At 39.0% G+C, this 144,179-nt stretch overlaps 1 protein-coding gene across 1 annotated transcript; it reads left to right on the forward strand.

The window, feature by feature from the left end:
• The first annotated feature begins 67,373 nt into the window (after nucleotides 1-67,373).
• LOC106081082 (transcription factor SOX-1) lies at nucleotides 67,374-70,260 on the forward strand. Its single transcript, XM_013242801.2, has one exon. The coding sequence runs from the start codon at nucleotides 68,602-68,604 to the stop codon at nucleotides 70,258-70,260; it is 1,659 nt and encodes a 552-aa protein (XP_013098255.2). The 5' UTR covers nucleotides 67,374-68,601.
• Nucleotides 70,261-144,179: the final 73,919 nt, after the last annotated feature.

The following is a 144,179-nucleotide window of genomic DNA, read 5'->3' on the forward strand; positions in this document are numbered from 1 at the left end:
TTTTATTTTATTTTATTTTATTTTATTTTATTTTATTTTATTTTATTTTATTTTATTTTATTTTATTTTATTTTATTTTATTTTATTTTATTTTATTCTATTTTATTTTATTTTATTTTATTTTATTTTATTTTTTATTTTATTTTATTTTATTTTATTTTATTTTATTTTATTTTATTTTATTTTATTTTATTTTATTTTATTTTATTTTATTTAATTTTATTTTATTTTATTTTATTTTATTTTATTTTATTTTATTTTATTTTATTTTATTTTATTTTATTTTATTTTATTTTATTTTATTTTATTTTATTTTATTTTATTTTATTTTATTTTATTTTATTTTATTTTATTTTATTTTATTTTATTTTATTTTATTTTATTTTATTTTATTTTATTTTATTTTATTTTATTTTATTTTATTTTATTTTATTTTATTTTATTTTATTTTATTTTATTTTATTTTATTTTATTTTATTTTATTTTATTTTATTTTATTTTATTTTATTTTATTTTATTTTATTTTATTTTATTTTATTTTATTTTATTTTATATTATTTTTTTTTATTTTAATTTTATTTTTTTTTTCACATCTATTTTGTGTGACTTGGCAACCCTACTTGTCATCACACTTGTGTAATATATACACCTATTGAAGTAACAATGAAGCTGCTGACCACAGCATCGCCAGCTTTTAGTCTCAGTAGCTAAAGAAGCATCCGCTTCCAGTGAAAATTGCCCGCCTGACTTGAGAGAGTATTATTCCATCATTGAACGACATTTAAGCCAAACAAAAGAATCCAAAAATGCAAAGACAGATTGAAGATGAAGATTTCCAAATGAAGATTTCGACGAGGATGAAACCGATGAGCCACACACAACACAGCAGCACTAAATTGCAAGTATTTATCATAGGTTTATTGGAATTGTCGCCCGTAACGGACAATGAATGGCTGTTGACAATACCCTTGGTTTGGGGGTGGCGGTTAGAAAAAAGAACTGAAATTCACAAATTTGCTGAACCACAATCTTTGGATGTGCGATTAGTTGTAGTTGTTACTGTTTCTATAGGAGGAGGTGTATGGGGTAAGAAGCTGCCCAGCTGTTGGCTATTGGTCAAAGCGTAGCAGTATCGAAATGAAACTTAGCGAACGGAGCAATTTAATACCAAGAATTACAATTTACTTGTAAACGCAACTATTGGATTAAATGAAGGCAGAGTGTGGTTGAAATTTCAAGATGACATACAGTATGGTGGTTAAATATGGGGAAGCGTTAAGGGAGAAAAGAACTCAAAGCGGGAGATCCAAATGGGAGCTTGAAGAAAACTTGGAACAATGGTCAGTTGTTAAGAATCACTTTTTCAAAAGTCTTTTTATACCCTCCACCATAAGATGGGGGTATACTAATCTCGCCATTCTGTTTGTAACACCTCGAAATATGCGTCTATGACCCCATAAGCTACATATATTCTTGATCGTTGTGACATTTTATGTCGATTTAGCTATGTCCGTCCGTCCGTCCGTCTGTCCGTCTGTCCGTCCATCCGTCTGTCTGTCAAAAGCCCGCTAACTTTCGAAGGAGTAAAGCTAGCCGTTTGAAATTTTGCACAAATACTTCCTATAAACGTAGGTCGGTTGGGATTGTGAATGGGCCATATCGGTCCATGTTTTGATATAGCTGACATATAAACCGATCTTGGGTCTTGACTTCTTGAGCCTCTAGAGCGCGCAATTCTCATCCGATTTGACTGAAATTTTGCACGACGTGTTTTGTTGTGATATCCAATAACTGTTTTAAGTATGGTTCAAATCGGACCATAACCTGATATAGCTGCCACATAAACCGATCTTGGGTCTTGACTTCTTGAGCCTCTAGAGGGCGCAATTCTTATCCGATTGGAATAAAATTTTGCAGGACGTGTTTTGTTATGACTTTCAACAACTGTGCTAAGTATGGTTCAATTCGGTCAATAACCTGAATTAGCTGCCACATAAACCGATCTTGGGTCTTGACTTCTTGAGCCTCTAGGGCGAAATTCTAATCCGATTGGAATGAAATTTTGCAGGACGTGTTTCGCTATGACTTCTGACAACCGTGCTAAATATAGTACAAATCGGTTTACAACCTGATATAGCTGCTCTATAAACCGATCTTGACTTCTTGAGCCTCTAGAGGGCCCAATTCTTATCCGATTGGAATAAAATTTTGCACTACGTGTTTTGTTATGATATCCAATAACTGTGTTAAGTATGGTTCAAATCGGACCATAACCTGATATAGCTACCACATAAACCGATCTTGGGTTTTGACTTCTTGAGCCTCTAGAGGGCGCAATTCTTATCCGATTGGAATAAAATTTTGCAGGACGTGTTTTGTTATGACTTCCGACAACTGTGCTAAGTATGGTTCAAATCGGTCAATAACCTGATATAGCAGCCATATAAACCTAGAGGGCGCAATTATTATCCGATTTGCCTGAAAGTTTGTACGACGGATTCTCTCATGTCCATCAACATACGTGTTTATTATGGTCTGAATCGGTCTATAGCCTGATACAGCTCCCACATAAATCGATCTCTCTATTTTCCTTCTTGAGCCCCCAAAGGGCGCAATTCTTATTCGAATTGGCTGACATTTTCCACAGGTCTCCAACATATAATTTAATTGTGGTCCGATCCAGACCATATCTTGATATCGCTCTAATAGCAGAGCAGATATTTTCTTATATCCTTTTTTGCCTAAGAAGGTGGAGGGTATATTAATTTCGACCCGGACAAACTTAGCACGCTTTTACTTGTTCTGTTATAAAGAATCCATTTTTCTACCATCATAATACTTCAGCATGCTACTGTTGTATCTCCCAAGTATGTGAATGCTCATCGCATACTTATCTTTTCTTCCTTTTGTTCATTGGGCCTTCAGCCTCCCCTCCTCAAATAGTTAAAATACACAGCATTTCGTTTTGCTTCCATCCATACAGCCAGGCCAGCTTCATCTCCATCCAATACCAGCTGGACAAAGAAATCGCAAACGTAATGAAATGTCAGTCATCCAATTAAGTTGATACATAACGATGCACGATGAACACTAGCCCCGCACATACATACCACAATCGCTGTCAATGTTGTAGGAGTGCTCCTAAAATGCTGATTGCTTTCGATGTCATTCATTCAGTTTGGTGTCCGCATGGAGTGGCTGCTCGGTGCTAGCCAATGGCCGATGGCCAATGGCAGCCAGCAAGCCATACAAGCAATATCTATAACCTCCCCCCCCCCCCCAAAAAAAAAAATCTCCCGCAAAGTTGGATGCTTGCCTGCTAAAGAACCAGTCGGGCTGTGTTATGTATGCCAGCTGCCTAAGTCTTTCTTTCTTCAACGTCGTCGGTGTGTAATAAAATCGTATCACACGCTCGCTTTTGAAAAGGAAATGCATCATCAGCATTTATTTGCAGTGGCATGAATTCAATTTGCTGAAATTATCCTCAATTGCTGGCAATTGAGAAAAAGTATCACCTACAACGATAAAACCACAAAGATATCTCACTGCCATCCATCTCCACTCCCCACATAGAAAAAAAAACGCAATTTAAGACGAACGACCTAGCATCTCAATGATATTAAACGCTGCGCTTAGTATGAGTAGGAGATTAAGCTCGGTCAGCAGAAGAAAACAATTAATTCGCCAGAGGTTTATGGGGAGACAGAAACAAGATGAAGACATCTCTTAATAGAAAAATAGAAAATTCCATGGGTAATTAGGAAAAACCCAAATTTTGAGGCGATTTTCTAGATTTTAACAAGAAGCAAAATCGGGCGAACGGTTTATATGCTGTATCAAGCTATTGATCAATTTAGACATTTTTAGACACGTATGTTGAATGTCATGAGAGAAGCTGTTGTACAAAATTTCTTCCAAATCGTATGAGAATTGCACCCTCTAAAGGCTCAAGATGTCAAGATCCCAGATCGGTTTATATGGCAGTATAACAGGTTATGTACAGATTTGGGCCATACTAAGCGCAGTTGTTGGAATTGATACCAAAACACCACATGCAAAATTTCAGTCAAATCGGACAATAATTGCGCCCTCTAGAGGCTCAAGAAGTCAAGACCCAAGATCGGTATATATGGCAGCTATATCAAACCATTGACCGATTTGAACCATACTTAGCGCAGGTGTTGGAAATGATACCAAAACACCACGTGCAAAATTTCAGTCAAATCGGACAATAATTGCGCCGTCTAGAGGTTCAAGAAGTCAAGACCCAAGATCGGTTTATATGGCTGCTATATCAAAACATGGACCGATGTGAACCATACTAAGTGCAATTGTTGGAAGTGATACCAAAACACCACGTGGAAAATTTCAATCAAATCGGACAATAATTGTGCCATATAGAGGCTCAAGAAGTCAAGACCCAAGATCGGTTTATATGGCAGCTATATTAAAACATGGACCGATGTGAACCATTCTTAGCGCAGTTGTTGGAAGTGATACCAAAACACCACGTGCAAAATTTTAGCCAAATCGGATGAGAATTGCGCCGTCTAGAGGCTCAAGAAGTCAAGACCCAAGATCGGTTTATATGGCAGCTATATCAAAACATGTACCGATGTGAACCATACTTAGCATGGCAAGCTACATCCAAATCTGGACCGTTTGAAAAGGAATGTCCGGGAGCATAACACAACTCGCAATACAAATTTTCAATGAAATCGGATAATAAATACTCTAGTAATGGGCCCAAGACCCTAAATTGAGAGATCGGTCTATATGGCAGTCATATCAAAATATAGACCGATCTAAACCATACTCAATACGAATGTCGAAGGGCCTAATGAAACTCACTGTGCCTAATTCAGCGAAAACTTTTAAGCAATTTACCTTTTATGGGCCTAAAACCTTAAATCGGGAGATCGGTTTATATGACAGCTATATTCAAATCTGGACCTATCCGGGCGGTACTGAAGAGAGATCTAGAGGAGCATAACATAAGTCGCTATGCCAAGTTCCTGAGAAATCGGACAATAAATGCACTTTCTAGGGATCCAAGACTTTAAATCAAAAGATCGGTCCATATGGCAATTATATCTAAATCTTTACCGATCTAGGTCGAATTGAGCAAGGATGTCGAGGGGCTTAACACTGTCCAAAATTTTAGCAAAATTGGACAATAAATGTGCCTTTTATGGGCCTAAAACCTTAAATCAAGAGATCGGTCTATATGGCAGCTATATCCACATCTGGACCGATCTGGGTCAGGGATGTCGAGGGGCCTAACACAACTCACTGTCCCAAATTTCGGCGAAATCGGAAAATAAATGCGCCTTTTATGGGCCCAAGGCCTTAAATCGAGAGATCGGTCTATATGGCAGCTATATCCAAATCTAGACCGATCTAAGCCAAATTGAAGAAAAAAAGTCGAAGGGTCCAACATCGGACAATATGGGACTAAAACCTTAAATCAAGAGATCGGTCTATATGACAGCTATATCCACATCTGGACCGATCTGGGTCAATTAAGACAGGGATGTAGAAGGGCCTAACACAACTCACTGTCCCAAATTTCGGCAAAATCGGACAATAAATGCGCCTTTTATAAGCCCAATACCTTAAATCGAGAGATCGGTCTATATGGCAGCTATATCCAAATCTAGACCGATCTAAGCCAAATTGAAGAATAATGTCGAAGGGCCCAACATTACCCTTCGAGAGATCGGTCTATATGGCAGCTATATCCAAATCTAGACCGATCTAAGCCAAATTGAAGAATAATGTCGAAGGGCCCAACATCGGACAATAAATGCGTCTTTTATGGGGTCAAAACCTTAATCGAGAGATCGGTCTATATGGCAGCTATATCCACATCTGGACCGATCTGGGTCAATTTAGACAGGGATGTCGCGGGGCCTAGCACAACTCACTGTCCCCAATTTCGGCGAAATCGGACAATAAATGCGCCTTTTATGGGCCCAAGGCCTTAAATCGAGAGATCGGTCTATATGGCAGCTATATCCAAATCTGGACCGATCTGTGCCATATTGCAGAAGTATGTCGAGTGTGGCAACAAAGATCGCCATCAGACTGAGGGTGCTCCTCTAAATCTAGCCATTCTTCTGTTTTCCGGGAGGATAGTGTTGCAGCGTGGCAAGTAAGTTTGCTTTGCTGGGTCCTAGGTCACCAAAGTGTGGCGGGGAACGAACGGCAGTCGAGCTGGCCAGGAATGTATAGCTGATTGCCGCAGATCTTGCCATGAAATCAGTGAGACCTCCACTGTTCGAGCTTTTTCACAGTGTGGACGCCTTCTACGAACAAGGCGTAGACTGGTGCTGTAGGTTATAGGGCGCCATAGGCCCTTTTGCCGAGTATTTCGCGACACAGGATGTCGCTTAACCTAGGGCTGAGAAAGCATGACTAAGGACTGTTAATAGGAGTCCCGACTGGTCATTGCAACGTCATGTCTTTGACGTCGCGCTAGGTGCAGGGAGAGGCAGAAATCTACAGGATGTTCGATGACGAGTGCGAGTTGGGTCGGCAGAATATCTATCTCCACGGCATTAATGAGGATCGATTCTGTCGTGCACTCAATAAATTCTAAGTGTGCGTGTTCCCCTTTAGACTGTTGCCCCCATATGCAGGCCTAGTCTTCCATAAGATGGACATCTTTTGAGTGTGTAACAGAGGCCCAATGACCCTATATGCCGAAATCATCTTCTGCGTGATTTAGCGTTTCTGGTGCACACGGGGCATTTGTGGATCCTCCAACGAAAGTCACCATGATGTTTGATTGTAACGTGGGGCAGGTCCCCTTGATATCTGGATCTGTAGTCGAGGTATCGTGTTTGACTTGCAATGGGAAATTGCGTTTACATCTTCACATCGCTGACAAACCGGGCTAACAGTTTTCGAATTCAGTGAGCTAGATAACGAGGCCCTGCTAAGATAAGCCATACACTCAAGATAATCTAAGCGTGATTGCCATTATACCCATAACTATTGTCCCTTATATACAAAACCTGTAGTAACCACTACTTCTTTGCTTTACTCCATTTTCAATGTCCCTGCTCGGGCGCCAATGTAACGACGAACTTCATCCGTTAGCTGTGGTAAGGCTTGCGGAGGAAGAATTTGTCATAGAAAATTATAGTTTCAGAGACAGAGGAATATAAAGACCATTGTAGAGTGTTTCAATGTTTCTCGTCAGCTAAAACAGGAGCTCTAGGGGATGACCTGAAGTCTGATATTTCGTGCTTTCGTGGGAAGAACTAGAAAACCTGACCAAGAACCCTGATCTTAGTGTCTTTATAGATAACAGGCGCGAGGGAGACCTGGCTTAGTATTTCGGCTACAGATCCGATTATCTTTGTTTTACTCTCTTCTCAATGTCCCTGCTCGGGCGCCAATGTAACAACGAAATATCTTCGTTAGCTGCAGTAAGGCTTGCGAGGGAAGAATCCGTCACAGAAAATTATAGTTTCAGAGACTGAGGAAGATAAAGACGACTAAAGTATATTTCAATGTTTTTCGTCAGCTTAAATAAGAGCTCTAGAGGATGACTTGGAGTCTGCGATTTCAAGTTCAACCAGAAACCCTGACCAAGAACCCTAATCTAAGTGACCTCATGGATAAAAGGCGCGTGGCAGACCTGGCTTAGGACTCCTGCTATAGATCCGGTTATGTTTGTTTTGCTCTCTTCTCGATGTCCCTGCTCGGGCGCCAATGTAACAACGAAATATCTCCGTTAGCTGCAGTAAGGCTTGCGAGGGAAGAATCCGTCACAAAAAATTTTAGTTTCAGAGACTGAGGAAGATAAAGACGACTAAAGTATATTTCAATGTTTTTCGTCAGCTTAAATAAGAGCTCTAGAGGATGACTTGGAGTCTGCGATTTCAAGTTCAACTAGAAAACCTGACCAAGAATCTGATCGTAGTGTCTTTATGGATAACAGGCGCGAGGGAGACCTGGCTTAGTATTTCGGCTACAGATCTGATTATCTTTGTTTTACTCTCTTCTCAATGGCCCTGCTCGGGCGCCAATGTAACAACGAAATTCCTCCGTTAGCTGGAGTAAGGTTCGCGAGGGATGAATCCATCAAAGAAAATTATAATTTCAGAGACTGAAGAGGATAAGGTCGAGTAAAGTGTGCTTAAAAATTTCTCCTCAGCTTAAATAGGAGCTCTAGAGTATGACTTGGAGTCTGCAATTTCGTGTTCCACTAGAACACCTGTCTATGAACTTTGATCAAAGTGTCTTTATGGATAACAGACGCGTGGGAGAACTGGCTTAGTATTCCTGCTACAGATCCGGTCATTTTTGTTTTACTCTCTTTTTCAATGTCCCTGCTCGGGCGCCAATGTAACAACGAAATTCCTCCGTTAGCTGCAGTAAGGCTTGCGAGGAAAGAATCCGTCTCAGAAAATTACAGTTTCAGAGACTTTCCTGTCAACTAAAATAGGAGCTCTAGAGTATGGCTTGGAGTTTGCAATTTCGTGTTGAACTACAAAACCTGACTAAGAACACTGATTTAAGTGTCTTTATGAATAAAAGACGCGTGAGAGACCTGGCTTAGCATTCCGCCTACAGATCTGATTATCTTTGTTTCAATATCCCTGCTCGGGCGCCAATGTAACAACGAATTTCCTCCGTTAGCTGAAGTAAAGCTCGAGGGAAGAATACGTCAGGCGCGTCGGAAGAATACGTCACAGAAAATTATAGTTTCAGGGACTGAGGAAGATAAAAACTATTATAGTGCGTTTCAACGTTTCTCGTCAGCTTAAATAGAAGCTCTAGAGGATGACTTGAAGTCTGGGATTTCATGTTCAACTAGGAACCCTGACTAAGAACCCTGCTCTAAGTGCCTTTATGGATAACAGACGCGTGAGAGACCTGGCTTAGTACTTCTGCTATAGATCCAGTTATCGTCGAGGATTGTAGGCATATGAATAGACCTGGCCAAGGACACCAAAAATTTTGAGTAAATTTGGTATTTGGTAGGCATTGCACAAAATTTTTTTTTTGTACGAAAAATTGCCATTTACGAATAGTTGCCCCGCTACACCAAAATCATATCCTTAATCTTCTTTGGTGTAAGTTGATTTTGTAACATTTTAAACTAAGCAAAACCAAAATATCCTGGATTTTTTTAAACGCTTTGGTTATTTGTTCCTTCATCATTATCCTGTGAAAAATATTATCTTAAACGCTTCTCTGTCTCTTCCTATCTAATGAAACTTTTCCCATCTCCTTTCTATTTGCTTTTACTAATTCTCTCTAGTTTTGCATCTCACTCTCCATGTTGATTATGTTCGCGTGACATTTCTGCCAGCTTGAGTAGTAATTACGAACAATTTAAAGTAAACGAAACGAACGAAAGGACCCAAAGTTTGCTGATTTAATTTGTCAAATATTTGTTTATTCCCATTCAGCATGACTTTTGCATAACTTAACAAGAAGACACACACAGGACACAAGGGGAAGGGAGAGAACGTCCTCTCGCCCTCTATGCAAATGGGGAATAGCGAGAAAGATAGGGCATGCAGCAAATAGCAGAGCAACAGCAAGAAGAAAACAAAAAAACTTCCAATGTCAGTTGTTTTAAGAATTTAATCTTTCAAAACTTAAAATGCAAAATGAATGTAAAGTAAAACTTTGTCTACGATAGGAGGAAGAGCTCCAAGGACTGTGACAGTGGCTATGTTAGTGGTGGCGACATAGTGACATGACATAGAATGAACTTTCTAAAAAAATAGGTGGGGTGGGTGAAGAGTCAATATTTGAAATTATCAGAAAATGTTTTTCAAAATTCGTAGAAATATCGGAAATTAAAAAAACTTCCTCTAAAGTATAGTCCAAATTTTAATTTCATAACAAATGTAGTCAAAATTTGTCTCTAAAAATTTTTGAAATACAGGGTACGCCGAAAACTTGCTAGCGGTGAGTTGAATGGAGAGGGCGTCGCGCATTTCGACGAGGGAAGTCCCCACATTTGTTTCTCTCTCCAGTCAGTTGCCATCATGTTCGGTTTTAGCAACGCGGGCCTTCGCCGTCGAGAGCATATTTTCTAACGGTTGCTCACAACAACTTGCCTTCCGCGCTCGCTTTGAAATTCCTACTCACTTACTCATGCCTGGTCGTAGTTCGAATCTGTCGTGGGTTTCGGGAGAATAAAAATGTCGCTTAACCCAGAAAGGGAATTCAACGGACCATCAGAGCTCCAGAAAATACCGAATAGGAAAGAGAACGGCAGTTATCTCCAACGAGCAAAACATGCCTTATTGGGCTGTAAATCCGACCATAGCATTCCTCAACAACATTACCAAGATACCGATTCAGATGCTGCCAAGAGAGGACACGATTTAAATTCGGACAAAAATTGGGGCTTGTAAGGGCTCCTGGCACCAAATCGGGATATCGGATTATATGGGAGCTATATCAGGTTATAGACCGATCTTGACCGTACTTAGCACAGTTGTTGGATGTCATAACAGAACACTATCTGCAAATTTTTAGCAAAATCGGACAACAATTGTGATTTCCAGGGCTAAAGAAGTCAAATCGGGAGATCGGTTTACGAGGGTCGCCTTTTATATTTCGGGACTGGACAACCCTTGTGTTGCAATCTGATAACTTATAACTCTATCATAAAGCTTGAAATTTTTGATGTTATACGTTCCCCTAATATTTTGCTATAAGAGCGCTATTTGTGTTGTTTACAGTAACTTTAAAGGTACATCTCGCCCAAAATAAGGAATTAAATGGTGAACATTTTCGTGCCAACAACAGTGCATCGATGAACTTGATTCAATTTTTTGGCGATGAAGCTTTATCCAGGACCAGTTTATCGATGGTATGGGGAATTCAACCGAGGTCATAGTTCACTCCAATACGAATTTCGTAAAGGTCGTCCAAAATCAGTTGTTGTTCCAAAAACCATTGACGCTGCGCTCCAACTGATATTGAAGATCATCATGGAACCTATCGTGAGATTGAGACACCCTATTAGTGGTTAGTGCCCTATAGGTATTAGTGGGACCAGCATATATTCAATATTTCATGAACATTTGAATGTCAACAAGTAAAAGCGTGGTAAGTTCGGCCGGGCCGAATCTTATATACCCTCCACCATTGATCGCATTTGTCAAGTTCTTTCCCGGTATCTCTTTTTAGACAAACAAAGGATAAAAGAAAGGAATTACTATGCTAATTGAATTCGGTAGTGAAGACTATAGAAGAAGTCTATTTGTAAAACTTCAGCGAAATCGAATAAGAATTGGGCCTTTTAGGGGCTCAAAAAATAAAATAGGGAGATCGGTTTATAGGGGAGCTGTATCAGGTTGAAGACCGTTTCAGACCATATTAGATACGTATGTTGAAGGTCATGAAGGTCAATTTCAGCCAAATCGGATAATAATTACATCCTCTTGAGGGTCAAGAAGTCAAGATCTCAGATCGGTTTATATGCCAGATATATCAGGTTATGGACCGATCTTATTCGTATTTGGCACAGTTGTTGGATGTCATAACAAAACACCGCATGCAAAATCGGATAGGAATTGTGCTCTCTAAAGGCTCAAGAAGTCAAGATCCAAGATCGGTTTATATGGCAGCTATATCAGGTTATGGACCGATTTGAACCATACTTAATACAGTTGTTGGATATCATAACAAAACAGGTCATGCAAAATTTCATTCCAATCGGATAAGAATTGCGTCATCTAGTGGCTCAAGAAGTAAAGATCCCAGGTCGGTTGATATGGCAGCTATATCAAAACATGGACCGATATGGCCCATTTACAATCCCAACCGACCTTCTCTTATAAGAAGTATTTGTGCAAAATTTCAAGCGGATATCTTTACACCTTCGAAAGTTAGCGTACTTTCGACAGACAAACAGACGGACGGACAGACGGACATGGCTAGATAGACATAAAATGTCATGACGATCAAGAATATATATACTTTATGGGGTTTTAGACGAATATTTCCAGGAGTTACAAACAGAACAACGAGATTAGTATACCCCCATCCTATGGTGGAGGTTATAAAAATTGAGATATTGAGCTGAAACTTTGACACATTCTTATTTTGTCCATAGGCAGGTTAAGTTGTCAGATGGGCTGTGTTTGGGTTCAAACTAAGGGTTTTGCCTTCCGAAATAAAACATAGGAAGTTTTATGTTTAAAATTCAAATGTGGTGGTGATTGTTTATTGTGATGTTCTTTTCTATGTTATTTAAATTCATTAGTTATAAGTAGATCGTAGTGTTTAAGTAGCAAATATTTAGGTTTAGATAGCACAATTCATAGATTTAAGTAGCAGTAGTAAGTAGATTAAAATTTAAATTATGAGTATAGTTGATTGTAGTAGATAGACATTGTATTTAACAGGTGGGGGGTTTGCAATATTAGAATTAGTTGGTGTTGTATGTTGTGTCCCGCACTTATGGTTGTTGTGATGTTGCAATTGTGGGTCGAGTGTAGATTTGGTTTTTGAGTCGGTTGTTATTGTGTCACTTTGTATCTAAAATGTTAAATATATTAGTTCACTGTTTCAAAATTTATTGTTGCAATGTTCACTCTAGTTATATATGTTTGTATGTATGTTCACTTTTTACTTTTCACTTCACTTGGGTTTTCACTTTGAGGGGGAGAGAATACGATGCGCGGGTTTGAGATTTAAAACGAGACTGATCTTTTTCTGGTTGTTGCTTGTCACTTGGACCCCGCGAAAACGGTCAACTTTCCAAGCTACAAGCAACAATTCCAGGTAAACAAATATGAAGTCAAGGCGGAATCAGCGATTAAGAACTTACTTCAATGTACCGTTATGCACAGTGGGTCATGTGCATACGTGAACGCATGTCTGCACATGGGTGCACATGACTTCATGTTCAAACGTACTTTGAACAGGCTGTATCGGACTATATCTTGATATAGCCTCCATATAGACCGATCCGCCGATTTAAGGTCTTAGGCCTATAAAGGCCACATTTATTGTCCCACTTTACTGAAATTTAGGGACAACGAGTTGCGTTAGTCTACTCGATATCCTTCTTCAATTTGGCTTCGATCGGTTAAGATTTGGATATAGCTGCATATAGACTGATATCACGATTTATGGTTTTGGACCCACTAAAGGCGCATTTATTGTCCGATTTTGAAGAAATTTGGGGCAGCTTTATTCTCTTCGACATCCTTCTGCAATTTGGCCCAGATCGGTCCAGTTTTGAATATAGCTTCCATATATTGGGTTGCCCAAAAAGTAATTGCGGATTTTTCAAAAGAAAGTAAATTCATTTTTAATAAAACTTAGAATGAACTTTAATCAAATATACTTTTTTACACTTTTTTTCTAAAGCAAGCTTAAAGTAACAGCAGATAACTGACAGAAGAAAGAATGCAATTACAGAGTCACAAGCTGTGAAAAAATTTGTCAACGCCGACTATATGAAAAATCCGCAATTACTTTTTGGGCAACTACAACAACAATAGACCGATCTCTTGATTAAAGGTTTTTGGCACATCAAAGTCGTATTTATTGTCCAATTTCGCTGAAATTTGGGACAAAGAGTTGTGTTAGGCCCTTCGAGATCCCTCTTCAATTTGGCCCAGATCGGTTCAGATTTGAATATAGCTACCATATAGAATGATCTCTCAACTTAAAGTCGATCTAGCCATGTCCGTTCGTCCGTCTGTCCGTCCGTCCGTCTGTCTGTCGAAAGCACCCTAACTTTCGAAGGAGTAAAGCTAGCCGCTTAAAAATTTACACAAATACTTCCCATTAGTATAGTTCGGTTGGGATTGTAATTGGATCATATCGGTCCATGTTTTGACATAGGTGCCATATAAACCGATCTTGGGTCTTGATTTCTTGAGCCTCTAGAGGGCGCAATTCTTATTCGGTTTGACTGAAATTTTGCACGACGTGTTTCGCTATGTCTTTCAACATCTGTGCTAAGTATGGTTCAAATCGGCCTTCAACCTGATATAGCTGTCATATAAACCTATCTGGGGTCTATACTTCTTGAGCCTCTAGATGGCGCAATTATCGTCCAATTTGACTGAAATTTTGCACATAGTGGTTTGATATCACTCTCAACAACTGTGCGAAGTATGGTCCAAATCGGTCCGTAACCTCATATAGCTGCCATATAAACCCATCTTGGGCCTTGACTTCTTGAGCCTCTAGAGGGCGCAATTATTATTCGATTTAACTAAAATTTTGCTCGTGGTGTTTCGGTATCACTTCCAACAACTAGCCTTAGTATGGTTCAAATCGGTCCATATTTTGATATAACTGCCATATAAACCGATCTTGGGTCTCGACTTCTTGAGCCTCTAGAGGGCGCAATTTTCGTCCGATTTAACTGAAATTTTGGACGTAGTGTTTTGGTATCACTTCCAATAACTATGTTAAGTATAATTCAAATCGGTTAATAATCTGATATAGCTGCCATATAAACTGTTCTTGGATCTTGACTTCTTGAGTGTCTAGAGTTCGCAATTCTCATCCGATTTGAAATAAATTTTTTACAACGGCTTCTCTCATGACCTTCTACATACGTGTCTAATATGGTCTGAATACATCAAGAGCTTGATGCAGCTCCCATATAAACCGATCTCCCGATTTTGCTTCTTGAGCTCCTACAAGGCGCAATTCTTTATCGAATGAACTGAAATATTTCACAATGACTTCTACAATGTTCAGCATTCATTTATGGTCCGAATCGGACTATAACTTGTTTTTAATTTCATTTTGTATTCAAATTCTTTACCCCCCTCTCGCATACTTTCGGTCACCAGTCTCAGTTGGTTGAGACAGTTAGATGTCATTTTACTGGACATGTTTGAAACAGCCCCAAGAAGTACAATGCGGTGAATTCTTTGTGTGTTGGATTTTCATTCCTTTCGCCCGCCTCCTCTCCCCGCCAAAACAAGCCTCTTCTAATTTTATAGTCTCTAAATGGGTGTGTGTCTATTTGCATTTTGCATCTGGTCCTGTAAACTGATGATAGTCGAACGACTAAAGCAAAAAAAAAAACCTAAAAACTAAAATTAAGCCAACTTACAAAGGAGAGAAGCTGCAGCAAAAGAGCCAAAGTGGGTATGCGAAGGGGAAGTGTTTTAGTGTTTGTCCGGTAGCCTTTGCTAATACAGTCGCCATCAGTTTACTTCTTGGCCATAATGAGGACAAAGTTTTCCCCCATTCATTTGGCCAGTTTTATTAAGTTTGTCCATCCATTAACGCCTTTGCGCAAAAAGAGTTTTCAGTTTGTTTGTGTCGTGACGTTCGTGTCGAAGTAGAGTCTCAAGTTTATGCATTTTCGCACTTCAAACAATAACTGGGAATAGTGCACCAGAAGCATTGAGCATGGGTATGGTGGGTATGGGCATGTACCATAGGCATGACCATGTCCAGTCACTCTATTCAGGCCAGCATAAAGTTGTCATTTGTCGCTTGGCCATTGCAATGGCAGAAGTTATGATCCATTTTCTAAGTAGGGTCCATATAAACTCATGGCAATGGAAATTATGAACAAATATTCAAATATAGAGCAAATACTTGAAGTAACGCAAAGTGATTCATTTTTAAAGAGGTGGGGAGGCCATGTATGGACTTCATTGTGTTGTGGATGGGCTGGGATAAAATCTTAGTTAAAATTAAAGTTTTAGCCAGCCATGACAAATTTTTCAAAAATCCTTAAAAATTGCTTTTCTCGGAAAAAGATGTCCTCAGATTTAAATTTTATGATTTCTTATCCATATAGACTCAACAAGTAAAAGCGTGCTAAGTTCGGCAGGGCCGAATCTTATATACCCTCCACCATGGATCGCATTTGTCAAGTTCTTTTCCCGGCATCTCTTCTTAGGCAAAAAAGGATATAAGACAAAATTTGCTCTGCCATTAGAGCGATATCAAGATATGGTCCGGTTTGGACCACAATTAAATTATATGTTGGAGAGCTGTGTAAAATGTAAGCCAACTCGAATAAGAATTGAGCCCGTTGGGGCTCAAGAAGTAAAACAGAGAGATCGATTTTTATGGGAGCTGTATCAGGCTATAGACCTATTCAGACCATAATAAACACGTATATTGATGGTCATGAGAGGATCCGTCGTAAAAAATTTCAGGTAAATCGAATAATAATAGCGACCTCTAGAGGATCAAGAAGTCAAGATCCCAAATCGGTTTATATGGCAGCTATATCAGGTTATGGACCGATTTGAACCATACATGGCACAGTTGTTGGATATCATAACAAAACACGTCGTGCAAAATTTCATTCCAATCGGAAAGGAATTGCGCCCTCTAGAGGCTCAAGAAGTCAAGACCCCAGATCGGATTATATGGCAGCTATATCAGGTTATAGACCGATTTTAACCATACTTAGCACAGTTGTTGGATACCATAACAAAACACGTCGTGCAAAATTTCATTCCAATCGGATAAGAATTGCGCACTATAGAGACTCAAGAAGTCAAGACCCCAGATCGGTTTATATGGCAGCTATATCAGGTTATCATCCGTTTTGAACCATACTTGGCACAATTGTTGGATATCATAACAAAATACTTCGTGCAAAAAGTCATTCAATTCGGATAAGAATTGCGCACTCAAGAGGCTCAAGAAGTCAAGACCCCAGATCGGTTCATATGGCAGCTATATCAGGTTATAGACCGATTTTAACTATACTTGGCACAGCTATTGGATATCATAACATACCACTTTGTGCAAAATTTCATTCCAATCGGCAAAGAATTGCGCACTCTAGAGGCTCAAGAAGTCAAGACCCAAGATCGGTTTATACGGCAGCTATATCAGGTTATGGACCGATTTGAACCATACATGGCACAATTGTTGGATATCATAACAAAACACGTCGTGCAAAATTTCATTCCAATCGGCAAAGAATTGCGCACTCTAGAAGCTCAAGAAGTCAAGACCCCAGATCGGTTTATATGACATCTATATCAGGTTATCATTTGACTTGAACCATACTTGTCACAGTTGTTGGATACCATAACAAAACACGTCGTGCAAAATTTCATTCCAATGGGATAAGAATTGCGCACTATAGAGACTCAAGAAGTCAAGACCCAAGATCGGTTTATATGGCAGCTATATCAGGTTATAGACCGATTTTAACTATACTTGGCACAGCTATTGGATATCATAACATACCACTTTGTGCAAAATTTCATTCCAATCGGCAAAGAATTGCGCACTCTAGAGGCTCAAGAAGTCAAGACCCCAGATCGGTTTATATGGCAGCTATATCAGGTTATAGACCGATTTTAACCATACTTAGCATAGTTATTGGATATCATAACAAAATATTTCGTGCTAAAATTCATTCAAATCGGATAAGAATTGTGCCCCCTAGAGGCTCAAGAAGTCAAGACCCAAGATCGGTTTATATGGCAGCTATATCAGGTTGTGAACCGATTTAAACCATACTTGGCACAGCTATTGGATATCATAACATACCACCTCGTGCAAAATTTTATTCCAATCGGCAAAGAATTGCGCACTCTAGACGATCAAGAAGTCAAGACCCCAGATAGGTTTATATGACAGCTATATCAGGTTATAGACCGATTTTAACCATACTTGTCACATTTGTTGGATACCACAACAAAACACGTCGTACAAAAATTCATTCAAATCGGATAAGAAGTGCGCCCTCTAGAGGCTCAAGAAATCAAGACCCAAGATCGGTTTATATGGCAGCTATATCAGGTTGTGAACCGATTTAAACCATACTTGGCACAGTTAGAAGTCAAGACCCAAGACTTCTTGAGCCTCTAGACTGCGGAATTCTTATTGTGTAGGTTGGTCTGGAAGGAATCATAGGCTATATAATTTTTTGATATAGGGTGGGGGGCGGACCCTCCCCCTTACCCAAAAATAAAAGTGGACTGATCGCGACAAAATGGAATTCAGACGAAAGGTAATCAAGAGTAGAGTACTAATTTCATACTAAGAGTTGGGTCTAAGTACCTGTGGGGCCGCCCCATCCCCAAAACCCTTAACAATAGGTTTATTTGACGATCATGACAATATGGGACTCAAATGAAAGGTATTCGGGAGTAGATTACGAATATGGTCAGGAAGTAGGAATAGGCTTTATAATTTTTTGATAGCGGAAGGGTGGGGACCCTCCATCGCTACTGCAAAAACACCACACAAAATCAAAGGTGGACCGATATGGATAATATGGTTATCAAATGAAAAGTATGTGGGAGTAGATAACGAATCTGGCATTCAAATTCATGTCGAAGTATAGGGGGTCACCCCATCCCCACAAAAATGCCCAAAAGGGGCACATTAGCCAATCACGGATATATGGGACTCGGTTTGTTTATATACTGAAAAACGGCAGAACCAATTTGCTCGAAATATTCTCATATTGAATAGGTTGGTCTAGAAGGAAACAGGCTTTATAATTTTTCGGTACCGGAAGGAGGACGGACCCTCCCCCTTATGCGAGAAATACGATCCAAAATCAAAAGTGTACCAATCGGGACAATATAGGTATCAAATGAAGGGTATTGGAGAGTAGAATACGAAAATGGTTTTAAAATTTGAATCTAAGTACCCATCGGGCCGCACCAACCCCAAACTAACTCCAAACAGACATAGAGGACGTTCATGGCAGTATGGGGCTCAAATGAAAGGTATTCGGGAGTTGATTACGAATCTGGAATACGAAATCAGATCGAAGTATAGGGGGTCAAACCAAACCTCAAAAATGAACTGATTTTCTTAAAAAAAAATCATACATTGTGTACGTTTGTCTGGAAGGTCACAGAGGCTATATAATTTTTAGATATCGGAAGGGGGACGGGCCCTCCCCCTCTTGCCAAAAACACCACACAAAATCAAAGGTTAACCGATCGGGACAATATAGGTATCAAATGAAAGGTATTGGAGAGTAGAATACGAATATGGTATTAAAATTTGAGTCTAAATACCCATCGGGCCGCCCCAACCCCAAAATTCCCCCAAACAGACATATTGGACGTTCATTTCAATATGGGGCTCAAATGAAAGGTATTCGGGAGTTGATTTCGAATCTGGAATATAATATCAGATCGAAGTATAGGCAGTCACGCCACCCCTCGACTCGCGACTCGGTTTGTTTATATACTGAAAAACGGCAGAACCAATTTGCTCGAAATTTTCTCATATTATATAGGTTGGTCTAGAAGGAAACAGAGACTATATAATTTCCGATATAGGCGGATCCTCCCCTTTACCCAAACAAAAAATTTTTTATCCAAAATTTTCGCCTACAGTTTTAAATTTTTAACTTGCAATAAACCACACAAAAACTCACAAAACCATGACGAATAGCTCAATTTCTATTCTAAGAAAATATTAAATTGCCCGAAATATTTACACAATGTTTTAAATTTTGTGGAAATTTGATATCCTCAGCTCAGATTCTCCTCTACGTGCATGCTTCTGTGTTTATACATATGTATGTTTTGTATCTCGTAACTAAATAACATAGCAAGACCCTATACTTATCTAATTTGTCGAATATGCATAATTCACAACACAACACAAAAGTCTCTACAATTAAGAAATTTAAATTGAATTAACTGCAATAACTATTACTCGCAATACTTCACCAACACAAATGAGCTCATATAAACACACACGCACACCCATGTAGTTAAATGGATATTTCAAAATTTATTAGAATGCCTCGTAAGCGAATGTGTCATAAGAGAAACATAAAAACTTGGTATGAAAACTGAAAAGCAAAAATACAAATCTTTCTTTAAAACCCAAATTTTTCAAAAATTGCCTATAAAACTTTCAATTTTTGTTAGAAAAACACAAAAATTTTTGTTGTGATTCCTACTGTACCCATCTACTGTCAACCGTCCAACAGTCCAACAGTCCACTAATAACTCTATCAAATTTCTAAAATGCCGGAAAACGAGTTATGGCTAAAAAGACTTCAACCATTACGTATGGTAGATCATATATTCCCACATTTTTATTCTCACTTAATAGTAGATGGGTACTGTAGGAATATTCACATTGATGAGATATGGTTTGGAAGCTGATTAAAATAATATTGAGTTCCAACGGGCCGAATCATGGGCAACCACCATCTTGGATTCAATATGGGATTCAAATGAAAGGTATTCAAGAGTAGCGTACGAATTTCATAAAAGTTGGGTCCAAGTACCTGAGGGGCCGCTCCAGTCCCAAAACCCCTTAAAATAGGTTTATTTGACGGTCATCACAATATGGGACACAAATGAAACGTATTCGGGAGAAGATTACGAATGTGGTCAGGATGAATAGGCTTAATAATTTATTGATATCGGAAGGGGGCGCACCTGTCCCTGTTACCCCAAAACACCATCCTAAATGAGAAAAGGACCGATAAGGATAATATGGGTATCTAATGAAATGAATGCCCGAATAGATAACGAATTTGGCATACAGAGGGTCAACGCCCAAAATGGGCACTTTAGCCAATCACGGCGATATGGGTCTCGGTTTGTTTGTTCCATATAGACTCAAAAACGGCAAAATCGAAATTTTCTTGAAGATTTCGCATATTGTGTAAGATGGTCCAGAAGGAAACATAGGCTATAAAATTTTTCGATATAGAAAGGGGGACGGACACTCCCCCTTACGCCAAAAATACCACCCGAAATCAAAAGTGGACCGATCGGGACAATATAGGTATCAAATGAAAGGTATTGGAGAGTAGAATACGAATATGGTATTAAAATTTGAGTCTAAGTACCCATGGGGCCGCCCCAACCCCAAAATCCCCCCGAACAGATATTTTGGACGCTCATGTCAATATGGGGCTCAAATGAAAGGTATTCGGGAGTAGATTTCGAATCAGGCATACAAAATCAGATCGAAGTATAGGGGATAATCCCACACCCCAAAAACGCCTTATGACTATTTGGGACTCGGCTGAACCGAATTTCTTAAAATGTTCATACAATGTATAGGTTTTTTCTGGAAGGAAACATAGGCTATATAATTTTTATTCCCTAAACCATAGCTGGGTGTATACTAATTTCGTCTTTCCGTTTGTAACTACTCGAAATAATCATCTGAGACCGCATAAAGTATATATATTCTTGATCGTCGTGATATTTTATGACGATCTAGCCATGTCCGTCTGTCTGTCCTTCCGTCCGTATGTCCGTCCGTCCGTCTATCGAAAGCACGCTAACTTTCGAAGGAGTAAAGCTAGCCGCTTGAAATTTTACACAAATTCTTCTTATTAGTGTAGGTCAGTTGGGATTGTAAATGGGCCATATCGGTCCATATTTTGATATAGCTGCCATATAAACCGATCTTGGGTCTTGACTTCTAGAACCTCTAAGGGGCGCAATTCTTATCCCATTGGAATGAAATTTTGCACGAAGTATTTTGTTACGATATCCAACAACTGTGCCAAGTATTGTTCAAATCGGTTCATGAGCTGATATAGCTGTCATATATAGCGATCTGGGGTCTTGGCTTCTTGAGCCTCTAGAGTGCGCAATTCTTATCCGATTGGGATGAAATTTTGCACGACGTGTTTTGCTATGATATCCAACAACTGTGCAAAGTATTGTTCAAATCGGTTCATAAGCTGATATAGCTGTCATATAAACCGATCTTGGGTCTTGAATTCTGAAGCCTCTAGAGGGCGCAATTGTTATCCCATTGGAATGAAATTTCGCACGACGTGTTTTGTCATGATACCCCAACAACTATGCCAAGAATGGTTAAAATCGGTCTATAACCTGATATAGCTGTCTTATAAACCGATCTTGGGTCTTGACTTCTTGAGCCTCTAGAGGGCGCAATTCATATCCGATTTGAATGAATTTTTGTACGAAGTATTTTGTAATGATATCAAAGTACTGTGCCAAGTATGGTTCAAATCGCTTCATAAGCTGATATAGCTGTCATATAAACCGATCTTGGGTCTTGACTTCTTGAGCCACTAGAGGGCGCAATTCTTATCCGATTTTAATGAAATTTTGCACGGCGTGTTTTGCTATGACATCCAATAATTGTGCCAAGTACGGTTCAAATCGGTCCATAACCTAGTATAGCTGCTTTATAAACCTATCTTAGGTCTTGACTTCTTCACCCTCTAGAGGGCGCAATTTTTATCCCATTGAAATGAAATTTTGCACGACGTGTTTCGCTCTGACTTTCAACATCTGAGCTAAGTTAGGTTCAAATCGGTCAATAACCTGATATAGCTGCCATAAAAACCGATCTTGGGTCTTGAGTTCTTGAGCCACTAGAGGGCGCCATTGTTAACCGATTTGAATGAAATTTTGCACGTAATGTTTTGGTATCACTTCCAACAATAGCGCTAAGTATGGTTCAAATCGGTTCATGTTTTGATATAGCTGCCATATGAACCGATCATGGGTCTTGACTTCTTGAGCCTCTAGAGGGCGCAATTCTCATCCGATTGAAATTTCGCACGTAGTGTTTTGGTATCACTTTCAGCAACTGTGCTAAGTTAGGTTCAAATCAGTCAATAACCTGATATATCTGCCATATAAACCGATCTTGAATCTTGACTTCTTGAGCCAATAGAGCGCGCAATTCTCATACGATTTGCCTGAAATTTTGCGTGAGGTGTTTTGTTATGACTTCCAATAACTGTGCTAAGTATGGCGTAAGTCGGTATAGAACCTGATATAGCTGCCATATAAACCGATCTGGCATCTTGACTTGTTGAACCTCTAGAGGGCGCAATTCTCATCCGATTTGGCTGAAATTTAGTATGACGTATTTATTATGACTTTCAACAACTGTGCGAAGTATGGTTGAAATGGGGCCATAACCTGAAATAGCTGCCATATAAACCGATCTTGGGTCTTGATTTCTTGAGACTCTAGAGGGCGCAATTCTTATCCCATTAAAATGAAATTTTGCACGAAGTGTTTCGCTATGACTTTCAATACCTGTGCGAATTCAGGTTCAAATCGGGCAATAACCTGATATAGCTGCCATATAAACCGATCTGGGATCTCGACTTCTTGAGCCTCTAGAGGTCGCAAGCATTATCCGATTTGGCTTAAATTTTGTACTACGGATCCTCTCATGACCATCAATATACGTGTTTAAAGCGGTCTATAGTCTGATACAACTCCCATAAAATCGATCTCTCTATTTTACTTCTTGAGCCCCCAAAGGGCGCAATTCTTATTCGAATTGGCTGACACTTTACACAGGTCTCCAACAAATAATTTAATTGTGGTCCAAACCGGACCATATCTTGATATCGCTCTAATAGCGGAGCAAATTTTTTTTATATCCTTTTTTTGCCTGAGAAGAGATGCCGGGAAAAGAACTCGACAATTGCGATCCAAGGTGGAGGGTATATAAGACTCGGCCCGGCCGAACTTAGCACGCTTTTACTTGTTATATTTTTACTTTTTGTAACCAATAGAAGGCTATGAGATGGAAGTGTCGGAAATGGATTTAAAGTGCCAAAAATACTTGAAAATAAAATTAAAAAAAACTGTCTTGAAAATAAGTATGCGCCTAGTTTTCTTTAAAAATCTTCAAACTGTATTAAAATAAATTGTCTATTTCTATTAAAATCAATGAGTTTACTATTGGCACCCTAATATCTTCCTAGATCACCCTGTAACAGAACTCACATCACAACAACTACTGGTGCTTGCTAATATTTCTCTTTAGGTGTGTGTGTGTGTGTGTGAGTACAAGTACAATAAAATTATACGAAAAAAAAAACGCAACTACTACTCTGTCGTTTGCTAAACAGATATAAATTACCGACTGCCGCAAACGTTGTCTTCGTTCATCTCTGTCTTATGGGATTTTCTTGTGGAGGCGTTAATATGCATCCCATGTGTGGATGTATGTACGTACATACATGCTATGCATGAATGTACATGGGTATGCATGCGAACGGAGAGTAGCATGAGTGTGGCATGAGTTCGTACGTAGCTATGCTCATTCATCCACTCTAATTGAGTATATCCGCTTTAAATATGGCGATTGTCATTTTAAGTCATGAGTACTCGTCGTTGTCGTTACCGTTGCTGTTGTTGTTGTTGCCGACGTAATTTTCATATGAAAAACGTCTGTCACTGACACGTTGCTGGAAGATGGAGCCATGGATAGAGGGCTGCATACATGCATGGATGATGGGTCTTTTGCATAGATTGGGCTATACTTGTATTGGATGGTGGGGGAAATCAGCCCAGCCCAGCACAGCCGCTTGCCTGCCTTTGCATCAACTTTTATATCCATTTATCCAACAACTAACCAAGCAAGGCATAGACAGACACTCTGTCTTGCAAGTCTGCTGCTCCCCATACCAGCGTAGTTGAGTAGCAAATGATTTTATTATGAGCTAAAAACAAGTGATGGCTGTCTGTTGGGTGCACCCCCACATGGAGATATCAGATGCACATCTGATGTCTGGCAACATTTTTGGATTTGCCAGAAACCCCCAGTACAAGCAACTGAACTCAACTGAAAATCAGCAGCAGCAGCAGCAGCTGCCAGGAACTGAAACACACCAAATGCCAGATAGAAAATGGCGTTGTTAAAAAAAAAATTAATAAAATCAAATAAACTGGAAGGAAATGAAAGCTTTAATGTAAAATGATAAAAAAAAAAAATTATGGAGAAAATTTATAAAATTTTGGCTTAAAAATGGTTTATTTAGAATTTTAATATTTGATATTAAAGCAAATATTTTGAGAAACATCACTTTTGCTGATGTAAGCCAGAATAACCTAAACTTAAATAAATCATGATATGGAAATTCCTACTGTACCCATCTTCTCTCAGCCTTTTATGCTAAACTTTAAACTTGGATAAATGCAACGCTCAGAAGGAGAAGAGCTCGACCCATTTATAAGTATAGCGATCGGCTAAGAATCACTTCCTAATTCGATTTAGCTCTGCCTGTCCGTCTGTCCATGTTCATTTGTGTACAAACTACAGGTCGCAGTTTTGATCCAATCGTCTTCAAATTGGCTAGGGCAATGTTTTTCACCCTAGAAAGGAAGCCTATTGAAATTTGAAAAAATCGATTCATACTTAGATATAGCTTCCATATATATGTTCGTCGGATTTGCTGTAATAATGCAATAAAATAGTCATTTGTTAACCATTTCTCTCGAACTTGGGCAGGAAGGATTTTCTTATGACTCTCGACATTACTATTGAATATCATGGAAATCGGTTCAGTTGTAGATATAGCTCTCATATATATATATCTCCCGATTTTCACTCCCAAAGCCATTGCAAACGCATTTATTGACCAATCATGGCAAAATTGCTTACAACGCTTTCCTCGACGACTTCCTCAATATCTATAAAATTTACTCAAAATCAGTTCAGATTTAGATACAGCTCCCATATACATGAAACGTTTTTAAAACTTTCCTGTCTTTGTGTAAAGGATACTAAGGCTATCCCTTATTTGTGTTAAGGGGACTTGAACTACACTTTTTTAGGAAAAGGTTAATCAAGGTACACTTTATTTCTGGAAAGGGTATTAAAACTACTCTTTCTTTAGGAAAGGGTACTAAAACTACACTTTCTTCAGAGAAAGTTTTCCAAAGCTATCATTTCATAAGGGAAAGGGTAACAAAACTAAACTGTCTTTAAGAGAAAAGGTACTTAAATTACCCTTTATTTAGGGTAAGGGTACTTAAATTCCCCTTTCTTTGGAAAAAGGTTACTAAAACTACCCTTCTTTACTTTCTCTAAGGAAAGGGTATCAAAACTTCCCTTTCCCTGCCCTTGTCACCAGTACTCCTAAATCGCAGCGGCAAAGATTTCCCTTAGACAGTAGGTGTAAGGTTTTTTTCAAGATGCGGTTACTGACATTTGGCAGGTGTAGCGGCAGAATAAAGTTCGTGTCAAGAAGGTAGTTTTCTTTACTGAGTACTTGGTGTCCTTTTCCCAATGGTGGTCAAGAGTTCCTTAAGATTGACATACCTTTGCGTACAGACATTCCGTAAACCTGTTTGAGCACGGACTGAGTTATCAATAGTTCACTCTTAATTGAGGGATTTCGCAAGCTAGTTTGCTCTAAATGGAATTTTAAGATAGGGGTTACTGCTCTTTCAGACAGTCAATATCTATGTATTAATACAGTATTTAATCTTGTATTCCTACAGTAACTATCTACTATTTAACTGTAGGCTTTAGTGTTTATTGTTCCATTTAAGCTAACTTTTATTCAATGTTGGTGTGAATGCCTGCCAATTATATTTTCATCGAGTGTAAAATAGCATTAATATCTTGTAGTAGATGGATGCAGTAGGAATTATTCGTTAGCATAGATCTGTGAGTTAATATGTACTAATACTAAAATAATATTTTCTAAATATAATATTTTACCTATAATTATCATTTTCAATATCCATTGAAGTTTTGCTTACAAAATGTATCCATTATTTATAACTTTGTGGGTTATAACTACTAAATTCCTATTGTTCCAATCTACGTTTCAATTGGTTTCGTTCATTATAACTTTAGATTACAATCACAGCTATCAATAGTTCATTGCTAAAAGTATCATTTATGGTAGTAGATGGGTACAGTAGGAATTTATCGTAGCCAAACTTGACGAATTTTGAAAAATATTTTGAAAATCAATTATAGTTCTACTGCTCTAAGTCACTTCAGCAAGTATAAACTGCAAAAGTTGACAGTTTCAATTACAATTTGCTACCTCTAACTCTATTCAACTGATTTGCTTTTAAGTTTTTACTACAATAAATGCCAAGTTCCTACTGCACCCATATACTTTTTAACTGATTTCATCAATTCATCATTCTTTCGACCAGTTTTGGTTTAAATATTAGTTTTGACAGTAGATGGGTACAGTAGGAATTCCTTGCAATCATTTTTTGATATCATGTAGAGCTCTATCTATTAAGGTCACAAAGGTGTATATTAATGGCAAACGCTATATTTAAAATATCTTCCTGTTGAAAAGTTTATATGATTTTTATATAAATACAAAGTTCCTACTGAACCTATCTATTATTTTTTTCAAGGCTATCAATTCACTTTCAACTGCTGATACCAACTATCATTCCAACACTAGTTTTTATAACTACTAAAACTATTTTCTTGCAGCATAAAATCTAAACAGATAGTAGGTAGTAGTGCGGTACAGTAGGAATCGTTCAGGATCGTTACTTATAAATTTTGTATTGAAACTATTTACAATTTTTTTTTTAATAAAATATAAAACAAGTAAAAGCGTGCTAATTTCGGTCGGGCCGACTCTTATATACCCTCCACCATGGGTCGCATTTGTGGAGTTTTTTTCTCGACATCTCTTTTTAGGCAAAAAAAGGATAAAAGAAAAGATTTGCTCTGCCATTAGTGCGATATCAAGATATATAGTCCGGTTCGGACCAAAATTGAATTTCAGCAATTTTAAATAAGAATTGCGCCCTTTGGGGGCTCAAGAAGTAAAATAGAGGGATCAATTTATTTGGGAGCTGTATCAGGCTATAGACCGATTCAGATTATAATAAACACGTAAGTTGATGGTCATGAGAGGATCCGTCGTACAAAATTTCAGGCAAATCGGATAATAATTGCTACCTCCAGGGGCTCAAGAAGTCCAGATCCCAGGTCGGTTTATATGGCGGCTATATCAGGTTATGAACCGATTTGAACCTTATTTAGCACAGTTGTTAAAAGTCATAATAAAATATGTCGCTCAAAATTTCAGCCCTCTAGAAGCTCCAGAAATCAAGATCCCAGATCAGTTTATATGGCAGCTATATCAGATTATAAACCGATTTGAACCATACTTAGCACAGTTGTTGGATATTATAACAAAATACTTCGTGCAAAAATTCATTCAAATCGGATAAGAATTGCGCCCTCTAATGGCTCAAGAAATCAAGATTCAAGATCGGTTTACATGATAGCTATATCAGGCCATTGACCGATTTGATCCATACTTAGCACAGTTGTTGGATATCATAACAAAACACGTCGTGCAAAAATTCATTCAAATTGGACAAGAATTGCGCACTCTAGGGGCTCAAGAAGTCAAGACCCCAGATCGGTTTCTATGGCAGCTATATCAGGTCATAGACCGATTTGATCCATACTTAGCACAGTTGTTGGATATCATAATAGAACATGTCGTGCAAAATTTCATTTCAATCGGATAAGAATTGCGCACTCTAGAGGCTCAAGAAGTCAAGACCCAAGATCGGTTTATATGGCAGCTATATCAATACATGGGCCGATATGGCCCATTTACAATACCAACCGACCTACACTAATAAGAAGTATTTGTGCAAAATTTCAAGCGGCTAGCTTTACACCTTCGGAAGCTAGCGTGCTTTCGACAGACAGACGGACGGACGGACATGGCTAGATCGACTTAAAGTGTCGCGACGATCGAGAATATATATACTTTATGGGGTCTCCGACGAATATTTCGAGTAGTTACAAACAGAATGATGAAATAAGTATACCCCCCATCCTATGGTGGAGGGTATAAAAAACAAGTAAAAAGGCGTTAAGTTCGGCCGGGCCGAACTTTGGATACCCACCACCTTGGGTATATATGTAAACCTCCTTTCATCAAAATTCGGTGAAAATTTCATACCTTATACTCATATACCTCATACCGATCTGAACTATATACGACACGGATGTCGAAAAGCCGAACATAAGTCACTGTGTCAAATTTCAGTGAAATCGGATTATAAATGCGCCTTTTATGGGGCCAAGACTTTAAATCGAGATATTGGTCTACATGGCAGCTATATCCAAATCTGGACCGATTTGGGCCAAGTTGCATAAACATGTCGAAGAGCCTAACACTAAGCACTGTCCCGAATTTCGGCGAAATCAGACAATAAATGCCAACTTTATGGGCCCTAAACCTTAAATCCAGAGATCGGTCTATATGTCAGCGTTCAAATCTGGACTGATCTGGGCAAAATTGAAAAAGGTCGTCGAAGAGCCTAACCAAACTCACTGTCTCAAATTTCAGCGACATCGGACAATAAATGCGTCTTTTATGGCCCCAAAACCTAAAACTTAGATATCGGTCTATATGGCAGCTATATCCAAATCTGGACCGATCTGTGCGATATTGGAGAAGTATGTCAAGGGGCTTAACTTACCGTTCACTCACTGTTCCAAATTTCGGGGACATCGGGCAATAAATGAGCATTTTATGTGCCCAAAACCATAAATCAAGAAATCGGTCTATATGGCAGCTATATCCAAATTTGAACCGATCTGGACAAAATTGAAGAAATATGTCAAAGGGCCTAAGACAACTCACTGTCTCAAATTTCAGCGAAATCGGACCATAAATGTGGCTTTTATGGGCCTTACACCATAAATCTGAGGATCGATCTATATGGCAGCTATATCCAAATCTGGACCGATCTGAGCCAAATTAACGAAGGATGTCGATGGGCCTTACACAATTCATCAAAATCGGATAATAAATGTGGCTTTTGTGGGCCTAAGACCCTAAACCGGAGGATCGGTCTATATGGCAGCTATATCCAAATCTGAACCGATCTGGACCAAATTAAAGAAAAATGTCAAAGGGACTAAGACAACTCACTGTCCCAAATTTCAGCGAAATCGGACCATAAATGTGGCTTTTATGGGCCTTAGACCCTAAATCGGAGGATCGGTCTATATGGCAGCTATATCCAAATCTGGGCCGATCTGAACCAAATTGACAAAGGATGTCGAAGGGCCTAACGCAACTCACTGTCCCAAATTTCAACAAAATCGGATAATAAATGTGGCTTTTATGGGCCTAAGACCCTAAATCGGCGGATCGGTCTATATGGGGGCTATATCAAGATATAGTCCGATATAGCCCATCTTCGAACTTAACCTGCTTATGGACAAAAAAAGAATCTGTGCAAAATTTCAGCTCAATATCTCTATTTTTAAAGACTGTAGCGTGATTTCAACAGACAGACGGACAGACGGACGGATATGGCTAGATCGTCTTAGATTTTTACGCTGATCAAGAATATATATACTTTATAAGGTCGGAAATGGATATTTCGATGTGTTGCAAACGGAAAGGCAAAACGAATGGTATAAAAACAATTACTCTGTAATATGGTCCTAATTTTGCTTAACCAATCCTCAAACGATGTGAATCTTAATTTTGGTTTTTCCTCCGCTGTAGTGCTATATAAAACTTTTGATTACCATCATGTCTGGCACTGACCTATTTTTCAAATAGGAACCACGATATTATTTCCATAAAAATCAAGGTTACTACTATTGTTGTTGTTATTTTTGTTTTTGTTTTCCATGTTATTGCAATAAAACGCACATGAACTTTCAGCTAATCATTGACATGGAATGGCATGAATCTATGGGCATGCGGCGGGTGGCGATTGCCAGGGAAGGCTATTGAGCCTTTGCGTCGGCTTTTCAATTCCATACAAAATCTAAGAAATTCCTTTTATGCATTGAATGAAATCAAGCATCCCATATTTCCATCAACATAGTAGTCGCCGGTTGAAAAGCGCGCAATTCATTGTCGATGTCTGGTCTGGCAGTTTAGTTCAGTTCACTTAAGTTTAGTTCAGTTCAGTTCATTTTAGTTCAGCTCTCTTTTGGGCAGAGGGGGCTTTTTTTGCCATTGTGTTAATGTTGTATGCTGCTGTGGATGGTTTTTTGTAGTTGTTGTAGCTATTTAGAATTGGCAGCATGGCCCCTATCCTCCCTCCCTGCCACCCCCCAGACCCCTTTTGGAACAAAGCAGGAAAAAATTGAAAGTTCAATGACACTCTTTTTTCCTTTTCATTCAGGTTTTTTTTTATGAAAAGAAAAAAAAACTGTACTACTAGCAGTGTGCCCACCAAGAGATTCCATTTCATATCTTTTCCTGTTGTTGGTGTTATTGGCATTGTTATTGTTGCTGCTGTTGCCGCCTTTGTTGGCCATTGTGCTAATGTTGTTGTTGGCGTTGCTGTACCATGAGGCAGGGCGAGTCAGCAGCCACAGCCATGTGGCAAGCAAAAAAAAAAAACGTTTTTTAATGCAAATACAAAAGTGTGTACGTTGTGGGGTTTTTCTTTCAGCTTCTCCATTTTCAATAGCCCCCCATCTCTAGCATCACCCTGCCTCTCCTTGTATGTCTCTACATCCATCTTTCATGTTGCTACCAATAAAGGCCAGTCAGTCATTTCTCTTCCTGCCTGCCTGCCTGCCTGCCGACGACGACGATGACTTCCATTGAAAAATTTTGTTTGCTGTTGTTCAACGCTTTTTTCTCTATTCACAGCATCGCACAAAAGTTACAGAAGCCAATGAAATGTAGGTCAAATTTGTGATTTTTTCCCTTGCACTGATAAAAAATTTTCTTTTTTTTTTTCCCCCTCTCTCACTCACTCGGCTGAAAGTCATCGTCGTGTATGGCACTTCAGACATTGGTTATGGAATTTTTGAGTTTTTGAGATTTTGTTGCCAGAAATTTGTGTATAAATCAAAAAAAGGAGTTTTTTTGTTTTGCAAATGTCCAGCAGATGATGACGAAATGCGTGATTTGAATGGACATAAAATGGTTGGAAATCATAAATTAAGGTTGGAGAGATATTCTGCTAGTTATAGGGGTTTGCTATACATTTTTGGGGACTTATTTTAATGGCGCAGATTAGTTAAAGAGAAGAAATTTTTTTCCATATTTCAAAAAGCAGCACAATTTGAGTTTAACTCTAAGATAAAAGGCCCAATTTGTATAGCCAGGAACAAAAAAGAGCGTCCCCTACCATGGTGCAGAAGTCCACCATATCTAAGATACATCTTAGACACCAATAAAGCTAAATAATAACAAGGCAGCAGGAGCCGACGGGTTACCCGCTGAAGCTAAATAATAACAAGGCAGCAGGAGCCGACGGGTTACCCGCTGAACTATTTAAGACCGGCAGCGACACGCTGATAAGGCGTATGCATCAGCTTATCTGCGCAATCTGGCTTGAAGAACGCAAACCCGATGAATGGAACCTCAGCATACTATGTCCCGTACACAAGAAAGAAGACAAAACCGAATGTGTCAACCACAGAGGAATAAGTCTCCTCCCCATCGCATACCAAATACTCTCGAGCGTACTGTGTGAATGATTAAAACCAAAAGTCAATGAGATAATTGGGGACTATCAATGCGGCTTTAGACCTGGTAAATCCACCCCTAGACCAGATATTCACACTGTGCCAAATCCTGGAAAAGACCCGAGAAGGACAAATCAACACCTACCATCTCTTTGTTGACTACAAAGCCGCCTTCGATACTCCTTTACATTCAAAGGTATTTCAAGGCATGTCTGAGTTTGGTATCCCTGCAAAATAAGTAAGACTCTAAAGGATGACACTGACGCTGATACGCGTTCCTCAGTAAGAATAGGAAAGAATCTCTCCGAACCATTTAATACCAAACGAGGTTTCAGACAAGGAGATAGCCTATCATGTGATCTCTTTAATATCCTGCTGGAGAAGATTATACGAGGTGCAGATGTGAATAGATATGACACACTAATCACAAGAGAACACATGTTACTCGCCTATGCCGACGACATCGATATCATAGGTCGGTCACCGGAAGTAGTAACTGCAGCCTTTGAAAGAATCGAAAGACAGTCAGTGGAAATGGGTCTGGCAGTAAATGGAGATAAGACGAAATGGATGGTTTCAACTCCCAAAAAGTCTTGCACAACCGAGCAGATAAAGAAAATGGAGAAAGTTGGGAACCATAACTTTGAGGTGGTCAGTAACTTTATCTACCTCGGCACCGCCGTAAACGAAACGAATGACACCAGTTTTGAGATTAAGCTAATACTGACAAACAGATGCTGCTTTGGACTAAGTAAGCAGTTTAGAAACAAGGCCACCTCTCGACAGACAAAGATTACACTATACAAGACACTGATACTGTCCGTGCTGTTATGTAGTTCTGAAGCATGGGTATTTGTCAAAGCAGATGAGGCAGGGCTTGGAGTATTTGAGAGAAAGATTCTTCGTAAAATATATGGACCAGATTATATTAATGGAGAATATAGGCGACTTATGAACCACGAGCTGTATGACGACGATAGCAGTGTTAAATACAATTGCTGCGTTGGCTAGGTCATGTTGTCAGAATGGATGAAGAAGCTCCAGCAAAGAAGTCTTCAAACACGGTGGTGTACACGCAAACCGGGAAGACTAAAAACCCTATGGCAAGATCAGGTGGTGGGAGACACCTCGAAACTTGGTGTCAGAGATTTTAGAATGAGCGCAGAAGATCGAGGCGCTTGGAACGCCATTGTAGAATAGCGGATCGGCTAGTAGAACAAATAATCTGTCATAGCCAATTGAAGTAAGAAGTAAGAGGTCAAGACCCTAGACCGGTTTATAAGGCAGCTATATTATGTTATGGACCGATTTAATACATTCCTAATACAGTTGTTGAAATTCATTAAAAAAACACCTCATGCAAAATTTCAGCCAAATCGGATAATAATTGCGTCCTCTAGAGGCTTAAGAAGTCAAGACCCCAGATGGGTTTATAAGGCAGCTATATCAGGTTATGGACCGATTTCAACCATTCTCAGCACAGTTGTTGAAAGTCATAAGAAAACACGTCATGCAAAATTTCAGCCAAATCGGCTCACGAAGTCAAGACCCCAGATCGGTTTATAAGGAAGCTATATCAGGTTATGGACCGATTTCAACCATTCTCAGCACAGTTGTTGAAAGTCATAACAAAACACCTCATGTAAAATTTCATCCAAATCAGATAGGAATTGCTCCCTGTAGAGGGTCAAGAAGTCAAGACACCATATCGGTTTATATGGCAGCTATATCAGGTTATGGACTGATTTCAACCATTCTCAGCATAGTTGTTGAAAGTCATAACAAAACACCTCATGCAAAATTTCAGCCAAATCGAATAATAATTGCGTCTTCTAGAGGCTCAAGAAGTCAAGACCCCAGATCGGTTTATATGGCAGCTATATCCGGTTATGAACCGATTTGAACTATTCTTAGCACAGTTGCTGAAAGTCGTAACAAAACACCTCATGCAAAATTTCAGCCAAATCGAAAGATAATTGCGTCCTCTAGAGGCTCAAGAAGTCAAGACCCCAGATCGGTTTATATGGCAGCTATATCAGGTTATGGACCGATTTGAACCATACTTGGCACAGTTGTTGGATATCATAACACAACACGTAGTACAAAATTGCATTCCAATCAGATAAGAATTGTGCACTCTAGAGGCTCAAGAAGTCAAGATCACAGATCGGTTTATATGGCAGCTATATCAGGTTATGGACCGATTTGAACTATTCTAAGCACAGTTGTTGAAAGTCATAACAAAACACCTCATGCAAAATTTCAGCCAAATCGAATAATAATTGTGTCCTCTAGAGGCTCAAGAAGTCAAGACCCCAGATCGGTTTATTTGGCAGCTATATCAGGTTATCGACCGATTTCAACCATTCTCAGCACAGTTCTTGAAAGTCATAACAAAACACCTCATGTAAAATTTCAGCCAAATCGAACAATAATTGCGTCCTCTAGAGGCTCAAGAAGTCAAGGCCCCAGATCGTTTTATATGGCAGCTATATCAGGTTATGAACCGATTTCAACCATTCTCAGCATAGTTGTTGAAAGTCATAACAAAACACCTCATGCAAAATTTCAGCCAAATCGAATAATAATTGCGTCCTTTAGAGGTTCAAGAAGTCAAGACCCAAGATCAGTTTATATGGCAGCTATATCAGGTTATGGACCGATTTCAACCATTCCCAGCACAGTTGTTGAAAGTTATAACAAAACACTTCATGCAAAATTTCAGCCAAGTCGGATAATAACTGCGTCCTCTAGTGGCTCAAGAAGTCAAGACCTAAGATCGGTTTATATGGCAGCTATATCAAAACATGGACCAATAAAGCCCATTCACAATCCCAACCGACCTAACTAATAAGAAGTATTTGTGCAAAATTACAAGCGCCTAGCTTTACTCCTTCGAAAGTTAGCGTGCTTTCGACAAACAGACGGACGGACGGACGCACGGGCAGACGGACGGACAGACGAACGGACATGGCTAGATCGACTTAAAATGGCATGACGATCAAGAATATATTCACTTTATGGGGCCTCAGACGCATATTTCGAGGTGTTACAAACAGAATGACGAAATTAGTATAGCCGCATTCTATGGTGGAGGGTATAAAAATCATTGATCATAAAATTTTTGTTTTTTATATCCACCACCAAAGGATGGGGGTATATTCACTTTGTCATTCCGTTTGCCACACATCGAAACATCCATTTCCGACCCTATAAAGTATATATATTCTTGATCAGTGTAAAAATCTAAGACGATCTAGCCATGTCCGTCCGTCTGTCAGTTGAAATCAGTCTAGAGTCTTCAAAAATAGAGATATTGAGCTGAAACTTTGCAAAGATTTGTTTTTTTTTTTTTTTTTGTCCATAAGCACGTAAAGTTTGAAGATGGGCTATATCGGACTTTATCTCGATAAAGCCCCCATATAGACCAATCCTCCGATTTGAGGTCTTAGGCCTATATAAGCCACAACTATTATCCGATTTTGCTGAAATTTGCGGGGCAACCGATAACGATGAGTCCCCCTGGCCGGGGCGAAGCTCTTGGTTTTTCCGATCCTTCTAACACTCTCTAACTCTTCAGTAGATATTGCCTTGGTTCAGGAGCCTTGTATTGCTAAGCCAACTAACGGAGACCACCGTAGCCTAGAGGTTAGCATGTCCGCATATGACGCTGAAAGCCTGGGTTCGAACGACGAGAGTTGGATTTCGGTGTTGCCATGACCGACTCCCGAAGTCAAAAAGAGGTTCGAAGGGGCCCTGGGAGCCTATAACGAACTCTTTCCAGTACTCTCTAACTCTTCAGTACACATTGCCTTGATTCAGGAACCTTATTTTGTCAGAAATGGGATTTCTGGGTTACTCCACCCTCTAATGATAAGATAACGACATGTTTTGTGGCAAGGAAGAGTTAAAATTTGATCCTACAATCAACCTATGGCAATGGTGAACTGACAACTGTGAGTTTGAAGACCACAAACTTTGGTCCTTTGCTGATCCTATCGGTTTACCTGCCCTACGAGGAGACGGACCGGCTTAACGAGGCATTGCTAAGGCTAGTGTGCGAGATCGACCTGAGGATGCGGCTGATCTTAGGTTGCGATGTCAATTCCCTACAAGTCTTAGCTCTCTTATTATTCCTGAGTTTTGTAAAGGCCTAAATTGGCTGACCCTAGGATTTCATCACCGAAAAACGTGATTCGTTCGCATCCTCACTGACGGATCCGTTGGTAACATAAATAACGCGACTCATCTGCATCCTAACGCTGACTTGTTTGCATTCTAATGCAAGTAGTTCACATTCGTTCGCAACCTTACGCAACTAGGTCATTAGTTCGCATTCTAAAGCTGATTCGTTCGTATCCTCACTCGACTGTTTTACTAGTTCGCTTCCTAACGCTAATTCATTAGCATCCCAACGCGACCCTTTCGCATCCTAACACGACTAGGTCACTAGTTCGCATCTTAACGCGACCCGTTCGCATCTTAAGGCGACTAGGTCACTAGTTCGCATCCAATCGTTGATTCGTTCGCATCCTGACGCGAATAGTTTAGTACTTCGCGTCCTCACGGTGATTGGTTCGCTTCCTTACGCAACTAGGTCACTAGTTGGCATTCTAAAGCTGATTCGTTCGTATCCTAACTCGACTGTTTTACTAGTTCGCTTCCTAACGCTAATTCATTAGCATCCTAACGCTGACTTATTCGCATCCTAATGCGATTAATTCACTAGTTCGCATTCGTTCGCATCCTTACGCATCTAGGTAACTAGTTCGCATCCTCACGCTGATTCGTTCGCATCCTAACGCAACTAGGTCACTAGTTCGCATCCAATTCGCATTCTGACGCGAATAGTTTAGTACTTCGCGTCCTCACGGTGATTCGTTCGCATCGTAATGCGACTAGGTACCTAGTACGCATACTAACGCTGGTTCGCTGCATCCTAACGCAACCCATTCACATCCTAACTCGACTAGGTCACTAGTTCACATATTACCGCTGATTCGTTCGCATCCTTATGTGATTCGTTCGCATCATAACGCGATTCGTTCGCATCATAACACGACTAGTTTTTTGTTCGCATCCTAAGGCGACCCGTTTGCATCCTAACGCGATTAGGTCCCTAGTTCTCATCCCATCGCTGACTAGTTTGGATCGTTTAGTAGTTCGCATCTTAACGCTGACTTAATCGCATTCTATCGAGATTAGGTGACTAGTTCGCAACCTAACGCGACTAGATCCTAGTGGCCTAATACGCATCCTAACACTCGGTCACTAGTTCGCATGCTAACGCTGATTCATTCGCATCCTGATGCGACTAAGTCACTAATTCGTATCCTAACGCTGATTCGTTCGGATCCTAATGCAACTGGGTCACTAGTTCCAATTCTATCGCTGATTCGATCGCGTCCTAATGCGAATATGTGACTAGTTCTCATCTTAATGCTGACTCGTTCGAATCCTTACGCGATTCGTTCGCATCCTGAAGCGACTAGGTCACTAATTCGAATACTATCGCTGATTCATTAGCATCCTAACGCGATTAGGTCACTAGTTCGCATCTTAACGCCAATTCGTTCGCATCCCAAAGCGATTAGTTCGCATCCTAACGTGACCCGCTCACATTCTAACGTCACCCGCTCACATCCTAACGCGACAAGGTCACTAGATCGCACCCTATCGCAGATTCGTTCGCACTCTCACACGCTTCGTTCGCATTCTAACGCGACTAGGTTACCAGTTCGCATGCTAACGCTGATTCGTTCGCATCCTAAAGCGACTAGATCACTAGTTCTCATCCTAATGTGACTAGGTCACTAGTTCGCATCTTAACGCTGACTTGTTCGCATTCTAACGCGACAAGTTCGCACGGTGCGTGTATTAACCAAACCTAAAGCCCCGAATAAGCCAACAGCCAGAAGACATCCGAATACCGACCTTTCCGAATACTAGCCGAATCCATAACCGCCAGATAATCCGTACGAGAACCAATGGAACCAACCAAATCTGCCAAAAGCGGCTCATTGACAGTCACCTACCAACACCCTGAACAACATCTTGAATTGTAATTACTGAAGTATATTAACAATAAAACCTGCACTGTGTACCCTGAAGGGGATTTATAAGTGTGGAAGGGCAAGAAGAGCATCTGAATAAATCAGCCAAGACTCGGAGTCCCCCAGGACTAAACCGTTGTGGTAAATGCCTCTGTTAAGCATCCTTAAGATGGTAGGGACAAATAAATCAACACTTCCGTTTATCTTCATCACGAGATGGAGAGTCCTTTCATGTTAAAGGCACAATTATTTCTATTCTTAGCAGTGATTTTTTTCGATAGCCCTACCAATCATTAACAAACAAATAGAGAGTCTTTCTTTCCAAACTCCTTCTTCCCTTTTCATTCACATTTCATACGTCATTAAAATTCCCCTACGTCACAATTATTCATCGAACTTTTTGTCTACCCATGCATGCATGCATGTAGGTAGGTAACACTCCCTATCAAACCATCCTTGACTTGTGTGGTATTCTCTTCAGTCTTTCAGTTAAGTACTTGTCGTTTCCTTTTCATATCTAATGCTCTCATGGTCTGTTGAAGAATATGCAAACGGCACAAATGTTAGGCGCAACAAGTTGCAATAATTAACTGTTGAACTGAATTGTTGTTTGTCCTTTGTTATCGTTCTTCTTCTGCTGCTGTTGCTGCTGCAGCGAGAATGTGCAAATGTCAAGCATGTGTGTATGTAACGGTGATAATAACCACATGTATTTGCAAAGATGTTTATGTGCGTGCGATAGAGAGAGAGAGAGCGAGAGAGGAGCACCGAAAGCATCTTCAGTTATGCTGTTGCTAATTTCATGCCCAAAACACATTCAATCATAGATCTGTTGTCGTTGCATGAATGAATAAAGGATGCGCATTGTGCTGCATGTTCTGCTCTTCACCAAACACAAAACCATTGCCTTTTGCAATTGCATATATTTGAGGTGGAGAATAGAAAGAGCAGCCAAGAGGGTAATGTGTGTAGGAGCTTTATAATATCCAAACTAATGGGGATTGCGGAAAAACATTTCCAATAGGGTGAATGAATGAAAATAAAATGCAAATAAAATAGAGTAAAATAAAATAGAGTAAAATAAAATAAAATAAAATAAAATAAAATAAAACAAAATAAAATAAAATAAAATAAAACAAAATAAAATAAAATAAAATAAAAAAAAAAATAAAATAAAATAAAATAAAATAAAATAAAATAAAATAAAATAAAATAAAACAAGTAAAAGCGTGCTAAGTTCGGCCGGGCCGAATCTTATATACCCTCCACCATGGATCGAATTTGTGGAGTTCTTTTCCCGGCATCTCTTCTTAGGCAAAAAAAAAGGATATAAGAAAAGATTTGCTCTGCGATTAGAGCGATATTAAGATTTGGTCCGGTTTGGACCACAATTAAATTATATATATATGTTGGAGACCTGTGTAAAATGTCAGCCATTTCGAATAAGAATTGCGCTCTTTGTGGGCTCAAGAAGTAAAATAGAGAGATCGATTTATATGGGAGCTGCATCGGGCTATAGACCGATTCAGACCACAATAAACAAATATGTTAATGGTCATGAGAGAATCCGTCGTACAAAATTTCAGGCAAATCGGATAATAATTGCGACCTCTGGAGGCTCCAGAAGTCAAGATCCCAGATCGGTTTATATGGCAGCTATATCAGGTTATGTCCCGATTTGAACCATACTTGGCACAGTTGTTGGATATAATAACGAAACACGTCGTGCAAAATTTCATTCCAATCGGATAAGAATTGCGCACTCTAGAGGCTCAAGAAGTCAAGACCCAAGATCGGTTTATATGACAGCTATATCAGGTTATGAACCGATTTGAACCATATTTGGCACAGTTGTTGGGTATCATAACGAAATACTACGTGCAAAAATGCATTCAAATTGGATAAGAATTGCGCCCTCTAGAGGCTCAAGAAGTCAAGACCCAAGATCGGTTTATATGGCAGCTATATCAGGTTATGAACCGATTTGAACCATACTTGGCACAGTTGTTGGATATCATAACAAAACACGTCGTGCAAAATTTCGTTGTGATCGGATAAGAATTGCGCACGCTAGAGGCTCAAGAAGTCAAGACCCAAGATCGGTTTATATGGCAGCTATATCAGGTTATGGACCGATTTGAACTATACTTGGCACAGTTGTTGGATATCATAGCAAAACACGTCGTGCAAAATTTCATTCCAATCGGATAAGAATTGCGCTCTCTAGAGGCTCAAGAAGTCAAGACCCAAGATCGGTGTATATGGCAGCTATATCAAAACATGGACCGATATGGCCCATTTACAATACCAACCGACCTACACTAATAAGAAGTATTTGTGCAAAATTTCAAGCGGCTAACTTTACTCCTTCGGAAGTTAGCGTGCTTTCGACAGACTGACGGACGGACAGACGGACGGACAGACGGACGGACATGGCTAGATCGACATAAAATGTCACGACGATGAAGAATATATATACTTTATGGGGTCTCAGACGGATATTTCGAGTAGTTACAAACAGAATGACGAAATTAGTATACCCCCCATCTTATGGTGGAGGGTATAAAAATATTACAAAATGAAGTAAGACTAAAAACAAGTAAGAAGGCATTATGTGCGGCCGGGCCGAACTTTGGATACCCAGCACCTCGGGTATATATGTAAACCCCATATCGTCACAATCCGGCGAAAATTGGATAACTTAAGCACCCAAATTCGGCACAGACATTGAGTGGTCTAATATATATGTCACTATTCAATTTGGTAGAACAAAATATTGGCCTATTTGACAATTATAAACCGATCTGAACTATATTTAGGTCGGATGTTGGGAGGTATTAACCTACTCACTGTTTTAAATTTTAGCGAAATCGGGTAATAAATAAAGTTTTATTGGCTTCAGATCCCTAATCGCCAGATCGGTCTATATAACAGGTATATCTAAATATAGTCCTATCTGAACCATATTTAGGTCGGTTGTCAAGAGGCTAAAAATAACTTACTGTTTCAAATTTCAGCGAAATCGAGTAATAAATAAAGCTTTTATTGGCTTCAGACCACTAATCGGCAGAACGGTCTATATGGCAGCTATATCTGAATATAGTCCTATCTGAACCATATTTGAGTCGGATGTTGAAAGGAAAATTAGGCACTATTCCAAATTTCAGCGAAATCGGATAATAACTAAAGCTTTTATGGCCTTCAGACCCCTTATCGGGAGATCGGTCTATATGGTAGCTATATCTAAATATAGTCCGATCTGAACCATATTTAAGTCAGTTATCAGGAGGCTTAAAATAGCCCACTGTTGCAAATTTCAGCGAAATCAGGTAATATATAAAGCTTTTATGGTCTTCAGACCCTTTATCAGGAGATCGGTCTATATGGTAGCTATATCTAAATATAGTCCGATTTGAACGATATTTGGGTCAGTTGTCGGGAAGCCTTAAACTAAGCCTTTAAAGGGAAGCCTTAAACTGTTTCAAATTCGGAATGAAAAATCGGATGAAAAATAAAGTTTTTATGGGCATTAGACCTTTTATCGGAAAATCGGTCTATATAGAAGCTATATCCAAATATGGTCCGATTTGGCTCGTTCAAGAACTTCAGCAGCGTGCATTAAAAAGACGTATCTGTACCAAATTTCAGCTCAATATCTCAATTTTTGATGGCTCTAGAGTGATTAAAACAGACGGACGGACAGACACACGGACATCGTTAAATCGTCTTAGAATTTTACGACGATCCGAAATATATATACTTTGTAGGGTCGAAAATTGATATTTCGATGTGTTGCAAACGGAATGACTAAATGAATCCCCTATCCTACGGTGGTGGGTATAATAAACAAAAGAAAAATATAAATTTCAACTACGCCTCTCGATGTATGTCGGGCTCCGTAGATATCACCGGCACCGGATAAAAACCTACCCTGTGTTTCACCGAAGAGATTGATTCCAGCTCGCGCTGCATTACTTCAAGGTGCACTCCTTTCTGGTGAGTATCCATATCACATTTCTTCGTGCATACCTTATGCCGCCGATTGCAGGTTTATCTTCTTCGTGCAAAATTTGTTCAGCGTATCTTGTCACCGTCTCCCAGTCCTGTTCTCACTGTTTTCAGTTTCCCGTGTTTTTCGACCCAGCTCCCAAAGTGGAAGAATGTGTGTTCTGCAACGTCTAGGTGACGTTGCGATAGGGAATCATATGCGATCTTACACTTGTGCAAGTTAGCCTGTTGTATTCTTAGTATATCCGCAAGCATATACAACATTTCAGGGGGTTAGTCCACTCCTTCATCTTGTGGCCCCTCTTTCCTTATTTGATGAATAGTGCCATTTGTTTTATATCGGGTCCCTTCCATTCCCACTATATATGTCCTGTTAGAAACCACCTATAGAAGTATTTCCTCTATTCCCGATACTACAACCAAAAATTCTTCATTCCAAGCCTGCTAGTATTCAGCAGCTCGTTGGATCAGCTGTATGGTATGGAGACGAAGGCCCAATTAAGTGCGCTTAGCTGCTGAGTCACTTATTCACCAGCGGTCCCCGTTGCCTTAATCCCTGCATCAGTAGCCTCTTCGGTGTTGTGGTAGGAGTTCAGGTCAAGAAACCCTATTTCGCTTATGGTCTTAGATCATGCGCCACTGTAGATTTTTCATACCCACCACCATATGATGGGGGTACACTAATCTAGTCATTCCGTTTGTAACAAGTTGCAATATTGATATTAGACCCCATAATATATATATATTCTTGATCGTCTCGACATTCTAAATCACAATACCAGTCGAACACGTAAAGCTTACTGCTTGAAATTTTGCACAGATACTAACTATTGATGTAGGTCATTGGGGATTGCAAATGGGTCATATCGGTTCAGGTTTGGGTATAGCTCCCATATAAACCGATTTCCCATTTGATTTCTTAATCCCCTGGATGCCGCAAGTTATGTCCGATTTGTCTGAAATTTTTCACCTAGTGTTCTGTTATGACTTCCAACAACAGTGCATAGTACTTTCGAAATCGGTCTTTAACCTGATATAGTTCCCATATAAACCGGTCTCCTGATTTGATTTTCTAAGCCCCTGAAATGTTGCCTGTAGTGTTCTGTTATGACTTCCAATAACTGTTCTTAGAACGGTCTAAATCGGTCTATACAATGATATAGCTCCCATGTAAACCGATCTCTCTATTTGACTTCTTGATCCCCTGGAAGCCATAATTTTTGCCCGATTTGTCTGAATTTTTTCTGACTTATGGCCTAAATCCTGATATAGCTCCCATATAAAGCGGTGTCTGGATTATCCTTATTCGGTTCCTAGAAGCTTTAGTTGTAAGTGTAGGTTGGTTGCAATTGTAAATGGGCCAAATTGGTCCATTTTTTGATATAGCTGCCATATAAACCGATCTGGGGCCTTGACTTCTTGAGCCTCTAGAGGGCCCAATTCTCGTCCGATTTGACTGAAATTTTGCACGTGGTGTTTCGCTATCACTTCCAACAACTGTTCGGTTGTTGGAAGTGATATCGGTATGGCAGCTATATCGGTTCATAACCTGATATAGCTGCCATATAAACCTATCTTGGGTCTTGAATTCTTGAGCCTCTAGAAGGCGCAATTCTCATCCGATTTCGCTGAAATTTTGCATGAGGTGTTTACGTATCACTTTCAACAACTGTGCGATGTATGATTCAAATCGGTTCATAACCTGGTATAGCTGCCATATAAACCGATCTGGGATCTTAACTTCTTGAGCCTCTAGAGGGCGCAATTCTCATCCGATTTATCAGAAATGTTGTACAATGGCTTCTCCCATGACCTTCAACATACGTGTTAAGTATGGTCAAAATCGATCTATAGCTTGATACAGCTCCCATATAAACCTATCTCACGCTCTGCTTCCTGAGCCCCTAAAAGGCGCAATTCTTATCCGAATGGACTGAAATATTACACCATAACTTCTACAATGTTCAGCATTCATTCATGTATGTGGCTTATCCGCATGACATACAGCCCAATTTTGAACGTCGTAGGGCCGAAACCAAAATTTCGAAGTCTTACCCACGGCATACCAAAATTACCATTTTTGATAAAAATTGCTGCACTCGAGCTTCACATCCAACTTCATGGTGGCAACCAAACCATGACCATGCCATCACTTCCCTACCCTTGCATAAGCGAATCGTCTTTTGTATGACCCTCATAGTGATGCTTTAAGGTGCCATGGCGGTGTATTGTTGCCACATTCCGTTGTCTGTTCCCTACGGTTAAATTTTTCTTTTATTGTTGGTTTTGTTGCTGTTATTGCTCTCGCACGAGACGCATTGAATTTCGATTTCATTGAATTGTTGCTCTCCATTTGTTTGGCTAAGGAATAAATGCCGCTTTTTTTGCCATTTCCCATATTTTTTTGGGTGACATTTCTCTTTCAGTGTGTGAGTGTGCGAATGTTGCTCGCCTTACTTCTGAGACTCTTTTCATTACAGTTGTTTTTTTTTGTTTTTTTGCATTCATGGCTGCGATAAACAGAGTATTGAATTGTCGCCTTCGCCTTTTTTGTTGTTTTAGTATTTAAATTTTTTTATTTGGCCTCTTTGTTCTTGTTTCTAGAGCGGCGTCTAAGTCTACAACCGTTATGTGTTGCTTCTCTTTTGTATGGCCAGGCTGTTGTTTGGTTGAAAGCAAAAAAAAAACAAACGAAGAAGACGAAGTCGTCGTCAACGTTGTAGTCGTCGCCGACCACCATCTCTGCCATGGCTGCTGCTGCCGTTTTCTTTTGTTTGTGGCAAGTGTTATAAAAACAAAATTGTATACAAGTTTTTTTTTCATGGCTTTGTTGAGGCAACTACAGCAATAACAACATTACCAACCAGAGACACATTAGAGCAAGGCTGAAAGGCAAAAAAAAAAATTAAATACAAAAATGTTATAAAAAGCAAAAAAATAAACAGCAGAAGATTTGCTTTTGTTTTGTTACCGGTTGTTGTTGTTGCCCTCATATTATTGTAGTCTCATTTTGTTGTTGTTATTGTAATGCAACTCGGCTACATTTCATTGAAGAAGAGTAGTTGCCCCCTCGCATGTCACATTGGCACTTGGCTTACTCTCCTAATTCACTTGTTTCTAATATTTGGCCAGAGTTGCCAGAGAAAAAAATTTTTGAGGAAAATAGGACATTAAAGAAATTTTCAAACAAACACTGTGCCAACTAATAGAAACTTCTCACCAATACTAAAGTGGCATAGCTTAAGATTTTGTAGCTATAAATTCCGCTTAAGTTCGTTGTCTTGCCCCAGGGCAGACATTAGGGTTAATGCAATGAATTGCTTCCCTACCGTCTGCGAGTCCCACCTTCTAAAGTCAGATTACAGGTCTCCGACCAGCTTGTACTATGCTAGTGACTGCTGTGTTAATGATATCTAGGAGTTGCCTCCCAGTTTTTCAATGTTGTCAAAATATTTCTTTAAACATTCATTTTTACCTTTTTTCGTAATGGCAACCCTTCTTCCTACTCAGTTGTCTCCAGTTTTTCCATTTCAATGTTGTCAAAATATTTCTTTAAACATTCATTTTTTCTTTTTTTCGTATGGCAACCCTTCTTCCTACTCAGTTGTCTCCAGTTTTTCCATTTCAATGTTGTCAAAATATTTCTTTAAACATTCATTTTTTTGTTTTTTTTTTTTTGCATGGCAACCCTTCTTCCTACTCAGTTGTCTCATATTTGCCAGAGTTGTATTTTGTCTTCTTCATTGCAGCCAGCATATGTAGTGTTTTGGTCCCTATTATTGTTGTTGCTATATTGTTATTATTATAATATTTTGGAGGGTATGCATGTGCATGTTTTGTTTACAATCTTTTTTCTTCCTTTTTTAGCTTTTTTGTTGATGAGGACTACAGCGGTTTCTGACGGGCTAACTACTTGGGCGATGTTGATTGTGTTTTGACTGTTGACGGCATCAGAGCAGACGGCGCAGCCCTGCTGCCTGGCTGCGTCTGCTGATGCCGTTACTGCAGGCGTTCTTATTGCTATGGCTTTTGTTGTTATTGTTGTATATGTATTTCTATATTTATATGGGGGGCATTGTTGTTCCAACGAACAATTAAACTCTTTGCAATGACCTTGACTTTGTTTCTTTTCAATCGAGGATTTGTACAACTTCGTTTGTTTTGTTTGTTGTACTCTACTCTCGCATACAATACAATGACGATGGCGATGTCGATGTCGACGACGGCAATGATGATGGTGCTGAAGCCGACGACGACGACGGCGACGACAATGTAGTCGCATCATTCAGGCGCCGCTTTGCTTGTTTGGCTCGCTCATTCATTCATTCATTCTTTCTATGGCTATGGAGCATCATGTCATGCCATGATTCCATTCCATTCATTTATTCATTCATTCCCATTCAGTCAGTCAGTCAGTCAGAGTCATAATAGTCAGAGCCAAAGTCAGAGTCACTTGTTAACTTGTTCGTTCTACTACAACAACAACACAAAGAGCAACAAAACGCTTATTTTCACATTGTATTGCCCGCTGCAGCAACATCCAGCAGCAGCAGTCTCAGTAAAAATTCAATTCAGTCCATATACATACTCATCACAGGACCTAGTACTTCACCCACACACTCATACGCAAACCCATACCCAGCAAAGTTGCCAGTGCAAAACATTGTCATTCTAACAATGCTGATGATTCACAGATTGTTATGATAGGTATGCATAAAAATGCGATTATGATTTTCATAGAAAATTTCCTCAAAATGTGATTTTCATTGAAATGGAAATCGAAATTTGACTTCTGTAGGAAAAGTGGTTGAAATTGCATTTTCATTTAAAATTTTTGAATTTTTTTCGAAAATAGATTTTGATAGAAAAATTCGTTCAAGTTTTAGCATTTACAGGAAAATATTGGGGAATTTCCTGGAAATTTGATTTTCCTAAAAAATCTCATCAAAATTGTATTTCGGTAGAAAATCTTATCAAAATTTTATTTTCGTCAAATAACTCATTAAAATTTTATTTTTGTACAAAATCTGGTCGAAAATTTTTTATAGGGAAAATCTTTGAGAAATTTTAATTTCAGTGAAATTCTCGCCGAATTTATTTTCAAAGAAAATCTTATCGAAACATAATTTTCAAAAAAAATCTCCCAAAAATCTTATATTCAGAGAAAATCTCGTCGAATTTAGGGAAAATTTTTTCGAAATTTTATTTTTAGAGAAATTCTCTTTGGAATTTTATTTTGAGAAAAATCTCGTAGAAATTTTTTTTTAGAAAAAACTCGCAAAAAATTTTTTTTTTCTAAAAAAACTCGTCGAAATTATATTTTCAGGGAAAATATTGTCGAATTTTAATTTTCAGGGAAAATCTTTTCGAAATTTTATTTTTAGAGAAATTCTCTCTGGAATTTTATTTTGAGAAAAATCTTGTAGAATTTTTTTTTTAGAAAAAATCGCTTAAAATTTTTTTTCTGAAAAAAACTCGTCGAAATTATATTTTCTGATAAAATATTGTCGAATTTTAATTTTCAGGGAAAATCTTATCAAAAATTTATTTTTAGAGAAAATTTTAGAAAAATCTCGTCGAATTTTTTTAAAAAGCTCACTTCAAAATTTTATTTTTGAAGAAAATCTCGTCGAAATTTCGTTTTGAAATTTATTAAATATTTTCTGAGAAATAAAATTTTAGAGAAAATCTTATCGAATTTTTTTTTTTATAAAGAACTTCGTAGAAACTGTTTTTGGGAGAGAATCGCTTAAAAATATTTTTTTTCTGAAATAATCTCGTCGAAATTATATCATTGGGGAAAATATCGTCCAATTTTAAGTTTCAGAGAAAATATTATAAAAATTTTATTTTTGGCGAAAATATTGGAAAAAGTCTTGTCGAATTTTATTTTTAAAATTTTCAAGTCGAAATTTCACTTTCGGACAAAATCTCGTCGAAATTTGAATTTTTTCAGAAAAAAAATTCCTTCCAAATTTTATTTTGAAAGAAAATCTCGTCCAAATTTAGTTTTAAAATTTAAATTTTTTTTTCAATGAAAATCTCATAAAATTTCATATTCAGAAAAATCTCGTCGAATTGTCATTGTTAAAGAAATTCTCGTCGAATTATAATTGTCAAAGAAAATCTCGTCTTTTTCGAGGAAAGTGTTGTGATTTTTGTTGAAGATTATCAACAAAAATCACAACACTTCAATTACAATTTTGTAAGAAAATCTTGTCGAATTGAGATTTTTATACAAAATCTTATCGAATTGCAATTTTCATAGAAAATCTCGTCTCATTGTGGTTTCCATAGAAAATTTCGAAGAATTGAGATTTTCATTGAAAATCTTATCGAAATGTGATATTCTTAGAAATTATCGTTGAGCTATGATTTTTATAGAAAATCTTGTCGAATTTTGATTTTTATAGGAAATCTTCTTGATTTGTGATTTTTATTAAGTCTCAATGAATTAGGGGTTTCATGAAATATCTTGCTGTACTTTAATTTTCACAGAAAATCTCGTCGAACTATGATTTTCACAGAAAATCTCGTCGAATTATGGTTTTCATAGAAAATATAGGCGAATTGTGATTTTCATAGGAAATCTCGTCGATTTGTGATTTTCATAAAAAATCTCGTCGAATTGTGATTTTCATAGGAAATCTCGTCGATTTTAATTTTCATAAAAATCTCGTCGAATTGTGATTTTCCTAGAAAATCTTGTCGAATTGTAATTTTCCTAGAATATCTCGTCAAATTGTCATTTTCATAGAAAATCTCTTCGAATTTTGATTTTCATAGGAAAATCTCGTCGAATTATGGATTTCATAAAAAATCTCGTCGAATTGTGATTTTCCTAGAAAATTTCGTCGAATTGTCATTTTCAATGAAAATCTCTTCGAATTTTGATTTTCATTGGAAATTTCGTTGAACTATGGTTTTTATATAAAATCTTGTCGAATTATGATTTTCCTAGAAAATCTCGTCGAATTGTCATCTTCATAGAAAATCTCTTCGAATTTTTGAGTTTCATAGGAAATCTTGTCGATTTCTGATTTCCATAAAAAAATTTTGTCGAATTCTGATTTTCACAGGAAATCGCGTCGAATTATGATTTTCATAGAAAATCTCGTCGAGTTTCATAGAAAATCTAGTCGAATTGTGATTTTCATACAAAATTTGTTTTATTCGTGATTTCCTTAGAAAAACTGGTCGAATTGAAATCTTGTTAGAAAATCTCGTCCAAATATGGTTTTCATAGAAAATCTTGTCAAGTAGTGATTTTCATTGAAAATTTGGTTTATTTGTGATTTTTATAGAAAAAAAAAAATGTGGAATGGTAATGTTTTTTAAACAACTGGTGGAATTTTGATTTCCATAGAAAATCTGGTCGATTTGTGATTTTCATAAAAAATCGAGTCGAATTATTTTTTTCATAGAAAATCTCGTCGAGTTGTGATTTTCATTCTAATTTTCCTAGAAAATCTCGTCGAATTTTCGTTTTCATAGAAAATCTCGTCGATTTGTGATTTTCATAAAAAATCTCGTCGAATTATTGTTTTCATAGAAAATGTCGTCAAATTGTGATTTTCCTAGACAATCTCGTCGAATTGTCATCTTCATAGAAAATCTCTTCGAATTTTTGAGTTTCATAGGAAATCTTGTCGATTTCTGATTTCCATAAAAAAATTTTGTCGAATTCTGATTTTCACAGGAAATCTCGTCAATTTGTGATTTTCATAGAAAATCTCGTCGAGTTGTGGTTTTCATAGAAAATCTAGTCGAATTGTGATTTTCATACAAAATTTGTTTTATTGGTGATTTCCTTAGAAAAACTGGTCGAATTGAAATCTTCTTAGAAAATCTCGTCCAAATATGGTTTTCATAGAAAATCTTGTCAAGTTGTGATTTTCATAGAAAATTTGATTTATTTGCGATTTTTATAGAAAAAAATGTCGAATGGTAATCGAAATCTCGTCGATTTGTGATTTTCATAAAAAATCGAGTCGAATTATTTTTTTCATAGAAAATCTCGTCGAGTTGTGATTTTCATGGAAAATCTCGTCGAATTCTAATTTTCCTAGAAAATATCGTCGAATTGTCATTTTCATAGAAAATCTCGTCGATTTGTGATTTTCATAAAAAATCTCGTCGAATTATTGTTTTCATAGAAAATGTCGTCAAATTGTGATTTTCCTAGACAATCTCGTCGAATTGTCATCTTCATAGAAAATCTCTTCGAATTTTTGAGTTTCATAGGAAATCTTGTCGATTTCTGATTTCCATAAAAAATTTTTGTCGAATTCTGATTTTCAAGGGAAACCCCATTTTGTGACTTTCCACATTCATGCCGGATTGGGGGTTTTTAAGGTTGGGAAGGCCCCGTAGACATCTTGGACCAAATTCTTATAAGAGATGTGTACTCAACTTCAAGACGGCTTTCCTTTGATAGCTATTTTGTCGCAATCGGTAAATATGTCCTGTTGAGTAGTTTTGGGGGTGGGAGGGCTCTGCTGACACCAAGGAATAAACTTTTATGTCAGATTCTTACTCTACTTTTAAATACCTTTAATTTGATATCCATATTGTCGCAATTTGGTAACTATGCCCCGCTGGGGGGAGGGCCCCTCGGACACCAAGGAATACATTTTTATATCAGATTATTGTTTTACTTTTAAATACTCTTCATTTGATATCCATATTGTCCCTTAGACACCAAGAAATAAATTTTTATGTCAGATTTGTATTCTACTTTTAAATACTTTTCATTTGATACCCATATTGCCCAAAGCGGTAAAGTGTACTTTTTGAGGGTGGGGGACCCCCCGAACACTTAGGGTGAAATTTGTATACCAAGTTCGTACTCTACTCTTAAATACCTTTCATTTGATACCCATATTCTCCCAATCGTTAAACATGTCCGTGAGAGGGGTTTCGGGGGGTGGAGAGGCCTCTCAGACACCAAAGACTACATTCGAATGTCAGATTTGTATTCTTCTTTTAAATACCTTTCATTTGGTACCCACACTGCCCAAAGCGGTAAAGTGTCCTTTTTGGGAGTTTTTTGGGGGTGGGGAACCCCCGAACACTTGGTATGAAATTTGTACACCAAGTTCGTACTCTACTCTAAAATAGCTTTCATTTGACACCATATTGTACCACTTGGTTAACATGTCCGTTCGGGTGGGTTTTGGGATGGGGCGTACCCCTAGGTTAGTTGACCCCAAAATTTTATACCAATTTCGTGTTTTTGTGGGACCATAAGTTGGCATGCAAAATTTCGCTTAAATTGGTGCACCCATCTCCGAGATCTGGGGTTTTTGAAAATTGAGGTAAGGGGGAGGGTCCTCCCCCCTTCGGATATCAAAAAATGTAGTTCCCTATTTTTACCGGGGCTCAAACTTTATCACCTGTGAAAATTTCATAAAAATCGGTTCAGCCGTGGTGGAGTCAATACGGAACAGTGTTGGAGTTAACATGGAACAGTTTTGGAGTCAACACGGAACAAACAAAACAATTTCATTTCTATATAATAGATCTTGACTTAAAGTAAATTTTATAAAAAATCTTATCGAAAATGAGATGCAGTCGTCCCATTCTTACCAAACATGGAGGAAGTCATCCCATTATTTTCCACCATCCGCAAAAAGACAAAATTTATTTTTGTTGGTTATACTCATCACCATCACCCTCACCATTTACCGACTGCATCTCTGTGTTGAGTGTGTGCCTAGTAGAAAAAGTCTGTGCATGTGTATATACGGTAGTAAGGGCAGTCTGTATAGGGAGTACTATTATCAATGGCTACAATATCAGCAACTTTCACACAAAATTTCTTTCTCCCCCAACAACAAGAACACAAAGCATATCTATTAGCCAAGGCATAGTCACATGCCTAGTGCCGAATTATCTTCTGCTGCAGCAACAACGGCAGCTTTGCAGGCAGCAGCGGCAGCATATTTGCAGGCAACAGCAACAGCTTTGCATTCAGCATCATAAATGTCATCAAAAGTTACAGCATTTCACAGTATCTGTGTGAATGCGAGGGTAATCCTTAATATTCATTGGTAATGTATGCCAACGTTCTCAATATTATCGAATAACTTCTTTTAATGAATGAATGAATGGGTATGGATGACTTTAACTGTCCATCGTTATTGTTTTCACAAATGTTTGTGTGTTGTGGGGACATCTAATTCTTAGTTGTCAGGTGTTGTGTACCATTAACCGTTAAAATGGAATGAAACGATCTTAGTGAAGAGAGAGAGAGAAAGAAAGATAGAGAGAACATGAGTTCAACATTCGTTGTTCACCATGAGTGAGGTGAAGTTGAACAAGGAAGTTGAGTGTTGTATTATGGTGACAAGAGTAAAGGGGGAAAGGGCGAGGCGGTGAATTATGTTAGCTAAAAGAGTGTGGTGTTATATGCCCATGGTTAGTAGGAATAATATGTACAGCCTTTTAAAGGTGAGTGTTGTGTTTAATCTCTCATGCTGGTTTTTTACAACGTGGTCAGTTAATTACTAATCATGTATCAATTTTATTTGGTGCTTTAAGCCTAGTACTGACATCGACTTTTCGCCCGAAAAACTGTCAAAAAGCATTGTAAAAAAATGGTGACGAAGAACATGCGAACACATTCCGTAGAAATGGTACTGAGTTATATGAGCAAAAAAGTAGCGACATATCGCTGCGTCATTATAAATTTCGCTTTAAAAAATGGCCACCAATCAACTCTGCTTCAATGCTTTTGTTTTTGTTGTTGTTTGACTTTATTTGTGTTGCATCCCATGCCTTAAAGATTTAGGACGATGGGTCCAAAAACCTTTGCTAATGTCACAAGGCACAATTTGGTGATGGCAGTTGTCCTAGGAATAATTGGAGTGGGATAGTCAATGGAATGTCATCAGTATACTCCGATGTCCTTGCGGAATTTCCTGGGTCTCCTCCAGTTTGTGACGATGCAGGCTGGTATCGAGGCTTATACAGACCAATTGAAATGTATCGTTGTGCGCTAAAAAAAAAATGGCTAGATCTGGCCAGGTGCAGCACTAGATTTAGTCAAAAAGGAAGATATTTCCTCTAGACCAATGGCGCATGCTTGGATACCAAGGATTCCCTCAAATCCTGAAGCGATACTTGGAAGACTAAGGGAATGTAATCCCAAACTTTCAACCACCGGCTGGAAGATTGGTAGATTGGATGAGACTGATGGTGACCGGAGACATGCAGTATTCGTACTAAACTCCGGCTGTCTCGCAACCTCAACAAGTCTGAAGGGGTTGTATCCTACAGATTCAACAAGTTTTATAGGTCTATAGGAGCGGTGGGGTTAGGGAATCAGGAGACGACTCAGCAGTTGTTACTGAACACTTGTCTAAGGAACTATCGACCACATCGCTAAAGTCTGGCGAATTGCAGGAGACAGAAAATCCCCCTGCCACAATCGTGACAGGAGGGGATGGCATCGAAACGGGACCAAAGTGCACGCCAGCGGGGAAGCACGGAACTCAGTGAAGAATCTAAGGAGAAATCGTCTACACAGCAAGTGCCCAGTGTCCTGAGGAAAAATGCTTCCACAGCTTTCTCACCTGCCCCTGGATGCGTACGGAAACTTATCATGACAAGCTCTAACGAAGCTTGTCAGGATGAACTCCTGGTGGAGTCAAAAGACGAAGCTAACACAACAGTGGTGGAAGTTCTGAATCCTGACTATGGTCCGGTTTCTACAGATAAATCTCCATCATTGTAAGGCCGCCTTAGTGGCAATAAAAGTCCTCCTGATGGCTGGGGCATTTGACGTGATTCTTATCCAGGAACCATGGGTGTGTGGAGGAATGGTACGTGGACTAAGAATTACGGGATTTAAACTTCTCAAGGGTACGGGGAATGGGAGACAAAGAGCCTGTATTCTTGCAAAGGGTAGTCTAAATGTTTTTCTTCTTCCGTCGCTAAGCATTGAAGATTTAGTAGTAGCCAGCCTTGAAATAAACAAGTCTCATTACTGGCTGGCTTCCCTATATATGACACACGATTCAGAGAAGCCGCCTTCAAACCTTAAGTCGTTGGTTGAAGCTGCTTCTGTAGGGAAGAAAAGACTAATTCTAGGAAGTGATGCTACTGCACATCATCAGATATGGGGAAGTTCGGATGTCAACGAAAGGGGAGAGCTACCAACGAAAGGGGTGAGCAATCTGGCGATAAACCGACCTTTATTACCAGAAACAGGCAGTAGGTACTAGTTATTACCTTGGTATCGGAGGATATAAGTGGAAGAATATGCGACTGGGAAGTGTTGGATGACCACAGCTACTCTGATCATCGTTATATTAGATTCAGCCTTGGAGAAAATACTGAAGAAGTGGTCCCTCGGCTAAATAGAAGAAAGGCGGATTGGTATAAATTTCGGCATAATTTCTGCGCCACTACCTCTTCTAGACTAGAAAAGGAAGTGGAAATTACGGAGGATATAGACATAGTGGTCAAGCGGATCACGAAGGCCCTGAAAGACTCGCTTGTGTCAGCAACTCTTAATGCCAAGCCAAGGGGCAAACAGCGACCGTCATGGTGGACCCCAGAGCTCGTTGATCTAAGGAAGGACTGCAGAAAACTCTTCAGCAGATCAAAAGCCACAAGAGCACCACACGATTGGGACATCTATAAGGCTGAGCTAAGAAAATATAAGGCGAGCATAGAAAGGCTCCGAACAAATCCTGGATGGAATTCTGAAGCTCCGTGGAGGATACATCTGAGGCCTCTAGGCTAAGGAAGATTCTGCACTAGAGACCTATTACGGTGGGATATCCAGAAATAAGAGAATGTATGGGCAATGTCTAGTGAGGAAACACTAGAAACACTGATACACATTTCCCGGGAAATTCTCCAACGGACAACGTGAAGCTTGAAGACGTTGTCACTGGCATGCATTCGTCGGAGGTTATTAGGGAAATTGAGTCTGACCCAAAATCCTTTGGGCGATAAGAAGTTTCGACTCCTTTAAGTTGCCAGGCACTGATGATGTATCACCGGGTCTGAATTTAAAGCTGTGTCTGATAGACTGGTTCCTTGGCTTAGGGAGATATACTCTGCTTGTATAAGAATGTCATGTATACCTGTGGGATGGAGGGACACGAAGGTAATTTTCATTCCGAAAGCAGGAAAACCCTACCACATGAAGGCGAAAAATTTTCGTCCTATTAGTCTGCCATCCTTTATGCTGAAGACTCTTGAGAGGTGGAATGAAACATATCTTAGGGCAAAGATCCCTGGAGATGGCCTGTCGGGGAAGCAGCAAAGGTAAATCCACTGAAACAGCCCTTCACAACCCAGTCGGCTACGTAGAGGGTTCTCTCGCTGTAAAGGAATATACAACGGGCAGCATTTCTTGACATTGAAGGTGGTTTCAATAATGCAAAACCTACGTCAATCATGAAGGAGTTGGAGTTTCTAGGCATCAACTCTTCCGTAAGGAGGTTTGTTAATAACTTACTTACTAATAGATGCATTGCGGCAGGCTTGCAATCTGTGGATCAAAAAAGATGGGTCAGCAGAGGAACTCCTCAAGGAGGTTATTGTCTCCACAACTTTGGAATATAGCCTGTTACAATATATTATTGTCTCTAGAAGAAAATTGTGTAAAAGTGGTCGCGTATGCTGATGACTCGGCAAATTTGGGTAAGAGGAAAGTTTCCCAGAACTCTAAGAGATACAGGGTGGCTGATGAATATTGCTACAATGATGAATATTGCTACATTTTTTTTTCGGTGTATGGAATACATTTTTCTTTTATTCATGTTAAATTAAATTATTAAATTAATTATTAAATTATTATTAATTAAATTAATTAATTAATTAATTAAATTAATTATTAAATTATTATTATTAAATAGAAAAAAAGTTATTACATTTTTTTTTGGTAGCGGCTTTCATCAGCCACCCTGTATACATCAGAAAGCTCTACGTGCAAAAGCAAAGTGGGCTACCGAAAGTGGTCTAGGTATAAATCCGTGCAAGACAGATGTAGATCTTTTCAGCAGGAGATACAAGTTGCCTACAGTGGCGCCTGTCTACTTGGGAGAATAGAATGTTCTGTTCACTAAAAGCGCAAAATACCTGGGTGTTTTGCTGTACAGGAAATTGAACTCCAAATCCAAAATTTTGAAAAGGGCAATTCTTGCCCTATACACCTGCAAGAGAGGCATTGCCAAAAGTTGGGGGGTTAAGACCGCGTGTCATGTATTCGGTATGTATTGCAGTTGTAAGACCTACACCGCTATATAGTGTGGTGGTCTGGTGGACGGCGCTTCAAAAGTCCACTTACTGTTCAATACTCAACCGGATCCAAAGGGTGGCTTGTTTGTGCATCACAGTGGCACTGAAGACGACACCACCTGATGCACTGAATTTAATGCTACATCTAATGCTTCAGGACATTGTGGCTAGACAAATTCCTACGACCACTGCCGTGAGGCTAAGGAAACTTTCTCTTTGCTCATGTGTCGTCTGCAGACACTGTGTTATCCTTGATACAATGTCCGATGTTCCAGGCAGTGTAGATTACACCTTATCTGAGGCGCTTTTTGATAAAGAATACAGTACCTCTATTAATGATAGAACCGAGTGGAACTACGATATCCCTGGTAATAGAAGTTATATAGACTTCTATACGGTTCCAAACTAGACGACCACATAGGCTTTAGGATCTTGAACAGGTCATAACGAATAGCTATCCGACCACTGTATCAAGCAGAGATCTTTGCAATTAAGAAAGCGGTGGAATGGCTAAGATAGAATGTCATACCGACGACTGGCATTAATATCTTCTCAGACAGCCAGGTAGCCATTAAATCCCTGGAGAACGTATTTCTGAACACAAAAACCGCCTCGACTGTCGCAGATCTCTCAACGAGATGGCTGAACAGTTCAAAATTCACCTGTTCTGGGTGCCGGGTCACAGAGATATCCCCAGGTAATGCGGACGAGATTGCGAGACTAGGAACTACCTTACCAGAACAGACGTCTCAGTCATTGTGTCCGCCATGACAGGTCACTGTCTTATCGGAAAACATGCTGACAAACTGAAGGTTGCCAGTAACGTCAGTCATTGCCATTGTGTCCGTCATGGCAGGTCACTGTCTAATCGGAAAACATGCTGACAGACGGAAGGTTGCCAGCAACGACTTTTGCCGAAGCTGTAAGGACTTCGAAGAAAACCGCCTATAGAGCATCTTCTATGTGTGTGTCCCGCACTGGCAAACAGAAGGAGTTCCACCATAGGTTCTCATTTCTTTGAAAACCTTTCTGATTTAGTGGATTCGAACATTCGCAAGTTGTTCGGCTTTCTAAAGCAATCTGGATGGTTCAACGGTAGGAACTAGAAGGCATCTTCCTTCTTCTGTTCCTGTGGTATTACAATGAACAAAAACGTCTAAGTGAGTCCGATGGCAGATTGCCACTTAAACCTAACCTAACCTACGATTCGCATCATCTTTGAAGAAGTACGGTCCAATTATGCCACCAGCCCATAAACCCCAACAAACTGTGATTTTTATAGCCACCACCATAGGAGGGGGGTATATTATTTTGTTTGTATTACCTGGAAATATTCGTCTAAGACCTCATAAGGTATTTACATTCTTGATCGTCACAACGTTCTGAGTCGATCTGGCCATGTCCGACCATCCATCTATCGAATTCACGATAGCAGTCGTACGTGAAAAGCTAACAGCTTGAAATTTTGCACAGATACTTAGTATTGATGTGGGTCGTTGAGTATTGCAAATGCTCCATATCGGTTTAGATTTAGCTATAGTTCCCATATAAACCGATCTACCGATTTGAATTCTTGAGCCCCTGGAAGCCGCATTCAGAAGGATTTCCACATTATGTTCTCATTGCTTTGAGAAGCTGTCTGATTTAGCGGATGTGAACATTCGCAAGTTGTTGGGCTTTTTAAAGCGATCTGGATGGTTCAACGGTAGGAACTAGAAGGCACCTTCCTTCTTCTGTTCCTGTGGTATCACAATGGACAAAAACGTCTAAGTTAGTCTGATGGCAGACTGTCACCTAAACCAAACCTTACCTACGATGCGCATCATTGAAGAAGTACGGTCCAATGATGCCACCAGCCTATAAACCCCAACAAACTGTGATTTTTATACCCACCACCATAGGATGGGGGTATACTAATCAAGTCATTCTGTTTGAAATACCTGGAAATGTTCGTCAAGGATCACCTAAAGTATATATATTCTTGATCGTCACAACGTTCTGAGTCGATCTGGCCATATCCGACCGTCCGTCTAACGAAATAAAGATAGCGGTCGTACGCATTAAGCTAGCCGCTTGAAATTTTGCACAGATACTTAGTATTGATGTGGGTCGTTGGGGATTGCAAATGGGCCATATCGGTTTAGATTTGGATATAGCTCCTATATAAACCCGATCTCCCGATTTGAATTCTTGAGCCTCTGGGAGCCTCAATTTTTGTCCGATTTGGCTGAAATTTTGTTTAATTGTGACTTCCAAAAACTGTGCCAAGTACGGTTCAAATCGGTCTATAACCTGATATAGCTCCCATATACACCGACCTCCCGATTTGACTTCTTGAGTCCCTGGGAACCACAATTTTTGTCTGATTTGGCTGAAATTTTGCATGTAGTGTTTAATAGTGACTTCCGACAACTGTGCCAAGTACGGTCAAAATCAATCTGTAACCTGATTAGCTCCAATATACACCGATCTCCCGATTTGACTTCTTGAGACCCTAGGAACTACAATTTTTGTCTGATTTGGCTGAAATTTTGCATGTAGCGTTACGTTACACTACATGAAATTTTGCATGTAGTGTTTTGTTATAATTTCAAACAACTGTGGTAAGTACGGTTCAAATCGGCCTAAAATCAGATATAACTCCCATATAAACCGATCTCACGATTTGACTTCTTGAGCCCCTGGGAGTCGCAATTTTTCTCCGAAATCGCTGAAATTTTGCACGTAGTGTTTAATTGTGACTTCCGACAACTGTGCCAAGTACGGTCAAAATCGGTCTATAACCTGATATAGCTCCTTAATACACCAATATCCCGATTTGACTTCTTGAGCCCCTGGGAACCACAATTTTTGTCCGATTGGGCTGAAATTTTGCGTGTAGTGTTTAATTGTGACTTCCGACAACTGTGGTAAGTACGGTTCAAATCGGCTTATAATCAGATATAGCTCCCATGAAAACCGATCTCCCGATTTGACTTCTTGAGCCACCTGGGAGTCGCAACTTTTCTCCGATTAGGCTGAAATTTTGCAATTTAGTGTTTAGTTGTGACTTCCAACAACTGTTTTAAGTACGGTTCGAATCGGTCTATAACCTGATATAGCTCCCATATAAACCGATTTCCCGATTTGATTTCTTGAGCCCCTGGGAGCCGCAATATGGCTGAAATTTTGCGAGTGGTACTCTGTGACGACTTGCAACAACTGTGTCAAGAACAGTTTGAATCGGTCTATAATCTGATATAGCTCCCATATAATCCGATCACCCGATTTTACATCTTGAGCCCTTACAAGCCGCTGTTCTGTTAATACCCAACAACTGTGCCAAATATGGTTGAAATCAGTCCATAACCTGATATTGCTCCAGCGTAAACCGGTCTAGCGATCATCCTTGTTCACTTCCTAGAAGCTTTGATTTTTGCTGGTTTGACAGATGTTTGGTAGGTAGAGTAAATCTATGCCCTTCAACTAGAATTATTTTGCATAAATTTCTAGCAGAATCCATGATGGAATGAAACTAACTTTTTCTAAGGCAACTTTTTTGGTTTTTTTTCCAAAAACTTTTTTTCTCAAAATACACTTTTAACACTTTCATTTAACTTGAACTTGTTGCTTGTCCTTTTGTCTTAAAGTCTTATTTCACATAGCAAATCAAAGAAAGTTAACATAAATGCCTTAACTTTAATCTCTTGAGTCTTAAATTCATAGCCATATTTAATTTATTTGGTCATGTGTTGCAAATTTAAGTGGCAACTTGTTATTTTGGGTGGATGTGACTATCAAAAAATTCCATAATATCCCCCAAAAAAAACACCATCCTCTTTGTATACGAGTACATATTTATGCTTATATACAGTAAAGTATATATGTTTCTGTATATAGGTACCTACAAAGTAAATTTGTCTATGAAACGAAAGAAGACAGGAAAAAACACGCAACAGCAACAACAACAACACAAACTCAACGACACGCGAACTAAAACTTAAGAACTCGCACTCTCTCGCCTTCGTTGAATGACGATGTTACGTATCCTCCATTAACTTAATAAGAAGCGGTGACGGCGCGCGTTAGTTGGCGATTTTTCTTAGGTTGTTGATGTTGTTGTTTGTGTGAGTGAGTGAGTGAGTGTGCGGTGATTCTGTTTTTTTTTTGCCTCCCCATTTTTTCTTTTACTTCTTCTTCTTTCTCAAGAGATTTGTATGGGCCAGGCAAAGGTTTTTTGTTTCATTTTGGCAGCCAAGAAAACCGTACTTGACAAGGAACCCAAAGAAATGAAAGAAGAAGTAGAAGAAGCATCAGAAGACGCTTTTGGTAGTAGAAAAATGTACATACACTAAAAGCTCCGACGCGACCACATCGACCCAAGGCACAAGTCCACGAATGATATGCCATGCCATGCTGCTGCAGATGATGATAGTGACGACAACAACGATGTTGATGTTGATGACGACGATGATGGCGATGGTGAGTGATGAGTGAGCAACATTCCTCAATATCCAGCTATGGACACATAAACACTCACACACACACACACTTATTGCAATACATACATACAGAAAGGAAGAATGTACAGAAATGCCATAAAAAATATTCAACGTAGCATGAAAAGCCTCTAATGGACAGGAGGCATTGGGCAGCGTTGCCGTTTGGGTATTTTGTACAACAAATTTAATCGGATAGGTAGCTTTAAATATATTTAGATATACAGAAAGGAATTAAATTTAAATAAAATTCACTAAAATTAAGTAAAATAAAAAAAAAAAAATAAAGAAACAAAAATCATAATTCCGCCTCCCAGATACCCGAGCATATCAGCCTTTATTGTGGCTATAAGTGGTTATTCAAGATAAATAAAATAAAATAATATAAAATAAAACAAAAATAAAAATAAAATAAAATAAAAAAATAAAAAAGAAATAAAATAAAATATAGTAATATAAAATAAATTAAAATAAAATAAAATAAAATAAAACAATATAAAACAAAATAAAATAAAATAAAATAAAATAAAATAAAATAAAATAAAATAAAATAAAATAAAATAAAATAAAATAAAATAAAATAAAATAAAATAAAATAAAATAAAATAAAATAAAATAAAATAAAATAAAATAAAATAAAATAAAATAAAATAAAATAAAATAAAATAAAATAAAATAAAATAAAATAAAATAAAATAAAATAAAAGTAAAATGAAATGAAATAAAATGAAATAAAATGAAGTATGATAAAATAATATAAAATAAAATAAAATAAAATAAAATAAAATAAAATAAAATAAAATAAAATAAAATAAAATACAATAAAATAAAATAAAATAAAATAAAATAAAATAAAATAAAATAAAATAAAATAAAATAAAATAAAATAAAATAAAATAAAATAAAATAAAATAAAATAAAATAAAATAAAATAAAATAAAATAAAATAAAATAAATTAAAATAAAATAAATTAAAATTAAATAAAATGAAATAGAATAAAATAAAATTAAATAAAATAAAATAAAATAAAATAAAATAAAATAAAATAAAATAAAATAAAATAAAATAAAATAAAATAAAATAAAATAAAATAAAATAAAATAAAATAAAATAAAATAAAATAAAATTAAATAAAATAAAGTAAAATAAAATAAAATAAACTAAAATAAAATAAAAAAAAGAAAATAAAATAAAATGGTGATAAATGTGCCCTCTGGAGGTTAAAGAATTCAAGATCCGAGATCGATTTATATGGGAACTATATCAGGTTATGAACCGATTTAGACCATACTTGGCACAATTGTTGATGGCCATGCAAATTTGCAGCCAAATCGTGTGATAATTGCGCCCCCTGGAGGTTAAAGGATTCAAGGCCTGAGATCGATTTATTTGGGAGTTATATCAGGTTATGAACTTATTTGGACCATATTTGACACAGTTGTTGGAAGACAAAATAAAACACTTGTTGCAAAGTTCCTGCCAAATCGAATAAGAATTGCACCCTCTAGCGGCTAAAGAAGTTAACTTCCGAAATCGGTTTATATGGCAGCAATGTAAGGTTATGAACCGATTTGGACCATACTTGGCACAATTGGTGATGGCCAAACCAAAAACACTTCATGCAAATTTGCAGCCAAATCATATGATAATTACGCCATCTGGAGGTTAAAGAATTCTAGATTCGAGATTGATTTATATGGGAAATATATCAGGCTATAAACCTATTTGGACCATACTTGACGCAGTTGTTAGAAGACAAAATGAAACACTTGTTGCACAGTTTCAGCCAAATTGGATAAGAATTACGCCCTCTAGCGGCTAAAGAAGTTAAGTTCCGAAATCGGTTTATATGGGAGCAATGTAAGGTTATGAACCGATTTGGACCATACTTGACATATTTGTTGGCGGTCAAACCAAAACACCTCATGCAAATTTGCAGCCAAATCGGGTGATAATTGCGCCCTCTGGAGGTTAAAGGATTCAAGGCCTGAGATCGATTTACATGGGAACTATATCAGGTTATGAACCTATTTGGACCATGCTTGACACAGTTATTGGAAGATAAAATGAAACACTTCTTGCAAAGTTTCAGCCAAATCGGATAAGAATAGCGCCCTCTAGCGGCGCATGAAGTCAAGATCCAGGATATGGCAGCTATATCAAAACATGAAACGTTTTGGCGCATTAAAAATTCCATCCGACTTACACTAATAAGAATAATTTGTGCAAAATTCCAAGCTCCCAGCTTTATTCCATGAAAAGTTAGCGTGCTTTCGATAGGCGTACGGGCGGGGCTAAGTCGACTTAGAATGTCAAGATGATTATGAATATATTATCAAGAATTTCTTGGGTTCCAGATCAACATTTCGATATGACGGAATGACGAAACTAGTATGCCCCCATTCTATTGTGGAGGGTATAGCAAGTAAAACAGCATTTAGTTCGGCCGGGCTGAACTTTGGATAGCCATCACCTCGAATATATACTCGTATGTTAACCCCCTTTTGTCATAATCCAGTGAAAAATGCATTATATATGAACCCTTAGCTGCTATATCGATATATGGTTCGATATGGACCAAACTAATAATGGGCTAATAAATACAAATCACTGTAAAAGTTAGTAAAACAGAATATTGGTCTTTATGGCAGCTGCATCCAATTACCACCCGATCCTAACCAGATAAGGCATGTATTTCGAGAAGCCTAACATAGGTCACTTTGGAAAATTGCAGCCAAATCGCCTAATAAATGACAGTTATGTCCAAATATAGCCCGATCTTGACCATACTCTTGCAAGAATGTCGATGAGCCTAACACAGCACATTGTGTCAAATTTCAGTGAAATCGGATACTAAATGCGCTATTTATGGGCCTAAGAGCTTGAATCCGAGATCGCTCAATCTGACAGCTATATCTATATATGAACTGATATAGACCATACTCGGCTCAGATATTGGGGGCCCAGTGTAATTCACTGGTCTAAATTTCAGCAAAATTGGAAAATAAATGCTCCTCTTATAAAAAGAGACTAAAGACCCTAAATCGGCGGGTCGGTCTATAGGGCAACTATATCCAAATATGTGCCGATTTGAATCAAATTGGCCGATTTGAACCAAATGAAACTCACTGTTCTAAGTTTGAGCGAAATCAGGTATTAAATACGGCTGTTATGGGCTTAAGACCCTGAATCGGCAGATAGGTCCATATTTTTGCCCCCTCTTCTAACATTTCTCTTCCGTAAGATTTGCCATTTCATGATGGAACGATACACGAGCCAATAAAGAGTCGAAATTATTAAAATTTACTACCGAAATTTAGAATGAGTGGCTTCATCGTTTTCATCGAAAAATAATCTTCAGCGATGAGGCTCATTTCAGGCTGAATGGCTTCGTCAATAAGCAAAATATGCGTTATTGGTCAGGCAGCAATCCACACGTACTCCATGAGTCATCATTGCATCCCGAAAAAATTACGGTTTGGTGTGGTGGGCCGTCATTGGGCCGTACTTCTTCCGTGATAATCAAGTCCGGTAAGTTACTGTGAATGATGATCGCTGGCTTTCAATGATAACAGAATATTTTTGGCCCCAATAGGATTATATGGACTTGGAGGACATGTGGCTTCAACAGAACGGCGCCACAAGGCACTCAGCGAATGTCACAATCAATTTATTGGAAACCAAGCTATCTCACGAAATGATCCAGTCGATTGGCCTCTTCGGTCGTGGGATTTGACACCGTTAAACTCTTTCCTGTGGGGCTATATCAAGTCTATGGTCTATGCCAACAAGCCAGTGATGATTGGTGAATTTCGTACGAATATCAAACTCGAAATTTGCAGCAGTATCGGCCGATTTATGCTTGAAAACCGTCGAAAATTCGTTTCAGTGTCTGGATTTCTGCAAGAGTGCCCTTGGTGGCCATGCAAAAGAAATTGGGTTTCATTTTCTTCTCATTTTTCACATCAGATACGCCGGTTGATTAAAGACCTCTCCGAGTGCCTTCACAACATCTGAGGCTATTGAATGTGTTCTTCACATCCAGTTTGGCCATGAGGCCCAAATTGGGCCTGGAGTAGTGATTCCTTTAGCTAGTTGCCTCTACTATCTCCAGTACGTCTTTGGGAGCTCCGATCGTGGATATTCCTGTCCAATAGCTATATTGTCTTATTGGGAGTCTACCTCACTCTATAATGACGTCCCATGTTTGTGGTTTTATAAGTCGCTCCAAAAGCTTGCCAACCGTATCCAGCATACAGAGTGGCCTGTATGAGTACGGGGATATTCGATAACCTTATGAGCACCAGCCTTCGTTTCTTGCATAAAATAAAATAAAATAAAATTAAAATGAAATAAAATAAAATGAAATAAAATAAAATAAAATAAAATAAAATAAAATAAAATAATATAAAATAAAATAAAATAAAATAAAATAAAATAAAATAAATTAAAATAAAATAAAATAAAATAAAATAAAATAAAATAAAATAAAATAAAATAAAATAAAATAAAATAAAATAAAATAAAATATAATAAAATAAAATAAAATAAAATAAAATAAAATAAAATAAAATAAAATAAAATAAAATAAAATAAAATAAAATAAAATAAAATAAAATAAAATAAAACAAAATGAAATAAAATAAAATAAAATAATAAAAATTATAATAAAATGAAATAAAATAAAATAATAAAAGTTATAATAAAATGAATTAGAAAAATTAAAATAAAATAAAATAAAATAAAATAAAATAAAATAAATCAAAATAAAATAAAATAAAAATAAAATAAGTTAAAATAAAACAAAAAAAGTAGAATACAATTAAACAAAATAAAATTAAAAAATAAAATTTACATAAAATAAAATACATAAATAAAAAATAAATTTCAAATATCTAAGGAAAAAAGATTTCGATTAAAAACTTCGAAATGAAGGGAACAAAAATTGCATTTAAACTAAAAAATTGGAAAAAAATATTATCAATTTAGAATATTTTAATATATATAAAGTTTAAAATTTCTTTAATAAATTAAAATAATTTTTTTTTTTATTTAAATTTAAAAGTATAAATCGGAAAAAAATGTATTTGTGTTTCTTATAATTAAAGTAATCTTCTGTAGATAATTCCTTGCAATTTTTTTCCTTACGTCTCATTTTTTAAAGCCCTAATCGATTAAAACACATTTTCGTTTGGGGAAACAATGTTTGGTTGTGGCAACATCGAATGGTCACGACACTACGATGAACCATACCGTGCCACATATAAGACACATACAACTTTACACACAAAAATTCCAACTCACTGTCCAATAACATGATGAGGAGGCACGCAACAACCACCATAAGCCCACCAAACCGCCCACCCATCATCAACAAAATCTTGGCATATTTGCCCACTCCTCCCAACAACAACCAACCAACAAGCAACACAAACCTGAACACATAATACAGGCACTGGCATCCACCATAATATTTGTGGCAGGAGAGCCGGCTTTATAATCAAGACTGCTATGGCATGCCTTGCCTTGCCATTTGGTGGATGTGAAATTTGGCAACTCAGATTTTGCTATAAAATGCGTGAGTTAAAGCTCTCAGTTTGTTTGAGGCTGCTGCTGACTTTCTCTCTTTCGCTCTAGAATTGTTTGTGTTAAATGAACATTGGAGAAAAGTGCGTAAAAACTACTGAAACAGAAATTATAGCACATTGAGAATCTCTTTTTCAAACAATTCACTACATTTTGCAAACTCCAAAGGTATGCCAAGAGCTGTGGGCTATTTTAGTTTGAATTGAGGTTGCGGGAAAAGGTTGGCTATATTTTATGTTGAGTATATTTAAAAGGTTTCATTCTAGCTTATCGTTGATTGGCTAAACAAAGCCATCAAACTTAGATGTCATGCTGCGCAAAATCCAACCCATTTTCCTATACACACCAACATAGTGATTTATGTGCCTAAGCCAACACACTCACATACACCACACTCTATTACTCTCACTCACTATAATATACGAGAGGCTAACACACCTCCAAACACACCACCTTAGCCAACGACGAAGAAGAAGAAGAGTTAACGAATGTACGATGCTCAACGAACCTCAGACACATGGACACACACTCATACGATGCGATGAGGCTTGATGATGAAGGCAACGAACATGGATGTATGGATGGATGCATGGTCGACCAACTATACACTTTGAGAGAGTTTGATTTCATTACACTAGTTGACTCTTTCGCTCTCTCTCTCTGGCTTAGGGGGTTTTTTCGTAGAGTTTTTGTGTTGTTGTTGTTTATATGGCTATTTCATTGCTTTGGCAAGCACCACTAAGCCATTAGCAGCAAGTGAGTGAGTGAGTGGCTGGCTGTGGTGAGCTGTGTGTGTGCGTATCAAACACACAACCATTTTACGCTCAAGCACCTCGAACAGGTTTCCAACTTGGCGAGTCTCACCAGAAAGGTGCTCAATCTAGTGCAGTGTGGAGGTATTTTTGCGCGTCGCATAAACGCGATTATTGATTTTAAAAGCGTACGGGGAAACAAAAATTAAAGCGTAAAAAAAGAAAGCCAAAACAGTGTTAATATCGAAAGATAAAGAAATAGAAAAGAAAACTAAAGATTGACTAGAAAGTTCAATAGGCGACTTTGTCAATTTTGAATTGGTGGCCATACCCAACACAAACAACAACAACAAGACCATAACGGAGTTCTAACCTTCAAACCCAACATAAGCCCTTCGAGCTTAGCTGTCACACAAACCTACGAACGAACAAACACACACACACCTACCCCAAGCCAAGGTTCTAGTTGCGTATCGCCGCTGCTGAAATGCACCAACTTTCGAACGTCACATCTCTCGAAAAAACACCGCCGCTAATGTTGTAAGTGCGTGTTGGCATCTCTGTGTGTGCGTGTGTTTACAGTGTGTGCACCAGTGTTTGTGTGTGAGTGATTTTGAACTACGGAGTTTTCCTTCACGGGATTTACGGGAAATCACGTTTTGAAAAGATCATTTGCGTTTTGTAATTCGGCGATTCATGTCGTATAGCGGCGCGTCGCATTTTATGTCGTAAAAGAAAAGAATAGATGAAAAACAAGAAGAAAAAAAACAAAGAACTCAGAATTCAAAATAAATAGAAGAATAAAAAAAAATACATTGTGTTGCACAAAAGAATAGAGTGATAATACACAAATTGAAAGGAATATAAAAAACCAGTAAAATTGCATAGAAAAAAATGCCACAACATTTTTAAAGAAAACAATTGAAAAAGAGTGCGAATCTAAAAAACAAACAAAACAAACAAAAATTGAAACAAAACAACCAAAACACAACAAAACTCCCCAAGCAAAGTGAAAAAGGGTGAAGAAAAAGTGAACCAAACCGCAAGTGTTAAACACCCCCTCATCTGACTACAAAGCCAACCAAATACTCATGGATTAATAAAACCAAAAAGAAAAAATCTAAAAAAATTTATGAATGACAAGTGACCACTTACAAAAATACATCAACATGATAACAATTATATAAGAAAAAATAATAAAAAAAAAATATTTTATTTGAAAAAAAAAAAAACTTTTTGTTCTACAAATCTCCAAAAATAAAACTTTACCTTAGTCAAGTCAAAGTGCCAATTTACAGACCACCGTTGTCATTTGCCAATTTCCAGACATCACTATGCTTACCATGGAGTCCGATATGAAAGGTGGCATCCTGCATGCCACTATGCCTCCACATCATGCCTCGGCGGCCTTGCATGGCCATGCCGCTTCACCCTACAGTGCTTTGGGCCCCCTCATGAATTTGGGCCAATCGCATTTGACACAATCCCACTTGTCGCATCATCATCAGCATCACATGTCCTCCCACTTGGCCAGCCAGGGTTCTTCAGCGCCAAATGGCACCACCAGCGTTTTGAGCTCTTTGCAAAATAGCATGGCCCAAACGTTGAATGGCAATGCCAGTGTTCAGCATGGTTCGCCCTTGCACAGCTCCAGCGACTTGAGTCCTACACAGAGTAGCCACACCAGCATAGGCAGCCATCACATGACCTCGCCGGGCCAGCAAAATCATCATCATTCGCATCATCATGGCGGTGGTGGTATGGGCGGTCAATCCACACCTTTGAGTTCGGGAGGCAGCTCGACAGGTGGTGGTGGCGGCGGCGTCGGCGGCAATGGCATTAACAACAACTCCAATCCCTCGAGTGCCAGCAAAAATGCCCAAAGTGCCGCAGAGCGTGTCAAAAGGCCCATGAACGCCTTTATGGTGTGGTCCAGAGGCCAGCGCCGCAAAATGGCCTCGGACAATCCAAAAATGCATAATTCCGAAATCTCCAAGCGTTTGGGGGCCCAGTGGAAAGATTTGTCCGAGAATGAGAAGAGGCCCTTCATTGATGAGGCCAAACGCCTAAGAGCCGTACACATGAAGGAACATCCCGATTACAAATATCGTCCACGTCGCAAAACGAAGACCTTAACCAAGACCAAGGAGAAATATCCCATGGGTGTGGGAGGCCTATTGCAAGCCTCTGAGGGTGGCGGTACCCCCTCGGCGCGCTCATCCAACACAAATTCGATCTCATCGGCCGCTCAACAGGCGGCGGGAGTTAATCGTGAAATGTATCCCATGAGTGCTCCCAATGGCTACATGCCCAATGGCTATATGATGCATGATCCCTCCGCCGCCGCCTATCAAAGTCAACATGGAGCCTACATGGGCAACTATCATCGCTATGACATGGGCCAAATGCATCAAGCGGCTGCGAATTACATGAATGCCGGCACCGGCTATGGCATGTACAGCACTGTCTCCGGCGGCCAGACCTCACCCTATGGCAATGTCCAACAGCCTGGTTCACCGTATGGCACGGGCACCGGCGGCAGTGTACAGCCCCAGCCCGGCTCACCCTATGGCCTAAGCGGTCAACCTGGTTCTCAAGTCTCCTGCCAAAGTCACAGTCCCAGCGATTCGAGTGTCAAATCGGAACCCGTCTCACCCAGTCCCCAGCTGCAACACAATTCCGCCTCACAACAGAATTCCGCCGCCGCCGCCGCCGCAGCAGCGGCTGTCATAACAAATAACAATAATCATGTGTTGAAACGGGAATACCTAAGTGGCCAACAGCCTTCGGCCGAGTTGAATCACCTCATGAATATGTATCACCTGTCCGACGGCATGCAGGTGTCGGCAGCAGCGGCGGCAGCTGCAGCGGAACATCATCAACGCAATTTGATGCACTATCAGAATAGTTCGCCGGATTTGCAGCATCAGCATCAGGCGCATCATCATCATCAGCAGTCGATGCGTTCCATGGCTCCCCTTGCCCATATGTGAGAAATGGCAACGGCATTTGGAGCACACTCAACGCTGCCAATGGTTTCTAGAAGTGCGGCGGTGGCGGCAGCAGCAGCAGCAGCGGCTATGGCGGATAATCAAACGGCGCCCTCTTCCTCCTCCTCCTCGAATAATAATAACAACAACAACAATAACAACCACCAGCTTATACTCAATGATCAGCCAGAGGATGAGCATTTGCATTTAGCGGAAGATCAGCAACATTCCCATCTACAAAACGAGCAGCCAACATCGCCCTCTCTACTTGTCCAACACCAGCAGCAACATCATCAGCAGCAGCAGCAACAACAACAGCTGCAACAAACTACCGAAATGCTAACCTCCCACCTACAGCATCATTTGAGCTCAGGTACAGTAGCCACGGCGGCAATAAATGCGGATAACAATGCCCCCAATGGTGAAAGCCGTTCCATGCACTCTTATGGCGGCGGCGGCGGCGGAGGCATACATGGCCGCCTTAGTCCCACCGCCTCGGGATCCTCGGGAGGAGGCAGCCGCTCCTCGGCCCATTCAATGCCCTCGCATTCCCCCCATGCTATACATCAAAACTTGACAGGTTATCAGGTTCAGGCAACAGCGGCGGAAAATGGCTGCAATAGCGGAGCTACTGTGGTCACCTCGGCGAGCATAATGGGCCGCCTGACAGCCGGCGGCCTAGGTGTAACGGACAGCAATGGTTTCAATTTGACGGAGGCCAATGGTGGCATGGGTTCTTTAGCGCTACACCATCACACCCATCATAACTCTCCTCATGCACCCCATCATGCCCCCCATTTGGCCCATTTGCCTTATGGCAGCTTGGCCCCGCATCACTCGCACCCCCATCATCATCATCACCACCCTGGCCCTGCCCATATGCATGCCCATTCTCATCATCCTCATCATCATCACCATCATCCGCACGATGCAACAGGATTGTTGGATATCTCCACCTTGTAAATTATCAAAACCCAGCGCGCCCCCTATAACCAGCGCCCCCTGTAACCAAATTCCCCAAACAAAACACCCAGATTACAAACCAACAAAACTTGTAATAAGTTAAAGAGAAGCTTAAGTTTAATTTAAATTAAATATTATATATATATATATATAAAAAAAAAATAAATAAATTTTCAAATTAGTTCTAATGTAAAAAATTTAAAAAAAAACCACTCCCGCCCCCCCCAAACATTATTCCTGGCATAGGGAATAGTAGAACTAAAAAAGTGTAAAAATTCGAAAAAAATGCAAATAAACTTTAGAAATGGTAATAAATATAAAATAATTTAATGAAAAAAAAAAAAACAACAACAACAATACGTACAATATTTAGAAAATTAATAAAATTACAAAAAGAAGAAAAAAAAAAAAACGATTAAAAAAAAAACAAAAAGGACAACAAATATTAGCCGTAATAGCATAGAAGAAGATATCAACATCATCAACAACAACAACAACAGCAGCAGCAGCATCAAAGACAAACCTTCTCCTCCGCCTAATTTTCCACTAATTCTTCTTCGATTGAACGATAGATACGCCAACAAAAACCTCATCATTTCCTTTTGGTTACAAAAAAAAAAAAAAAAAAAAATCTAAACCAACTGCAATTCAGAACTCTTTTATCCATCAAAGAAAATCACACAACCACCTTTAAAGAAATGAAGTCTGCTAAAAGTCTAACAATCTGAAAGCATAGAAAAATCAACAACAACATTCCGCCTCATATTAAAAAAAAAAAAAAACAAACAAAAAACATTCCTTAAAAACAAAGACAAAAAAATTTTAGATATCTTAAAAATGAAAAAAAAAAAACAAATAGATCCACAATTTGTTTTCTATAACGTCTAAAAAGAAGAAAATAATTTCTCCATTACAACCCGTAAATAACTAAAACAAAAATAAAATCCACAATATTTGAAGAAGAATATAAAACAGAAAACAAAATCATGTAAGAAGAAAATTTGTAAAATGTGTGATAAAAAATGTTAATTATATTTCATAATTATTATTATTATTAAAAAAACAAAAAACAAAAGAAAAGAAGAAAAAACAAAAAACTACACCTATTATTATTATTATTATTATGCATATATAATTTTTTTTTTGTTAATTGTAATTAGTTTGGAAATCTATGTTTATAAGTCTTTTTTATATTTGATTTTATTTGGATTCGAATAAAAACTTTACGACATGTAAAATAACTTATGTTTACCACAACAAACAAAAAAATTAAATAATAGTCTTTTAATTTCAACAATATGGAAGAACAAAACACAAAATTTGGTATAAGAAAAAGGGGTAAATATGAAAACAAAAAATTAATGCCAAATGGCCATTGAAGTGATATTGAAATGCCGCCGGCTTCAGTATGTAAAAAGAGGCTTAAACTTTGGAGAGTTTTGTTTCTTGTATCTATTTGGGATGGACTTATAAGAAATATTTTCAGAATTTAGGAAAAAGGTAAACAAAAAAAAAAAAAAAAAAAAAATTAAAAAAAATAAAAAAAAAATATTAAGTTACAGTAAAAATAAAAGAAAGTTTTTTAAAAGAAGATAAAGTGAAAAAAAAATACAAATAAAATAATTTAAATTAAATATATTATATAAATATATTAAAATAAAATGAAATAAATAAGGATATTTAATTAATTAAAACTAAATAAAACTAAATCAATTAAAAATAAAATAAAAAAAATTAAAAAATAAAATAAAAAAAAAAATAATAAAATAAATAAAAAAATAAAATAAAAAAGAATAAAATAAAATAAAAAGTTAGGCATGTGTGTGCGGTTATTCAAGAAACTTTGACTGTCATGGTAGATCACGATTTCGAATACGCCATGTATTTACATCAACACCTAACACCTTTATCAAAATGATAAAGGTATCCTACATACCCAACGACTATATCACGCTTTTGTTTTGCAGCAGGGCTCAACAAGTCCTCCAACTATTCTTAGAGTTGTAAGAGAGAAGAATGCCTTCATCAAAATGGTGTATCAGAAATCATGATCCACTATGTCAGTCAAAGTTTTTTGAATAGCAGAACACACAGCCTAACTCTTTCCTCAATAAGTCCTCGAACTCTTCTTGCCACAGAAATATGGAAGAAAGCCTTACTTTTCACTATTCCAATACAAACTAATCATCAAAGCTAAGAACAAACAAAATGGTGTAGCAGAAATCCCGATCCAGTATGTCAGTTAAAGTTTTTTGATTAACAGAACACACATGCTTATGCTATTCTTTGAATAGAAAGCATGAATATTGTCTCGAGCTAGAATATATTCGAAAAATCACGGAAAGATATAGAAGATCAAAATAAAAAGTTAGGCTGTGTGTGCGGTTATTGAAGAAACTTTGACTGGCATGGTGGATCGCGATTTCTGATATGCTTTGCATCTACATCAACACCTTTGTCAAATAGATTTAGCTATCCTACATACCCATCCACTATTGAGTACGGCATATATCACGCTTATGTTTTGAAACGGGGCTCAAAAAGTCCTCTAACTATTCTTAGAGTAGTAAGAGAGAAAAAAGCCTTACTTTCTACTATTCCGATACAAACTAATCATGAATGCTAAGAACAATCAAAATGGTGTACCAGAAATCGCGATCCGGCATGTCAGTCAAAGTTTTTTGAATAGCAGAACACACATGCTTATGCTATTCTTTGAATAGAAAGCATTGAATATAGTCTCGAGCTAGAGTATATTCGAAAAATCACGAAGAGTTATAGAAGATCCGATACAAACTAATCATAAATGCTAAGAACAAACAGTATGGTGTATCAGAAATCCCGATCCACTATGTCAGTCAAAAATTTATGAATACCAGCATACACATTCCTATGCTACTCTTTGAATAGAAAGCATTACATATGATCTCCTACGATGTTCGAAAAATCGCGAAAAGATATAGAAGATCAAATGCTAAGAAATGCTAATCATCAATGCTAAGAACAACAAAATGGTGTATCAGAAATCCGGATCCACTATGTCAGTCAAAGTTTTTTGAATAGCAGAACACACATGCTTATGCTATTCTTTGAATAGAAAGCATTGAATATGATCTCGAGCTAGAAGAAGTTAAAAAAATCACAAAAAGATTTAGAAGATCAAAATAAAAAGTTAAGCTGTGTATACTGTTGCAAAAAAAATGCAAATTTTGCCCATGAACATTCCACTAAGGAACAGGGGCAAGCTTCTCACATATCGATGAGTGCAGTCCGATTTAAGTTTTAAGCTCAATGATAAGGGGCCTCCTTTTTATAGCCGAGTCCGAACGGCGTGCCGCTATACGACACCTCTTGGAGAGAAGTTTTACATGGCATAGTACCTCACAAATGTTGCCAGCATTAGGAGGGGAAAACCACCGTTGAAAATTTTTTCTTATGGTCTCGCCAGGATTCGAACCCAGGCTGTGTATAGTGTTATGCAACTAAAATAAAACAAAGTAATGGTTGGTGTGTGTTACGAGCCAGAGGGCTTTCCTACACCATTTGCAAAGAAAATCTCAGATCATTAAGCCGGTCTCGAAAGAGAAACAAAACAAAAATTGTGAAATTTAATGATCTGTACCCTAACAGGCAAAAAAGCTTGAAAATGGAGAAATTCGGCAGAGCCCAGCCGGAATTCAAACCTGGGGACAAGGAGCAACAGCGAGAGCCGTCGCCTTTTTTTCACCTAACCAACACGCAGGGGATGTTTCCTATATATGCAGTGCATTGCGTTGGCAATTACGCAAGTTAAGGATTGGAGGGGGGAAAGAGGGAGTAGTGTTTATTGATATTAGTCCTAAAATTTCTGAACGTCAATGTCGGTGGGAACGACATTAGCTCAAAGTCGATTCCACATACGAATGGTTCGAGCGAAAAATGAATTTTCCCGGTAATGCATGGTCCGGTCGACTGGCCAATCGATTACAAACGGCTGTGAGCTCCTGGCAAGTCTTGTATTCCTGGTGAACATCCTAACGCCAGGAATGAGAAGACGAATATCGCTGGTACACACGCCATGAAAATTACGATAGAGCAGTACAACGCTACCCACATTCCGACGATGTTCAAGGGAAGCAATAGAGTTGGATACCCTACTGTCCCCAATCAATCTCTCATCGCTCTCCGTTGAACCTGGTCAAGTAGCTCCAAGGATGATTTTGCAGCTCCTGCCCATATATGAGAGTTATATTGAGAAGATCAGAACAGGTGAAATATTTCTTGCACCGCTTAAGAAAGCCCAAACACTTGAATGCTTCTTTCGTAACTTCGAATATGTGTTTTGACCAAAGGACATCACATTGTATCTTCATGCCCAGAACATCAAGATCATCTGACTGCTCAATATCTATACCGTCGATAGATATCGACGATTGTGGTGGGTCAGTGAATCGCTTGTGAGGCAAGAAACAGCACAGCGTCTTCGGTGCGTTAAAGTCTACTCTGTTCATTCTGTGATTACACGAAAACACATGCTTTGGGCAAAAGTACAGCTAATAGGCAGGGTTGTCGAGCGTGGTTAATGTGGTAATTGTATCATAGAGGCATTTTTGCAACAAATACGATTCAAGTACAACATACCAACGCACGGCCCTTGAAGCCATTACACCAAATATGGTTGAAGAGTCTTCTAACCAAAGATGAAAAGCGTCCCATAGTGGTTGGTGTGAGTTGCTATCTCTGGCTTTCCTTTTCCATTTGCAAAGAACATCTCCGATCGTTAAGTTCGTCTCGAAAAAGAAAAAAAAAAGAAAATAAACTATGATAAAATAAAGTAAAAAAAACTAAAATAAAATAAAACTAAAATAAAATAAAATAAAACAAGTAAAAAGGCGTTAAGTTCGGCCGGGCCGAACTTTGGATACCCACCACCTCGGGTATATATGTAAACCACCTTCCAAAATCCGATGAAAATTGCATAACTTATGTCCCATAGCGGTTATAAAGAAATATAATCCGATTTGTACCAATCTAAAAATCTATATATCTAAAAATAAACCGATCTGAACCATATACAACATGGATGTCGAAAAGCCTAACATAACTCAATGTGTCAAATTTCAGTTAAATCGGATTATAAATACGCCGTTTTGGGGGCCAAGACTTTAAATCGAGATATCGGTCTATATGGCAGCTATATGCAAATCTTGATCGATCTAGACCAAATTGGAGAACTTAACTCTCTGTCCCAAATTTCGGCAACATCGGACAATAAATGCGCCTTTTAAAGGCCAAAAACATTAAATCGGAGGATCGATCTATATGGCAACTATATCCAAATCTGAACCGATCTGGGCCAAATTGTCGGAGGATGTCTAGGGGCCTAACACAACATACTGTCCCAAATTTCAGCAAAATCTGATAATAAATGTGGCTTTTATGGGCCTAGGACCCTAAACCAGAGGATCGGTCTATATGGCAGCTATATCTTAGTCTTGACCGATCTGAGCCAAATTGACGAAGGATGTCGAAGGGCCTAACACAACTCACTTTCCCCAATTTCAGCGAAATCGGATAATAAATATGGCTTTTGTGGGCCTAAGACCCTAAATCGGAGGATTGGTCTATATGGCAGCTATATCCAAATCTAAACCGATCTTTGCCAAATTGACGAAGGATGTCGATGGGCCTAACACAAATCACTGTCCCGAATTTCATTAAAATCGGATAATAAATATGGCTTTTGTGGGCCTAAGACCCTAAATCGGAGGATCGGTCTATATGGCAGCTATATCCAAATCTTGACCGATCTGGGCCAAATTAACGAAGGACGTCGAAGGGCCTAACACAACTCCCTGTTCCAAATTTCAGCGAAATTGGATAAAAAATTTGGATTTTATGGGCCTTAGACCCTAAATCGGAGGGTCGGTCTATATGACAGCTATATCCAAATCTGGACCGATCTGAGCCAAATTGACGAAGGATGTTAAAGGGCCTAACACAACTCACTGTCTCAAATTTCAACGAAATCGGACAATAAATGTGGCTTTTATGGGCCTAAGACCCTATATCGGTGGATCGGTCTATATGGGGGCTATATCAAGATACAGTCCGATATAGCTCATCTTCGAACTTAACCTGCTTATGGACAAAAAAAGAATCTGTGCAAAATTTCAGCTCAATATCTCTATTTTTAAAGACTTCAACAGACAGACGGACAGACGGACGGAAATGTCTAGATCGTCTTAGATTTTTACGCTGATCAAGAATATATATACTTTATATATATACTTTATAGTCGGAAATGGATATTTCGATGTGTTGCAAACGGAATGACAAAATGAATATACCCCCATCCTTCGGTGGTGGGTATAATAAAATGAAATAATTCATACAATTGGATATTGTCCGCTTCTAGACTATAGGGTAATCGGTTTCTATTATATTAAAAATAGAAAAAACGCCTGTTTTTCAAAGTTAGGCAGAAAATGTTATTTTATACCCTCCACAATAGGATGGGTTTATACTTTAATTTCGTCATTCTGTTCGTAATATGTGACCCCGTAAAGTATATATATTCTTGACCGTCATATAATTTTAAGTCGATCTAGCCAAGCCATGTCCGTTCGTCTGTCCGTCCGTCTGTCTGTCGATGGCAAGCTAACTTTCGAAGGAGTAAAGTTAGCCGCTTCCAATTTTGCACAAATACTTTTTATAAGAATTGGTCGGTTGGGATTGTAAGTGGGTCAAATCGGTACATGTTTTTGATATAGCTGCCATATAATCCGATCTTGGGTCTTGACTTTTTTAGCCTCGTCCGATTTGACTGAAATTTTGCGCGTGGTATTTTGGTATCACTTCCAACAACTGCGCTAAGTATGGTTCAAATCGGTCCATGTTTTGATATAGCAGCCATATAAATCGATCTTGGGTCTTGATTTCTTGTGCCTCTAGAGGTCGCAATTGTCGTCCGATTTGACTGAAATTTGGTGTTTCCAACAACTGTGCTAAGTATGATTAAAACAGGTTCAAAACCTGGTATCGCTATCATATAAACCGATTTTGGATCTTGATTTCTGGAGCCAATAGAGCGCGCAATTCTCATCCGATTTGGCTGAAATTTTGCATGAGGTGTTTTGTTATGACTTGCAATAACTGTGCTAAGTATCTTGGGTTTTGACTCCTTCAGCCTCTACAGGACGCCTTTCTCGTGGGATTTGACTGAAATTGTGCACGTAGTGTTTTGGTATCACTTCATATTCATAACCTGGTATAGCTGCCATATAAACCGATCTTGGGTCTTGATTTCTTGAGCCTTTAGAGGGCGCAATTCTCATCTGATTTGACTGAAATTTTGCACCTGGGGTTTTCGTATCACTTCCAACAGCTGCGCTAAGAATGGTTTAAGTCGGTCCATGTTTTGATATAGCTGCCATATAAACCGATCTTGGGTCTTGACTTCTTGAGGCTCTAGAGAGCACAATTCTTACCCGATTGGAATGAAATTTTGAACGACGTGTTTTGTTATGATATTCAACAACTGTGCTAAGTATGATTCAATTCGGTTCATAACCTGATATAGCTGCCATATAAACCGATCTGGGATCTTGACTTCTTGAGCCTCTAGAGGTCGCAATTATTATCCGATTTGGAAGAAATTTTGTAAAACGGCTTTTCTCATGACCTTCAACATACTTGTTTGTTATGGTCTGAATCGGTCTATAGCCCGATACAGCTCCCATATAAATCGATCTCTCTATTTTACTTCTTGAGCCCCCAAGGGACGCAATTCTTATTCGAATTGGCTGACATTTTACACAGGTCTCCAACATATAATTTAATTGTGGTCTAAATTGGATCATATCTTGATATCGCTCTAATAGCGGAGCAAATCTTTTCTTATATCATTCTCGAACTCGACAAATGCGCTCCATGGTGGAGGGTATATAAGATTCGGCCCGGCCGAACTTAGCACGCTTTTAATTGTTTTTTTTTTGATTTTCCTATAGCTCTTAAACGTTCACCCTTTATATATGCTTAGTAGGGTCGGAAACTGATAGTTCGAAATTAGTATAGCCCCATCTTATGGTGGTGAGTATAAAAATATTTTAAAACTATTGGGCTGCCCAAAAAGTAATAGCAGATTTTTCATATAGTCGGCGTTGACAAATTTTTTCACAGCTTGTGACTCTGTAATTGCATTCTTTCTTCTGTCAGTTATCAGCTGCTTCTTTTAGTTTGTTTTATAAAAAAAGTGTAAAAAAAGTCTAAAAAAAGTATATTTGATTAAAGTTCATTCTAAGTTTTATTAAAAATGCATTTACTTTCTTTTAAAAGATCCGCAATTACTTTTTGGGCAACCCAATAGAATTCATTGATTTTCTATTGCCATTAGTAAATCGATTTTCAAAATTCTTTAACGACTTTTGCTTTACAAGCTCCAAGCTTCTTCGGAGCAATTGACTTCCATTGTGGGTACGGGTATATTCTTGATCCTCTTGACATTCTTAGTTGGTCTACCCATGTTCATCAGTTCATCTGTCAGATTTGGATATAACTCCCACCCATTAAAATCGCCCTTTGATTTCAATTCATGAACCCTTAGACGCCCTATTTGTTATTCGATTTGGCTGAAATTTTGCGCGTACTGTTTTGTTTTGCTGATAAGGCTCACAGAACAACCGATCTCCCGATTTAACATATTGGGCCCCTGGATTCAGCATATTAGTCATATATGTCTTCAATGTAGTTTTGACTTCTAACATCCGTGGTAAGTAGGGTTGAAGAAATAGGTGTATAACCTGATATATGTAGCCCCCATATAAACCAATCTCCCGTTTAGTGAGATATGGCCTTCAACTAAATTCGTTTGTTGAATTTTTTGCCACAATCCATGTTGGTGGGTTCTAAAGATTCGTCCCCGCCAAACTTAGCACTTGTTACTTATTTTTGGTTATTATTCCCCCAAACGTTTTGGAAAAGCCATTCGGACCAACTCGAAATCAATTAACCCACTCATATATAGAGAAACATGTTTCGTTTCCATTAGGGATGGCATAAAATTTACAACGTTATTAAAAAGATGTTAAAAAGATTTATGGAATGGAACTCATTAACCTTTTAAACTCGAAGGCCCCCTTTGCTCCCCCCCCCCCCCCCTCCACCAACGCCCCAAAGGTGAGAGGGCATATATGGAAATATTTCTTACGCTGGGAGGTGATAAGTTTTATCATTGAGTCATCAACAGCTCCAACAATACTTTTGGACTTGTTTGAATTAATTCATGCTCTTTTGATGCGATGCGATTCGAAAGCATGGATGGCGTCGATGATAACTATGGCTATGGATAAGTCCCCCCACCCCCATGCGTTCATAGCAGACAACCGGTATTCGCCCATAAGTTTGGAGGAGCAAGTGTTGCGTTGTTGGGTACTTTAAATTCGGAACTTCGAATTCAGAAAAAGCTGAGAAAGAGACAGACATTAGGAAGAACGAAGCGTTGGGGAGATACTCACCATGAGCACCAACAAAATAAAACATTGATCATTTCTGTTTTAAGCTTGTTTGGGGGTTCTGTTTCTTCTTTTTTTTGAGTTGTGAACAACTCAATAAAGGTTTTTTTTTTTTTTTTGTGAACTTAATTTGTGTGGATTTTGGTGAAAAACAAAAACAATTTTTTTAAGAAAATATTATTAAATAAATAATTTAAGCAAACAGCTCGTACATTTTTGTATTAGCATATGTCGTTGCCTGTCAAGTGTTTAAATCAAATAAAAGCTCTGACATTTGAGCCGAAGCTCAGTGCTATGGCCTGAGTTAAACATGCGAGCGAGCGAGCATCGTGCAAGCCACCAACAGCTGTGCAAGAAAATTCGCTCAAGCCTTGACTAAGGTTTTTGCCACCTAACTTGAACTAAAAGAGCAAACATTTATTTTTGTTTGTTTGATTATTTTTTTTCTTTTCGCCAAACACATTGTTTAATTTAATTAACAGAAGAAGATACTCGGAGCAAAAAAAAAAACAAAAAAATACACAAAAAAGTAACAAACTCTAGAAAAGGAGGAAGAGCTTAAGGTCAATGCTGAAACATTGAACTAAAATATTGATTAAAAAAATCGAACAAAAAGGAGTTTTCAACACAAACAAGTAAAAGCATGCTAAATTTGACCGGGCCGAATCTTATATACCCTTCACCATAGATCGCATATGTCAAGTTCTTTGTCCGATATGTGATTATGGCCAAACAAAAGATAATGGATAAGAATTGCTAAGCTAATGGAGCCTTACCAAGTTTTGCACCTACTGGAGCCATACTTGGTGTGGCTGTTGGAGACCAAAGTAGAAAGCGTTGTGGAAAATTTCAGCCATATCGGCTAAGAATTGCCCCCTATAGTGGCTAAAGAAGTAAAATAGGGAGATCAATTTATATGGGAGCTGTATCAGGCTACAGACCGATTCAGACCATAATAAACACGTATCTTGATGGTCATGAGAGGATCCGTCGTACAAAATTTCAAGCAAATCGGATAATAATTGCGACCTCTAGAGGGTCAAGAAGTCAAGATCCCAGATCGGTTTATATGGCAGCTATATCAGGTTATGAACCGATTTAAACTTTATTTGACATAGTTGTTGAAAGTAAGAATAAAATACGTCATGCACAATTTCAGCCAAATCGGATAAGAATTGCGCCCTCTAGAGGCTCAAGAAGTCAAGACCCCAAGATCGGTTTATATGACAGCTATATCTGGTTATGAACCGATTTGAACCATACTTAGACACAGTTGTTGAATATCATAACAAAACACGTCGTGCAAATATTCGTTTAAATCGGATAAGAATTGCGCCCTCTAGAGGCTCAAGAAGTCAAGACCCAAGATCGGTTTATATGACACCTATATCAGGTTATGAACCGATTTGAACCATACTTAGCACAGTTTGTTGAATACCATAACAAAACACGTCGTGCAAAATTTCATTGCAATCGGATAAGAATTGCGCACTCTAGAGGCTCAAGAAGTCAAGACCCACGATCGGTTTATATGGCAGCTATACCAGGTTGTAAACCGATTTGAACCATACTTGGTACAGTTGTTGGATATCATTACAAAACATGTCGTGCAAAATTTCAGCCCAATCGAATGAGAATTGCGCCCTCGAGAGGCTCAAGAAGTCAAGACCCAAAATCGATATAATGGCAGATATATCAAAACATGGACCAATTTGGCTCATTTACAATGACAACTGACCTACGCAAAATTTCAAGCGTTAAGCTTTAGCGTGCTTTTGACAGACAGACGGACATGGCTAGATCGTGTTGAAATGTCATGACGATCAAGAATATATTGGGTTGCCCAAAAAGTAATTGCGGATTTTTTAAAAGAAAGTAAATGCATTTTTAATAAAACTTAGAATGAACTTTAATCAAATGTACTTTTTTTACACTTTTTTCTAGAGCAAGCTAAAAGTAACAGCTGATAACTGACAGAAGAAAGAATGCAATTACAGAGTCACAAGCTGTGAAAAAATTTGTCAACGGCTATATGAAAAATCCGCAATTACTTTTTGGGCAACCCAATATATACCTTATGATGCCTTAGACGCATGATGCCTTAGAGGTAAAAAAAAAATATTGCTGGGTTAGCTTTGTGACCCTAAGGATTACTTAAAACATATATGAAAAAGATATGCATAGGGAGGCCACCGGTTAGCATGCCCCTTATAACACAGAACGCCTAGTTTCAAATCCCGCCGTGAGCATAAACAAAATTTTCAGCGGTGGTTATCGTCCTACTTATGCTGGCTACATTGGTACGGTGTCCCGCCATGTTAAAACTTCGCCATGAGGCACGCCGTTCGGACTTCATATAATTAAAAGGAGATCCTTCATCAATGTGCTTAAACTTTAATCGGACTGCGCTCATAGATATGAGAGAAGTATCACCTGTTCCTCAATGGAATATTAATAAGAAATTTAGTAGTAGTAGCAGTAAATGCATGAGATAGGTTGAATAGGTAGGTCACCATAAAGTTGGGTTCTTTCAGAAACCAGTTCTGGCTCACCAGACTCATCGAAGTGTCTACTCGGCTCGTGTATGTTTGATCGAAATTCTTCTACCTTTTCTATCACCTACAGATAATTCGGCAAGATCACCCTATTTAGAGAAAAAACGGTCTGCCATAAGACGCATTTAGACGTTATCGTCCATTGTGAGTAGGATGATACTCTCTACCGTTGAACCATCCAGATCGCTTTAAACAGTCCAACAACTTGCGAATGTTCCCATTCTCCAAATCAAACAAGTTCTCAACGTAATGAAAACCTCAAGTGGAATTCCTTACCTCAAGTAGAACTCCTTCTAACTGCCTGTGCGGGAAACACACACGGCAGATATAGTCTCTTCTTTCTCGACGTCCTCTCAGCTTGTGCAGAAATCGTTATTGACACCTTTCAGTCTGTCACCACGTTAATCGACCAGACAATGACCTGTCATGGCGAACGCAATGGCTGAGAAGTCTGTTCAAGCCAGCGATTGCAAAGCGATAGACCTCTTTCAATCTTGATTTGGAGTATTCACAACTTCCACTTCTTGACCATCTGTCACTCATTGCCTTTCGAGCCTGATCCTGAAGACTAAGCTTACATGTCGCTAGAGTTATACTCACAGATTCATGTTCCTCTGGAATTCTCTACAATTCCCTTGGATATTTCTGTGGCCGGGCACTAAAAACAGGTGAATATTGAACTGTTCACATATCTTGATGAGACATCTGCGACAGTCTAGGGCGGTTTGTGAATTCTGAAATTTGTTCCCCAGAGATTTAATGGACATCTGGCTATATATATAACACATTTATGACAATATGCTGTTTATACTAAATATTAATGCATACTACTCATACCTTATGCTACTCATACTACATGCTACTCATACTATATACTACTCATACTACATACAGCTCATACTTCGTAATGCTCGTACTACATAGTACTCATACCACATGATACTCATACTACATACTATGCATACTTCATACTACTCATACTTCATACTACTCATACCATATGCTACTCATACTACATACTACTCATTCTAAATACATACTTTTTACTACGTACTTCTTATACTACATTCTCGATTCAAAGGCAATCCAATCTTCTCTTCCGCGAAAACGAGTCTTGAAGATCTTATCCTGAATAATTCTCGATACCAGGTGCTTTGAGACAATCCTCTGTCTACCCTCTGTATCTATAGCACCAAGAATCCAGTGCCACTCATACTACATACTACTCATACTTCGTACTACTTATACTACATACTACTCATACATCGGATTACTTATAATACATACTACTTATACTTCATGGTACTCATACTACATCCTACGCATACTCATTAGGGCGGGGCGATTGTTTTTATCTTTTTAATCGTATAGCAAAAACGTAAACAACGTGAAATTCCAAGAAACTTCTGCGAAGAAACCATGTATCTAAAATAAAATTCTTATCCGCGCCTCTCGACTTGAAAATGCGTATGCCCGCCTTTGGCAAAAAAATAAATGCTAGAAATAATTGTTTTTTCCAACTCGAGAGGCGCGGATTAAGATTTTATTTTAGGCACATGGTTTCTTCCAGGAAGTTTATTAGAATTTCTTGTACATCACGTTTTCGCTATACGATTTTTAACTTTTTTTCATCCATTCAAATCAACCCGCCCTACTCAGTTAGAATGTTTCGTCCATTCTGATACCATAGGAATACAAGAAGGAAGATGCCTTCTTGTTCCTGCCATTGAACCATCTATATCGCTTTAAACAGACCAACAACTTGCGAATGTTCACATCAACTGAAACAGACAAGTTATCAAAGTAATGAAAACCTCAAGTGGAACTCCTTACTTCAAATGGAATAATTCTCGGTTCTAGGTGCTTTGAGACAATCCTCAGTCTACCCTTCGTATCTATAGCACCCAGAATCCAAGGCCACTCATACCACATACAGCTCATACTTCGTACTACGTATACTACATACTACTCATACTTCGTGGTACTCATACCAATACTACATCACACGCATATTATTCATACTACATGCTACTCATACTACATAATACTCAATCTACTTATACTCATAACACATGAAGTATGAGTTCTACATACTTCCTAACAGAATACTTCTTATACTACATACTCTCATTAAAAACAGCATCGTCTTTCAACTTTTCTTCCGCGAAAGCGAGACCTAAAGTTTTCAGTGCCGTGCCAGTGCTTTGAGGCCATCCTCATTCATAGTCTCCGTATCTATAGCACCCAGAATCCAGTGACCCATATGCCTACACTGGTTTCACAATGACTGTATAACGTAGCAATGAGTGCTGTCGGATTAAAGTCATCTCAGTGATAATACTCCTATTAATCGCAGAGTCCGAATGGCACGACGCACAGTGTTGCCCCGGTGGACAAAAATGCAAAAATCGGAAATGAAAATTTTTATGAAATCTTTTACTAATCTTTTAGAAAACACTTCAAATATGAAGAATTTAAAAAAAAATAATTATATTTGAAGTTCCTCGTCATCTAATGGGCGTTTTCGTACGAAGGTTTTTTAACAAATGGATGATGCATATTTTTTCCCAAAAATTAAAATTTCTGTTTATGTAAACAAAATTGATTTTTTATTTATTGGGGTACCAAAATAGAATAAGATCTTAAAGAGGACATAATTGACAGCACATTTGTCAACGTAAGGTGTCACTGACATGAACATATGGTTAGTACCGTTACTTTTAAATAAGAGGCAAAAATAAAGCAATTACTGTCAAAAGTGAAATTTTCAGCAGAGTGGATCTAAAAAAGTCCAACTGGGACCACGCTAACTCTTTTTCAGCGTTCTTCAGTGAAGTGTCCTGAATCAAAAAGGCTAAATTTCAGCTGCACCAACTTGCACCATTTGCGTATATAGTGTTATATTATATTAAAGCTAAAATGAAAGTGCGTGAGTTGTATAATATTTGGTTGTCTGTTAAAGCAGTAAACCCAACGCATGTAAACAAAGTAATAATAAACAAAATCGAAAGCAATGGCAACAAGTTACTGAATGAACAAGACAAAGAAAAAATAAAATCAACTTTAAAGAAGTTCAACAAAAAATGGGTTAAATGTTCCCGTATGAAACTAAGGTTTGAATCATCCAATAATATTTGGCTGGATACCGACATGCGTCTGGGCGTAAATGATTTCTTTGAGGTAATTAAAACATTTTTTTTAAAGCTTATCACCACTATGACCAAAAATATTTAAAATTAGGAACCAAGTACTAGTGGCAGTAGAGGAAGACCACGAAAGTCCTTTGAAGAATCGTGCAATAGAACAAAGAGAAGGCGAGTGGATGAGTTAGTTACATCGAATTCATCAGAATTAATTAAAAAAGCTGCGGAAAAGCTAACTATCCTGAGTAATCAAAGCACCATATCAGTTAAAGAGGCTTTGGGCTTGTACGTTGATATGGATTTGTCCTATAGAACATACAATATGATGAGAAATTTAGTAAATTCATTTCATAAGGATTGTTTCCCATCGTATAAGGCTTTATTCAAATCTAAACAAGAACTTATACCACATGATATCGAGGTAACAGAGAGCTCTGCAGAAATTCCATTGCAGTCTCTATTAAATCAAACCGCAAAAAGCTTGATGGACTCCCATAACTTGTGCCCCAAAAAAGATATTACATTAGAATGTAAATGGGGGTTCGATGGAAGTTCGAACCACAGCGTATATAAACAAAAATTTTCGAACCCAAGAATTAATGATGAGTTTATATTTGTGGCATCTCTGGTACCATTGCGATTTTTTGATCCTAAAACCTCCACAACATTATGGGAAAACGATCGCCATTCCTCACCCAGATATTGTCGACCAATAAAATTCATGTTTATGAAAGAAAACCCTGATTTGGTGAGAGATGTGGAACGGAATATTTCACTTCAAATCGAAAGCTTGAACAGCTTTCACCATGAAGAAAAAAACGTAAATGTTAGTTTTTCTATGAAGCTAACTATGATAGATGGCGCTGTCTTAAATGTTCTTACGAATAATAAAAGCAGTTCAAATTGTTGTATTTGTGGGGCGAAGCCTACCGAAATGAACTCAACTGCAGTGTCTGAACGCGATGTAAATGAAGAGCATTATAAATATGGACTCTCGACGCTGCATGCTAGAATTAAGTTTTTTGAATGTATACTCCATATTGCGTATAAGTTAAAAGTGAGAAAATGGAGGGTTTCAAAAGAACAGGAGAAACAAGTAGTTTCTGAAACTAAGTCACAGATTCAAAAAAAAATTAAAGAACAATTAGGATTAATAGTAGATAAAGTTAAAAATGGTTATGGCACAACAAACGATGGAAATAGCGCCAGAACATTTTTCTCAAATATTGAAATTGCATCGAAAATAACTGGAGTTGATAACAATTTAATACGAAACTTTTCAATAATACTGCGAACTATTTCAAGTGGATCAAAAATAAATATAGAAAATTTCGATACGCTCTTGAAGGAAACAAGGGATTTGTATTTAAGCAAGTATGCTTGGTATTTCATGCCAGCTACGGTGCACAAAGTACTTGTCCATGGAATAGGATTCATAAAATATTTCTCAATTCCTATTGGAATTTTGTCAGAGGAGGCAATGGAGTCATGCCATAAAATAATCAGAAAGGCAAGACTAGAGCATACACGAAAGTGCGACAGAGAAAAAACTAATAAAGATTTGTTTGTATATATGATTTTACACTCAGAGCCATCCATTAGTGTTTTAAGTCAAAAGAATAGAAATATCTCCGAAAACTTAAATGATATTCAATATTATATTGAGCAAGATTGAAAACAATACAAAGAAATGTTGATACCTTTTTTGAAGTGTTATTATGTTTTATGTTGTTTTATAAGAAATATGAAATAAAAAATTAAATAAAATAAATTTGAAAAAAATTTCGCTTTACATTGGTTCAAGAAGTCAAATCGGGAGATCGGATTATATGGGAGCTATATCAGGACATAGTCCGATTTGAACCATACTTACCATGGATGTTGAAAGTCATAACAGTAGCCTTTGTGCAAAATTTCAGCGAAATCGGATAACAACTGCGACCTCCAGGAGCTCAAGAAGTCAAATCGGGAGATCGGTTTATATGGGAGCTATATCAGGATATAGCCCGATTTGGTCCATACTTAATGTTTTTCTTAATTTAAGTCAAATATACATGTATTTAAAATTTTAGAGCTCTATCTTAACTCTAACTATTTTTGTCCAACGAATGTATGAAGAGGCAACACTGTGCGACGCAGTGCGACACCTCTTTTGGGGAATATTTTTTACATGTCTGCTATGCCATTTTTGTACCCTCTACCATAGGATGGGGGTATACTAACGTCCGTTTGAAATTCATCGAAATAATGGCCAGAAACACACCAAAGAACATATTTTTTAAGACTATGTAGCCATGTCCGCCCGTCTGTTTGTCTATCTAAAGCACGCTAGCCTATTGTTTGACTTTCAATTACTGTGCCCAGTATGCTCTGAATCGGTTCATAACCTGGTATAGCTGCCATTTAGACCGATCTCCCAATTTGATTTCCGAAGCTTCTGGAGCCCGCAATTATTACTCTACTTGGCTGAAGTTTGGATAAATATGATCTAAATCACTCCATAACCCGATATAGCCGTCCAATAAACCGATCTCCCTAATTTTACTTTTTGTACTTCTTCATGACGAATCTCTTAACCGATTTGCACGTAGCGTTTTGTTAAGACATTCTAAAATTGTACCAATTATGGTCTTCATCGGTCCATAACCTGATATAGGTGCCATATAAACCGATCTCTCAATTTGACTTCCTGCGCTTTTGGAGGGCGTAATTATTACATGATTTGCTTGAAATTTTGATTGTGGTATTTTTATACCCTCCTCCATAGGGTGGGGGGTATACTAATTTCGTCATTCTGTTTGTAACTACTCGAAATATTCGTCCCCATAAAGTATATATATTCTTGATCGTCGTGAAATTTTATGTCGATCTAGCCATGTCCGTCCGTCTGTCCGTCCGTCCGTCCGTCCGTCCGTCCGTCTGTCTGTCGAAAGCACGCTAACTTCCGAAGGAGTAAAGCTAGGCGCTTGAAATTTTCCACAAATACTTTTTATTAGTGTAGATCGGTTGGTATTGTAAATGGGCCATATCGGCCCATGTTTTGATATAGCTGCCATATAAACCGATCTTGGGTCTTGACTTCTTGAGCCTCTAGAGGGCGCAATTCTTATCCGATTGAAATAAAATTTTGCACGAAGTGTTTTGCTGTGACTTCCAACAACTGTGCTAAATTAGGTTCAAATCGGTCAATAACCTGATATAGCTGTCATATAAACCCATCTTGGGTCTTGACTTCTTGAGCCTCTAGAGTGCGCAATTCTTATCCGATTAGAATGAAATTTAGCAAGACGTGTTTTGTTATGATATCCAACAACTGTGCCAAGTATGGTTCAAATCGGTCCATAACCCGATATAGCTGTCATATAAACCGATCTTGGGTCTTGACTTCTTGAGCCTCTAGAGATCGCAATTACTATCCGATTGAAATGAAATTTTGCACGACGTGTTTTGCTGTGACTTCCAACAACTGTGCTAAATTAGGTTCAAATCGGTCAATAACCTGATATATCTGCCATATAAACCCATCTTGGGTCTTGACTTCTTGAGCCTCTAGAGGGCGCAATTCTTATCCGATTGAAATGAAATTTTAGCAAGACGAGTTTTGTTATGATATCCAACAACTGTGCCAAGTATGGTTGAAATCGGTTCATAACCTGATATAGCTGCAGATCTTGGGTCTTGACTTTTTGAGCCTCTAGAGAGCGCAATTCTTATCCGATTTGGCTGAAATTTTGGGTGACGTATTTTATTCTTAGTCTCAACAACTGTGTCAAATAAGGTTCAAATCGGTTCATAACCTAATATAGCTGCCATATAAACCGATCTGGGATCTTGACTTCTTGAGCTTCTAGAGGTCGCAATTATTATCCGATTTGCCTGAAATTTTGTACGACAAATCCTCTCATGACCATCAACATACGTGTTTATTATGGTCTGAATCGGTCTATAGCCCGATACAGCTCCCATATAAATCGATCTCTCTATTTTACTTCTTGAGCCCCCAAAGGGCGCAATTCTTATTCGAATTGGCTGACATTTTACACAGGTCTCCAACATATAATATAATTGTGGTCCAAACCGGGCCATATCTTGATATCGCTCTAATAGCAGAGAAAATCTTTTCTTATATCCTTTTGTTGCCTAAGAAGAGATGCCGGGATAAGAACTCGACAAACTCGACAAATGCGATCCATGGTGAAGGGTATAAAAGATTCGGCCCGGCCGAACTTAGCACGCTTTTACTTGTTTATGGCTTCTAACAGCCATGACAAGTTCTGTCCATATCGGTCTATAACTTGATTTAGCTCTTATGCAGGGCTTCGGAGACGAGTTTGTGAGCCGGAGTCGAAGTTTGGTCGGGAGTTAAGCACACTTGCAACCGCTTTCCGACTCCGGCTTAATACTCTGACTAAGACTACGACCGTGGGTCGGAGACGAGGGCTAGACTCCTTAGGCCTACTCTTATAAAGGGTGATTTTTTTGAGGTTAGGATTTTCATGCATTAGTATTTGACAGATCACGTGGGATTTCAGACATGGTGTCAATGAGAAAGATGCTCAGTATGCTTTGACATTTCATCATGAATAGACTTACTAACGAGCAACGCTTGCAAATCATTGAATTTTATTACCAAAATCAGTGTTCGGTTCGAAATGAGTTCATTCACCGTAACGTTGCGTCCAACAGCATCTTTGAAAAAATACGGTCCAATGATTCCACCAGCGTACAAACCACACCAAACAGTGCATTTTTCGGGATGCATGGGCAGTTCTTGAACGGCTTCTGGTTGCACTTCACTCCAAATGCGGCAATTTTGCTTATTTACGTAGCCATTCAACCAGAAATGAGCCTCATCGCTGAACAAAATTTGTCAAAATTTTAACACATTTCGAACCGAACACTGATTTTGGTAATAAAATTCAATGATTTGCAAGCGTTGCTCGTTAGTAAGTCTATTCATGATGAAATGTCAAAGCATACTGAGCATCTTTCTCTTTGACACCATGTCTGAAATCCCACGTGATCTGTCAAATACTAATGCATGAAAATCCTAACCTCAAAAAAATCACCCTTTATATTTGAAAAAGCCATTGAAAGAACTTGTTACTTGCGATCCATGGTGGAGGGTATATAGGGTTCGACACGGTCGAATTCAGCCCTCTTTTACTTGTTTTGGCCTTAAATTAATCAATTTTTTTATTTTATTGCTAGAACCCTAGAGCTCGATTTAGATTTTTGAGCCATGATTTCTTGGTCAAAATCTCTTAAAATTTGTCGTAAACTACAATTTTGACTATCGCTTAAACGTGACCAGCACTAATTCTCAGGTGTCCGCCTGTGATCCATATGTATTGAACCTCATCCACTGCTAGAGGGTTTGGTTGTATCTCCTTAAACAGCCGAGCATATGTGAATGGTCTGCCTATCCTATTTGAAGGAGATTTCAGATCAGACTTAGTTGAAGGAGATTCTATTTGTGCTGTATATGTATTGAACTTCATCCACTGCTACAGCTTTATTTTTTGTCCTTTAAGATCAGTGCATATGCTTATGACCTGCTCATCCCAGTTGAAGTAGATTTCAGACCAGATCTTGTTGAAGGAGTTTCCAGACTTGAGCTGAAAACTAGGGGTGAGGGTATTTTGAGCGAATGGAGCTATCATGTTGGTCTTGACATCGGGTAGCACAAACCCGTCTCAATGTTGTTAAAGTTTATTTTGCGGCGGAGTTTCCGTACTCGTACTCTCTTGCGTGTGAAAATGTGATCAGAATTTCAAATGGGCCAAATCAGTACAGATGTAGATGTAGATGTCATATCAAAACGTCCCTTAATTAAACTTTTTGAGCCCTTATTCTTCAATTTTCAGCTTAAATGTTTTCCGATTTGGTTAAAATTTCGCACGGAGTGTTTTGTTGTGAATTCAAATATGGATGTATAATCCGATATAGGTCCCATGTATAACGAACTCCCAATTAGTCTTCAATGGCCACTACAATTCAATTTTGGCCTGATCAGGCAGAAATTTGGTAGGCAAAGTCTGCCCTTCAGCTAAGTTAAATTCTGAATTTTTTTTTCTGAATCCATGATAGGGTGTTCCCAAGATTTAACCCTGTTAAATTTATCACTTTTTTTCATGTTTAAATATTTTTTCCTGTTTTTTGTTTAATGATAAAATTTTGTCTCCTTACTTTTTTCCAGACTCATTAAATATTTAGAGTTGTTTGTTTTCTAATCGCTGTAATGGAAATTGCTCTCTAATTGCAAAATGTTTTATTCATTGCTACAAACTATCGACGATGATGATAACGAAGTTGCAGTTGCAGTTGCTGTGTTCTCATGCCGATGGCTGAGATGATTTTCAATCGTTTGAGATTGTGTAACTCTAAAATGTCTGCCGTGCAGCGTTTATTAATTTGGTTGCAGTTGTTGGCGTTTTTTCTTTGTCACGTTTATCTAATTTTTTGCCATTTTTTTTTTTAAATTTAGACTCTCGAATGCAATTTTATTTGATGACATGAATAAACAATTTTTTTGTGCTGTTGTTGTTTGCTTATGGGGGTACTCATGATAATGGTGATAATAGAGAATAGGGAGCGGAATTTTTGAAGAAAAAAACAACTAAAAAAGCGTTAAGTTCGGCCGGGCCGAACTTTGGATACCCACCACCTCGGATATATATGTAAACCACCTTTCATCAAAATTCGGTGAAAATTTCTTACCTTATGTCCCATATCAGTTATATCAAAATAGGTTCCGATTTGGACCAAATACTAATAACTATACTAACTAAATCTAAAAATAAACCGATCTGAACTATATACGACACGGATGTCGAAAAGCCTAATGTAAGACACTGTGTCCAACTTCTGTGAAATCGGATTATAAATGCGCCCTTTATGGGGCCAAGACTTTATATAGAGATATTGCTCTACATTGCAGCTATATCCAAATCTGGACCGATTTGGGACAAGTTTCATAAAAATGTCGAAGAGCCTAATACAAAGCACTGTCCCAAATTTCGGCGAAATCGGACAATAAATGCGCCTTTTATGGGGCCAAGACTTTAAATCGAGATATCGGTCTATATGGCAGCTACATCCAAATCTGGACCGATCTGTGCGATATTGCAGAAGTATGTCAAGGCCCTTAACCTAACTTACTGTCCCAAATTTCGGCGACATCGGACAATAAATGAGCATTTTATGGGCCCCAAACCATAAATCAAGAAATCGGTCTATATGGCAGCTATATCCAAATCTGAACCGATCTTGACCAAATTGAAGAAAGATGTCGAAAGGGCTAACACAACTCATTGTCCCAAATTTTTGCAAAATCGGATAATAAATGTGGCTTTTGTGGGCCTAAGACCCAAAATCGGAGGATCGGTCTATATGGCAGCTATATTGAAATCTAAACCAAATTGACGGAGGATGTCGAAGGGCCTAACACAATTCACTGTCTCGAATTTCATCAAAATCGGTTAACAAATGTGGCTTTTATGGGCCTTAGACCCTAAATCGGAGGATCGGTCTATATGGCAGCTATATCCAAATCTGGACCAACTAAGCCAAATAGACGAAGAATGTCGGAGGGCCTAACACAACTCACTGTCCCAAATTTCAGCAAAATCGGATAACAAATGTGGCTTTTATGGGCCTAAGACCCTAAATCGACGGATCGGTCTATATGGGGGCTATATCAAGATATAGTCCGATATAGCCCATCTTCGAACTTAACCTGCTTATGGACAAAAAAAGAATCTGTGCAAAATTTCCACTCAATATCCCAATTTTTAAAGACTGTAGCGTGATTTCAACAGACAGACGGACACACGGACGGACATGTCTAGATCGTCTTAGATTTTTACGCTGATCAAGAATATATATACTTCATAGGGTCGGAAATGGATATTTCGATGTGTTGCAAACGGAATGACAAAATGAATATACCCCCATCCTTCGGTGGTGGGTATAAAAAAAAACAAGTAAAAGCGTGCTAAGTTCGACCGGGCCGAAACTTATATACCCTCCACCATGGATCGCATTTGTCGACTTCTTTTCCCGGCATCTGTTCTTAGCCTAAAAAAGGATATAAGAAAAGATTTGCTCTGCTATTAGAGCGATATCAAGATATGTTCCGGTTTGGACCACAATTAATTTATATGTTGGAGACCTGTGTAAAATGTCAGCCAATTCGAATAAGAATTGCGCCCTTTTGGGGGCTCAAGAAATAAAATAGGGAGATCGATTTATATGGGAGCTGTATCGGGCTATAGACCCATTCAGACCATAATAAACACGTATGTTGATGGTCATTAGAGAATCCGTCGTACAAAATATCAGGCAAATCGGATAATAATTGCGACCTCTAGAGGCTCAAGAAGTCAATATCCCAGATCGGTTTCTATGGCAGCTACATCAGGTTATGAACCGATTTGAACCATACTTAGCACAGTTGTTGGATATCATAACAAAACACGTCGTGGAAATTTTAATTCAAATCGGATAAGAATTGCGCACTCTAGAGGCTCATGAAGTCAAGATCCCAGATCGGTTTCTATGGCAGCTACATCAGGTTATGAACCGATTTGAACCATACCTAGCACAGTTGTTGGATATCATAACAAAACACGTCGTGGAAATTTTCATTCAAATCGGATAAGAATTGCGCACTCTAGAGGCTCGAGAAGTCAAGACCCAAGATCGGTTTATATGGCAGCTATATCAGGTTATGGACCGATTTGAACCATACTTGGCACAATTGTTGGATATCATAACAAAACACGTCATGCAACATTTCATCTCAATCGGATAAGAATTGCGCACTTTAGAGGCTCGAGAAGTCAAGACCCAAGATCGGTTTATATGGCAGCTATATCAGGTTATAAACCGATTTGAACCATACTTGGCACAGTTGTTGGATATCATTACAAAACACGTCATGCAACATTTCATCTCAATCGGATAAGAATTGCGCACTTTAGAGGCTCGAGAAGTCAAGACCCAAGATCGGTTTATATGGCAGCTATATCAGGTTATAAACCGATTTGAACCATACTTGGCACAGTTGTTGGATATCATTACAAAACACGTCTAGCGAAATTTCATTCCAATCGGAAAAGAATTGCGTACTCTAGAGGCTCAAGAAGTCAAGACCCAAGATCGGTTTATATGACAGCTATATCAGATTACAGACCGATTTGAACCATACTTGGCACAGTTGTTGGATATCATAACAAAACACGTCGTGCAAATTTTCATCTTAATCGGATAAGAATTGCGCACTCTAGAGGCTCAAAAATTCAAGACCCAAAATCGGTTTATATGGCAGCTATATGAGGTTATGGACCGATTTAAACTATTCTTAGCACAGTTGTTGAAAGTCATAACAAAACACGTCGTGCAAATTTTCATCCCAATCGGATAAGAATTGCGCACTCTAGAGGCTCAAGAAGTCAAGACCCAAGATCGGTTTATATGGCAGGTATATCAGGTTATGAACCGATTTCAACCATACTTGGCACAGTTGTTGGATATCATAACAAAACACGTCGTGCAAAATTTCATTTAAATCTGATAAGAATTGCGCTCTCTAGAGGCTCGAGAAATCAAGACCCAAGATCGGTTTATATGGTAGCTATATCAGGTTATGAACTGATTTGAACCATACTTGGCACAGTTGTTGGAAGTCATAACAGAACACTTCGTGCAAAATTTCAGCCAAATCGGAAAATACTTTTGCCATCTAGTGGCTCAAGAAGTCAAGACCCAAGATCGGTTTATATGGCAGCTATATCAAAACGTGGACCGATATAGCCCATTTACAATCCCAACCGACCTACACTAATAAGAATTATTTGTGCAAAATTCCAAGCGGCTAGCTTTACTCCTTCGAAAGTTAGCGTGCTTTCGACAGACAGACGGATGGGCGGACGGACGGACATGGCTAGTTCGACTTAAAATGTCATGACTCCATAAAGTATACATATTCTTGACCGTTCCGGTGTTCTGAATCGATCTAGCCATGTCCGTTCGTCCGTCTGTCGAACGTGTAAAGCTTTTCAAGTTTTGCATAGATTAGTAATATTGATAGGAGAACGGTTTAAGGTGGGAGTGGCTCATACCATTGCGGTATAATCGAGGCGACAATAGGAAACCTTGAAGGAAGAGAAGAGGATTCCGACCGGATACCAGAGACGAAACTTGAGATCGAGTGCGAGGCACTGATGCCAGCGATACAGTCTTGCACTGATGGAAACCTAGTATTGCCATCTGGAAGATCATGTTACACGGATGGATCAAAGCTAGGAAGCAGAGTGGGCCTGCGGGTCTACAGGGACTGAGATCTGTTTTAGACTGCCTCACCATAAAACGGTCCTGCAAGCGGAGATACGTGCGATCACGGAATGCATGAGGTGGTGTGGTATTAACGCGAAGACGTCGGGTATGAACATCTTTACGGACAGTAAAATGGCCATAAGGGCAATGACAACCAGGACGGTAAGGTCACGAACAGTCTTGCAGTGTAAGAAGGAGATTAACGCCTTCTCTGAGGATGGCAAAATCCGCATCGTTTGGGTGCCGGGCCATAACGGAGTAAGGGGAAATGAAAGGGCAGACGATTTGGCGGTGAAGGCCAGAGGACTGACGTCAATAAACTTGGTTAACCCGAAGCCTTTCGGGTCGACGCAGACCGAGTTAAGGGAGTGAGCGACGAATGTGCATGCAACATTGTGGAACAGCCAAACGGTCGGTAGGACGGCGAAAATCCTATGGGGGGATCCAGATCGTGAGAAGAGGAGGCTATTACTGAAAGGAAGTAAGGAGGAGGTCAGTATAGCTCTTGGTATCATAACAGGACACATAGGACTACGAGCTCACTTATGTAAAATCGATGCGGCAAGTGATAGCATGTGTAGGGCATGGGGGGAAGATGATGGGACGTTGGAGCATTTCCTTTGTCATTGTGCGGCTTTCGCGTCCAACAGATACCGGTACTTAGGTGGAGTCACAATATCAGACCAACTTAGGGGAGTGGCATTGAAAACAATTAAGGATATTGTAAGTAGTAGAGGATACTTTGTAGTTTTTAGAGCGCACAACAAGCCGATTACTGGCTTAGGTTTATGTCCATAGTGGCATGTGGAGGATTAATATTTGCACCCTCTTTTTAATCTAACCTAACCTAACCTATCCATAATCTTTTGTTTGCCTATCAGGAAATACCAGGCAAAGTACTTGCAAGTGCAACCCATGGTAGAGGGTGTACAAGATTCGACCCGGCCGGACTTGGCACGCTTTTACTTGTTTTTATACCCACCACCGAAGGATGGGGGTATATTCATTTTGTCATTCCGTTTGCAACACATCGAAATATCCATTTCCGACCCTATAAAGTATATATTCTTGATAAGCGCTAAAATCTTAGACGATCTAGACATGTCCATATGTCTGTCCGTCTGTCTGTTGAAATCACGCTACAGTCTTCAAAAATAGACATATTGAGCTGAAACTTTGCACAGACTCTTTTTTTGTCCAAAAGCAGTTTAAGTTCGAAGATGGGCTAAATCGGACTATATCTTGATATAGCCCCCATATAGACCGATCCTCCGATTTTGGGGCTTAAGCCCATAAAAACCACATTTATTATCCGATTTTGTTGAAATTTGGGACAGTGAGTTGTGTTAGGCCCTTCGACAGTCTTCGTCAATTTGGCTTAGATCGGTTCAGATTTGGATATAGCTGCCCTATAGACCGATCTTCCGATTTAGGGTCTTCGGCCCATAAAAGCCACATTTATTATCCGATTTTGCTGAAATTTGGGACAGTGAGTTATATTAGGCCCTCCGACAGCCTTCGTCAATTTGGCCCAGATCGGTCCAGATTTGGATATAGCTGCCATATAGATCGACCCCTCGATTTAAGGTTTTGGGCCCATAAAAGCCACATTTATTATCCGATTTTGTTGAAATTTGGACAGAGAGTTGTCTTAGGCCCTTTAACATCTTTCGTTAATTTGGCCATGATCGGTTCAGATTTGAGTATAGCTGCCATTTAGACCGACCTCTCGATTTAAGGTTTTGGGCCCATAAAAGGCGCATTTATTGTCCGATTTTGCTGAAATTTGGGACATTGAGATGTGTTGGGCCCTTCGATATCCTTCTTTAATTTGGCCTAGATCGGTCCAGATTTGGTTACAGCTGCCATATAGACCGATCTCTCGATTTAAAGTTTTGAGCCCATAAAAGGCGCATTTATTGTCCGATGTTGCCGAAATTTGGGACAGAGAGTTAAGTCAAGCCCCTCCACATATTTTTGCAATTTGGTCTAGATCGATCAAGATTTGCATATAGCTGTCATATAGACCGATATATCGATTGGCCCCAAAAAAGGTACATTTATAATCCGATTTCACTGAAATTTGACACAGTGATTTATGTTAAGCTTTTCGACAGCCATGTTGTATTTGGTTCAGATCGGTTTATTACCCAAATCGGAACATATTTCAATATAACTGCTATGGGACATAAGGTATGGAATTTTCACCGGATTTTGATGGAAGGGGGTTTACATATATAGCCGAGGCGGTGGGTGTCCAAAGCTCGACCCGGCCGAACTTAATGCCTTTTTACTTGTTTATGTTGCATAAATTTCCGTCGCCTACCTTCATTAGTGAATTCTGTGCTATTCTAGCTGTCATTTGCCCTTGCTGAAATAACGATTGCTGTTTTAAACCAAATAATGCCGTAATTGAATTGTTAGGCAAAATACTTTATTTGTTTGGAATTTATTGCTTATAATTCCGACCCCTACTAATGATTATAAAATTGGTATTGAGACCAAAAATGTTTGCTAATTAATGCTTCAAACAATAATTTCAAGCATAAAATCTAAAATTTTTATTTTTTTTTAAGATTTTTGTCATATTTTTTATTATGCATATAATTCCGCTGCCTAATGCAAATAATAAATTTTATATTTTAAAGAATTTAAAGGAAAAAAATTCTCGGAACTTGAAACTACTATAAACAGTTTATTAAAAACTAAAGAGTACTTTAAAAAAAATCCCTAATTTTTTTCTTTTTTGTATATGGTTCTTCCCCTACCCACCATTGTGATATTTGCATCTAAATCCGTTGTCTACCCAAAATAAAAAAAAAATAAAAATTTTCCAAAAAAAAAATTCGAAACTTCTTAAAAATTTTTAAAAATGAATAGAAATTTTTGTGAAATATTTTTTAAAATTGTTCTGCTTTTGCCTAAAATTCCTTCCCCTACCTTTAGCAGTGACTGTTTTTCCTATAATTGCTATCATTGCTGCCATGTTGATAGCAGTAGTATAATAACCAAATGGTGACGAAATCGGTTTGCTTAACAAAATACCAGCACACCGATACAGAACAGCAATTTATAAGCTTTGTTTTTTTTTTGCAGCCTTTTTGTTTTTCCTCACTTGGTTGCAACAAATTTTTCCATTGGCCAAAAAAAATTTGAAAATTTTCAAAACAACGACATTTATCCGCACAGCACAGCTCAGCCCCATTAGTACCAACGTCATCATCATCATTGGCTTCTGCCAAAATGCCCAAAAGCCACGGCGACATCATTAAAAAAATAATTTGCACTGAGAACGAATTTGAAATCTAATCGAGACGACAATAAAGTCGATGTCTGATTTCTGCCATCATTGGCAATGAATCATTGGCCTGGGTGGGTGAATTCAATGGAGGCGAAAAGGGGCGCTGGATTTTTTTGTTTTTTTTTTTTTTTTTTTTATTTGGTTTAACTTGGCGTTAAGAGTTAATCAAGCGTTGAACGTTGAAGTTAATTTAAAATTTATTGGAAATTGGCCGATGTTGACTGATATTTGTTTGTTTTTGTAATCATTTATTTGGTGACAAGTGTTTTAATGGGACTGATGGTGATGACCATTTTTTTCGGTAGCCGATACTGTTGCTGCTGGGAATAATGAGGGTGCTAGAACACTAGTTTGCAAAAATTAGAAAAAAAATCGTAAAAACGCAGATTAAATGGATGGACTTAATAATGGTAGAGGGAACAGAGTATAGCCTTGAGAGTATACCCTTGAGGTAGAGGGAACAGAGTATAGCCGCTCCACTGCGCCTTCTTTAACTCTCTAATACCTATTTAGGGTGAGGACACTTCGCCCTGAATGTGGATATCGTGCTACTGTAGCCTATGTCCGCCTATGACGCTGAACGCCTGCGTCCGCATCCTGGCGGAACTTTGGATAAAATTTAAAACGGTGATTATCCCCTCTTAATGCTGGTGACATTTGCGAGGTACCATACCATGCATTGGTGTTGGGGAGGCCCGCTGGGTACTTGGACCAAAAATTTAATATAATGATATTCATTTTGTAGTCTCCAATGCCTTTCTTTTGATACCCATATTGTGCCCATCAGTCCTCTATTGGTTTTGGGTGGCGTTTTTGGTGTAAGGGGGAGGAGGGTCAGCCACCATCCGAAATCTAAAAATTATATAACCCATGTTTGCTTTTTTTGATTCAACGGAACAAACAATTAAACCGAGTCTCATATAGTCATGATGGGTCATATGCCCATTTGGAGAGTTTTTAGGGGGTGGGGTGATCCCCTACACTTCGATCTAATTTTGTATGCCAGATTAGTAATCTACTACCGAATACCTTTCATTTAAGCCCGATATTGATATGGATCATCAATTTGTCTGTTTTTAGACATTTTGGGGTTAGGGAGACTTCTTAGGTGCTAGGACACAATTTTTAATGCCATATTCGTATTCTACTCTTTAATACCTTTCATTTGATATCCATATTGTCTATATCGGTTCACTTGTAATTTTGGGTGTTATATTTGGGGTAACGGGGGAGGGTCCGCCCCCTTCCGATATCAACAAATTATAAAGCATATTTCTTCTATCTGAACATATTTGTAACCTACTCCCGAATACCTCTCATTTGGGTCTCATATTGTCATGATCGTCAAATAAACCTATTTTAAGGGATATTGGGGCTGGGGCGGCCCCCCTGGTACTTAGGCCCAACTTTTATTATGAAATTCGGACTCTACTCTTGAATACCTTTCATTTGAATCCCATATTGTCCCGATCGCTCTACTTTTATTTTAGGGTAGTACTTTTGGGGTAAGGGGGAGGGTCCGCCCCTCTCCCGATATCAAAAAATTATATAGCCTATGTTTCCTTCCAGACCAACCCACATAATCTGTGACAAATTTCAAGGTAATCGGTTCAGCCGTTTTTGAGTCTATACGGAACAAACCAACAAACCGACAAACAAACGCAAATTGACGGGCCGGGCCGATCTTGGGAACCCGCCAACATGGATTCCGTTAAAAATTTATACCAAACAAATTTAGTTGATGGGCAACATTTTTTTCTACTTACCAAACTTCTGTCAAACCAGCAAAAGTTAAAGTTTCTAGGAACCGAACAAGGATGATCGAGAGACCGGTTTATATGGGAACTATATCAGGTTAAAGACATATTTGGATCGTACTTGGCACAGTTGTTGGAAGTCGTAATTTCTAGAAGTGAAATCGGGAGATCGGTTTATATGGGAGTTACATATATCAGGTTATAGACCGATTCAGAACATACTTGGCCCAGTTGTTGGAAGTCATAACGAAGCACCACATGCTCAATTTCAGCTAAACCGGAAAAAAATTTCGGCTTCTTAGGGCTTTAGAAGTCAAATCGGTTTATATGAGAGCTACATCAAGTTATAGACCGTTTCGGACCGTACTTAGCGTTGTTGTTGTAAGTCTTGACAATACATGAAAAATTTCCGCCAAATCGGACAAAAATTGCAACTTGTAAGGGCTCAAGAAGTGAAATCGGGAGATCGGTTTTTTGGGGAAGGAGCGGTGCACCAAATACATGGTCCCACATGTGGATATCAGATTCGTATTCTACTCCCAAATACCTTTATTTGAGCCCCATATTGCCATGATCAGCAAATAATTTCTGTTTTGGGGAAGCGGTAGAACCTCAGAAAATTGGTCCCGAAAGTCGCCATCAATTTTAGGCTCTACTTCTCAATACCTTTTATTTGAGCCCCACATTGTCATAGTCGTTAAATATGCTCGATTTAGGGGTGTTTTGGGGAGTGGGGTGGTCTCCCAAAAACTTAGACCTGAAAATATATCAGCATCGTGCTCTACTCTCAAATATCCTTTAGTTGAACCCCATATTGCCAATGGCAAAACTGGATATTAAATTCGTTTTCTAATCTCAAATACCTATCATTTGAACCCCTTATCGAAAAAGTCAGTAAATATGTCCGGTTTGGGGTATGGACCCTAAAAACTATTAATATCGAGCTCCACTCTCTTTAAGACCCAAATTGTCATGGTGAGCAAATACTTCCTATTAAGGGGTTGTTATGGGGGTGGGACGTCTCCTAGACAGTTGGTCCCAATTCAGTTTCGTGGTCTACTCCCAAATACCTTTCATTTGAGCCCCATATTCTCAAAGCCGCCAAACATGACCGGTATGGAGGGTGTTTTCGGGGATGGGGCGGCTACCTAGTGAATTGGCCCTGAAAAAATATCTCAGATTCGTGTTCTACTCGACAATACCTCTTATTTGGGCCCCATATGCAATGGTCAGCAAATACGTCCTACTTGGGTGGTGTTATGGGGGTGGGGTGGACCCATAGACACTTTTTCCCGAAAATTGATATAAGATTCGTGCTTTACTCCCAAAGTCTTTTCATTTGAACCCCATTTGGCTATGGTCGCAAATTTGACCTCCTTGAGGGTGTTTTTGGGGAGGAGCGGCACCCCAAACACTTGGTCCCACATTTGGAAATCAGATTCGTATTCTGCTCGCAAATACCTTTTATTTGAGTTCCATATTGCCATGGTCGGTAAATATGTCCTTTTTGGAGGTACTTTTGGGGAGGGTGGACCCCCAGAAACCTGGTCGCACATTTTGACATCAGTTCCTATTCTACTCGTAAATTCCTTTCATTTGGGTCCCATATTGCCATGGTCGGTAAATATGTCCTCTTTGGAGGTGTTTTTGGGGAGGGGCGGCACCCCAAACACTTGGTCCCACATTTGGATATCAGATTCGTATTCTACTCGCAAATCCCTTTCATTTAAGTCCCACATTGCCATGGTCGGTAAATATGTCCTCGTTGAGGGTGTTTTTGGGGAGGGGTGGCCCTCCCAACACATGGTCCCACATTTGGATATCAGATTCGCATTCTACTCGCAAATACTTTTCCTTTCTCAGGAGTCCCATATTGTCATGGACGGTAAATATGCCCGATTTAGGGGTGTTTTGTTGGTTGGGGTGGTTCCCCAAACACTTGGGGACGGAAAATTGGATATCAGATACTTTTTATACCTACCACCGAAGGATGGACATCGAAATCCATTTCGGACCCTACAAAGTATATATATTCTTGATCAGCGAAAAAATTTAAGACGATATTGCCATGTCCGTCCGTTTGTCCGTCTGAAATCACACTACAGTCTTTAGAAATAGAGATATTGAGTTGAACCTTTGCACAGATTCTTTTTTTGTTCATAAGCAGGTAAAGTTCGAAGATGGGCTATGTCGGACTATATCTTGATGTAGCCCCCATATAGAACGATCCGCCGATTTGGGGTCTTGGGTCCATAAAAGCCACATTTATAATCCGATTTTGCTGAAATTAAAGACAGTAAGTTGTGTTAGGCCCTTCGACATCTTCCTTCAATTTGGGCCAGCTCGGTATAGATTCGGATATAGCTGCCATATAGACCGATCCGCCGATTTAGGGTTTTAGGCCCATAAAAGCCACATTTACTATTCGATTTTGGTGAAACTTGGGACAGTGAGTTGTGTTAGGCTCTTCGACATCCTTAGTCAATTTGGCCCAGATCGGTCCAGATTTGGATATAGCTGCCATATAGACCGATCCGCCGATTTAGGGTCTTAGGCTCTTAAAAGTCACATATATTATCCAATTCTGCTGAAATTTGTGACAGTGAGTTGTGTTAGGCTCTTCGACATTGTTCTTCAATATGGCTCAGATCGGTTCAGATTTGGATATAGCTGCAAAATAGACCGATCTCTCGATTTAAGGTCTTGGAGCTATAAAAGGCGCATTTGTTGTCCGATTTCGCCGAAATTTGGTACAGTGAGTTATGTTACGCCCTTCGACATCTATCTTCAATTTGATCGAGATCGGACCAGATTTTGATATAGCTGCCATATAGACCGATAGCTCCATTTAAGGTCTTGGGCCCATAAAGGTCGCATTTATTGTACGATTTCGCCGAAATTTAGGATGGTGAGTTGTGTTAGGCCCTTCGACATGTTTCTTGAATTTGGCGTTGATCGATTCAGATTTGGATATAGCCACCATATAGACAGATCTCTCGATTTAAGGTCTTGGGGCCATAAAAGGCACATTTATTGTCCAATTTCGCCGAAATTCGGAACAGTGAGTTGTGTTAGGCCTTTCAACATCCTTTTTCAACTTGGCCCAGATCGGTCCAGGTTTGGATATAGCTGCCATATAGACCGATTTCTCGATTTAAGGTTTTGAGCCCATAAAAGCCACATTTATTTTCCGATGTCGCCGAAATTTGGGACAGTAAATTGTGAAAGGCCCTTCGATATCCATCTTCAATTTGGTCCAGATCGGTTCAGATTTGACTATAGCTGCCATATAGACCGATCTCTCGATTTAAAGCTTTGGGCCCTTAAAAGGCGCTTTTATTGTCTGATGTCGCCGAAATTTGGGACATTGAGTTATGTTAGGTCCTTCAACATTCATCTTCGATTTGGCTCAGATCATTCAAGATTTGGATATAGCTGACATATCGTTCGATACGCCGATTTAGGGTCTTAGGCCCATAAAAGCCACATTTATTATGCGATTTCGCTTAAATTTGAGGCAGTGAGTTGCGTTAGGTCACTCGATATCCTTCTCCAATTTGGCCCAGATCGGTCCAGATTTGGATATAGCTGCCATATAGACCCATATCTCGATTTAAGGTTTTGAGCCCATAAAAGCCACATTTACTTTCCGATGTCGCCGAAATGTGGAACAATGATTTGTGTTAGGCCCCTCAACATTTTTCTCCAATTTGGCCCAGATCGGTCCAGATTTGGATATAGCTGCCATATCGTTCGATACGCCGAGTTAGGGTCTTAGGCCCATAAAAGCCACATTTATTATCCGATTTCGCTTAAATTTGAGGCAGTGAATTGCGTTAGATCACTCGATATCCTTCTCCAATTTGGCCCAGATCGGTCCAGATTTGGATATAGCTGCCATATAGACCGATCTCCCGAATTAAGCTCTTGCGCCAATAAAAGGCGCGTTTATTGTCCGATTTTCTCAAAATTTGGGACAGTGGGTTGCGTTTGCCCAATGACATCCTTCTTTACTTTGGCTCAGATCGGTCCAGACTTGAATATAGCTGCCATATAGACCGATCTCTCGACTTATGGTTTTGGGCCCACAAGAAGCGCAATTTGTTGTCTGATGTCGCCGAAATTTGGGGCAGTGTTTTTGAGGTTCTTCGACATCTTTTTTCAATTTGGCGTAGATCGGTCTAGATTTGGATATAGCTGCCATATAGACCGATCTCTCGATTTAAGGTTTTGGTCCATAAAAGGCGCATGTAAAAGGCGCAAATTTTGGCCCGGCATTTTTGCTTGTTACTTGTTTAATTTGTTATTAATTTTATTGAGCCAATAACAATTTTCTATAATTTCCAAAATATCTGTTGTCTAGTGCTATTTAAGCCAACTTCCATTTTTCAATTGCTAATTCAAGTGTTTCCGATGCTTGGTCGACTTAAATGGGTAGCGTGAGAGAGCTTTTTTGTGTGTATGTCTGTACATTGCCTGAAGCTGACGACTTCACTTGACATTTGGTATAAATTAAAATTTAATTCGCAAAATTAAATTATCCAGAACCACAACACGATCAAGATGTGAAGGTTAAGATTAGACAAAATGCCAGAATCGAGAAAAAATGTGATAAATAGAAAGAGATACGCGTTTAAATTCGCAATGATCCATGTATATGCTGTCTAGCACCACTACCGCTATGCTGATTTACAGTGCATGGAGGGAGAGCTATTTCGGAAATTGTCGTAAATCCGTAAGACAAAACACCTGCTTAGGGGCCAGGGCCATAAAAGCCGAGGGGCGAAGGTAAAAGGGCTTAATGAACCTCTAAAATCCACGCCTTACTGTTAAACATGAAGCTAAGCAATAGGAAAAGAGGGAATGAGAGAAAGAGAAAGGGATAGTGAGAAGTTTGGAAGTGCACTGAGAGTGCATGCGTTTGTTAGCACAGGTTTTTAATCCTTGCTGATCCTTACCTAGGATATTCTGCCATGAAAGATGTTGCAAAAATGCAGCCACAGCAGCAGCCGCTATTTTTCATAGTTTTATTATAGCCAGCCTAAAGCTGTTTATGGCTTAAGCGAACAAGTGAATGCGGCCGGCCTAAAAGGAAAGAGATCAACACTTGTTACAGGGGCCATAAAATGTTGTCACCACAAGACTACACAATAATCATGGGATTCATTTTATCCCTAGGACATCCTTGAATAAGTAGACAATTCACACATGTCGCTCTCTTGCATGCAAATACCAAGAACAGTTGTATAACCGAGCTTGCACGCATGTGCATGCGTGTGTGTGTGTGTGAAAGTATTTTATGGCCATCATAAAGAGATTAAAATGGACAGACAAATGCAAGGTTAAAAGGTGACAATGTGTTGGTTGACTAGTCCGTTGTCTGTCCTTGGGTAGCTGCACATTTTTGTCTAGATCAACAAAGTTGAGTGTTACGAATATTGCCCCGTATATCTATCATTTTTGAGTTTTATAAAAATGCCAAACACAATCATAATAATCACCAATATAGTTTTTGTTTTCTTAAGTTGGGCAGCATTGTTGTAATAATGCCGATGTTGTTGGTTTAGTTATGGGAATTTGTAAAGGGAAAGTTTGGCAATGACTCACAGTGGGGAAAAATCGAAAAAAACCAAGTAAAAGCGTGCCAAGTTCGGCCGGGCCGAATTTTTGGAAACCACCACCATGGATTCTGCTAAAAATTTATACAACCTAAATTTAGATACAAACTACATCTATATACCAAACTGCTGGCAAACCAGCAAAAATTAAAGCTTCTGGGAACCGACCAAGGATAATCGAGAGACCGTATAATATGGGAGCAATATCGGGTTATAGACTGACTTGGACCGAACTTGACACAGTTGTTGAAAGTCGTCAAAGAACACCGCATACAAATTTTCAGCCAAATCGGACAAAAGTTGCGGCTTCCAGGGGCTCAAGAAGTCAAATCGGGAGATTGGTTTATATGGGAGCTATATCAGGTTCTTGACCGATTTGGACCGTACTTGGCACAGTTGGCTGCGAAATTTCAGCCATATCCTATGAAAATTGAGGATTCCAGGGGCTCAAGAAGTCAAATGGGGAGATCGGTTTATATGGGAGCTATACCAGCATCTTGAACGATTTGAACCGTACTTGACACAGTTGTTGGAAATCATAACATAAGAGTATGTGCATAATTTCAGCCAAATCGGACACAAATTGCTGGTTATAACGGCTCAAGAAATCAAATCGGGAGAACGGTTTATATGGGAGCTACATCAAGTAATAGACCGATTCTTACCGTACTTGGAACAGTTATTGGAAGTCATAACGAAAGGCTAAGTGCAAAATTTCACTCCAATCGGACAAAAATTGCGTCTTCCAGTGGCTCAAGAAGTCAAATCGGGAGATCGGTTTATATGGGAGCTATATCAGGTTCTTGACCGATTCGAACCGTACTTGACACAGTTGTTGGAAGTCAGAACATAAGAGTATGTGCACAATTTCAGCCAAATCAGACAAAAATTGTTGCTTGTAACGGCTCAAGAAGTCAAATCAGGAGATCGGTTTATATGGGAGCTATATCTGGTTATAGGCCGATACTGACCGAAAATGGCACAGTCTTTGAAACGCATAGCAAAACGTTATGTGCAAAATTTAACCAAATCGGACAAAAATTGGGGCTAGATCGAATCAGAATGTCGAGACGATCTAGAATATATATACTTTATGGGGTCCTAGATCAATATTTCGAAGGGTTACAAACAGAATGTCGAGACGATCTAGAATATATATACTTTATGGGGTCCTAAATCAATATTTCGAAGGGTTCTAAACGGAATGGCTAGGTAAGTGTACACCCGTCCTATGGTGTTGGGTACACACTGTCCCCAATTTTGGCGACATTGGTCCATATGGGGGCTATATCCAATCCTAGACCGATCGGAGCCAAATTGAAGAAGAATGTCGAAGGGCTTAACACAACTCATTGTCCCAAATTTCGGCGACATCGGACAGTAAATGCGCCTTTTATGGGCCCAAAACCTTAAATCGAGAGATCGGTCTATATGACAGCTATATCCAAATCTGGACCGATCTGCGCCAAATTACAGAAAGATGTCAAGGGGCCTAACGCAACTCACTGTACCAAATTTAGGCGAAATCGGACAGTAAATGCGCCTTTTATGGCCCCAAAACCTTAAATCGAGAGATCGGCCTATATGGCAGCTATATTCAAATCTAGACCGATCTGGGCCAAATTGAAGAAGAATGTCGAAGGGCTTAACACAACTCACTGTCCCAAATTTCAGCGACTTCGGATAATAAATGCGCTTTTTAGGGCCCCAAAACCTTAAACCGAGAGATCGGTCTATATGGCAGCTAAATATATCCAAATCACGACCGATTTGTGCCATAATGCAAAAGTATGTCAGGGGACTTGACTTAACTCACTGTCCTAAATTATGGCGACATCGGTCAATAAATGCTTCTTTTATGGGGCCAAAACCTTGAATCGAGGGACCGGTCTATATGACAGCTATATCCAAATCTTGACCGATCTGAGCCATATTGGGGAAGAATATGGAGGGGCTTAACATAACTCACTGTCCCTAATTTCGGCGACATTGGGCAATAAATGCGCCTTTTATGGTCCCAAAATCTTAAATCGAGAGATCGGTCTATATGGCAGCTATATCCAAATCTGGACCGATCTAAGTGAAATTGAAGAAGGATGTCGACGGGCTTAACATAACTCACTGTCCCAAATTTAGGCGAAATCGGACAATAAATGCGCCTTTTATGGCCCCAAAACCTTAAATCGAGAGATCGACCTATATGGCAGCTATATCCAAATCTGAACCGATCTGTACCAAATTGCTGAAAGATGTCAAGGGATCTAACATAACTTACTGTCCTAAATTTCGGCGACAGTGGACAATAAATGCGTCGTTTATAGACCTAAAACCTTAAATCGAGTGATCGGCAGCTATATCCAAATCTGGACCGATCTGAGCCAGAGTGAAGAAGAATATCTAAGTGCCTAACACAACTCTTTGTCCCAAATTTCGGCGACATCGGACAATAAATGCACCTTGTATGGGCCCAAAACCTTAAAGCGAGGTCTATATGGCAGCTATATCCAAATCTGGACCGATCTGTGCCATATTGCTGAAGTATCTCAAGGGGTTTAACTTAACTCACTGTCCTAAATTTCGGCGACATCGGACAATAAATGCTTCTTTTATAGGCCCAAAACCTTAAATTGAGAGATCGGTCTATATGGCAGCTATATCCAAATCTAGACCGATCGGGGCCAAATTGCAGAAAGATGTCGAAGAGCCTAACACTACTCACTGTCCCGAATTTCGGCGACATCGGACAATAAATGCGCCTTTTATGGGCTCAAAACCTTATATCGAGAGATCGGTCAATATGGCAGCTATATACAAATCTGGACCAATCTGGGATAAAATCATGAAGGATGTCGAGGTGCCTAACACAACTCACTGTCCCGAATTTCGGCAACATCGGACAATAAATGGGCCTTTTATGGCCCCAAAACCAAAAATCGAGAGATCGGTCTATATGGCAGCTATATTCAAATCTGGACCGATCTGGGTCAAATTGAAGAAGGTTGTCGAAGAGTTTAACACAACTTACTGTCCGAAATTTCGGCGACATCGGACAATAAATGCGACGTTTATGTGCCCAAAACCTTAAATCGAGAGATCGGTCTATATGGCAGCTATACACAAATCTGGACCAATCTGGGATAAAATCAAAAAGGATGTCGAGGTGCCTAACACAACTCACTGTCCCAAAATTCAGCAAAATCGTATAATAAATGTGACTTTTATGGGCCTAAATCGGCGGATCGGCCTATATGGGGGCTATATCCAAATCTGGGCCGATCTGTGACACATTGCAGAAGTATGTCGAAGGGCCTTACACAACTCACTGTCTCAAATTTCAGCAAATTCGGATAAAAAGTGTGGCTTTTATGGGCCTAAGACCCTAAATCGTCGGATCGGTCTATATGGGGGCTATATCAAGATATAGTCTGATATAGCCCATCTTCGAACTTAACCTGCGTTTGAACAAAAAAAAAAAAGAATCTATGCAAAGTTTCAGCTCAACATCTCTGTTTTTAAAGACTGTAGAGTGATTTCAACAGACAGGCAGAGGGACAGACAGACGAACAGACATGTCTAGATCGTCTTAAATTTTTTCGATGTGTTGCAAACGGAATGAATATAACCCCATCCTTCAGTTATGGGTATAAAAAATTTTGGATTTGGATCCCCACAAATATCACATTAATTATTCCTTAAAGTCTTTCTACCATCCTTACCCATGTTCTCATATTTTGGCTTCGTCTAGGTTTCATAAACCTGTTGCATGCTTTGGTAAGTAACTGCAATGATGAATATGTTACCCTAGACAAGCATGTAGAGAACAAAGGACCCAAAACTGAGTCCTTGCTAACAATTAAAATTCAAAAATAGTCATAAAAAGATACACAGTTATAGTGCAAAGGACATAAAGGACATTATGATGTGCATACACTCACATTAAGGTTTATGTTAATACAATTATTAATAGCGTGTGTGTATGTCTGCTTAATGCATTCGTTGTTGAGAAATTTGTAACACACATACAAATATGCACAAACTTCCCTTGTAGACAGCATCAAAGACTTGCTAGACTGCTTGACTACCCCTGTGCTACCTATGCATATATCAGTATGAATGAAATAATGTTTTAATATTAGGGATTTTCGGAACATTGCAACTTGTAGAGGAGGGAATATCGAAAATAAAAATCCCCCTAGACTATTCTCTCACCACGTCATGGAATATAAATGCTCTTTAGATCGGAGCTGTTATGCGTTTCATTCGTGCATTGACTTAATTTCATTCCCTCAGAATTTGAATTATGATGAAATCATTTTTAAGGGCCCAGGTTTATTTACATACCTTCTGTAAGCAGGTTTATTATAGTCACAGTAGCCCTATAAGGTGTAATGGTGCAGTACTTTCCCAAAGGAAAGGGTACTAAAGCTACCCTTCCACCAAGAAAAGGGTATTAAAACTACCCGGGTGGACCCGGTCCTTAAAGACTGGATAAACCATATACTAAGGAACAGGTGGATAAATTGTGTATTCCATGGCGTAAATATACGGGAGAAAGTAGCACAGGGCACGCCACAGGGGGCATTTTATCGCCACTCCTATGGGTAACCACCATAAATGACCTTTTACTGATGCTGACTGCTACTCAGACGATGTTGTAATAATTCTAAAGGGTAAGGATCCGAACGAGTTATGCAGAAGGGCCTAAAAGGTCTTGAATATGGCATATGACTGGGCTAGACACAGAGGTCTCAATGTTAACCCAGAGAAGACTGAAATATGCCAGTTCACGAGGAAGACGAAGGTGGGCCATTTTTAACGCACCACGTTTCCTTAATAAGACGATTTCAATATCTGACCAGGTCAAATACTTAGGTGTGATCTTGGCCAGGAAACTGAATTGGAAGTGTCACATTTAGGAGCATACTGAGAGGGCTCACAGATGTTGGGCACTATGTAGGCCCGTCTACATAGTGCCCAGTAGGCTCGAAATGGGACCTGAATCCGAGGATAGTCCACTGGCTCTATAGGAGCGAGGGTACTAAAACAACACTAAACTAAAATTAATTTTTCACAGGGTTACTAAAACTACCCTCTCCCAAGGGTACTAAAACAACGCTTTCCCAAGGGCACTAAAGCTACCCTTCCCCAAAGGAAAAGGTACTAAAACTACCCTTTCCCAAGGGTCCTAGAACTACCCTTTCCCAAGGGAACTAAAACTACCCTTTTCCCAAGGGTACTAAAACTACCCTTTTCCAAGGGTACTAAAACTACCCTTTCCCAAGGGAACTAAAGGAAAGGGTACTAAAAATTTCCTTTCTCAAAGGGAAGGGTGCGAAAACTACTCTTCCCCAAAGAAAAGGGTGTTGAAACTAACCTTTCCTAAAGGATAGGGTTCTAAAACTCATTTTTACCAAAGGAAAGGGTTCCACAAATACCCTATGCCAAGGAAAGGGTAATGAAACTACATTATTCCAAATGAAAGAGTACAAAAACTAAATTTTCCCAAAGGAAAGGTTACTTAAACTACCCTTTCAAAATGGAAAGGGTACGAAAAGTAGCCTGTGCAAAAGGAATGGGGACCAATACTATCCTATGCCAAAGGAAGGGGTACTAAAACTATAGTTTCCTAAAGGAAAGTGTACTAAAACGATCCTTTCTCAAAAGAAATGGTACGAAAACTTATTTTTCGCTAAGGGAAGGGTACTAAAACTACCCTTTCCCAAAGGAGGGGGTACTAATACTACCCTTTCCCAAAAGAAGGGGTACTAAAACTACCCTTTCTCAGAAGAAAGAGTACTAAACTATCCTTCGAAAGAAGAAGGGGTACTAAAACTACCCTTTTCCTTAGCAAGGGATATTAGAGCTACCATTTCACAAGGTAAAGGGTACTTAAACTACCCTTTACTTTGTGAAATGAAGTACACTTCCCTTAGGAAAGGTTAGTTTAGTACACTTTCCTTTAGAAAAGGCTTATTACCCTTTTCCAAAGGAATGGTTACTTAAACTACCCTTTCTTAAAGGAAAGGGTACACAAATTTTTCTTTACTAAATGAAAGGGTACTAAAACTACCTTTTAATAAAGAAAAGGGTACAAAAACTACCCTTTCCTTTGGGAAGGTAGACTATACTACTATATATACCCTTTCCACAAGGAAAGTGGTCTAAAATTTACCTTTCCTTAGAAAAAGAGTACTTACCCTACCTTTCTTACAGAAAAGTGTACTAAAAGTACCCTTTTCAAACGGAAGATATCATTTTCTAAAGGAAAGGGTACTTTAAAATTTTAGGTTTAGTTTTAGTACGGACTAAATAACACCTAAGCGTTTTCCGGATTGCTCAGCCACGTGAGTACCCTCTGGCCACGTCCCGGTGGCAGTTGTATCCAACTCACTAAGGCAAATTTCATGGAACCTGATTTATAAATGCGCCTTTTATTGGTACAATACCTTAAGTCGGGAAATTGATAATTGGTATTTTTTGCAGCTGTTTCTAAGTTTCAGCCGATTTTGAAGACTTGGGGCCTTTCGATGACTTACGCTTTCTTAACGTATTAAATTTCAGCATAATGGGATAATAAATGCGCCTGTTATGAGCTTTAGACCTGAAATCGGTGTATCGGTCTATATGGGGTCTTTATCAAGACATAGTCCGATATAGACCAATTTAAACTAAACCTGCCTCTGGTGCAAAAACTTGTCCTTGTTAATTTTTAGCTTAATATCTTAATTTTTAAAGAATGTGATATGATCTTAAAAGACAGACGAACGGATACGGCTACACTGTCTTCAAATTTGGTAAGGATCAAGGATATACACTGTATGGATTGTATGGTCGGAAATAGATATTTCGATGTGTAACAAACGGAATGACAAAATTAATATATCCGGTCTTTCGACTGGAAGCCACCGTAGCTCAGAGGTTAGCTGTCCGCCTATTACGCTGAATGCCTGGGTTCTAATTCTGACGAGAACACCAGAAAAACTTTCAGCGGTGTTCATCCCCTTCTGATGCTGCCGACATTTTTTGGGGCACTTTGCCATGTTCCAATGCAAACTTGCATTTAGTCCTTCGGTGGTGGATAAAAAAATCAGTAATCAATTCGTGGGCAAATTTGCATTTGGTCCCCCAATGGTGGGTATGAAAATCGGTTATCAATATCAAATCGGAACGAATCAAAACAATTAAAGAAACTTTCTTGGTTCATAAGAGGTATGAACTGGTCTAAACTAAAGCGTTTTTATTTGTTTTTATACCCTCCACCATAGGATGGGGGTTTATTCATTTTGTCATTCCGTTTGCAACACATCGAAATATCAATTTCCGACCCTACAAAGTATATATATTTCGGATCATTGTAAAATTCTAAGACGATAAAACGATGTCCGTGTGTCTATCCGTCTGTCCGTCCGTCTGTTGTTATCACTCTGCAGGTTTCAAAAATTGAGATATTGAGCTGAAATTTGGCACAGATATGTCAAATCGGACTATGTTTGGATATAGCTGCCATATAGACCGATCTCCCGATAAAGCGTCTAATGCCCATAAAAACTTTATTTTTTATCCGGTTATGCTGAAATTTAAAACGATGAGTAGTTTTAGGCCCCCCGACATAATATCCCAAATATGGATCATATCGGACTATATTAAGATATAGCTACCATATAGACCGAACTACCGATAAAAGGTTTGAAGCCCATAAATGCAAATTTTGCCTATGAACATTCCACTAAGGAACAGGGGCAAACTTCTCACATATCAATGAGTGCAGTCCGATTCAAATTTAAGCTCAATGATATGGCCGAGTCCGACGGCGTGCCGCAGTGCGACACCTCTTTAGAGAGAAGTTTTACATGGCATAGTACCTCACAAATGTCGCCAGCATTAGGAGGGAAAAACCACCGCTGAAATTTTTTTCGGATAGTCTCGCCAGGACTCGAACCCAGGCGTTCAGTGTCATAGGCGGACATGCTAACCTCTGCGCTACGGTGGCCTCCATGAAGCCCACATAAGCTTTATTTATCGCCCAATTGCGATGAAATTTGAAAAAGTCTATAGTTGTAAGCCTCCCGATATCTGACCTAAGTATGGTCCAGATCGGACTATATTTAGATATAGCTGCCATATCGACCGATCTCCCGATAAAGGGTCTGAAACCCATAAAATCTTTGTTTTTGAACCGATTTCCCTGAAATTTCAAACAATGGGTTATTTTTAGCCTCCCGACATCTGACTTAAGTATGGTTCAGATCGGACCATATTTGGATATAGCTGCCATATAGACCGATCTCCTGATAAAGGGTCTGAAGCCCATTAAAGCCTTATTTTTTGAGCGATTTTCCTGAAATTTTCAACAGTAGGTTATTTTAAGCCTCTCAACATCTGACCTAAGTATGGTTGAGATCGGACTATATTTAGATATAGCTGCCATATAGACCGATCTCCCGATAAAGGGTCTAAAGTCCATAAAAGCTTTATTAAGTGGCCAATTTCGCTGAAATTTAAATCAGTGAGTAGTTTTAGGCCTCCTAACATAGGACCTAAATATGGTTCAGATCGAACTATATTTAGATATAGCTGCCATATAGACCGATCTGACGATAAAGGGTCTGAAACCCATAAAAGCTTTATTTTTTAACCGATTTCGCTTAAACTTGAAACAGTGACTACTTTCAGGCCTCTCAACTTCGATCTCAAATATGGTTCAGATCGGACTATATTTAGATATAGCTGCCATATAGACCGATCTCCCGATTAGGGGTCTGAGGCTCATAAAAGCTTGATTTATTACCCGATTTTGTTGAAATTTGAAACTGTCGGTAGTTTAAGGCCTCTTGATATCTGACCCAAATATGGTACAGATCGGTCTATATTTAGATATAGCTGCCATATAGACCGATCTCCCGATAAAGGGTCTGAAACCCATAAAATCTTTGTTTTTTAACCGATTTCCCTGAAATTTCAAACAATGAGTTATTTTTAGCCTCCCGACATCTGACTTAAGTATGGTTCAGATCGGACCATATTTGGCTATAGCTGCCATATAGACCGATCAGCCAATAAAGGGTCAAAAGCCCATTAAAACTTTATTTTTAACCGATTTCGCTGAAATTTTAAACAGTCTGTAGTTTTAAGCCTCCCGATATCTGACCTAAATATGGTTCAGATCGGTCCATATTTAGATATAGCTGCCATATAGACCGATCTCCCGATAAAGGTTCTGAGACCCATAAAATCTTTGTTTTTTAACCGAATTCGCTGAAATTTGAAGCAGTGACTACTTTCAGGAATCTCAACTTCGATCTCAAATATGGTTCAGATCGGACTATATTTAGATATAGCTGCCATATAGACCGATCTCCCGATTAGGGGTCTGAGGCCCATAAAAGTTTAATTTTTTAACGGATTTCGCTGAAATTTGAAACAGTGAGTAGTTTTAGGCGTGCCAATATAGGACCCAAAAATGGTTCAGAACGGACTATATATAGATATAGCTGCCATATAGACCGATCTCCCGATAAAGGATCTGAAGCCCATAAAAGCTTTATTTATTGGCCAATTTCACTGAAATTAGAAATAGTGAGTAGTTTTAGGCCTCCTAACATAAGACCTAAATATGGTTCAGATCGAACTTTATTTAGATATAGCTGTCATATAGACCGTTATGCCGGTTAAGGATCTGAAGCCCATAAATCCTTTATTTATTACCCCATTTTGTTGAAATTTGGAACAAAATTCAACAGTGGCCTATATTTATAATACCACTCATTGTCCGTTCCGAATTTGTTTGCATAAGTTACCCAATTTTCATCACATTTTGATGAAAGGTGGTTTACATATATACCCGAGGCGGTGGGTATCCAAAGTTCAGCCCTGCCGAACTTAACGCCTTTTTACTTGTTTTTTTTTTTTTTTTTTGCGTTTGTGATCTACCTCCATTTGCCTCTCTTCCATAACATATCATTGTGACTATTGAGAATATTTTATTAAAATTCCTCTGCACCCTATTCGTCATATTCTTTTCTCAAATATTAAGATATGCATGCACCAATCCTTGAATTTGTTTTCGAAGGGGAACAACAGTTAAGTATTCCTGGAAATTTGCATAAAATTTTGGGAAATGAATTTCAATGGCTGACAGAGATTGGCCACGTACAAACGCACATTGCTTTATGTTAATCACAGAAAAAAGAAAAAATATTCGAAAAATTTTACTTCCCTACCGCAGAGATTGAGTTACACCCGCCCGCATTAAATGTGGCGTCTAGCACACACACACACATACAAATGAACTCACACAATCACCCGGGTGACATTCTTATGGAAATCCCTGTTGATATCGTTGCGATGGAGTGCGTTTTTCCCCCTCAGCTCTTTTTCCTCTGCTGGGACATTGTCAAGTTAGGGCGTTTCACTTTAGATAATGTTTGTAATCATATATGCGCATTTGTAACAAAGTCCCAAGTGTGTTCATATATTTATGTAAGACCATGTACCTATCTATCAAAAAAAAAAAAAAAGAAACAGATTTGAAGTGCTTCTTGTTATGCTGCATGAAGTAGCAACCATGTATGGGCTAGAATTAGTTATGGAACCTGCATTATCGTTCTGAAGCATGTGTGTGAGTAATACTCTAAGAGTTTTTTTTTCTCCAATCTGGACATTTACACTTTGAGGGTCTTTATCACATTCTCAGTTATGACGGAATCTTGAATTTTGATATGCATAATCGCCCTCTTGCTGCATGTCAGCATAGGAATTGCAGCATAGGAATTCGCCTACATTGAAAAACGAGGCATGAACAGCATGAGGTAACAGTCGTTGTAGCTAAAATACGGGTGGAGTTTTGAATATTTAAAAGTTATAAAAAAATTTAAAAACATTTTTTGGATTTATTTTCTTTCAAATACTAAAATTCTGCAATGTTTTATTTTCTAAGCTTCATTCAGATTAGTGAAATATTTGACCCATCTTGTTTTGTAATTTTTGCTCAAACTATGTCAAGTTCGAATATTCCTGATTTTACATTCACACTAGCCGAACCGGGCCCGCTACGCTGCGCCTTCTTTAACTCTCCAATATCGTTTTAGGGTGGGCACACTTCACCCTAAATGCGGATATCGAATTCGTGCCATTGTAGCCTATGACGCTGAACGCGTTGGAATCCTGGCGAGAACATCGGACAATGCGGTGTTTATCCCCTCTTAATGTTGACGAAATTTGCGAGGTACAATGCCATGCATGGTCAATTAAAAAAATTTCCCCAAAGAGGTGTTGCTCTACAGGGAGCCGTTCGGACTCGGCTATAAAAAAAGGTCCCTTACCATTGAGTTTAAACTTGAATCGGAAAGCACTCATTGATGTGTGAGAAGTATGCCCCTGCTCGAGTCCTGGTGTTTTTAAAAATTTGATTAAGTACTTTTTGGGGAAGGGAAGGCTCCTCATATATTTCGACTGAAATATGGATATCAAATTCGTGCTGCACTTCCAAATCCCTTTAATTTTAGCTCCATAATGTCATGGCCGGTAAATATGAACCGGTTGGGGTTCGGGCGGCCTCTGGCATTTTGCACTGCAAATAGATATCAAATTTGTTCTTTATTCCCAACGGAAATGAAATTCAGTTTAGGTGCTTTAGGGCGTAGCCCCAAACACTTGGCTTCAAAATTGGATATCAAATTCCTTTTCTACTCTCAAATACCTTTCATTTGAGTCCCATATTGTCATAATGGATCAAATAACCCGTTTGAAGTATCTTTAGGAAAGAAAAAGCGCCACCTAGACTTGAACGCAAATTTTAATGTCATATTCGCAATCTACTCCCAAATACCTTTCATTTGAGTCCCATAGAGACATGGTCGGCTAATATGCCCATTTGGGGGTACTTGGGGATGTGGCTACCTCCCATTACTTGGACCTAATATTTTATGCCATATTTGTAATCTACTGCCTAATACTTTTCATTTGATTCCCATATTGACATAAACTTCGAATATATCTGTTCAGAGGAGTTTATGGGTTGGGGAGGCCCGCTGGGTACTTGGACCCAAATTTTAATAGGATATTCGTTTTCTAGTCTCCACTACCTTTCATTTGATACCCATATTGTGCCTATCGGCTTACTTTCGGTTTTGAATGGGGTTTTTAGGGTGGGGGGGGGGGGGGGGAGGGACCGCCCCCATCCGATATTTAACAAGTAAAAAGGCGTTAAGTTCGGCCGGGCCGAACTTTGGATACCCACCACTTCGGGTATATATGTAAACCACCTTTCATCAAAATTCGGTGAAAATTTCATACCTTATACTCATATACCTCATACCGATCTGAACTATATACGACACGGATGTCGAAAAGCCGAGCATAAGTCGCTGTGTCAAATTTCAGTGAAATCGGATTATAAATGCGCCTTTTATGGGGCCAAGACTTTAAATCGAGATATCGGTCTACATGGCAGCTATATCCAAATCTGGACCGATTTGGGCCAAGTTGCATAAACATGTCGAAAAGCCTAACACAAAGCACTCTCCCAAATTTCGGCGAAATCGGACAATAAATGCCTCTTTTATGGGCCCTTAAATCTTAAATCGAGAGATCGGTCTATATGGCAGCTATATGCAAATCTGAACTGATCTGGGCAAAATTTAAGAAGGACTTCGAAGAGCCTAACCAAACTCACTGTGCCAAATTTCAGCGACATCGGACAATAAATGCGTATTTTATGGCCCCAAAACCTAAAACCTAGATATCGGTCTATATGGCAGCTATATCCAAATCTGGGCCGATCTATGCGATATTGCAGAAGTATGTCAAGGGGCTTAACTTAACTCACTGTTCCAAATTTCGTCGACATCGGACAATAAATGAGCATTTTATGGGCCCAAAACCATAAATTAAGAAATCGGTCTATATGGCAGCTATATCGAAATCTGAATCGATTTAGACCAAATTGAAGAAATATGTCAACGGGCCTAACACAACTCACTGTCTCAAATTTCAGCAAAATCGGATAATGAATGTGGCTTTTATGGGCCTTACACCATAAATCGGTAGATCGATCTATATGGCAGCTATATCTAAATCTGGACCGATCTGAGCCAAATAAACGAAGGATGTCGACGGGCCTTACACAATTCACTGTCCCGAATTTCATCAAAATCGGATAATAAATGTGGCTTTTGTGGGCCTAAGACCCTTAACCGGAGGATCGGTCTATATGGCAGCTATATCCAAATCTGAACCGATCTGTGCCAATTTAACGAAGGAAGTCGAAGGGCCTAAGACAACTCACTGTCCCAAATTTCAGCGAAATCGGATTATAAATGTGGCTTTTATGGGCCAAAGACCCTAAATCGGCGGATCGGTCTATATGGGGGCTATATAAAGATATAGTCCGATATAGCCCATCTTGGAACTTAACCTGCTTATGGACAAAAAAAGAATCTGTGCAAAATTTCAGCTCAATATCTCTATTTTTAAAGACTGTAGCGTGATTTCAACAGACAGACGGACAGACGGACGGACATGTCTAGATCGTCTTAGATTTTTACGGTGATCAAGAATATATATACTTTATAGGGTCGGAAATGGATATTTCGATGTGTTGCAAACGGAATGACAAAATGAATATACCCCCATCCTTCGGTGGTGGGTATAAAAATTATAAAGCCTGCGTTTCCTTCCAGACAAACTTACACAATCTGTGAAAATTTTAGGAAAATCGGTTCAGACGTTTTTGATTCTACAGAACAAACAAAACAAAACCGAGTTCCATATAGTCATGATGGGTCATATGGCCATTTAAGGCGTTTTCGGTGGGTACTCGTAATCTACTTCCGAATACCTTTCATTTCAGGCCCATATTGACGTGAAAGTTCAATATATCTGTTTTGGGGGAACTTAGGGGTGGGGGCGGCCCGTTGGGTACTAGGACAAAAATTTTAATACCATATCCATATTCTACTCTCCAAAACCTTTCATTTGATACCTATATTGTCTCGATCGGTCCACATTTGATTTTGGATGGTGTTTTTGGCATAAGGGGGAGGGTCCGTCCCCCGTCCGCTATCGAAAAGTTATATAGCCTATGTTTCCTTTTAGACCAACCTACACCATATGCGAAAATTTCAACAAAATCGGTTGTGCCGTTTTTCAGTCTATACGGAACAATTAAACCGAGTCCCATATATTCGTGATTGGCTAATATGCCCATTTTGGGCGTTTTTGTGGGGGTGGGGTGACCCCCTATAATTTGACATGAATTTGTATGCCAGATTCGTTATCTACTCCCGCATACTTTTCATTTGATACCCATATTGTCCTTATCGGTCAACTTTTGATTTTGGGTGGTGTTTTTTGGGTAACGATGGAGGGTCCGCCCCCTTCCGATATCAATAAATTCTACAGCCTATTCTTATTTCCTGCTCATATTCGTAATCTATTCCCGAATACCTTTCATTTGAGTCCCATATTGTCATGATCGTCAAATAAACCTATTTTATGGTGTTTTGGGGCTGGGGCGGCCCCCCAGGTACTTGAACCCAACTTTTGTTATGAGATTCGTAGTCTACTCTTGAATACCTATCATTTGAATCCCATATTGTCTCGATCGGTCCACTTTTATTTTTGGGTAGTACTTTTGGGGTAAGGGGGAGGGTCCGCTCCCCTCCCGATATAAAAAAAATTTCAAGGTAATCGGTTCAGCCATTTTTGAGCCTATATGGAACAAACAAACACAAATTGAACTTTATATATAAAAAGAAGATACCGCTCAATGTCCGTGCCGAATTTGGGTGCTTAAGTTATCCAATTTTCACTGGATTGTGACGAAAGTGGGTTTAAATATACCCAGGTACTTGAACCCAACTTTTATTATGAAATTCGTACTCTACTCTTGAATACCTATCATTTGAATCCCATATTGTCTCGATCAGTCCACTTTTATTTTTGGGTAGTACTTTTGGGAAAGGGGGAGGGTCCGCCCCCTCTCAATATCAAAAAATTTCAAGGTAATCGGTTCAGCCATTTTTGAGTTTATATGGAACAAACAAACGCAAATTGAATTTTATATATAAGAAGAAGATACCGCTCAATGTTCGTGCGGAATTTGGGTGTTTAAGTTATCCAATTTTCACTGGATTGTGACGAAAGTGGGTTTTAATGTATACCCTAGGTGGTTGGTATCCAAAGTTCGGCCCGGCCAAACTTAATGCCTTTTTACTTGGTTTTTTCATAACTTCCAATACATGAGGTAAGTACAGACCAAATCTCCTGATTTGACTTCTTGATCCCCTAGAAGCTGCCATCGTTAACCGATAGAGCTGAAATTTTCCATAAAGTGTTCTGTTCCGGCTTTCAACAATCGTGCCAAGTAAGGGCAGCATCGTTCTATAACCTGATATAACTCCCATGTAAACCGATCTCCCGATTTGACTTCTTGAGCCCCTAGAAGCCGCAATTGCTAACCAATTTGCCTGGAATTTTGCACATAGAGTTTTGTTATAAACCGGGAAGACCAAAAGCCCGATGGAAAGATCAAGTTGTGGGAGACACCTCGAAACTTGGTGTCAGAGATTTTAGAATGAGCGCAGAAGATCGAGGCGCTTGGAACGCTATTCTACGTTCGGCTAGTGGAAGAAATATTCTGTCATAGCCAATTAAAGTAAGTAAAGTAAGTTTTGTTATAATTTCCAACATCCATGGTATGTATTGTCCAAATCGGTATTTAGCCTGATATAGCTCCCATACCACCTGATCCCCCAATTAGCCTTCTACGACCTCTAAAAGTCTTAAATTTCACCTGATTTTCTAGAAATTTGGTATGTGGAAATTTTATGCAGAATCCATGGTGTTGGGTTCCCAAGATTCGGCCGGGCCGAGTTTTTTACCTGTTTTAAGTTTCTTTGAACTCCACATAAAATCAAAATACTTAGCAGAAATATATTTTTCTCCAAAATAAGAAAATTTTACTGACTTTCTGTAATATTTTTCTTTAAATTTAAGACAAAAAATTTTTTTAAGTTTACTTTTAAAGAAAAAAAAAAAAATTTAAAACTGTATGGCGGTTCGTATGGCTTATTATGATTTTGTTATTGGCCTTTTGTGAGCTCCATCCATGTACGTTTGTGTATAGCAAAATCAAAAAAACACAAAAAAAAAAAATAAAATAAAATCTAAGAAAAACCAAATGACCCAACCTTTGGTCTCATTTGGTAGGTTTTTTTGTGATTTACTTGTTTTTTTTTGTTTAATACCCGAATGCTGAAATAATCGTTGAGTATTTGAATGTTACTTATTCCTGGGTACGTATACATACATACTATAAATCCGTCTGTTGGTTGGCGTGTGTTTGTTTCGCTTCGTTTCGTTGTATGTTTGTATGTCCATCTGTCTGCCCTGCCACAGTATTTTTCGATTCAGATTGATTGATTGATTATTTGTTTCGCATCATTCACCTGGAAAATTCATCCATCTGAAGTATCGACAAGTAACGGACCATACCACTCACACACACACACACACACACACACATACACACAACTTTGGGCCTTTGAACATAGCGAATATGGGGCCGTCATATGCATGAACGAGGGGAAAGAGTGCCAACAAACAGACGGACGGACGCATGGACAGACGAATCTACTTGTGTTGCAGTAAAGGGGCAAGTTGAAAGCTCCAATTAATTTGCGTAACCCACACTTATACAAATGTATACGTATATGCTCATACTGAGAACGGATTAAGTATATACACATGGTATATACAAATATAGAGGATTTTTGTATAACTTATTTGTTGGTGTTGTTGTTGTGGTGATATATAAAAACCATGTACTACCAAAGGTATATTCAAAGGCGTAGTAATGGAAATGGCTTGAATATTGAAGGAGTTACTGGTATGGAGAAGAAAGTTGGAAAAACTAAAAACAATTTTGTTTTGTCAAAAAGATTTCTTGAAAAATATTTTTCGAAATGTTTTCATAAAAATTTTAAAAATTATTTTCAACAAGCAAGAGCGAGTGATCCTCCACCATGGATCGCATTTGTCGAGTTCTTTGCACGGTAGGCAAGCAAAGAATAATGGATACGGATTGTTATGCTATTGGAGCTATATCAAGTTATAGTCCGATTCGGACCATAAATGAATTGAATGTTGAAGACCATAGTAGAAGTCATTGGGATATATTTTAGTCCATTCGAATGAGAATTAGAAATATAATCAGGAGATAAGTTTATATGGAAGTTGTATCAGGTTAAGACCATATTGGATGCGTATGTTGAAGGTCCTGATAGAAGCCGCTGTATAAAAGTTCAGCAAGATCGGATAAGAATTGAGCCCTCTAGTGGCTCAAGAAGTCAAAATCCCAGATCGGTTTAAATGACAGCTATATCAGGTTATGTACCGATTTGAACTATATTTGGTACAGTTATTGGAAATCATAACAAAACACTTCGTCCAAAATTTCAGCCAAATCAGATAAGAATTGCGCCCTCTAGAGGCCTAAGAAGTCAAAATACAATATCGGTTTATATGTAAGCTATATCAGGCTTTAGACCGATTTCAACCATACATAACACAGTTGTTGAAAGTCATAACAAAACACCTGATGCAAAATTTCAGCCAAATCGGATAAGAATTGCGCCCTCTAGAAGCTTAAGAAGTCAAGATCCAAGATCGGTTTATATGGAAGCTTTATCAGACTATAGATCGATTTTAACTATACTTAATACAGTTGTTCGAAGTCATTCTAAAAAATTTCATACCAAATTTCAGCCAAATCGGATATAAATTGCGCCCTCTAGTGGTTCAGGAAGTCATGATCCCAGATCGGTTTATACGGCAGCTATATCAAGCTAAAGACCGATTTTAACTATACTTAATACAGTTGCTGGAAGTCATTTTCAAACATTTCATGCTAAATTTCAGTCAAATCGGATAAGAATTACGCCCTCTAGAGGCCAAATAAATCAAGATTCCAGATTGGTTTGTATAGCAGCTATATCAGGTAAGGGACCGATTTTAACCATATTTAGCACGGTTGCTGGAAGTCATTTTCAAACATTTCATGCTAAATTTCAGACAAATCGGATAAGAATTAAGCCTTCTAGAGGCCAAATAAATCAAGATCCCAGATCAGTTTGTATAGCAGCTATATCAGGTAAGGGACCGATTTTAACCATACTCAACACAGTTGTTGGAAGTCATTTTAAAACACTTCACGCAAAATTTTAGCCAAATGGGATAAAAATTACGCCCTTTAGAGGCTCAAGAAGTCAAGATCCAATATCAGTTTAAATGGCAGCTATTGTATATGAGGTTATATACCGATTTAAACCATATTTGGGACAGTTATTGAAAGTCATAACAAAATACGTCATGCAAAATTTCATCCTAATCGGATATAAATTGCGCCCTCTAGAGGCTCAAGAAGTCAAGATCCAATATCAGTTTATATGGCAGCTTTATCAGGTTATAGACCGATTTCAACCGTACTCAGAATAGGTGCTGGAGGTCATAACGAAACACGTCATGCAAAATTTCAGCCAAACCGGATAACAATTGCGCCCTCTAGTGGCTCAAGAAGTCGAGATCCCAGATCGGTTTATATGGCAGCTATATCAGGTTATTGACCGATTTGAACCATACTTCGGACAGTTATTGATATAAGTTTCATATAAACCGATCTTGGGTCTTAACTTCTTGAGCCACTAGAGGGCGCAGTTCGTATCCGATTTGGCTGAAATTTTACATGACGTATTTTTTTATGACTTTCATTAACTGTGCCATATAATGTTCATAACCTAATATAGCTGCCATATAAACCTATCTGGGATCTTGACTTCTTGAGCCTCTAAAGGTCGCAATTATTATCCGATTTGCCTGAAATTTTGTACGACGGATCCTCTCATGACCGAACCGGACCATATCTTGATATCGCTCTAATAGCAAAGCAAATCTTTTCTTTTATCCTTTTTTTTTGCCCAAGAAGAGATGCCGGAAAATGAACTCGACAAGTGAGATCCACGGTAGAGGGTATATAATATTCGGCCCGCCGGATCTTAGCATGTTTTTATACCCACCACCGAAGGATGGGGGTATATTCATTTTGTCATTCCGTTTGCAACACATCGAAATATCCATTTCCGACCCTATAAAGTATATATATTCTTGATCAGCGTGAAAATCTAAGACGATCTAGACATGTCCGTCCGTCTGTCCGTCTGTCCGTCTATCTGTTGAAATCACGCTACAGTCTTTAAAAATTGAGATATTGAGCTGAAATTTTGCACAGATTCTTTTTTTGTCCATAAGCAGGTTAAGTTCGAAGATGGGCTATATCGGACTATATCTTGATATAGCCCCCATATAGACCGATCCGCCGATTTAGGGTCTTAGGCCCATAAAAGCCACATTTATTATCCGATTTTGCTGAAATTTGGGACAGTGAGTTGCGTTGGGCCCTTCGACATCCTTCGTCAATTTGGCTCAGATCGGTCCAAATTTGGATATAGCTGCCATATAGACCGATCCTTAGATTTAGGGTCTAAGGCCCACAAAAGCCACATTTTATAACCGATTTGGATGAAATTTGGCACAGTGAGTTGTGTTCAGCCCTTCGACATCCTTCGTCAATTTGGCCCAGATCGGTTCAGATTTGGATATAGCTGCCATATAGACCGATCCTCCGATTTATGGTCTTAGGCCCATAAAAGCCACATTTTTTATCCGATTTTGCTGAAATTTGGGACAGTGAGTTGCGTTGAGCCCTTCGACATACTTCGTCAATTTGGTCCAGATCGGTCCAAATTTGGATATAGCTGCCATATAGACCGATCCTCCGATTTATGGTCTTTTTATCCGATTTTGCTGAAATTTGGGACAGTGAGTTGCGTTAAGCCCTTCGACATTCTTCTTCAATTAGGCCTAGATCGGTCCAAATTTGGATATAGCTGCCATATAGACCGATCCTCCGATTTATGGTCTTAGGCCCATAAAAGCCACATTTATAATCCGATTTTGCTGAAATTTGGGACAGTGATTTGCCGTAGGCCCTTCGATATCTTTCTTCTATTTGGCCCTGATCGGTTCAGATTTGGATATAGCTGCCATATAGACCGATCTCTCGATTTAAGGTTTTGGGCTCATAAAAAGCGCATTTATTGTCCGATTTCGCCGAAATTTGGGACAATGACTTGTGTTGGGCCCTTCGATATTTGTCTTCAGATCGGTCCAGATTTGGATATAGCTGCCATATAGACCGATCTCTCGGTTGAACAATGACTTGTAGTTATAAGCATTTGGTCTAAATCGGATGATATCTATAGAGCTGCTATGGGGCTTAAGGTATGCATTTTTCACTGGATTTTGACGAAATGTGGTTCACATATATACCCGAGGTGGTGGGTATCCAAAGTTCGGCCCGGCCGAACTTAACGCCTTCTTACTTGTTAATTTTTTTAAAATTTTATTTCCCTTCTTTATTTCACGCCTCTGTACAGGTTTAAAACTGACTGTAATGTAATGCATGTGAATGTATGTATTTATGGATGGATGAACGGATGGAGACGGACGCAATGCCAGATGGATGGATGGACAGACGGGCGTATGTCTGCTCTAGCTTCATGTGGAAATAAATTAATTTATATTTTTTCAATTTCTGTGCTGTTTTTTTTTTTTTTTTTCTTTTTGCTTGTTGTATTTTGGCTTCTCTTTGGCCAACATACACTGGGTTTAATATGCCATTCGTACAAGCCTTCAACTGTCCATCCATCCGTCCGTCCAGCCATTCATCCAACCAACCATGCTTCCATATCTGGCCACCATATGTATGCGATATGGCCAGGTTGTCCAGGTATGTAGAGTGTATTGACCATAAAATACATAAAAAACGAAAAGCAATGCAAACTGATTTGGTTGGCAAAAAAAAAAAGAAAAATGAGAGAAAGCAAAAAAAAAAAAAACAAAATTAAAAATGTATTTTAATATGAATTTAATTTTGTTTTCTGGCAAAATGGCCATGGTCTGTACGACAAGCCTAACAAAGTAAGAATTTGTAGTTGAGTTAGTGTGTAAGTAGACTGGTGTGTGTGAGTGTGTGTGTGTGCATGTGTGCTTGTAACCTCATATGTATGGAAAATTAATTGCATTTTTTATTATTTAATTATTTTTGCAGTTTATACACAAAGCATATGTTTGCCTTAGTGTGAGTGTATGCGTGCGTCGGTGTGAAAAAAATCCGGGCTATTAATAATAAATTGAATTATTGCATAATTAAAAGTTTTCCAACAATTCATTCGATGGCAAACACACACAGGCACAAACACACACACCGCTCCCATACTCATACCCACATTTGGCTGTATGCATAGCACCTCCGACCAATAGAACTTTCCTGTGCTCTCATTACATCTGTCAAAAGTTTTCTTTGATTTTGCATTTTCGCAACTTTGAGGAGAAGACACTTGGTCTAGCGTAGCACTTGTAACTCTACCGTCTTTTGCTGATTAAAGTCTGTCCGTGTGTGGTAATTGAGCACGTGTTGTTTGCCACTTTGCCACTTGTAGCCAATTGATAATTGAACAATGCAAGCATGTCAGAATGTCAGAATCATTGGTCTTAGCTAATGAGGAGTTTCAAGGATGATAATTGAAAGGGGTATTGTGGAAAGGCCATGTCTAGAAGGTAGCAAAGAAAGTTGTAGTAGAAGTGCCTCAAAACCTGCCGAAGACATTCCCGTATAGCTGATAAAACCATAAGTCTTTTGATCCCCTGCCTTAGAAGATAATCCCAACACCATTTTAAAACTTTGGCAACCTAACTCCACTACTGTTTATCACATGACCCTGTGTGTGACACATGTTTGCAGGGGTTTTCATTTACCCATCCTCTATGCCCTCCAAGGATAAGGTTTCCACCAAAAACCATGTACATCATCATTATTACATTCATTTCCATGATAAGCTAAATTTTCGTCTACGTAAACGTAGTGCAAGTAAATGTCATTGAAACGTGTTGGTCGTCGCCATAGCCAGGGCTGCTTCGTCTCTTTTGGTTGGTCACAACACAAGCTGCTCTCTCTCTCTCTCTCAATTCGTTAGTCTTGAGCATGCAATGTGAGACAAAGACGCTATTGGTGACATTGTTTCAAACGTGACATATCCTTTATACAGCCTTCGGCAACACATGTACAAGGAAATATGCTTCGCATTACTTGCCAAGACACTAAGTAGGCATGGGCATGAGCATGAGTCTGTGGCAATGATAAGCATGTAACTATGGCTGAAATGAGGGACATGTGTGGTGTCCTATGCAGCATTTGTCTTGTCTTGGGGCAGAGTTAAGAAGCTTCAGTATTTCTTACAGAGGATTTTTGAGCATGTTATGCCACACCGTTCTTAAAAGCATGGGTGTATGGCGATATGGCGATATGGTTCTGTTGTGGTAGCTTCTGGTTGCAGCAGTACACACGTTGTCTTCCCATTATCCAGAGCAGGGGTAAGAAAGGAAGGAATCTGGAGGAGTCCTGGACAGTGAGAGAAATGAAAACTCCTTCAAAATCAATGGTTTTCTTTCAAATTGAAATTTTATAGAAAATTTGATACAAAAACAAGTAAAAGAGTGCTAAGTTCGGTCGGGGCCGAATCTTATATACCCTCCACCATGGATCGCATTTGTCGAGTTCTTTTCCCGTCATCTCTTTTTAGGCAAAAAAAGGTTAAAAGAAAATATTTGCTCTGCTATTAGAGCGATGTCAAGATATGGTCCGGTTCGGACCACAAATTATGTGTTGGATACCTGTGTAAAATGTCAGCCAAGTCGAATAAGAATTGCGCCCTTTGGGGGCTCAAGAAGTAAAATAGAGAGATCGGTTTATATGGGAGCTGTATCAGGCTATAGACCGATTCAGATCATAATAAACACATATGTTGATGGTCATGGGAGGATCCGTCGTACAAAATTTCAGGTAAATCGGATAATAATTGCGATCTTTAGAGGCTCAAGAAGTCAAGATCCCATATCGGTTTATATGGCAGCCATATCAGGTTATGAACCGATTTGAACCATAATTGACACAGCTGTTGGAAATCATAACTAGATACATCGAGCAAAATTTTATTCAAATCGGGTAAGAATTGCGCCCTCTAGAGGTTCGAGAAGTCAAGATCCCAGATCGGTTTATATGGCAGCTATATCAGGTTCTATATCGATTTACGCCATACTTAGCACAGTTATTGGAAGTCATAACAAAACACCTCATGCAAAATTTCAGCCAAATCGGATGAGAATTGCGCCATCACTTGGCTCAAGAAATCAAGATCCAAGATCGGTTTATATGACAGCTATACCAGATTATGAACCGATTTGAATCATACTTAGCATAGTTGTTGAAAGTAATACCAAAACACTACGTGCAAAATGTTAGTTAAATCGGACGATAATTGCGCCCTCTAGAGGCTCAAGAAGTCAAGACCCAAGATCGGTTTATATGACAGCTATACCAGATTATGAACCGATTTGAACCATACTTGGCACAACTATTGGATATTATAACAAAATGCGTCGTGCAAAATTTCATTCCTATCGGATAAGATTTGCGCCTTCTAGAGACTCAAGAAGTCAAGACCCAAGATCGGTTTATATGGCAGCTATATCAGGTTATAGACCGATTTGAATCATGCTTAGCATAGTTGTTGAAAGTAATACCAAAACACTACGTGCAAAATGTTAGTTAAATCGGACGATAATTGCGCCCTCTAGAGGCTCAAGAAGTCAAGACCAAAGATCGGTTTATATGACAGCTGTACCAGATTATGAACCGATTTGAACCATACTTGGCACAATTATTGGATATCATAACAAAATACGTCGTGCAAAATTTCATTCCAATCGGATAAGATTTGCGCCTTCTAGAGGTTCAAGGAGTCAAGACCCAAGATCGGTTTATATGACAGCTATATCAGGTTATGGACCGATTTGAACCATACTTGGCACAGTTGAAGTCGAAACAGGACCCATCATGCCAAATTTCAGCCAAATCGGACAAAAATAGCGGCTTCTAGGGGTTCAAGAAATCAAGTTGGGAGATCGGTTTATGTGGGAGCTATATCTAAATCTGAACCGATATGGCCCATTTGCAATCCTCATTGACCTACAACAATATTTAGTATCAGTGCGAAATTTCAAGATCGAGATTACATATATACTTTATGGGGTCCTAGATCCATATTTCGAGGTGTTACAAACGGGATGACTAGATTAGTACTCCCTCACCCCCACGTGAGGGGAAGGAGGATACCATACAGAAACCCGAGGCGGACCGACTGGGAGAAGTTCAGGGAACAAGTGCAGAAATTTGGGCCCCCAAAGGGGCCTCTGAAGAACACAATGGAACTGGAGACCACAGTCGATCTTGTCTCAGGATGCCTGAACGGGGCATTTTTGAAGGCATGTCCCGAAGGTGTACCGCCACGTTAAACCATCCCGTCATGGTGGTCACCGGAACTGAAAGTGCTCATGAGGGTGAGCAGAAAACGTTTTAATCATAGGACGAGTATCGTGACGCCCTTGGCTAGTTCAAGGAAAAGATGAGGAAGGCGAAAAGGAGTTCCTGGGCGAAATTTCGTGGCGAATTGGAAAGCACCAATGAGGCACCTAGTTGCGCAAAGTTCCCTCGAAGTATCCCATAACGCCTAGCTACCTGAGGGGGAGGACGGGACTTACACTGAGAGTGGGCAGGAGACGGTGGAACTCTTGATGGAGTCTCATTTCCCAGGTTGCCATTAAGAGGTCGGCGATCAGGACATTGTAATACCTACAGATGTGGCCTTAACGGATTACCACATCAGGGACATCGTTTACGAGAAGAAGATAGGTCCGCACTTTCCGGCCATTTATGTCGGCCGGTTCTGACCAAATTATACCCGCACTGCTGCAGGAGTCCCTTAGAGTCACCCTGCCATGGCTTCCTTGCCGGATCTTTAGAGCGAGTCTGGCATGGTCCTACATACCGAAGGCATGGAGGGTGGTCAAGGGGGTATTTATCCCCAAGGCGGGAGGAATAAATAATAAAAAAATAAAGTCTGTCATCGTTTTTGTTGAAAAAATTGGAAAGACTGATTGACCTGAAGGTGAGAAGGGGACTGACGCCGGAAAGTTTAAGTGGGGCAAAACACGCATACCTCAAAGGCAGGTCGGTGGAGAAGGCCCTTCCCAAGGTGGTACAGGAGGTCGAGACGTCTCTCCAACAGAAGTATTACACTTTGGTGGCCTTCTTGGATATTGAGGGGGCCTTCAATAATGTTGTGATACGGGTGATAGTCGCCGCACTGGACCGCACGGGGATTCACCCCGTAATCTCCCAGTGGACTAATAATATGCTTTATTGCAGGATTATTAATGCGAACCTGGGAGATTAGTGTGGTCAGAAGGTGGGTGACCAGAGGAACGCTCCAAGGATGGCGGTTCTTACCGATTCTATGGAACCTCGTGATTAATGAAATCCTGATGGATCTCGGTGGGGACGGTACGAGGATTATCGCTTATGTGGACGACGTCGTGCTGCTGGTGCAAGGCAATTTTCTTTTGACGATCAGCGAGATCATGGAAAGGTCACTGAGGTGGTTGTCGCGGTGGGCTACCAGAAATGGGTTGAGGCCAACCCAGGGAAGACGGAGCTGGTGCTCTTCATGTGTAGATATAAGATACCTGAGTTCAAACTCCCGTCCTGGGACGGGCTCACCCTGCGGCTGTCGAAGGAGGCGAAGTACCTAGGCCTAGTCCTCGATTCGAAACTGTCCTGAAAGAGGAACATCGAGGAAAGAAGCCGTAAGGCATTGGACGCTTTTTACTCCTGCAGCGGGTTGTTTGGTAGGAAGTGAGGGGTGACTCCCAAGATGATTTATTGGATGTATACGGTCATCATGAGACCAGTACTGGCCTATGGAGCACTGGTATGGTGGAATGCCGTAGGGAAGACGACGCATGCGAGGGAGTGCGAGAAGGTCCAGAGATTGGCCTGAGTCGGGATCACAGGGGCCCTGAGATCCGCACCGCAGACAGGCCTGGAGGCAATGCTGGATATGCAGCCCGTTGGCCTCTATATTTGGAAATGTGACGCCAGGGTCGCGCTTAGGCTGAGGGAGCTCGGCATGCTGAAGTTGGATGGTTGCGGCCACAATTCGATGGATACGGAGGGTAGACTGATCAGGATCTCCGACTACCTGGCACCAGTGCCGACTGGTTTGAGGGAATTCGCTATTCGATTTCCTAAGAGGGACGATTTGAGGGCGAATGATGTACTTGAGGAGGATAAGACCTCGATCTACATATATGGCTCCAAAATGGAGTCAGGGACTGGATTGGGGGTCTAGTCTGACACACTCAATGTCAGTATGCCTCAGAGACTGCCGGGCGAGTGTACGGTCTTTCAGGCAGAGGTCTGTGACATTGCAGTGGCCGCAAGTGAAATTCTGGTAAGGAGCTTACCGCCCTCGAAACTCAGAATTTATGTGGACAGTATGGCGGCGCTCAAGGCCTTAGGGTCGAGGATGGTGAGGTCGAGATGCGTGGCGGACTGTTTGATTTCCCTGGATAGGCTCAGGGCCCACGATGTGACGCTGACATGGGTTCCTGGGCATGAGGGGATTCCAGGAAATGAGAGAGCGGACGAGTGCGCCAGAAGGGGTTCGTCTGCGCCGGGCGCGTCAGCATTTTGACCTACGTACCATTTGTCGAGCTACTGAACACAGTAGAGGGGATGGCCAGGGCGGCGTCGGTGGCGAGGTGGGACTCGGTGGATGGTTGCTGGACTGCGAAGGCGCTATGGCCAGTCATCGCACAGAGCAGGACGAGGGAGCTGCTGGCCTTCGGAAAAAGGTCAATGAGTACCTTGATAGGGGTCATACCGGACACTATGCCATAGGCCGTATGGTGGGGCACATGGGGATACCGCACAATGACTTCTGTAGGAGTTGCCTCAATGTGGATGAGGAGGAGACTATTGAACACTTGCTGTGTTCCTTTCTGGGGCTGCAGAGACGTAGGCTCTCCATTCTGGGGAGCCGTTTCTTCTGTGATTTGGGTGAACTTGCGAACGTACCTGTGATATGTCTCCTGAGGTTTGTTGAGGGAACGGAATGGTTTCGACGGGGGTTGCCACAAGCTCCGGCGTAGGTAGATCCGTGCTTGCATGGGAGCGGGCGTTTCTTCACCCCCCGCTCGCGTTCTCCACTCCTCCTGTTTTTATTTTATTCATGAATAACCTCTAGTTCGAGGTCTCATATCTTCTTTCTTATCCCTTTCTCTCTCTAGGGTCCCACAATGGTCCAAACTGGCCTCTGTGCGAACCCATCATGGGTGGACAAACCATTCAACCTAACCTATGGGCATTTCTTATCCGATTTAAATGAAATTTTGTACATTGATTGCCAAATTGAGATTTTAAAATTTTTTATAACTAAAATTTTGTTAAAATTTCATCTCTACTAAACATTTATTAGAAACCCCTTAAGGCATCCCTCACTGCTCCCGGGACATTAGGTAGGAAACACAATGTTCTCGAAGCATTGCCATGTCACTTGCTTGCTACACTGCAGCCACCATTGTTGCACCATTGTTGTGTGTTGTTGACTGACTGCCACCGTGTTTGTCATGAGGATAATGATAATTGTTGCTCTTGGGTCTGTTGTTGACACGTTGTTGAAAATGCATCTAAACTCTGCAAGATAACAGGTCGTCCCGGTCGCACTGATACTATATGACGATGATGATGATGACGACGTGTCGTATGTTGCATGGTCCCTGGCATCTATAGAGGGTCCATGAGGAACAATTCTGGGCAATACCAACACAACACACCACACCACACCACAACACAGATAAACAGCTGTCCTCTGCAATAGTTGATGTGTAACAGCAACAGTTGAAATTTTTACCCCCGGGATGAGAAGAGAATGGGCAAAGGAAATGGGTGGTGTATACGCGACTATGGTGTGGGGATGTTCGTTATGAGCAAAATTTCTTTTTTTTTTATGGGGTGTTGGAAAACATATGCTTCTACTGCTGCTGCTGATTTGATTTCTGCAATTCTCTTTTGCTACTCCCTGCTGCATCATCATAAAAATTGTTTTGTTGATTTTTCGTATGTCGTAAATCAAATTATCCCAATTATTTGCACGCTATTAATTTCAAATTCTTTAAATATTTTGTGTGCGAGTGATGCGAGTGGGTGTGTGTTGGGTTATCTTTTGGATGATGCGCTTCACTTAACCACAATGACGTAGAATAAAAAAAGATTGAGTAGGGGGAGAAGTGGCCAACGATTCAGTAGAAACTAAAAATGTTCTTACATGATTTGAAAAATATTTTAAAAATCATTAATAAGAAGTAAAAAGCCATTCGGGCGGGCCATACTTTGGATACCCTCCACCTCGGGTATATATGTAAGCCATATCTCATTATAATCCGGTGAAAAATGTATGCCCCCAAAGCTGCTTTATCGAAATATGGTCCGATTGGACCAAATTCGCCACGGATATTGAGTTGTTCGATCAGAGCCATATACGAAACGGATGTCGAAAAGCCTAACATAAGTCACGGTGTCAAATTTCAGCGAAATCAGATTATAAATGCACCTTTAATGGGGCCAAAAACTTAAATAGAGGGATCGGTCCATTTGGATGCTATATCCAAATGTGGATCGATCTAGGCCAAATTGCAGAAAGACCTCGAAGAGCCTAACACAACTCACTGTCCCAAATTTCAGCGATATCGCACAATGAATGCGCCTTTTTATGGGTCCAAAACCTTAAATCAAGAGATCGGTCTATATGGCAGCTGTATTCAAATCTGGACCGATCTGGGCCAAATTGAAGAAAGATGTCGAAGGCCCTAATATAACTCACTGTCCCAATTTTTGGCGACATCCGAAATAAATGCGCCTTTTATGGGCCTAAAACCTTAAATCGAGAGATCGGTCTATATGGCAGCTATATCCAAATCTGAAACGATCTGAGCCAAATTGAGAAAGGATGTTGAAGGTCCTAACTCAACTCACTATCCCAAATTTCGGCGACATCCGACAATAAATGCGCCTTTTATGGGCCCAAAACCTTAAATCGAGAGATCGGTCTTTATGGCAGCTATATCTAAATCTGGACCGATCTGGGCAAAATTGAGAAAGGATGTCGAAGGCCCTAACATAACTCACTGTCCCAAATTTCGGCGTTGTCGGACAATAAATGTGGTTTTTAAGGACCTAAAACCTCAAATCGAGAGATCGGTCTATATGACAGCTATATCCAAATCTGGACCGATCTGGGCCAAATTGATAAAGGATGTTGAAGGTTCTAACTCAACTCACTATCCCAAATTTCGGCGAAATCGGACAATAAATGCGTCTTTTATGGGCCCAAAACCTTAAATCGAGAGATCGGTCTATATGACAGCTATATCCAAATCTGGGCCGATCTGGGCCAAATTTAAGAAGAACGTCGAAGGCCCTAACATAACTCGCTGTCACAAATTTCGGCGACATTGAACAATAAATGCGCCTTTTATGAGCTCAAAACCTTAAATCGAGAGATCGGTCTATATGGCAGCTATATCCAAATGTGGACCGATCTGGACCAAATTGAAGAAAGATGTCGAAGGCCCTAACATAACTCACTGTGCCAAATTTCGGCGACATCGGACAATAAATGCGTCTTTTATGGGCTCACAACCTTAAATAGAGAGATCGGTCTATATGAGAGCTATATTCAAATCTGGGCCGATCTGGGCCAAATCGAAGAGCGATGTCGAAGGCCCTTACATAACTCACTGTCCCAAATTATGGCGTTATCGGACAATAAATGTGGCTTTAAGGACCCAACTGACCCAGATATGGTTCAGATAGGTCAGATATGGTTCAGATCGGACTATATTTAGCTATAGCTACCATATAGACCGATCTCCCGATAAAGGGTTTGAAGACCCTAAACGCTTTGTTTATTACGCTGAAATTTGAAACAGTGTGTTGTTTTAAGCCTCCCGATATCTGACCTAAGTATAATCTAGATCGATTTATATTTAGATATAGCTGCCATATAGACCGATCTCCCGATAAAGGGTCTGAAGCCCATAAAAGCTTTATTTATTACCCGATTCCTCTGAAATCTGAAACAGTGGGTTATTTTAAGCCTCCCGACATCTTACCTAAATATGGTCCAGATCGGACTATATAATATATAGCAGTCATATATACCGATCTCCCGATAAGGGGTCTGAAGGCCATAAAAGCTTTACTTTTTATCCGATTTCACTGAAAGTTGGTATAGTGCGCAGTTTTAAGCCTCTCAACATTCGACCCAAATATGATACAGATCGGACTATATTTAGATATAGCTGCCATATAGACCGATCTCCAGATAAGGGTCTGAAGCCCACAAAAGCTTTAATTTTAAACCGATTTCGCTGAAATTTGAAACAGTGAGTAGTTTTACGCCCCCCAAAATCTGACCTACGTATGGTTCAGGTCGGACTATATTTAGATATAGCTGCCATATTAACCGATCTGCCGATAAAGGGTCTGAAGTCCATAAAAGCTCTATTTATTACCCGATTTCGCTGAAATTTGAAACAGTGGGTAGTTTTAGGTCTCCCGACGTCCGTCCCAAATATGGTTTGAATAGGACAATATGTAGATATAGCTTCCATACAGAGCGATCTGCCGATAAAGGGTCTGAATCCCATAAAAGCTACAAAATTTATAATTATTAGACCACTCAATGTCCGTGCCGAATTCGGGTGCATAAGTTATTCAATTTTCACCAGATTCTGGTGAAAAGGGGTTTACATATAGTAAGTATATAGGGTACTTAAGTTCGGCCTGGCCGAACTTAATGCTTTTTTACTTGTTTGTTATCGGAAGGGGGATGCACCCTTCCCCTTAACCCAAAAACACCACCCAAAATCAATAATGAACCGATCGGATGAATATGGGTATCAAATTAAAGGTATTTAAGAGTAGTATACGAAAATGGGTTAAAAATTTAATCTAAGTACACAGCAGGCCGCCCAAGTTCTAGAAAAAAAAATCCAATTGGAATATGGTAATCCATTTGGGGAAGTCGATTGATGAAGTGGGCAGCTTCACTAATATTCGTATATTCACGGCTAGCATATCAATACCGTCTTCTTTTTTAAGTCCGTAGCTACTTTTTCTAAAGTCTAAAAAAATATTTTCGAATTTTTATTGAATGACCCCCCTTTATTCCTACGCCTATGGCCTTACAATTTGGCGGCTGGGCATCCAAACATTTACCACAACCACAGAATCTCTTACCCCATGTTTTATGCCTTCGAAAAAGAAACCTTATGTTTGGCTGGTATTAGCTTGCGCATTAAACAACCCCCTCTCTTTTTGTCCTCTTCCCCCTCTGTGCCTAACAAAAAATTTGACTTGGCAATTTTTTATGTTTTCTTGCTATTCCTCTTCGCTATCTTTTTGGTTGGTGGGGTAATAAAAAAAATTATTACAGAAAATTAAATTTTCTTGAACATAAGCTTTGGCAAATAGAGCGAAACCAAAAGTAAAATGCCACGCACATATTTTTTGGGAGGATTTCTCAAATCACCATTAAACAATTTCCTATGAGAACTGTTAGAGTAGCTGAAGGAAGGACGTTTCTCTCTTATAGATGCAAACATTTGGTTTACCATGGTAGCGATTGGTAGGGTTCCTTCTTTGCAGCTGATGAGGCAAATCATAAGGGGATGTTTTTTTTGGAGCTCAACGGTATTGGGAAGATAATAGTGATGAGGACAATAATTCATTGATTTGAAATTAATAATTTTGTCATCAAGAACAGCAGTAATAATTATGCAGATAGCTCTCCAAAGACACTACACCACCCTGCTTTCTAAAAAAATTGATGGGTCTTTTACTGAGAATAACCAGGATGGAAAAGGTACACTGGTAAGGCCTTTAAGCCTATCCTAGAAGTTAAGTTGTTGTCCAATTTCGATGAAATTTGAAACAGTGGGTTATTTTAAGCTTCCCGAAATCTGACCTAAGTATGGTTCAGATCGGACTATATTTAGATATAGCTGCCATATAGACCGATCTGCCGATAAAGGGTCTGAAGCCCATAAAAGCTTTATTTATTGCCCAATTTCGATGAAATTTGAATCTGTGGTTTATTTTAAGCCTCCCGACATCTGACCTAAGCATGGTTCAGATCGGACTATATTTAGAAATAGCTGTCATAGATACCGATCTCCCGATAAAGGGTCTGAAGCCCATAAAAGCTTTATATTTAACCGATTTCGCTGAAATTCCCGATATCTGACCCAAATATAGTTCAGATCGGCCTATATTTAGTTATAGCTGCCATACAGACCGATCTCCCGATAGAGGGTCTGAAGTCCATAAAAGCTTTATTTTTTAACCGATTTCGCTGAAATTTGAAACAGTGGGTTATTTTAAGCCTTCCGACATCTTACCTAAATACAGTCCAGATCGGAAATTAAAAACAGTGAGTAGTTTTAGGCCTCCTACAATAGGACATATGAACCGATCACCCGATTATATTTCTTGATCCTCTAGGGGTCCCAATTTTATTCCGCATTGGCTGAAAGTTTGAGCAGAGACTGTTTCTATGACATCTAACGTGCTAAGTATGGCAGGATTCGGTCTCCCGATTGCACGTCTAGGGCGCAATTCTTGTCTGATTTGGCTGAAATTTTGCACAACGATTTCTACAATGGTCTCCAATATCCAAAGGTCTCCAATATCCAAAGGTCTCCAATATCCAGGTTATGGATCTGAATAGATCCATAACCAAGAATGGCTCCAATAACATAGCAATTCTTATCCCTTGTCCATTGTTTGCTTATAAACAGATACCGGGCAAAGAACTTGACATGGTGGGGGGAGTATAAGGTTTGGCTCGACGGAACCTAGCACGCTCTCCCTTGTTTCAACTAATTTTTCATTGTGTCAAACAATGATTATTGTTCAATTAAAAGTCATATTATTAGGAAATTATTAAAATTAGAGCCTTCATTGGCCAGCTTCATTTGGAAGTCGAATTGGCTTATTCATAGACATAAGACTCTATCTTTGCTATAGCATGGCTGATGAATATACAGCTATTTGGCTATTTAGCATATGGCAATGTCTCCTCAGCACCACCACAGCTTGCCATCATCATCTCAATCTTCTGTAGGTCATAAATTTTAAATACCATGGCAGTTTCGCTTTGTTTGTGGCTGTTGAAGAGCAGCAGAATGCGCATTGCCTTGCGCATGCGTGTTAAACACTTTCATACAGATTAATGGTGATATTTTTTTATGGCTTTTCCCCACCACCTTTCTTTTGGATGCTTTGGGGTTTTTTTTTCCTAATTGAGGCTAGCTAGCGGTACTTGGGTTTTTGGGTGAAAAATTAACGGTTTCACAGCGTTGCCAAAGTGATAGCCACTAAAGCGACGCCGGAATTTCCATTGAGGAGGAGAGTAGAAAAAAAAAACCACAGCTCCAAACAAACAAATGTCAAACAATGCGATCGCATTCAAGAGTTATTGTGCCATGCAAAGTAGTCTAAAATGTAAGATCCATAAAATATGTTTTTTTTTTTTTTGGTGGGTAAAAAATATTAAATGTCAACATGATGGGGAACTGTTTTCTCCAAAGTAGCTATGGCCGGGTCAACAGAAAAAGTCAGTCTTTTGGTGTATTTTTGGGAAAAAAATCATCAGAGTCGGAGCATAAGCATCGGCATCAGCATCGGCATCAGTATCACCATTGATATCATCGATATCAAATATTAAAAATTATGTATCTCTCATTGTCCCCGGCATGAATGGATATAAAGATGTCACCACAGAACTATGGGGGCAGACAAAGCTCCCAGAAAACAAAAAGGCCGAAACACATCAATACAAGGCTTACAACACCACTGAATATCGTTGTCCGTCCATCTGTGCGTTTGCACGTTTAACCATCTTTTCATTGAGCACAAAAGGCAACTTGAAATATGAGTGATATTCAATACCTGAGCCTCCTCCCCCCTTTGATAAACCTGCAGCTTGAACTTTATAGACAATTATTTCATTAACACCTCATTTCTTAACATTAAACGATCAAATAAATAATCAGCCATGGTGTCAATAGCCAACATTCATACATTCAAGCCTTAGTTTGTCTCCTAAACCCCACAAGACCAGGGGTTAAGAAAATAAACCATGGAGAAAAATGAAAAGCAATATGTCGAGCACATAAAAATTATTAAATTATGACCGAGAAACGGTAAGACACAAAAAAAAAAGACCAAAATTTAAATAATCACCTTAATTTGCCACATTTGAAGCATACACAAAAAAAAAAAAAAATGTTAATAATGCCAAAATGTATGTGTGAATTTGTCGCATTTAACACTTTTTTTCTCACACTCATCCAACTCACTCACCTTTGGTCACCGTTTATCCCTTAATTTATTTTGTATTTTTTCTCGCGATTGGTTGTTTTTTATTCTCATATAAAAAGATGAGAACCAACTATGTAGAAAAAAGAAAAAAAAAACTTTAGTAATTCCCTTGTTTATGTTCGCTTTTAATTAACGCTTAAACATGTGGAATTCTTTTTTTAGAGCTCTTTTTTTTTGTGCTCTATCAATCTATAGGCCATTCACTGTTATTCAGAAATTATTTCGCACCACCGCTATATTTGAAAGACTGAAATAAAATACCATTCTGTATGGATATTTTAGTTTCAATTGAGAGTAGACAATTAAAATTTAAATATTCGTTTATATGCTTATGGCTACAATGAATGGCCAAAGGAATTAAAGAATATGAGTTTAATGAAAATTAAAAATAAATGAATAACTAAAACGACAAATAAATAAAGAACCGGACCGAATCTTATATTCGGTTAAATCAGGTAATGGTCCGATTTGAACCATACTTCGCATAGTTATTGAAAAACATAACAAACATCTTTCTTCAAAATTTCAGCCTGTATCGGATGATAATGGCGCCCTCTATTGGCTGAAGAAGTCAAGATCCAAAATAGGTATATACAACAGCAATATCAGGTTATCGACCGATTTGAACTATACCTAGCGCAGATGTTGGAAGTCATTTTAAAACACTTTGTTCAAAATTTCAGCTAAATCGGGTGAGAATAGCGCCATCTAGTGGGTTAAGAAGTCAAGATCTAAGATCGGTATACATGGCAGCAATATCAGGTTATGGTCCAATTTAAACCATACTTAGCATAGTTATTGAAAAACATAAAAAACATTTTTCTTCAAAACTTCAGCCTAATCGAATGATAATGGCGCCCTCTATTGGCTCAAGAAGTCAAGATCCAAGATCGGTATATATAACAGCAATATCAGGTTATCGACCGATTTGAACTACACGTAGAACAGATGTTGGAAGTCATTTTAAGACACTTTGTTCGAAATTTCAGCTAAATTGGGTAAGAACAGCGTCATCTATAGGCTTAAGATGTCATGACCCTGGATCGATATATATGGCAGCTATATAAGGTTATTGATCGATTTGAACCATATTTGACACAGTTGCTAGAAGTCATAACAAAACACTTCATGTGAAATTTCAGCCAAATCGGGTAAGACTAGCGCCATCTATAGGCTTAAGAAGTCATGACCCTGGATCGATATATATGGTAGCTATATCAGGTTATCGCCTGATTTGAACCATATTTAACACAGTTGTTAGAAGTCATAACAAAACACTTCATGTGAAATTTCAGCCAAATCGGATAAGAATTGTGGCCTCTAAAGGCTTAAGAAGTCATGATCTCGGATCGATATATATGGCAGCATTATCAGGTTATCGTCCGATTTGAACTATACTTAGCACAATTGTTGGAAGTCATAACAAAACACCACATGCAAATGTTCAGTCAATTCGGATAAGAATTGCCCACTCTAGAGGCTCAAGAAGTCAAGATCCAATACCGGTTTATATGGCAGCTATATCGAAACATGGGCGGATATGACTCATTTACAATCTTAACCGATCTACACCTATAAGAAGTATTTGTGCAAAATTTCAAGCGGGTAGCTTCATTCCTTCAAAAGTTAGGGTGCTTTCGGCAGGTGGACGGACGGCCGGACGGACGGCCGGACGGACGGACAGACGAACATGGCTAGATCGACATAAAATGTCGCGACGATCAAGAATATATATACTTTATGAGGTCTAAGGCGAATATTTCGAGGAGTTATAAACCGAATGACGAAATTATTGTAGTATACCCCCATCCTATGGTGGAGGGTATAATATTGGGTTGCCCAAAAATAATTGCGGATTTTTCATATAGTCGTCGTTGACAAATTTTTTCAACGGCTTGTGACTCTGTAATTGCATTCTTTCTTCTGTCAGTTATCAGCTGTTACTTTTAGCTTGCTTTAGAAAAAAAGTGTAAAAAAAGTATATTTGATTAAAGTTCATTCTATGTCTTATTAAAAATGCATTTACTTTCTTTTAAAAAATCCGCAATTACTTTTTGGGCAACCCTATATGAATAGTAAAAGAACAAATAAAAACAAAATAGCGTGTCATGTTCGGCCGTGCCGAACTTTGGATACCCACCACCAAGGATATAATAATTATCCTATTTTATTATAACTCCACTACTATATCTATGGTTATATCTAAATAGGGGCTGCTCTCGATCAGCGAAATCAGGCAAGAAGCCCGATTTTTATGAAATTAGAGGCAAAATTAGAATATCGGTCTATATGACAGC

This window comes from Stomoxys calcitrans, chromosome 3 (genome assembly GCF_963082655.1).
Source record: "Stomoxys calcitrans chromosome 3, idStoCalc2.1, whole genome shotgun sequence".
Taxonomy (NCBI): Eukaryota; Metazoa; Arthropoda; class Insecta; order Diptera; family Muscidae; genus Stomoxys; species Stomoxys calcitrans.

Bases quoted from the DNA above. Each gene is read 5' to 3' on its own strand.
- LOC106081082 (XM_013242801.2), top strand. From the start codon at position 68,602: ATGCTTACCATGGAGTCCGATATGAAAGGTGGCATCCTGCATGCCACT.